The sequence below is a fragment of the Triticum urartu genome, chromosome 2A (assembly GCF_056163025.1).
Source record: "Triticum urartu cultivar PI428250 chromosome 2A, HENAU_Tu73, whole genome shotgun sequence".
In the NCBI taxonomy this organism is placed as follows: Eukaryota; Viridiplantae; Streptophyta; class Magnoliopsida; order Poales; family Poaceae; genus Triticum; species Triticum urartu.
Window position 1 is genome coordinate 745,288,227 of NC_141874.1, and position 141,391 is coordinate 745,429,617.

The 141,391-nt window shown below is 47.0% G+C and overlaps 10 protein-coding genes, 2 long non-coding RNA genes and 1 pseudogene across 15 annotated transcripts; 6 read left to right on the forward strand and 7 right to left on the reverse strand.

Moving 5' to 3' along the window:
- Positions 1–7,690: 7,690 nt before the first annotated feature.
- LOC147987599 (uncharacterized) lies at positions 7,691–8,239 on the reverse strand. Its single transcript, XM_087542446.1, has one exon. The coding sequence runs from the start codon at positions 8,237–8,239 to the stop codon at positions 7,691–7,693; it is 549 nt and encodes a 182-aa protein (XP_087398572.1).
- Positions 8,240–15,118: 6,879 nt separating this feature from the next.
- On the reverse strand, positions 15,119–17,344 carry LOC125534497 (FBD-associated F-box protein At4g10400-like). Its single transcript, XM_048697708.2, has 3 exons — positions 16,080–17,344; positions 15,853–15,954; positions 15,119–15,752 (listed from the first exon to the last, which is right to left on the reverse strand). The coding sequence occupies exons 1-3, from the start codon at positions 17,109–17,111 to the stop codon at positions 15,357–15,359; spliced, it is 1,530 nt and encodes a 509-aa protein (XP_048553665.2). The 5' UTR covers positions 17,112–17,344; the 3' UTR covers positions 15,119–15,356.
- A 688-nt stretch (positions 17,345–18,032) lies between these two features.
- Positions 18,033–21,911, reverse strand: LOC147987600 (uncharacterized). Of its 2 annotated transcripts, XM_087545399.1 has the most exons (6): positions 21,814–21,911; positions 19,674–19,826; positions 18,897–18,998; positions 18,477–18,644; positions 18,300–18,379; positions 18,033–18,212 (listed from the first exon to the last, which is right to left on the reverse strand). In XM_087545399.1, the coding sequence occupies exons 1-6, from the start codon at positions 21,859–21,861 to the stop codon at positions 18,167–18,169; spliced, it is 597 nt and encodes a 198-aa protein (XP_087401525.1). In that variant the 5' UTR covers positions 21,862–21,911; the 3' UTR covers positions 18,033–18,166. The 2 variants fall into 2 exon arrangements, with proteins under 2 accessions (XP_087401525.1, XP_087401523.1); XM_087545397.1 differs by lacking the exon at positions 21,814–21,911.
- A 34-nt stretch (positions 21,912–21,945) lies between these two features.
- On the reverse strand, positions 21,946–24,938 carry LOC125540290 (uncharacterized; annotated as a pseudogene). Its single transcript, XR_015617687.1, has 7 exons — positions 24,778–24,938; positions 24,621–24,674; positions 23,107–23,271; positions 22,862–23,000; positions 22,465–22,604; positions 22,213–22,299; positions 21,946–22,077 (listed from the first exon to the last, which is right to left on the reverse strand). The product of XR_015617687.1 is annotated as an uncharacterized LOC125540290 (transcript).
- Positions 24,939–30,733: 5,795 nt separating this feature from the next.
- On the forward strand, positions 30,734–35,930 carry LOC125540293 (uncharacterized). The gene is made up of 5 exons (XM_048703897.2): positions 30,734–31,252; positions 31,329–31,428; positions 31,856–32,057; positions 35,302–35,373; positions 35,492–35,930. The coding sequence occupies exons 1-5, from the start codon at positions 30,909–30,911 to the stop codon at positions 35,656–35,658; spliced, it is 885 nt and encodes a 294-aa protein (XP_048559854.1). The 5' UTR covers positions 30,734–30,908; the 3' UTR covers positions 35,659–35,930.
- A 7,328-nt stretch (positions 35,931–43,258) lies between these two features.
- On the reverse strand, positions 43,259–49,919 carry LOC125540292 (uncharacterized). Its single transcript, XM_048703895.2, has 11 exons — positions 49,683–49,919; positions 49,521–49,574; positions 47,668–47,832; positions 47,421–47,561; positions 47,000–47,139; positions 46,498–46,836; positions 45,204–45,356; positions 44,399–44,500; positions 43,999–44,156; positions 43,845–43,907; positions 43,259–43,637 (listed from the first exon to the last, which is right to left on the reverse strand). Exons 1-9 carry the CDS (start codon positions 49,726–49,728, stop codon positions 44,040–44,042), a joined length of 1,257 nt encoding a protein of 418 aa, XP_048559852.1. The 5' UTR covers positions 49,729–49,919; the 3' UTR covers positions 43,259–43,637; positions 43,845–43,907; positions 43,999–44,039.
- Positions 49,920–51,199: 1,280 nt separating this feature from the next.
- Positions 51,200–57,026, reverse strand: STT3B (staurosporin and temperature sensitive 3-like b). Its single transcript, XM_048703898.2, has 6 exons — positions 55,994–57,026; positions 54,631–55,161; positions 52,600–53,054; positions 52,363–52,485; positions 51,891–51,950; positions 51,200–51,585 (listed from the first exon to the last, which is right to left on the reverse strand). The coding sequence occupies exons 1-6, from the start codon at positions 56,864–56,866 to the stop codon at positions 51,456–51,458; spliced, it is 2,172 nt and encodes a 723-aa protein (XP_048559855.1). The 5' UTR covers positions 56,867–57,026; the 3' UTR covers positions 51,200–51,455.
- A 4,121-nt stretch (positions 57,027–61,147) lies between these two features.
- On the reverse strand, positions 61,148–63,265 carry LOC125534498 (uncharacterized). Of its 2 annotated transcripts, XM_048697711.2 has the most exons (4): positions 62,852–63,265; positions 62,279–62,499; positions 61,974–62,051; positions 61,148–61,907 (listed from the first exon to the last, which is right to left on the reverse strand). In XM_048697711.2, exons 1-4 carry the CDS (start codon positions 63,150–63,152, stop codon positions 61,440–61,442), a joined length of 1,068 nt encoding a protein of 355 aa, XP_048553668.2. In that variant the 5' UTR covers positions 63,153–63,265; the 3' UTR covers positions 61,148–61,439. The 2 variants fall into 2 exon arrangements, with proteins under 2 accessions (XP_048553668.2, XP_048553667.2); XM_048697710.2 differs by having other exon boundaries at positions 61,148–62,051; positions 62,852–63,264.
- A 2,284-nt stretch (positions 63,266–65,549) lies between these two features.
- On the forward strand, positions 65,550–79,028 carry LOC147987601 (uncharacterized). The gene is made up of 6 exons (XM_087542448.1): positions 65,550–65,792; positions 66,170–66,544; positions 66,639–67,006; positions 67,096–67,166; positions 67,257–67,488; positions 78,830–79,028. The coding sequence occupies exons 1-6, from the start codon at positions 65,550–65,552 to the stop codon at positions 79,026–79,028; spliced, it is 1,488 nt and encodes a 495-aa protein (XP_087398574.1).
- Positions 79,029–79,073: 45 nt separating this feature from the next.
- Positions 79,074–81,483, forward strand: LOC125538357 (uncharacterized). Its single transcript, XM_048701617.2, has 3 exons — positions 79,074–79,208; positions 80,043–80,266; positions 80,578–81,483. The coding sequence occupies exons 2-3, from the start codon at positions 80,057–80,059 to the stop codon at positions 81,163–81,165; spliced, it is 798 nt and encodes a 265-aa protein (XP_048557574.2). The 5' UTR covers positions 79,074–79,208; positions 80,043–80,056; the 3' UTR covers positions 81,166–81,483.
- Positions 81,484–129,701: 48,218 nt separating this feature from the next.
- Positions 129,702–132,319, forward strand: LOC147987602 (uncharacterized). Its single transcript, XM_087545400.1, has 3 exons — positions 129,702–130,099; positions 130,835–131,058; positions 131,561–132,319. Exons 1-3 carry the CDS (start codon positions 129,787–129,789, stop codon positions 132,140–132,142), a joined length of 1,119 nt encoding a protein of 372 aa, XP_087401526.1. The 5' UTR covers positions 129,702–129,786; the 3' UTR covers positions 132,143–132,319.
- An 868-nt stretch (positions 132,320–133,187) lies between these two features.
- On the forward strand, positions 133,188–133,957 carry LOC147987603 (uncharacterized). The gene is made up of 2 exons (XR_015617690.1): positions 133,188–133,490; positions 133,678–133,957. It is a non-coding gene; the product is annotated as an uncharacterized LOC147987603 (long non-coding RNA).
- A 3,150-nt stretch (positions 133,958–137,107) lies between these two features.
- LOC147987604 (uncharacterized) lies at positions 137,108–137,843 on the forward strand. Its single transcript, XR_015617689.1, has 2 exons — positions 137,108–137,377; positions 137,564–137,843. It is a non-coding gene; the product is annotated as an uncharacterized LOC147987604 (long non-coding RNA).
- The last annotated feature ends 3,548 nt before the right edge of the window (positions 137,844–141,391 follow it).

The window sequence follows — 141,391 nt, forward strand, 5'->3', positions numbered from 1 at the left end:
CACTGGAAAGTATCACATTTCAATGTATTGAATTTCACATTTTCCACCAGGTAGTATGTCACATCTAATTATAGTGCCATACAATACATGTTTCAATATATGTATTCCACATTTCAATATCACCTAGTACAATTTCAAATATCATTCCAATGCATATGACTCAAACTCAAACTAAGAATTGAGAAATATGTATTACAATGTCAGATCTCAACGTGAATGGGATGTGGTTCAAAAGTTGGAATGTGAAATATGGATATCAATGTGAAATGTGGATTCCGGTGTCTTATATGACAACATGCCATTGGAATAAGCATTCCACCTTTTGTCAGCAATGCCATATTACAATGTCAACAGTTACAATTAACAAAATGTAACTGGCATCTAAGTCATTAAGTCTAGAATGTGATTTATACTAATTTATGCCATACCAATTACAATTAAAAAAATTGTACACACATCGTAATGTCATTGAACTAACGGTTCACCTAATTAAATAGCACATTTCCTATTGTAGCATCCGGCAACCGTAAATAATTTTGTGTTGGTAACGTTGTCAACTGAAAGCAACTCTCAGGTGGAGCAAAGCCAGGGAGCTTGAGAAATCAGCCAGAGTTTGTGTTGGTAACCGTAAAGGTGCATGCACGAGAGACCATTGTAGCATCCGGCAACGTAAATAATTTTGTAGTGTCCGGCTCGCTCAATCAATGGGGGGCACTATGTGAAGTTGGACCCAAAAACCTGTTGCAGCAGTTGTATCTGGTCCTCGACCACACTTTTCTTAAACATGACTTGATTTTTTTAAGCAATAACTCCAGCATATATATGCACATTGCTGGGCAATAATTATACAAACCGCATGCGCTCAGAGTGAATTATAAAAAACCACCACATTGACGTCTACATTTACAGAAAATACTCATTTACAAATTTCTGCCACCAACCACTGATTTACGGTCTAATCTTTTGCAGAAAACACTGATCGGTCTCTTTGGACATTTTAACCTCGATTATGGCATGTGGGCCCCGCAAAAGTAGACCTAGGCCGCGACGGCGGTGCAGTTGGGCGGCGAGCACCTTGGCCCAGGCCACGACGGCGGTGCAGTTGGGCGGCGAGCACCTTGGCCCAGGCCACGACGGTGGTGCAGTTGGGCGGCGAGCACCTTGGCCCAGGCCACGACGGCGGTGCAGTTGGGCGGCGAGCACCTTGGCACAGGCCACGGTGGTGGTGCGGTTGGGCGGCGAGCACCTTGGCCCAGGCCGCGGTGGCGGTGCAGTTGGGCGGCGAGCAGCTCGACGCTCTGCAGGAAAGAGCCTAGCGGCCCTTCGGTGCGCGCGACGCGCTTCGCCATGACCAGCGTACAGCAAAGCACGCGCACGACGACGGCAGCTGGGCAGGAGGAGGGAATGATCGACCCCTATCTGGATCGGGGTAGGGGAGGCAAGAGGGAGTGTTTTTTTAGGCAGGGTTTTTTTTGGGGAAAAGACCAGTCCAACGTCGTCGATTGTTTACCGTTACGCCACATCTCAAATGCGGCCCCACATGTCATAGTTGAGGTTAGAATGCCTAAAAAGACCGAATCAGTGTTTTCTGCAAAAGATTAGATCGATAATTAGTGATAAGTGGCAAAAATTCGTAAACGGATGTTCTCTGCAAAACTAGGAGTCAATGTGGTGCCTTTGTGCAATCCAATCCACGCGGTGAAGCTAGCGCACCACCGGTTCAAGCAGGCTCATGAGTAGAGCTAGCCAGCAAGGTCGGAGAACCACCACCGGCTTCTAAAAAAGCACAAGGGAGGGAGGGATGGAGGGAATCGCGTCTATCAGCAGATGACGCAAGGGTCGTCCTCGGCATGTGCTCGGGCTCTTGTGGTCGCCATCCAACATGTCTACATCCATCTGGTGTACAAGTGCTCGCATCGCATGGCATGGACCGTCCGTAGCTATCACCGTCGGCTGCAAAAAAGATTGGATTGGATTACTAGTAGTACTTGTTGTCCCATGCATGCATCATTACCCTACTGTACAAACCAAATTAACCAGATGAGCTGAATCCCAGCAGCACAGCACGGCACGGCATAGCAGGGCATATCGATACATGCATGGAATTGGGCGGCGGTACATGTTGCATGCTCCTCCGCACCGCACCATTTGTGCTCCGGCAGCCACGCCACCATGGTGCGCGCGGGCGCACGGCGAGCAGAGCGACCGGTGTGGATGTCGCTGTCGTTCATGTGTCCATCTCATGCAAATAGAGTTGGGTATGTGTTGCACCGCCTCGTCTCGCAGCTCCTGTACATCCACCGGCCGGCATAGATCAGTATTGCGACGCGGGCGAGCGCTCGTGAGACCCTGTCCTGGATGACCGGCAGCAGCAGCACCGTCCACTCCCGCTAGCCATTTCATGCGGCGGCTGCTTGCTGTGCGTGCGTATACATATAGAGCTGTGTTTGTATTTCCTTGTGTGTGTACATGCATGTTGTGAATGGTGAGAAGCTGCACGATCGAGTGCGCCAAGCAGCGGTAGGCTCAGGCTGGCCGGCCGGGAGATGCATGGTCGTGGAAGACTTGGCGCGAAGGCTCAGACCTCAGAGACGGCAAACGCGTTGGGAGGCAGGACTCTACGGGCTGCATGCATGGCCAGGTAGTGGTGGGACTTGGGCGTGTACACACGACTGCGATGCGTAGGTGTTGCGTCCATGACCATCGGCGAGGCTCGAATCCATTACGTGGACATAGTGCCTGAGGAGCGGGAGGCAGGCCGGCAGCGATGTGGGTGGCACGCCTTGCCCGGATCTCCTCCTCAACCTGGAACCGGCGCTCCGGCGTTAGCATAGCATATGTGGTATTCTTTTGCGGAGCCGGAGGACATGGGAAGGGCGGCGGAGGGGTGGATAGGCTCGGGCTGTACTGTAATACTATGTATGCGTCGTTACACGGCCATAAGAATTATACACACAAAGCACAAAGCACGCGGTGAAGACCACCGGTTGCAGGAAGGTACTGAGCAGAGTAGCCATCAAGTAAACCAGTAGCTAAAGAAGCGGGGGATGACGGCAGCTAAAAAAGCACAAGGAAGGCATCTGCGTGGATGAGGGGAGCAGAGCAGATGACGCACGTAGGCAGATCGGGTATGGCTCCTCCTCCTCCTGGATCGGCACGGTCGGGGCAGGGGCAAGTAGCATGCACGTGCTGGCCGCGGCATTTGTTGTGGTGGCCATCCATCCCACACGTCCCCATCCATCTGCCTGCCTCGCGGCCTTCTTGTGGTGGGTTTGCTTCCGTCCATGCATGATAGATGCCGCCTCTGATCGACTTGTGGGGCAGCCGATCGAGGAGGAGTCGAGTCGGGTTGAGTCTCGAACGATTGATTATATTATTATTACTGCCAATGACTTGCGAGGCAGGCAGGGCCGGAGCCTTTTCTGGGGGTCCGTTGGTGGTCTTGGTTTGACCTTGATGACTTTTGCATGATGGTGTGTGTGTCTTGGTTTGCAACTTGTTCTGCAGGGAGAAGCGACGGGGAAGAGAAGACCAACCGACACAAGTGCCGCTCCTTCCTTCCTTTCCCAGGCCCGGGCGCAGCACAAGACCTCAACGCGGGGAGGACAGGAAAGGTGCTATCTCCTTGTCACTTCCTTCCTTTTTAGTACAATCCTCCTCACAATAATGAGACGACGAGTACTAGTACTAGTACTCAAGGCAAGGGCGTGACATCTTCGTCCACGTGATCGTCTCATGCATCGATCCACCGTCTCGTCTCTCCATCAAGGATCATTTCCACACGGCCGAGTTTGATGTCTCTCACCTCCTCACTCTCACTTCTACTGTACAAATAATTTCCAACTAACTGTTTCACGTGTATATCCCTTTAATTTCGTTTTGTTATTATTTTCATCATTTACTCCCTTGGTTCCTAAATATAAGTCTTTTTAGACATTTCAAATGGACTACAACATACGGATATATGTAGACATGTTTTAGAGTTTAGATTCACTCATTTTGCTTCGTATGTAGTCGCTTGTTAGAATCTCTAAAAAGACTTATATTTGAGAACGGAAGGAGTATATGATTATATATTAATTCGTCTAGACGTTGTGTTTCAATATCTAAGTTATGTCTCTAGAGAATATGAATCTAGTCACGACACATGACAAGAAAATTAGAATTGTAGGCATAAAGGAGTTGTACATAAGTTGATTATAGTTAGATTTTTTTTTCTACTTGTGAAACAGGCCGCATTTTAGAGTTTGGCACCGAGCCCCAATTCTTTTGTCGGCTCGGCCATGCTCCTTCCTTCCTTCGGGCAAAGCCGTTGGCCCCTGCCTCCTCCGGCGTATGCTTCGACGACTATAGGAGGTGGGAACCCCGGGTTTTGCTCCAACCGTAGATAGGGCGGGTGTGGGGCGGCGATGCTTCTGACGGTGACAACAACGCCACATCCAAGAATAATGCCTCAGCTCCGGTCTCGTCTCGACGGCGTCCATGGTGGCGTCGAGGAGCCGATGGGGTCAGTTTCCTGCAAACCCTTTCAGTATGTGGATTTAGGTCTTCACCCGGTGGTCGTCGTCCCAGGCGGTGTCACTGGTGGGCGAGAGAGAATGGCGGTTTCAGACAGGTTTGGTGGCAGCACATCTGACATTTGGCCTCGACGGCTGACGGTGCCTCCAAGACCCGAGGAGGGTGGGGACGATCCCTGGTCGACGCACTAGCACGACAAAGGCCATGCCGACGGTGGGCTTCTTCATCGACTCACAACGACTTTCTGGGCTACGGCTTTCCTACGAGTCCGGTGATGGTTAGCGGCGGCAAAGGCAGTTGCAGGAGTACCTGAGTTTCTTCTGCGAAGTTCTGTGAGCACATATTGTCTTTCGACCCATTCTGGTCGGTTCCATGTGCGTGCTTGTATTCACCTTATTTTTGATTAATCGTACATGCGGTTAACATTAAAAAAATCGCTGCAAAAGGCTAGTGTATTGCTGCTATGTACTCTTTTTTTTCTCTCCCATGCACTAGCTAGTACTAGGACTACAGGTAACAGGACAAGACCGATACTCTAAAAAAATGACACCACCATTACTCGCATGAACTCAACTAGGGAAGGCAAAAAAAATAAGAGCAGTGGTATTAGTTGCCAAATCATCTTGAAAATGTTGTGTACCATGTGTGTGTGTGTGTGTTGTTGCGATCACTTTGGAGTGTCTGCCACAACATTGCTCCATGCTGCAAGTGCTTGCAACAGTTGATTTTTTTTTTAATATTGCGTGCGCAGAATATTATTGTTCTTGACGTTTTTTCTGCAAAGCAGGATTGTCATACTGCATGGTTGTGTGATGGTGCATGCTGCAAGGCAGGTGCTTCGCAATGCAGGGCCAGACACACGATGTTGCGATGCTCCGAAGCCGACCACGTGACACTACATGATGCAAGTAGGAGTGTAGGACACACAACGCTGTAGGGTCGAACATCTTTTTTTTTGCTGCAACAAAGCCTCCCGCCCAATGCTGCAATGCTGTCCAGCACCGCAACAAATGGGACATACGACACTGCAATGCCGACAACCGTTGTTTTTGTAGCTCATGCGACAAGGTTCAGGTCCAGGATATACCAAATACACACTATAGATTCGCCAAGGACAAGATTTAAACGAAAAGACAAAGAGGCCTAAGCTAAAGATGGGCAAGGAATACACACTATAGGCTCGCAGCACCGGTTGCGGGAAGGTACTGAGCAGAGTTCGTAGCCAGCAAGTTAGTCAGCACACCACACCAGTAGCTAAAAAAGCGGACGGAATCGCGTCGCGGTAGGCCGGCGGCTAAAAATGCACAAGGGAAGGGAAGGGAAGGGAAGGAGGGAGGGAATCCGCGTGGATCAGGGGAGCGGAGCAGATGACGCACGTACGCAGATGAATCGGCACGGTGGCAGGTATTGGTCGCGGCGTTCTTGCATGCGGTCGCCATCCCACACGTCCACATCGATCCATCTGGTAGGCGTCTCTCTAAGTGTGTGTGTGTGTGTCACGCTGAGTGAGATACGGACGGCTCCTCGCCTCGCATGGAGCTAGGGTCCGGCTCCAGAAAGATTGGAGTAGTGTGTGGCACTTGTTCTCGCGGCACATGGATTGGATTTGCCTCCGCGCCATTTGTGAGGCAGGCAGGGTCCATCCGAGGAGGAGTCGAGTCTCGAACGATTGATAATGGCGTGTACGTACGTACGCAGGGGAGTGCTGTGTGATTAATAAGAGCAACTCTAACGCAAGGACCCAAACAGACATCGATTTTGTTCATTTCGTGTCCGTTTGGGTCACCTGTCCGCCTAGTGGACATGGGGTGGACAAGCCTTGTATCCAACGCACGGCACAAAAACAGACCCAAACTATCCGCGCCGCCCGCCCCCTCCTCTCTCCCTCGCGCCGCCCGTCCCCTCCTCTCTACCTCGCGCCGCCCGTCCCCTTCTCGTCGCGGCGCCTGTCCTATCTCCCTCCGCCGCCCCTTCTCTCTCCCTCGCGCCGCCCCTCCTCTCCTCCTCGCGGATCCCCTCCCCCGCGAGATTTTTCTCTGCTCGCGCCTCTGCTGCAGCCACCCTCTGCTCGCGCCGCCGTCCGGGCCTCGAGCCCCAGCAGGAGCGCGCGGAGGAGCCCTGCGCCGGTGGCCTCGCTGGGGCGTGGAGGAGCAGCCGAGCGCGCCGTGGCGACCTGCTCCGGTGGCCTCGCAACGGCGCGGAGGAGCGGTCGAGCGCGCATCGGCGACCTGTGCCGACGGCCTCGCTGCGGCGCGGAGGGGCGGCCGAGCGCGCGTCGGCGACCGGCGCTGGTGGCCTTGCTGCGGTGCGGAGGAGCGGCCGAGCGCGCGGTGAAGACCAGCACCGGTGGCCTTGCTGCGGGCGTTGCAGTCGCTGACATATGGGACTAGGGGCGGACACGAGCGGGCGACAGCGGTGGACGAGAGCGTCCACTTCCGTCCGCTTCGTACCCATTTGTTCTCAGATTTGGGTCAGGTTTGGATCGGGGACGGACAGCAGGCGGACACGGACGTCCGTTTGAGTCGCCCCGTTGGGCCAAGTTTTCTATTTGGATGACCCAAACGGACAAAATGGGTCCTCCCATTAGAGTTGCTCTAATACGTACTCCCTTCGTCTGAAAATACTTGTCATCAAAATGAATAAAAAGGGATGTATCTAGATGTATATTAGTTCTAGATACATCTTTTTTTATCCATTTTGATGACAAGTATTTTTGGACGGAGGGAGTACGGGCGTGACATCTTTGTCCGCGTGATCGATCGCCTCGATCCATCTCGGTGTGTGTCATACCGTCTCGCCTATCCATCACTCCCTCACGTACGCCTCATCCAGGACCATTTCCACAAGCCCAAGTTTTTCCTTTTCTTTTTCTTTTTCTTATTTTGCCGGGCCACAAGGCCACGTTTGACGTCCTCGCTTCCACAAATAATTTCCTACTGACTGTTTGATGATGCGCGCGTCCCTTTAATTTCGTTATTTCCATCATTCATATATAATCATACACTATTTGTGTTTCAACATCTAAGTTATGCCCTCTAGAGAATAAATAATAGTATGAATCTAGTTATGTACGAGGCATGCCAAGGAAATTAGAATTAGAGGGTTTAATTCAATATCATAAAGGAGTTGTAGATAAGTTGATTTTTTTTTGAGACAATTCCGCGAAGCTTTATTAGTTCGTCACAATGTTTACAGGGACGGATGACAGATTTTCCGGATGGCCTAACCAGACATGGCGGCCACCTCCCAGGATAAGTGCATTCTTCGCTAAATTGTGAGCTTCAAAATTGGAGCTCCTACTTTCATAGACTATATTACAAGAAATGAAAGAACTAGACATATCTCTAATTTCCTGAACTATCGCACCATAGCAGGCCAAGTTACGCTTCTGGATATCGTCCACCACTACTTTGCAGTCGGAAGCCACCTGGATATGCTGGATGTATAGATCATTCGCCAAAGCCAAAGCCTCCCGTATAGCCAAAGCTTCCAGAGTGGATGGGTCGGATATGTATCTGAAAACAAGTGCTGAAGCACCCAGGAAAGTACCTCCCTGATCCCTAGCAATGACGCCGATGGAACCAAAACCATGCCTAGAGATTGCAGCATCACCATTGAACTTCGAGTATCCTGGTGCCGGCAGGATCCAAGATGGCCTTGATTGTGGCGTGGTGTTGGCAGCAGCAGGTGAAGCTTTAATATTTATCTCTTGCAGCTCCATGATGTAAGAATTGATGAAACCATGAACTGTCGCTGGTGCTTGGAAAATATTTTCATGAATGGCCTTTCTTCTCGCTCCCCAAATTGCCCAAAGGGTTACCACCACTCGCACAAAATCATCTTGCGACATGATCTTATGTAAGGCAAAAATCCAATCCTTTGCATTATCCTTCATATGACCGCTCATTATCTCCAGTATATGATCCGGCGCTAGCACCCAGACACTACCTGCCATAGGGCAGGAGAGGAGCGCATGTCACCAACTGTCCCGAGCCCCACACAGAGCACATGTATCAGTTGATTATAGTTTGGAGATTTTTCTACAAGTGAAACAGGCCGCACTTCACAGTTTGGCACAGGGCCCTGAATTTTTTTGTCGGCCCGGCCAGGCCCTGCTCCTTCCTTCCTTCCTTCCTTCCTTCGGGCACGCCTAGGAGCGCTCCTTGTTGAGTATGACGTCCTCCACGGCCATCTCCTTGGTTGCGGTGAGACTCGCCAGGAGGAGCGTGGACTCCTCGGTCCCGCCTTCTGCCAGGTTGACCTACTCTTTGCGTTCGCACACATGCTCGGTGCAGTCCCGCGAGAAGTATCCTGGCTTGTTGCAATTGTAGCACTTGACCTTGCTCATGTCGCGGCCACCGTTTCCGTTGTGACCGCCGGAGCCGCCGGCATTGCCGCCACCATTCTGAGGTGGGCGAGAGTCGTTTCTCCGCCCCTGGTTCTTGCCACGGAGGTTGTTCTGGCCATTGTTACCGCCGCCGCCACTAGAGTCTTGGCCGCCCTCGCGCCCTTGCTTGTGCGCCTCCCACTGCTGCTCAGTGAGAAGGAGCTGCCTGCCCCCATGGCTCGGTGCGGGCGCGGCGCAGCGCTCCTCGGCGATCCGCAATCGGCCGAGGAGTTCCTCAACCGAGATCGACCTCGGGTTGAAAAGTGTTTCGATCGCCACTGCGATCTGCAAGTATCGTGAGGGGGGGGGGTCGCAGTAGGCCGGCAAACCAAAAATGCACAAGGGAATTGAAGCGAAGGGAAGGGAGGGAATCCCCGTGGATGTGCAGAGCAGATGACGAACGCACGCAATGAGCTAGCTGAGCTACCACATGCATGCCTGGATACATTGGGAAAACATATTTCCACAAGCCCTAGTTTGTTTGTTTTTGTTTTTGTTTTTTTGCTTGAGGGGCCACAAGGGGTTGTAGATAAGTTGATTATAGATTTATAGTTTGGAGATTTTTCTACTAGTGAAACAGGCCGCATTTTAGAGTTTGGCACAGGGCCCCGATTTTTTTTGTCGGCCCGGCCCGACCCTGCTCCTTCCTTCCTTCCTTCGGGCAAAGCCGCTGGTCCCTGCCTCCTCCAACGACCAGAGGGGGTGGGGACCCAGGGGTTTTGCTCCGACCGTAGATAGGGTAGGCTTCATGTGGGCGGTGTTGCTCCTGGCGGTGACAGCAATGCCGCATCCAAGAATAATGCCTCGGCTCCAATTTCGTCTCGACGGCATCCATAGCAGCGTCAAGGAGCTAGCCGATGGGCGGCTCAATCTCCTATAGACCCTTTCGGTCTATGGGTTTAGGTCTTCACCCGGTGGTCGTCGTCCCAGGCGGTGTCATTGGTGGTCTCATGTAGACCCTTCCGGTCTGTGGGTTTAGGCCTTCATCTGACGTTTGGCCTTGACGACATTGACACCTGACGGTGGCTCCGGGACACGAGGAGGGTGGGAACAATTCCCGGTCGACGCACCAGCACGACAAAGGCCGTGCCGGCGGCGGGCTTCTTCATCAACTCACAACGCCTTTCTGGACTATGGCTTTCCTACGAGTCCGGTGATGGTTACCGGCGGCAATGGCAGTTGCAGGAGTACCTCCGTTTTTTCTGGAAAGTTCTGTGACCACATGTTGTCTTTCGACCTATTCTGGTCGGTTCCGCGTGCGTGCTTGTATTCACCTTATTTGTGATTAATGATACATGCGGTTAACTTAAAAAAACTACAAAGGCTAGTGTATTGCGGACGAGGATCCCTTGACGTAGCCCATCCTGCCATTGAGGCACTGACACATGGGTCCCATCAAGCACGGGGCCCACCTGTCAGCGACCGAAAGGCAGGGAAAGGCAGGGTTAGCTACGTCAGAGGATCTGTGTCCGTGTATTGCTGCTATGAACTCTTTTTTTTCTCTCCCATGCACTAGCTAGTACTAGGACTACTGGTAGCTACAGGATAAGACCGATACTCTAGAAAAATGACACCACCATTACTCGCATGAACTCAACGAGGGAAGGCAAAAAAAGATAGCAGTGGTAATAGTTGCCAAATCATTTTTAAAATGTTGTGTACCGTGTGTGTGTGTGTGTGTGTGTGTGTGTGTTGCGACCACTTTGGAGTGTCTGCTACAACATTGCTCCATGCTGCAAGCGCTTGCAACAATTGATTCGGTTTGAATGTTGCGTGCATAGAATATTTTTGTTCCTGACGGTTTTGCTGCAATGCCGGATGGTCTTACTGCACGGTTGTGTGACGGTGCATGCTGCAAGGTAGGTGCTTCACGATGCAAGGTCTGCTGCAAACCGAGACACAATGTTGCAATGGCGGCCAATCAAAGCTTGCGCAAACTGAACCGACAATGCTGCAATGCAAGAAGTTTTATTTACTGCTCCCAAGCCGACCGCACGACACTACATGATGCAAGTCGGACACACAATGTTGTACGGTCGAACATCATTTCTTTTGCTGCAACAAAGCCTACCGCCCAACGCTGTCCAGCGCCGCAACAAACCAGACATACGACACTGCAATGCCGACAACCGTTATTTTTGTAGCTCATAGTGACAAGGTCCAGGTCCAGGATATGCCAAATACACACCATAGGTTCGCCAAGGACAAGATTTAAACAAAAGACAAAGAGGCATAAGCTAAAGATGGGCAACGATTGGAGAGTGAAGTCTATTTTAAACCTTGAGGTTGTAGAGCTCGTTGAAAATAAACCCTCACCTCGAAATCCATTAAGTGTGTACCCTGTACTAATGATCCTGGTCTGATCCCGACCCTGAACCTGTTTGGCGCACCGGGAACAGTTTCATCCCGCCCAGGAGCAGAGTCTATTCTCGCTTACATCCCTATCCCACATGTCATATCCATCCTCTATATATCCCTGGTGCCTCTCTCCCTCCTGAAATCAACGCAGTCGTGCGTGTAGCCCAAACTGAATGTGAGTTGCATCCTAAACTGACATGCCGCCGGCGACACTAACGCCCTAGGATGTGCACTATGATGAGTGGCTTCATCTAGAGCCCTCCGTAGAGCATCATGGCATAGCGCGCAACGACGTCCAATTGGGAGTGCGCTTGCACCAGAGTTGTCGAATCCAGACAAAGGCATTGGCGGCAGCTGAGCGTCGCGTCACCGGGCGCGCGTGTGGCCAAGATGTCCAGCCAGGAGTTGCTCTCCAGGCCGCCGTTGTGCACGAGCATGGAGTGCAGGCGAACGATGCAGGCCTTGCTAGTGCGAGGAATGGAATTCACCGCAGCGTGCGCATGCTGGTCTTGCCGGTGCAGTGAACGGCATCTGTCGTCGCAGCGGCCAGTACGGCTGAGACACAAATAATACACGAGCCAAGCACCTTCCGAGGTAATCCATGCATAAAAACACAGCAGAACACACATGCACGTACAACGCAGCAAGTTGCTTCGATTCTGGCCGCCGGCTAGACGCGTACATGTACGCATGCACAGGAGCGCTTCTGATCCATTCCCAGAGCGTAGATGAAAATGACGCGTGGGTCCACTTAATCAGTGAGAGTACAAAGTTATCCCACTGGGATTGTCTTTTTCCTGGTGTGTCAAATTGGTTTAAACTGATCGAGAGGGTAGTACACGGTATAAAAAGAAAAGTATACTTTTCGTCTCTCAACTCTTGGTGAAGTCTAGATTTGGTCCCTCAACTTGGAAACCGGACAACTTGCACCCACAACTAACGAAACCGAACAAGGTTCGTCCCTGGTTTCGATTTTGACCGGTTTTGGTGCTGACTGACCCTGGTTTTGACCGGTGCTGACTCAAATTCATGTAAAATTTTCAAATCCAAAAATTGTACGCGAATATGAATAAGTACGTCAATTTTTAAAATATACATGACTTTGAAAAAACCACGCGAACTTTAAAAAAGTACGCGAACTTGGAAAAAGTACATTTTTTAAAAGTTCACGTATTTGAAAAAAGTACTCCAATTTGAAAACATTAAGCGGACTTGAAAAAGGTACGCGAATTTGAGTCGGCACGGTCAAAACCGGGTTGGGAGAGCACCAAAACCGGTCAAAACAATGACCAGGGATGAATATTGGCCGGTTTCAGTAGTTAAGGACGCAAGTTGTCCGGTTTTAAAGTTGAGGGACCAAATCTAGACTTCACCAAAAATTGAGGGACTTTTCATCCGGTATATAAATTTCAGGGATTTTGATGTGAGGGTTTATTTTTGACGAGCTCTACAACCTTAAGGTTTAAAACAGACTTTACTCACGATTGGAAAACGAAAAACAGGATATCATGAACCTGCAGAGGATCCAATAATAGCAGTCTTCAGTCGATGCCTTCATTGATCAGTTGGGCTCTGAGATTAGGCACAGGTTGGTTGTACTGAGGAGATATATCCATCCACGTTTGGGCCAACTCAACTTCAGAAATCTTCATTTTATGTTCGAAACAGCATGCGGAGACTTGATGGACAAGTTCACTTAAATTTTCTTCAGAGGGTAAGAGGATAGGCTCTGCAAAAACTCCTGTAGCGTAGTGTAAGATTTCTGTCTATACAGGCCCAAGAGAGGAAGTAATCAGAATAGATCCTGCATGAAGAGCATTAAGGATCCTGCTCGAAGCAATGGCAAAAGCAGTGCCAGCCAAAGTTACCGCAATAGCTGGAGAGGACAGCGGTGGTCGAATACGGTGCAGATCCTCTATGATAACCTTCTCAGATGCTCTGATCTCCTCAATAGCGTTGACGAAGCCAACGGAAGCAGTCTGTTCTTCAGAGATGTAAATGGAAGCAGGGGCAAGCACAGGCTCCGGCTGAACAACGACAGTCATATCAACTTTTCCAGGATAAGGACGGAGTTCAGGGTTGACAGGGGATTTAACTACTATCATTTTGACATCAAGAAAATGTACATGAGCTCCAAAGAGAGTTTAAAATGAGCTTCTCCCTACAGAACCAGCGATCATCCTTCGGACCACGAATAGAAAAGAAGCAAAAAGGCACACAGAAACACTCCATAATTACTATGGATCAGTTTCTTTCAACCATGATGGGAAGAATGACGTAGTACACCATAGGTAGAGGCAACGCAACACATACAGGCGAGCAATAGGCAAACAAAACATCAGTATCAAATATTTCTACTGGTATTCAAAGACCAACGTGCTCTAAATGCAAAAGAATCATGCATTGTTCAGTTCTTACTTAGAGGAGAAGGTTCATTGGCACCAAACAGTACATATGCAAAGCAAATCATTACTGAAACAGATCTTCGTTTACATATAGAGAAAATGCAAGAAGAAAAACATGCACCACTAAACACCCGCGAGGAAAGCAGAAGCGGCCTCTCTAGTAGCAAATTGCCAAATAACGCGCAAAGTGGCAAATCTGTACAAAGAACTAATTTCAGTGTAAAGGCAGATCTTTCAATGACAAAGAACACAAGAGAATCAAGTAATGTAGTTGGATCGATCAATAAACATGTGTAATTTGAAGATACACCTCAGTGAAAAGTGGCGTTTCCTGGTAATCTATACCACAACAATGACAAATCTGGGCAAACATGGATAATAGCTGAGGCACGTGATTAAACTGAAATTACTCGGGAAACACATCACAGGGAACTGATGGTCGCTACTGAAAAATGACACTCGTGCAGATCCACACAAAATGGTGAAACCCCTTAATGTGGCCAGTGCTACTATAACCTCACTAAGTTCACAATCAAGTCAATTCCATGGTATCCATCAACTAACTATATTTCAACACCAAGAAAGATATGTGCAGGGAATATGTAATATATAGAGAAAAAGGAGAAAACAAAGTGAATCATACCTGAGATAGATGTTAGTTTCCATCAAGATACCCTAGATAACTGCTACCTTCTTCATGTAAAAAACAACATATAAATACCTCACTGGAATACAATAACTCCTACCTTCTTCATGTAAAATGGCAACGGCATAAGAGTTTGAGCATAATTCTAAATCCATTTAATTGGTTCAAACCCTAGATGCCCTAATCCAGAGGCCTTGTATGAGATCGGAGAAACGCAAAAGGAATTCAGAGGATTGTGCCTGCGAGGTTCGAACTCCTAGCTTCGAAACAGGACCAGGTGACCACAAATCAAACCAACTCCAATAGCTGGATAACATAACTGATTTGCAGCTCAACAGATCAGAAATGTAGGCTCAGACCATCAGTCTCTCTCGCTCTCTGATTTCTGTTGACACACGCACGCAGTTTTCAGAACAATGGCTGCTTCAGAGTTTCGAAGAAAAAACAGAGGAGACAGTACTATTTGGTTCCGGGCAACACATGCCCTTTTCTTCTTCTTTTTCAATTAGCCTGTTCATTACAACGAATGACTAAACATTTATGCCTAAGCTGACTTAAACACTGAACTGCCGCACTCAGCGGTTCAACTCACCAGGACAGAAACACATTCTGTCACCTATGCAAGTTGGCTTCAGTTGCAGGCAAACTGCAACATGCCGCTACACTTCAGCACACCACACAGTTGTGCTGTTCATACTTATGAACATAGGCATGCACTTATTCAACTCGGTGACAAAACAACAAGTTAAACTCTAACAAGAATGAACATAACATACTAGATAATCTGGATTCAGGCACGCGAGCAGCAAACAGAATAATAAGCTAAAGACAGCCAACATTCCAAGGAACACCTTGTACTAGGATACTGGTACTGGTACATATTTAGCGCAAGTTTTGTGATGTAACATCACGGAAGCAACTTGCTAAAGAAATGACATGAACTGCAGATAGATAGATAGATAAAGGTTGTCTGATAACAATCAGATCTAAGTACCTGCCAGAATGTCTTCTAACAGAGGAACAATGCTACTAACTATTAACCTTACAGCAGCGATTCATAATAGTCTTTCAAGTCAAAAGGGTCAGCGGGCAAAACCTCCGATGCCAGCCTGACGCCATAAACCGGCCGTGACCCATCGCTGTATATGCTCTTGTATACTTGGAGTTTGCAAGCTTCATTTGCCCATTTTGCACAAGTCAGAGGCTTCAGCATGGCACTCACGCCAACCCCCGAAGACAAGTAGACCACAACCACCATCTTCTCCAGCACCCGAGCCTTCTCGGCGACGAACTTAAGGAAAGCAACTTCATTTGTCGACCCTCGGAACTCACGGAATATCAACTTCTTCAATTGCTGCCGGATACACGTTATAGGACCGCCCTCCAGCCAAAACTTGAGACCGACCTTGCCGGTAGGCTCCTCACATGCCTTCTCAGACTGCAAAAAAAGAAGGTATCAAATTGGATCATAAAGCAATTAATCTAGCTAAGCACGCTACGTAGATAGATAGTGGTAATGTAAAATGATCTTCGAATACCTGGATATGGAGCGTCTCGACGTTGGGAAAACATCGGAGGAAGTTAGGCACTTTCTTGAGGTCACTGCGGACAAGGGTGCTGATGGTCAACTTAGTCCCAGCCTGCAATTTAAATGTGGAAGATATGCTAATTAAGATCATATTTTGGATGGCATGGCACACATTGTCATTGACAAATGTATACATATGAGCAAACTACTAGTACAATCTACAATATATGTAATGACCTTGATACTGGTGTTGCCAATCTCCAAGTCATGCTCTCCTGGCTGAAGGTATCCAATAACACGCAGCTTGGGCGCATGGCCAATCTTAACCCTGCAGCACCTCTGGGACTTACTGCCGAGGCCCCATGACTGCAAGAGGCTCTCCAGGCGAGGGGCGTCCACCACCAAGACCTCCGCCACGATGGAATAGCAGAGCTGGACGCAGCGCACGCTGTGGCTGACGAGGCGGAGGCGCACCGGGACCTGTGACGGAATGACGGTGAGGATCTCCAGGACGGGGCTTCTGTCGAGCAGGAAGGCGAGGTCGCGGTCCTCCACGGCGACGAGGGAGAGACCGAGCTCCCGGAGGTTGGGGAAGGCGGCGGAGCGCGGGACGGCGGCCGTGTCCGGGAGCCTCCAGGCGCTGAGGAAGAGGCGGGTGAGGGGGGCGCAGCGGAAGAGCGTGGCGGGGAGGCGGATGTCGAGCGGCCACGGGCGGTTGATAAAGGCGAGCTCTTGGACGCCCTTGGCGGCGAGGACGTCGAGCCAGCGCGCGATCTCGCCCCGGTGCGCGTCCATGGCGGTGCGTGTGAGGTGGACGCAGCGGAAGGGGCCCGGGTGCGCCGCGAGCACGCGGGTGACGAGGTCGGCGACCCTGGATGAGTCCTCCTCGCCGACGCCGAGCGGGAGGAAGTGGGTGTCGGCGACGACGAGGGGCGCCGAGCGCCAGAGGGGGCGCCAGCGCGAGGCGAGCGCCGCGGTGCGCGCGCCGTCCGCGGCGGGGAGGCGGGAGATGATGTCGCGGAGGAGGCGGTCGGGGAGGGCGCTGATGCGGTCGGCGCCGCCGGGGAGCCAGGCCGCGCCGGCGAGCGAGAGAGGGGCGGCGGGGGAGACGGGCGGCATGGGGAGGGAGCATTGGACGACGGTCCTCACCATGTCCATGCCGGGCCCCAGCGACCCGGGTCCGAGGCCGTCGCTCTCCAGGCTGGCCTCAAACCGCTCCATGCTGACGCCGATGAACGACTCCGGCAGCGAGACGCGGCGATTTGACATGGCCGGCGAAGTGGTGTGGACTGTGGAGGCGGTAGTGGCTAGCGAGTGGAGTGAGCTCGTGCCTGCTTAGGGTTGGGCATGTTCTTCTTGGGTTGGGCCAAATGTTGGAAGCGGCCCAAAATATGTGAACACAATCAAAAAATATATTTCAAAATACATTTACATCTTTTTTGCATAGAAAATACATTTACGTTCACCATTTATAGGAAACACATCAACCTTTGCAAAATCAAATAAATAACATTTGAGAATTTATTTGATGGATGGATCTAATGATGAAAGATATTTACTTCAGCTACTTTTTTTTCCTCGACAACTAGAAATTTAATTTACCAGTCATCAACAAGAATGTCCTAACCTGCACATTTTGGAGAGCCTAAAGTGGCTTTGGCAGGGCAAGAATAAATCCCTGGCATGTGTTTAATTAGCCCTAAAGAGTTGTACAGTAGTAAGCGACTTAGGCATCCTGTTTCGAACCTAGAGTCTGTCCCTGGCCTCTAGATATTTATTTACTCCTCTAGATTAGCAGTTTGTCAGATTCTTCTGAATTTCTTTGGAATCTCTGCATTTTCATACAAGGCCTCTAGATTAGGGCTCCAAGGGTTTGCACCGACTGAGTGATTATTTCCGACCAAACACGAGGCAAATGATAGTGTTCGTAAATGTATTACAAATTTACAATTGAAATGATCAGCGAGCAACATTGTTCAACAGAACTTCTCATGCATGTTCAGAGAGTGACTGAATGACCCCTAATAAACTGTTAGAAGATGCAAATGGGAGGGTGTCCGAAAAATCAGCAAATATTCAACAGATAGGGCATTTGTGCTAGATCCAACGACTCTAGAGTTAGATTTTAAGTTAGGTACAGCACATTTTCACACCAAATCCTCTCAGCATGCAATCAACAAGTAGCAGTAGTAAGAACTCTAGAAATTCAACGACTCTAGAGTTAGACTTTAAGTTAGGTACCACCAGCCTTCTTCTGGTCACATTCAGTTGATCAACTACTCTAATCCAAGCCAAAAAAGAGTGTTTCCCTAACAAAGCACGCTTCACTTGTCAGCCTCACCGTGAGCTTTCATTAATTCCCTGGCCTTCCTGTACAGAGTTAACCAAAATGAAACAAATTTCAGCTGAAATCCCAGCACCATCAGATATATGGAAGGATGTCACTTGGCAGATTACCGTAGCTCTCTCTCGACATCTGTGTTTCCAGGATCTAACTTTTGGGCGTCCAGGAGAGCATCACAAGCTTGTTTATACTCCTAGGCATAGAGCACGTCAAAGGAGGAACATGAGCGACTATATAGACTGAACAGAGTGGGGAAACACAATGGCAAGCTGGACCATGTAGGAACTCACCTTGAGTAGCATGTGAGCTGCAGCCTGACGGTAGCAAGCTTTCGCCCAGTTAGGTCGCAGCATTCTGCATCTGAGAGCATCTGACAGAGCACCTTCACCATCATCCAGCAGCAGTTTGCAAAGACTCCTGTTCGCGTACAATGTTGCACTCGGCGCGACAGCTATTGCCTATGGTCAAACATAACAGGTTATACGAGTATCATCTCACTGTGGCAGGTTAAGATTAGTCCCGCAGATTTAATATTAATCCAATAGGAATACATATTAATGGCAATTTAACACCTAATAAGCAGGAAACTAGAGAACAATAGTAGAAAACTGGTTAGCAAACAAATAATGTTCTGCTATTGGTTCCCTGTTAATAGAAAAAGGTTACCTTCTAAACCACCATACTCCATAGACAAGGTTTAAGGGGCTTACCACACCATATGCTTTTGATGCCAACTTATAGTCCTTGAGCCTGAATGCCTGATCTGCATGTGACTTGAGTACAGCTTTTGTTTGTTCAAGGTGCCTTCCACCCTGAATGATAGAACATTGGAAGAAAAAAATGTAGGAATGAAGCGTCATTTCAAAGATATATTCCAATTAAAATAGAAACTTAACAACTCTGTTAGACATTCTTTATAGCTTTGTATCTAGATATGCTTATGCAGCAATGCAAAGTGCACATTTGGTAACTTCTCAAGTATACTAACATAACAAATGGCAGAAGTTGCTCACACAACAAGATTTTAATCACAAGAGGAAAAGGTCCGACATTATTTATAATTAATATGTCAAATTATTACTATATCTATATCTATATCTATACCAATAAAAAAAGACCCAAAGGGGCAGATCCAACTAATCTTGGCCCATCAATTAATGTCAATCCAACAACCAAGATTGCTTCAATGACAAACGCTCTACATGTTTAACATGCAATAAATGTTATACCAAATATCAATATCAGCGATAATCACATAATTACCGTGCAATTAATATCTTACCTAATATCAATGTGCAATTAATATTCTACCAAATATCTCTACAAATTATATTCTACCAAATATGAATGTGCATTGCACGTACGCTTACTAGTATTACTAAAAGAGCATATACATGGGTGTATTTCACAGTTCAAAACTTCACATGCACAATATAGGAGACATGCTTTGGACTACGTACAAGCATTATCCAGAATAAATAACGTACCAGTGGCTTTGCACGTTCCAATTTTGCATGCGAGATGATTCCATCTATACTCCAGTTTGGGATGGTTGGAATTGGGGATGTCAAAGGAAACAACATTTCAACTTCTTCCATGCAGTCGCGTCTAGCAGCAAGCTCTATCGGTAACTTACCATACTGTGCAACAAAAGGAAAAATGTCAACTTTTTTGAAATTAACTACTACCTCCATTCCAAAATTATTGTCCTTCTGAACTAAAACCACGACAACAATGTGGAACAGAGGGAGTACATAATTAAAGGACCCTTTAGAATGCAGTAACAGAATCTGAACATTATGAAAAGATATAAACCATAGAGGGAACTATGGGTGTGTTTGGTAGGGTGCATGAAGGGTGTATGAGGGCAAAAGTTCCCAATCCGACCCACTTTTGCTTGTTTGGTAGGGTGCATGGGCTCATCTGAGCTATGCTCATCTGATGCATAAAAGTGCCCTCAGCCATGCTCATCTCATGCACCCCAGACAGGGTGCATCGAGGCAGCTATGCTGGCCCTGACACTCGTCCCCACCGATCAGACCACGTCCAGATATGTTTATTTTTTCAAAAAGAATCAGAATTTCAAATTTTGTTTAAATTTTCGAAAAACCTTAGAATTTCAGAAAAAATGAAAAGTTTGAATTTCAAAATTGTTTAAACTTTCAAAAAATCATAATTTCAAAATTTGTTTGAATTTTCAATAAATATTTGAAATTTCAATTTTTCTAAAAAATCGCAAATGTTCGGAATTTCAAAAGGAAATCAAAATTTGTTTGAATTTTGAAAAAATAGAATTTTATTTTTTTATAAATTTTTCAAATTTTGTTTAAATTTTCAAAAAAACTCGTAATTTCAAATATGTTCAAATTAAAAAAATAATTTCAAAATTTATTTTAATTTTCCAAAAAAGTTTAGAATATCAAATTTTATTTAAATTTTCAAAATATGTTTAAATTTGTGTTGAGATTTTTTCGATTTTGTTCATCATTCAAAAAATATATTCAGAATTCGAAATTGTTCAGCATGTCTAAACACATGCAGCCTACCAAACAAAATCTCAGCTCAGCATGTCTCAACGCATACATCACTGCCAAACAACAACAACTGCATGGACTCAGCATGTCTACACTCAGCATGTATGATAGAGAACAACTAGGCTAGGTCCATACATGCTACCAAACACACCCTATAATAACCATGGGAGAGGACCAGGGTCTACATAATACTGGTACCAAATGTCTCAACAAGGATTCATCCCAGCAAGCATTTCTAAATTCTAGTAGCAATTCAAACAGTCAACATACACCGACAGCATACCAAAAGGCCTTCCTTCAGCAAGGGACTAAAAACAGGTATTTCAGCAATAGTTGAGATTGAGAGGTAACAGGGATTTTTAGTGCCATACCTTTTATGAATCCCCATGAATTATATAGATAAAACTATAGGAGAAAGTAGCTACATATGAATTTTAAAATTGTTCCACGATTATTGAAAGCACGAATATAATTTGACACTTCAGAGTAAATGAACGAATACCAACAATTGGGATGAAGAAAACAACATAAAGTAAGCTGAATACATACATCCAAACACAGCCTAAGAGAATTCAAGTTATTTTGGTAATTGCTGGGTGAGTACATTTGACAAATGTGGCTACCCTGGATGCTGTATTATGAGATCTCAGTATCTCATCAAATGTTAAGCACCGACCTCATATTAAATAGGGAAACACTTGGTATATCTTAGGTACTTGTGGGTTCAATACAAGGACATTCACCGTCTTCAAAACCATTTCACGCTAATGATATAAAACTATACAAAGAACAGAGCATGTTGTTCACTTGTTCTAGAAGAAGTCAAAATGTGCTACTCCCACTGATTCAAATTTGAACTAAAACCACGACACTTATTGGATCAGAGGGATATTTGATGATATCCTTTTCTCCTGAGTCAGATTTCTTTAAGTGCAATTTGGTTTGATAGATGTTGGTAAATTTATTATAATTTGATGAAACTTACAGAATTTGACAAAACTAGAACGTCAAATATTTCCGAACAGACGGAATAGTCAGCAACGATGATATGCATCGTTGATATGAACAGTTAAATGGAAGCTCACACACATACCTTTTGCCTACACATGCAATATTTTGGTAGGTGTGTGCAACTTCTCATGGCATAGTCAAAGCCTAAAATCAGCTTAAATTCATATCAGCATAAGTTCGAATAGCATAGATCTAGAAAATATTGAGAACATACAGCATCAGGAATATTAGGATCTGCTCCTGCCTTTAACAGAAACTTCACAAAGTTGGTATAGCCTCCCCACCCTGTAGTGAACACTAACGGAGTCATCGGAAGGGAGCCCCCTCAATTGACATCAGCACCAGCCTGTAAAAAGGATTGTGGAATAGAATGTTTCACGGCTCCCTCTCCATGTAGACCGACACAAAGGCATGGCAAAGATGGTAGATTAAGCAAAATCGGAACAAAGCAATGAAAAGATATAGAAAATAGAATACTGGCCTTAATCAGCAGCTTCATGCACTTCAAAGAACGATACAATAAAGCACCCATCAGGGCAGTACCCAATCCGATGACAGTGGTGTTAGGCTGCGAAGAGTAATAATTGTTATAAAACACAAAGGAACACAAAAATAGAATATGAGCTGTCAAATTTAAGTTGTCAATCCAAGTAGCCGACAGAATAAAACAAGCTACCTATGCAAATCAACTCTGAAATGAAAAATGAAATAAGAAATGGTAAGGATTATATACATCTGCATGGTGTTCCAACAAAATCTTCACTGTTTTATCATGTTCATTGGTAGCAGCTTGATGGAGTGGTGTACCACGGCCACAGTCTATGTCAACAGGTACTCCTTTTGAGAGTAGGAACTCAGTAACCTTACAGCTTCCTGCAGTGAATAACATAATTGCACAAGTCATGTGGCTACACATAAGAGTGTACAGCAGCAAATAACTGCTACTATAATGACCACCATCACCATGGTGTAAATCATAAATGGGGCAAATTTATCCATATGAAAAATGATCAAAAATATATTTTCTTCTTCTACGATATTATTGGAGTAAGCATACCCATAGTGCCTTACACAGAGATACGCATGGTAATATAAAACAAATTGCATGGGTGAGGGGCCAGGGGAGCTACCTGTGCATGCCGCATGGTGGAGAACTGTGCGTCCTTTAGCATCTGATTGTTAGATCACCACCATGATCAAGCAAATACTTCACAGTAGAAACATCGCCAGACTGAGCAGATAACATAAAGGGTGTCATGCCTGCAAAGTCTGCAATCAAAAAGCACAACAACGCAATTCAGACATCTCATGGTGCAAAACATAGACATGACAGGTGCCAATTTCTAGAAAAAATAAGGAAGAGTTAGAGAAAGACCTACTACTCCAGGAGCAGGAGCATTCACATCTCCCCCGAGTTCCTCCACCAAGTATTTGCAAACCTCAAGATGCCCTTCGGCGGCTGCGATGTGCAGCACACCAAGGCCATAACCCATGTCGAAAGAGAAGATCACCCTTGGGTCGTCGAGGCTCTTTACAGTACCTTCTCCCAAAATAAACACCCGAGCATCAATACACTGATGAATCAAACTGCCAAATGATAACTAGCTAGACAACCAAACGAAAAGGAACCCACATGTGTTGTATATATGGACAGGAACCTCACTAAATCCAGCAGGGATGCAATCATGCAAAGTGGTGAGCTTTAGAGTACCCTTCATCCCTCCTTGGTTCAATCAAATGAAGTATATTTGTGATTTCGGAAATTGAGTTGACTTGATCGAACTAATGAGGGTTGGAGGGTACCCTAAAGGCTTCCCATTTCCACTCATGTCAAGGGACTGGTTCACATCCTGGACACACAGTCAATCAGTGCATAGACATGACAGAAAGAATAGTGATCTGATCGTAAAGTCATAAGATGTGCCCCGCCCGTGCAAGCACTTGTTTTGACCAAATTCTGAATAACTCGCCTTTCCCTTTGAACAGTCCAAAAGACCACAATCGCAGACAAAGATTATTTAATGCAGAGAATTATTACCAGATTTTACACTTAATCGACTAGAATGCAAAAGCTGACACCAAATTAACAAGACAATCATAGTACTAGTCTACATGCAGCATAATAATAATAATAAGATGACCCACCATCATACTGCTCCACACAAGTGCAGAAACGCTCCCCAATTCAGAGAGCAATTTTTGTTTTCATAATTCAGAGAAAAATCACAGCGTGCACCTAATTTTACACTTAATTCGGAGAACAATAACTATATACACCAAATTTACAGAAAGACCACAAGACCACAATAGCACAAAGAGATTTCATAATTCGGAGAACAATAACTATATACACCAAATTTTACACTTTTGATTGACTACAATGCGAGAGCTGACGCCAAATTAAAAGGAAAATCACAGCATTGTTCCACACAAGTGCAGAAAGAAAATTGCGCCAACAAGTCCCCCCGCCCCAATTCAGAGAACAATGCTTGCTTTCATAATTCGGAGAACAATTTTTGTTTTCATAATTCAGAGAACAATTACAGTATACACCTAGTTTTACACTTCAATTGGCTAGAATATTGCAGCATAATAACAGGACAACCCGCCATCATGGTGCTCCACACAAGTGCAGGAGGAAAATTAAATTACGCTACCAGTGCCGGGGATTCAACACAAGTGCAAATTGGTAAGGCTAAGGAACAATGGTGGCATTCGCGTCATCGTTGAACAGCATTATGTCATGTGGCCGCCGGGGATTCGACCGCCGCGGCAGCCGGAAGCAAAACCCTAGCCCGACCGAACAGATTACGGCCTCGCGGGGCGGGGTAAAGCTCAGGGACATTGGGGGGGGGGGGGGGGGGGGGGGGGGGGAGGGGAGAGGCTGACCTCTGAGGCGCCGGAGGTCGCCGTCGAACGCCGCCCGCATGGCCGCGTCCTGGCCTGCACACACAAAGCGCCGTACTTAGAGAGAGCGAGGGTCGGAGAGAGAGAGAGAGAGAGAGTCGAAAAGAGAGAAGGGGAGGAGGGGGGAGGCTGGCCGTACTGGTGCCGCCGCCGGAGCTGCGGGTGTAGACGAAGGGCGCAGCCATGGACGGCCGTGTCGCTCTGGCGGTGGCGCTGGCAGAGGCAGCAGCAGCAGCAGGGAGGCTTCCGGAAGAAGGGAAGGCTTTGCCAATTGCGAACGAGTTTTTTCTTTTCTTTTCTTTTCTTTTGAATGAACTGGACTGGGATGCAACCGGGGTTTTGGGCTTTTGGCCAGCGCTCCCTCGCTCGCTCTGCTCGGTTTGGGGCTCGCTGGAGGCTGGACCCGGTGCACGGCTGTAGCTGAGGCCGCGGGAGCGCCGCCCGCTCCTGGCGTACGCGGACCCGGTTCACGGGAGCGTCCGCTGGGGTGTGTTCAAGTCACTGGGGCTGATTAGTCTGTACGCAAGGTCGGTCGATGACATGGGTGGCCCACATGCGCATTTGGAATCTCAGCCAAGCATCTCCAGCCGGTTGGCCCCAGCGCAACCGGCGAATGCCTTTTGGCATTTGCGCCGGCGGTTTTTTCGCCTTATGGGCGATCGAGTTTCCAGTCGCGCCCCCGGGTTTCGAGTCCCGAACGCTCAAAAATTCAAATTTGTCTTTCGTGCTGCCAAAAAAAGTCAAAAGTTCGGCGATCAAAAAGGGAAGGAATTATAGGCATGGAACACATCAAACGGCAGGCTCCTCTGCCGTGGGACTGCTCGGGGTCGGCGTCGGCGTGGCTTCTGTGCTCGGGCTGGTCGCCGGCGTTGGTGTCGTCGTGGGCATCGGGGCGATGGTCGCCGTCAGCCCGGGCATCTGGTTCAAGATGAGGTTGCGCTCCACCAGGTACCACGCCTTCACCTGCTCGTCCGTCGTCGACATGTCTACCACCATCAAGAACGCAAGGTCGGTTTCGCGGTGACGTTAGTCCTAAGAAGGTCGAGCTTGACGTCCTGCTTCATCATCAACGTCGACCACCTCGCGTCAGATTTCTCCTTCCTCTTGGCGGCGATGTTCTTGGCGTCGGCGATGCACTGCTCGATCGAAGGTTGCATCCGCTCGGCAGCGGGCGCCGCGTCCCTCACCGCTTTGGCTCTCTTGTTGCCATCAGGGTGCCCTTCTGCCGCCGCCGGGGCAGGCGCGTCCGGCTTGTAGGTCTCCTTGGCCTTGGCGAGACTGAGCCGAACCTCCCTCCACTTCTCGCACAACTCGATCCTAGAGAACACATGAAGGAACTTGAACTCTTGGTCACCATTGTCCTGGCGAAACATGTTGAACATCCGAACCATCTACACAGCCGAGGAGAAAAAGTATCGGTGACGAACTGGGCCGGCGAATTATGGCCATACCTGACCCTCAACATTGGCGCCGCTTCCCGGGTGAGCCGCAACCTCCTCTACGATCCCATGCCACTTGTTGCAGGCCGTCTGTATGGCCGCCCAGTGATTCGCCATGGCCTTCTCGCCGCGGTCCATGTAGATGTTGGTGAAGTCAGGGTCGACCAACTTGCGCTCGTCGAACGCCGTCTTGATCCTTCTCCAGTATGTGTCAGCGTTCTGATTCGAGCCAATGATCGGGTTGATGCTGACGGTCTTCCACGCTTCGGCGAGGCACTCGTCTTCCTTCGACGTCCACTTGACGCGAGGTTCGCCCGGCCTGGCGTTGGGCGCCCGCTTCTTCTTTCTCCCTTTCGGCACTGGTTCCGGCTCCGCCTCTGCCTGTTCTTTCTCCTCCACCTACTCCTCAGCGTCGTCGAGCTCGTCGTCCATGTCGACGGCGGTGTCCATCGTTTCGTCTTGTGCGCAGGTTAGGGCGATGACAAAAAGTTGCAGCTTGAGAATACCCACAGCTCCCTTGCTGGTAGGCATGTAGACTCTGCAACATGGCAGCAGACAGTGACCTCCATTGATCTCTTCCTCCCCTTTCCACAAGAATTCCATGCACTTGTGGTTAAGGATCTTGATTACCTAGGTTGGGAGCGGCAAGAGGGAGTGTAAGTGATTGGGCAGGGCCACCAGAACTGAGCAGATGAGAGTTAGCCATCCACTTGTGGCCTGCAGGCGTGACGACGAACCCTCCTATTTTTGGAGCATTTTCGACAATGAGCCAGAGGTCTGTCCTCCGCAGTCTACCAGGTGTGACCGGCAGTCCGAGGTAGACGATAGGCAATGGCTTGAGGCCGCACTGCAAGACTCTGGTGTCTGCAATTGCAGCAAATGCAAGAGACGGTGCTCTTCTCAAAGTTGATGTTCAGGGTGAGGTCTCACCAGTCAGCTGCAGCAAGACCGCGATCACCTGGAAGTCCATGGGGAGGGGCTTGAGCAACACCATGATGTCATCAACATATATTGATATACACGACACTTTGTTGTGGAGCCCCAGGTCAGAGAGGAGGCCGTGCTCCATGGCCCACTTGATGGCGGTGTGTAGCACGTCCATAGCTAGGACGAAAAGAGCAGGGGCCAGGGGATCCCCTTTGTCGAACCCCTCGCGTAAGGCCATCCCCCAAATAAAAAAGAGAGCATGTGAGCAATGCATGGTCAAAACCACCAGGTACAAAAAACTATGTCTACTAAGCTATCATTTTAATTTACTAACCCATTAGATGGTACATGCAGGAACAAACTGTTTGCTTTATCCTCGCCTATGTTGCGGAATGCTTCGTTTATGTGTTCAGCAAAGAACAAGCATACATTACAACAATCTGGGTTTCAACACAACCCCATAGCAGTGCGGGCTTAGAGAAAGACTATTGGTAGGAGCTAAGAAAAAATTGAAAGCAAGTGCAGGCCACCCGCTGAGGAACTTGTCATCAGTTGCTCCCTTCATCGCTTTCATCGTTTTGCAAAATGAGGTGACCATGGGGTGTTTTGTTGGCCCGGTATGGTGGAAAATCTCATTGAATATCTTGACCGCCTCCTTTTCGATAGTATACTTCAGACATGGCCCTCTGTCTGGTAAACCAAAAAATTTGTGCACACTGGTAGCGTCAACTAGGATCGTGCCCCTTACTGGAAAGACCAATGCAGAATGGACCAGGAATTTGGTCAACTCCGAAGGCAATGTGTCGACTAACTTTACTAAGACTCCTAACATCTGCTTGTAGAGGAAAGTCCTTTGAACATGCGTCAGATCCTTATTCATCTTGACAAACCTCCTTGGTGAGGCCCTGATCGTCCCAGCATGTGAAAGTCGATGGGGGACATTTGCTTCATTTCCTTCCCCTCCAACTTCACTCTATTGAGAATGTTAACACAAGGGGAAAAAGAGAAATTAAAAATGCCAGCTGCAGACAAGTTTTTGTGCAACTAAAGATAAAGAATGGTGCCAACTCCAATACAGCATGAGTCATCTGAATGCAAACTGCACCGAAAAAGTTTTGCGTTCTACAAGGTAGATAACACTAAAACTATGAATAATGCAAAATACTATAAGGTACATCTACACCTTGTACATAAGCGGATGCGGACAAAACCCTTACCGAAAGAAGTTTCAATGAGTCGGTTATAGAACATCCATAAACATTACTGTCCACCACAATCATTTTCATGTGTAACAACAAAAGTAAGGAATGCCAACTGCTACCAATCTAATGTGCAACTGTAAAAAAAAGATTCCAATAAAGTCAAATTGAGATATCTCGGCAACTGGTGCAGAGGAGGAGCCGCCTGCATCGGAGACTGCGGCTTTTGCTTTTCGTCTTATACACTTTACAAGACTGCATTAATCACCATCCTCTACCTACATGCATAACACATAGAAAAGCCACCACGGCGCCGATCGGGCCTCTACACCATCACTGGCCCGGTCAGCAGCCGCTCGCCGTCGCCCCCTACTGGCCGCAGTGGCCGGCTCTGGCGATCGCCGCACCCCCGACGCCTCCCGGGTCCGGGCAGCCACAGCCCCAGCTGTCGGCCCATCGCCGCCCACTGTCGCGTCTCAATGGCCGCAGTGGCCGGCCCCGGCCCTTGCTGCGCCCCCACGCCACCCGGGTCCGTACAGCCGCAGCTGCCGGCCCCGCCCCCGTCCAGCATGGGGCCCGGGTCACCCACACAGGGAGGCATACCGATCCAGCAAGTGCGCTTCCCGCCGTCACCGTCCCTAATACCGGCCTGGCTGACCGGATCATCGCCGCCACCCATCTACACGTCGGCTGGAGACCCGCCGGCACCCACTCTGCAGTTCGGCGATCACTCCGGCTCGGCGGGGCACTCCACGGGCCGCGGCCATGCTGACTGGGCGCCCCAATTCTCACTGCTTCGCACCTTCGAGCCAGTCGGCCATGGCGCTCCAACTCAGACACCGCCACAGTTTGCCAAACTTGACTTCGCCACTTATGACGGCACGGAGGACCCCCTCAACTGGCTCAACCAGTGCGAGCAGTTCTTTCGCGGGCAGCGCACCCTCGCCTCGGAGCGTACCTGTCTCGCCTCTTACCACCTCCGCAGCGCGGCACAGACCAGGTACTACGCCCTCGAGCAGGACGAGGGCAGCATGCCCTCTTGGGAGCGCTTCCGCGAGCTCTGCCTCCTTCATTTTGGGCCACCGATCAGCGGGAGCCGCCTGGTAGAGCTAGCCGCCTTCCCTTCACCTCCATGGTTTAGGACTTCGCCGACCGTTTCCAGGCCCTGGCATGCCACGCGTCGGGCATGACGGCGCAGCAGCGGGCCGACCTCTTCGTCGGTGGACTTCCGGATCACATCCGCGTGGACGTGGAGCTTCGGGGACCCCAGGATCTCCAGACGGCCATGTACTACCCCCGTGCGTTCGAGCGCTGCGCGGTGGCCATCCAGCAGGAATCACCGTCCTGGGCCGCTGGGTCGCTACCCTGACCAGATGTTCCCGCACAGGGTCGGCCTGCTCAGGCTTCCGCAGCACCCCTCGCCGCGACCGCGGCGCGCCTGTTCCGCCGGCTCACCTCGGCCGAGCTACTCGAGCGTCGCCGCCAAGGGTTGTGCTTCAACTGCAACGAGCCCTACACTCTCGGCCACGTCTGCCCGCGACTCTTCTACCTGAAGGCTGCAGACTACATTCCGGAAGACGTCGTCACCGCCGACATGGCCGCCCCAACTGTCGCGAAGGTGTTTGACGCTAGTTGATCACCTCGAGGAGTTCAGCAAGCGCTTCCCCACCTTACAACTTGAGGACGAGTTGTTTGTGCAGGCGGAAAGAAGTGTTATGACCGGTATATTATGGGCTTAGCCCAGTGGGTTGTGACCCAAGTTATCTTATCATTATTAGGGGCTTAGCCCAATTATCTTATCGTTATTATGATCGTTTGCTTAGGAGTCAAGTAAACATCTCTATATAAGGAGAGGAGATGTATCAATCTAATCAAAGAAGCAATATTATTTGCTCGGCTTCCTGAAGGGAGCCAGGAGACCTAACCCTAGCCGCCTCTTGCGCCGCCGCCGCCTCTTCTTGATCGCGCCACAGCGCCCCGCCGCCGGTAGCCGCGATCGCATCTCCGTCAACCATTCCCCTTCCCGTACAACCTACGCCCTAGACCAGGTAGGATCCTATCTCCTACCAATGTTCCTGATGAGAATACCCCGTTTTACTGCTGAATATGCACTCTATTTACTTGCCGCTAAATGGCTTAGCGGCCGCAATAGCCCGCTATAGCGGCTGGGAAAAGCTGCTGCGAAATCAAATTGCCTGCGATCTTAAACCTTCTTGCTCAGCGCCGCAAGCAAACAGGAGCGAAGTGCGAGCCACTTGAGTAAACAGCATCACAGGAACCCGATGCACAAAGTAAATGCAAGAGGCCCCTGAGCCAGCATCGATCCATCACAGAACTTACTGCCCCAGATCGATCACCACAAGACATGAACTCAACGAATCAACTGCTGTTTGCTACCATACCACTAAGACACACACATAAGCAGGAAAATGCAGACTTGTATGGAAAAAGAATAAAATCTGGTGGTGGTTTGTGTTCTCACTGTTGCTTGATGATCTCCGCCGCCGCCGCCGCCTCCGCCTCCGCCGTCGTCTCGAGTCGTGGGCCGACTCGGTGCGTGTGTTTATTTTTGGCCGACTCGGTCTCCTCAGCCGTGTCTATTTACTTTACTTTATTTATTACTCTGTGTGTGGCCGAATCACGCAAGCAAAGCAAACCCTAGCCCCCGAAAAAAATCCCCAATCCCCAATCGGAGACAGAGAGAGATGGCCGGCGCCGCGGAAGGGGAAGCTCGTCCCCTCGTCGTCGTCGGAAGGGGAGCGCGCCGGTCAGCCAAGGTTTCTGCCGCTGCCGCGGAAGGGGAGACTCGTTCCCTCGTGGGAGCCAAGGTGATGGGACCTCGCCTCAGCCTCAGCCTTTCTCCGGATGCTCTGGACCTGATTGCGAGGAGGGAGGCCTTGCTCTCGGAGTGGGCCTCCTCGGAGCCACAGCCAGAGCCTCAAGCTTCAGCGTCGCCCTGGTCCCTCATCTTGTCCCGTTGCCTACCATCATCCCTACAGCCACAGCCTGAGCCTGAACCATTCGACAGGGTCGAACACAACTGGAACAGGTAACAAGAGATCTCCCTACTCCTCGTACCTAACTAACTCATCCGTGTTTATCTTATATATCTTGTATCTTGATAGTTCTATGATGATGATGATGCCGAGCCCCTCTGAGGTAGCAGCAGCTCAAGATCATCAACTCGTCATGGAATGCCTTCGCCACTATAACTTAAATCATCCGGTATGTATTGTATCTACTCCTCTCGCTTTGCTCTTTTGCAGCTTGCTTGGTTCCGATCCATGTATCTATCTAGCTATGTGCACACTGATTTAAAATGGTAGATTTGTCCCACAACCAAACAACCCCGGCCCTATATATGCAGTCATTAATAACTCTTCCAAAATCTCAAGCGGCCTTCAAACAATTTCAATTTTGATCGCTCTCCTACTGTCATATATAAAACGGTTATCTCGAGAAGATGATGTTTGTGGGTTATTTGCCACCGACTGGCATATACTTGTCCTCTTACAAGTTTTTTTAACTAGAAACTGCAAAACTGAAGGTTGTTGTTAACTTAACCCTAGTCATTCAGTCATTGTTCTGCTTTTGTTTTACCTTGCTTATTGCTAACATGCACTCATTTCATTTTCCATGGTTGGTTGGTCAGGAAAATGAGTACGTACCTGCCCCTGGCAAGGTGACCAGATACAGCAGTCCTCACAATGGTTCTTGCTGGACTCATGGCAACTTCGTCGCTAGCCCCAAGCACTCCGGCTACTTCTCCTTACTTCCCCCTAGACCAACTCTCTTCTTTTATGAGCTTGTTACCAAAGATGGTTTTGAAGGAGTTGTTTCGTGCACCCCGCTAGGTATGTATTATTGCTATCTTCATTCATCACATCATACATACCACATGTTGGATCTGGAAACTCAAACCTCTTTCAGTGCTAAAACCCAAACAACCACCATGAGGCATGCATGTCATCATATACAGGAAGCCAGTGCTTGATGCCGGAAACCACCTTAGCTTATTGTATATTTATATATTGGTAGAAACTAGGGTTCCACCCGGTCTAGGGCGTAGCCTGTAAGGGAAGGAGGGAGGAGGTCGGAGGAAATTGCGCGGCGGCCAGCGGCTGGGCGCGACGGCGGCGGACACAAGGGGCGGCTAGGGTTTAGGTCTCCCGGCTCCCTAAGGGAAGCCGAGCAAATATTGATTGCTTCTTTCTTGATTAGATTGATATATCTCCTCTCCTTATATAGAGAGGTTTACTTGACTCCTAAGCAAACGATCCTAATACGATAAGATAATTGGGCTAAGCCCCTAATAATGATTAAGATACTTTGGTCATAACCCACTGGGCTAAACCCCTAATATGCTGGTCATAACACTTCTCCCCGCCTGCACAAACAGCTCGTCCTCGAGCTGTAAGGTGAGGAAGCGCTTGTTGAACTCCTCGAGGTGATCAACCAGCGTCAAACACCTTCGTGACAGCTGGGGCGGCAAGGTCGGCGGCGACGGCGTCCTCCGGAATGTAGTCTGCAACCTCCAGGTAGAAGAGTCGCGGGCAGGCGTGGCCGGGCGTGTAGGGCTCGTCGCAGTTGAAGCACAACCCTTGGCGGCGACGCTCGAGTAGCTCAACCGAGGTGAGCCGTCGGAATGGGCGCGCCGCAGTCACGGCGAGGGGTGCCGCGGAAGCCTGAGCAGGCCGATCCTGAGCGGGATCTGGCCAGGGTAGCGACCTAGTGGCCTGGGACGGTGACTCCTGTTGGACGGCCACCGCGCGGTGCTCGAACGTGCGGGAGTAGTACATGGCCATCTGGGGATCCTGGGGTCCCCGAAGCTCCACGTCCACGCGGATGTGATCCGGAAGTCCACCGACAAAGAGGTCGGCCCGCTGTTGCGCCGTCACGCCCGAAGCGTGGCATGCCAGGGCCTGGAAACAGTCGGCGAAGTCCTGAACCGTGGAGGTGAAGGGAAAGCGGCCTAGCTCCGCCAAGCGGCTCCCGCGGAAGCGCTCCCAAGGGGCCATGCTGCCCTCGTCCTGCTCGAGGGTGTAGTACCAGGTCTGTGCCGCGCCACGGAGGTGGTAAGAGGCGAGCCAGGTGCACTCCGAGGCGAGGGTGCGCTGCCCGCGAAAGAACTGGTCGCACTGGTTGAGCCAGTTGAGGGGGTCCTCCGTGCCGTCATAGGTGACGAAGTCGATCTTGGCGAACCGCAGCGGTGTCTGGGTCGGAGCGCCGTGTCGAGCTAGCTCGGAGGTGCGGAGCAGCGAGGCGGGTGGCGCCTGGTCGGAGTACTCCGGGTAAGGACCCACGGAGCCGGATGGCCCGCCGAACTGCGGAAACGGGGTCGGCTGCTCTGGAGCCGTGGTGTAGACCGACGATGGCGAAGACCCAGCCGCCCAAGCTGGTAGTGGCGACGGGGAGGGTGGGAACCGGACCTGGTGTATCGGCAGGCCGGCCGATGACGGCAGTCCGGAGCTGGACAGAGGTGGCGCCTGGAGTTGCAGCGGTTGCTGTGGAGAGTGGGCGGACGCAACGGTAGCCGCGGTGGCAGTAGGGGGCCACTGCGGCCAGAGGGGAGCCGCGGCTGGGGGCGGCTGCAGGTGCAGCAGCGGCGGTGGCAGCCCGCTGTGGTGCCCCGCCTGGAAAGGCAGCAGCGGTGTCCCGCCAATTGCAGGCGCGCCCTGGGACGGCCACGGCAGCCAAAGCTGGGCCGCGGCTGAGGGCGGCTGTAGGTGCAGCAGCGACGGGGGCCTGCTGGTGTGTCCCGCATGGGACGGCAGCAGGGGCGTCCCGCTCGGGCCAGACGCGTTCTGGATCGGCCAGGGCAGCGCCGGATGGCTGTAGGCGGGGGGTGCAGCCGGCGGGGTGGCGTGCGGGCCGGCCAGGTACAGGGTCATGCCCTGGACGGCTGTCACGAGGTCCCGCAAGGTGCTGGACATCTCCTCCGGCATGAAGACGGGGATCGTCGACGGCGCGGAGGTGATCGGGGCCGGCGGCGTTGGGGACCCAGCCATGGTCATCGGGGCGGTGGTGATGATGGGCAGCGGCGGTGTGGGTGGGGATGATGACATGATCGAACCTGAGTCTCTGGATACCAAATTGGTAGAAACTAGGGTTCTACCCGGTCTAGGGCGTAGCCTGTAAGGGAAGGAGGGAGGAGGAAGGAGGAGATTGTGCGGCGGCCGGCGGCTGGGCGCTGTCCTTGCGGCTGGTGCGACGGCGGCGGACACAAGAGGCGGCTAGGGTTTAGGTCTCCCGGCTCCCTAAGGGAAGCCGAGCAAATATTGATTGCTTCTTGCTTGATTAGATTAATACATCTCCTCTTCTTATATAGACAGGTTTACTTGACTCCTAAGCAAACGATCCTAATACGATAAGATAATTGGGCTAAGCCCCTAATAATGATTAAGATACTTGGGCCATAACCCACTGGGCTAAGCCCCTAATATGCTGGTCATAACATATATCTTTTTCAATGTGCTCTCGTGATATATTTTTCAATGGGCTCGCTCTTCTTGGTAGCCGGAGTGGGCGGCGGGGAGGCGGCGAGGGCGGGCGCCGGTGCGGGCGAGGTGGGCGGGGCGGTGACGGTGATCGGGGCGGCAGGAGGTGGTGCGAGGCCCGCCCGCCGCCACCATGTCGGCCACGGTCGGTTGGGCGGGGGCGGGCGCCGGGGCGGGCGAGGCGGACGGGACGGGCGGGGCGGGGGCGCGGCGGCGGCGGGGCCTTCCATGGCCGGCACGGCAGGAGGCGGCGGGAGGTGGCGGGAGGAGGAGGCCGGGAGGAGGAGCGGTTGGCTCCCGCGCGAGTGAGGAGCGAGCGACGAGGAGGAGTGCGGGTTGGGGGAAGATTTTCCCCTCAACCCCTACTTCTACAGATTGCAAAGTGGTTTGAGGGTTGGACCTCTAAATTTTTTTACGGGTTTGAGGGTTTAGAGGTTCTAGTTTTTTCGGCGAAAACTGTAAAAAAACGGTTATTTTTAGGGGTTTGAGGGTTTGAAGGCTTTACTAGTAATGCTCTTAATGCCTTTGCTGTTACACCATGCATTTTCTATGCTGATTCCGCTTTTGTTTATTTCCTTGCTTGTGTTTGTTTTACATACAGATGAGCCTGTTACTGAAGCCTACAGTTTGTTTGGCCTTCATCTTGCGTGGGGAACTCGTCGTGATGGCAGTTGTATGTCCTCGCTTCCTCTTTTTTATATATCCTTTGATGACAGAACACAAGTGCACAATTGTTCTCTTGCTTGTGCATGTTTGTTGACTTAGTGGCTTTGGTGTCTTTGTTTTTTCAGCGGATTGCCTTTGCAAGACATGCAACCGTCTTGTTGATAGCGAGGTTCCTTCTGTGGGGAAAGCATTTCCGTGTGGACATTACAAGGCAGAACGTGTTTGTCAGATGTGCTATCTTCAGTCTGAAGTGCTGCATCCATCGCCAGAAAAATTTGCGTTTGGAAAATGATGACTAGAGCTGGCTGAGCACTCAATCTATCATTTGTGGATAGGAAAGACTCGTAATATGATGACATGCCTTAGGTTGCTGGTTGTGCTGCTGCATATTAATTATGTCTTCCCTGGTGGAATGCCCCATGCTACTATGTAGTATTGTGAAACAGATGATGGCTCTGGCGTAAAATAAAACCATATATTTATGAGATGGTTGATAGCAACGCTGTGGTTAACTGTTTTAGTTGGCAACTCAACTTCATCATACCCCTCTTGGATCTTCTTATAGCTCATGTCTTACTTATTCTCTTTGCATTCCAGTCCAGGGTGTACCATTCTTGTCACGGTTGAGCAGCTACTAAGCCTAGGCACATTTCTACTATATTTTAGTTCTATTACTACTGATAGCAAAGCTATGTGACTTGATAGTTCAACTGTTTGATGAAAGTAGTCTACTTGTAGTTGCTATTCTGCAATCAGCTGGCTTTATTTTGCTATGTTTAGAAGAAATATTACTGTTGATGCACAGAGAGATAAAACATGTTGCCAGCTGCTTCAACCAGTTCCGTACATGCATGATCAGGTAAATTTAATAGGATGGCCTTTAGTGGCAGATTTGACAAACTGATCTGTATCAGTTTTCCTATGTTCTCAAATAATAACAAATTGTTGGTTAATTTGGTTTGCTGATCTGTGAGGTCATTCAGTGATATTTTGATCATCTGTTGCAGCAGCAGCTTATTGGTCAGTATCGTGGTTCACTTCTTTTTATTCAAGTAAAATAAAGTTGTACTGAATGCCATGGTACATTCCTTGTGTGAGCACCTTGCTGCCCATCTTACACAACATTCGTCTAGTGTCACTACAGCATGTACCTTAAGTACTCCCTCCGTTCCTTTTCATAAGTCGTTTTAGACAGATGATTTTAAACCGTTTTGGGAGCTGTCTGAACCATCTAGAACGTCTTATAAATGTGAACATAGGGAGTAAAATAAACGCTGGTATGCATGTTCGAAGACATTCTGAATTTATGCTAGAAATGATCCAGAAGCAAGGCATTCTGGAAACGCCTATAAAGGCTATGTGAGGCAGTTTTAACAGTGCCCCCATTGATTAGTTCTGTAGATTGCCTCCAAAACATTGTTTGTGTGTTATTCAAATTGCCTTTGAATTTTTTATTTTTTTTCTGGCATTTCTAAAGAAGCCTCTAAAACCACCATTTTGTGGCGTCACTCAAATTGCCTCCAAAACGTTGTCGAGGCGCCTCTGAAAAATGCTAGAGTCGATGCATGCATACAAGAATATTGTAAACCATCAAACAATCTTCACTTGAACATCAAGCTCAATAATTGGGTTCTATATTGGTCTTTAGATGGAAATATATGGAACTCTCAAGCTTTCATGGCTGCGTCCCTGACATCGCCGAGATAAAAAATCCATAGCTTAACTAAAGTGACAAGACATTGTGTATGCAAGATAATGTATCCAATAATAATAATCTAAAAAGGAATAAGGCATCGTTTCATTATGATTACATTAGGATGATGATACATGCATGGCCCAATTAAGACAAGCACATCCTTTAGTCCTTTTTACTAGTACTAGATTATATCAATGATGATACATGGCACAATTAAGAAGGCCATGCCAAAGGTTTCCCGAAGCGGAGCACTTACGATGCTCTGGAAGGGAGGGAAGCTGCTCAACCAAGCCCTTGACAGAGCTGAATCCTATGATCTCCACACCACACTCTCAGGCAGGCAGTCATGCCTCAAATGTGCTCGAGGAACCTTGGAAAACTGATTCATGCTCCATGCGTTCCTGGAGATATCTGGAAATGACAAGAAACTGATTCATGCTCGAGGAACCCAACAGAGTGACAACATATATTCCAAACTCCTATGTTCCCTTGTTAATCAGGTGGAAATTCAGAGAGGTTAAACATAATTTTATTTATTTCTGCAGATCTATGCCTTGGTAATTCTTGAAATTTTACGTGCATGCTTCTACCCTGTTCAGTAGCTCGCACAAAACAGTTTCATCACTAAATTATGTCTAATTATCCAGTTATGATTCAGATTGCTTCCTGATATTTTATTTATTTATTATAAAATCACCCTGCATGTTTAGATCTCCAAACTTGGTAACATTCACTCTTGACATATCCTTGTTTAAATAAACATGACCTCAATCCTTGTCGAAATACTGATGGAACACTTTTATGTGAAAACTAAATTCAATTAGTTAATCAACTCTATTTAAATGAAGGAAATACTTTAGACGGAAAATAAATAAATTTTGTTAGCTCAATTTCAGATCTGTGAACCACCACACCACCTTTCTTTTGTTGCACATACTCAATCAACGAATGTACTTAATTACATTCTTACTAATTAATTGCATGGCATTACTAATTAATTGAATGTACACCCGGCGTCGACCGCGGAGGTGTACGAGGTGGTGAGGAACCAGGACCAGGAGACTTCCGCCAAGAGGACAATTGAATGTCTACGCTATCAGGAAATATCTGAAATATTTCAAGGGCAAATATTTCATCAGAGGGGACCCACTGGGGGAGACTCAGGGTGGGTAACAAACTAACAATACTACTGCTTCCGTTGGATGAAGGTATAATTAAACACTAGCTTAAGTTACTTTTTATCTAGGTGGAGCATGGGGCAGTAGTATAGTGATGCTTCCATAACCGGAAAGGTGTGACTACTCTCCAGTGTAGTACACCCGAGTTTGCACAAATTTGAAAATATGTGATTAAACAAATTCCAAAAATTCTGAAACTTTTAGACAACAAAATTCATCAAATGTTTGAGCCTCTTGCAATATTTCAGCCAAAAACAACATCCGAGGAGCTCTCACCGAAAAAAAAACAAAATCAATGCTCAAACATTGCACAAAACTTTGAACATCGATTTTGTTTTTTTTTGGCGAGAGCTCCTCTGATGTTTTTTTTGGCTGAATTTTTGCAAGAAGCTTGAACATTTGATGAAGTTTGATGTCTCAAAATTTCAGATTTTTTTGACTTTGTTTGATCACGTTTTTCCAAAAATAAATTGGCAAACTCGGGTGTACTACACCCGAGAGTAGAAAATCCACTCTCTTCCATAGCTCATGCCCTAAGGCGCCCCCGGTAGACGCCCTACCTCCAAGGGCTATGCCGCCTTGGCATTCTAGGAGGCCCCTGGACCTCTCCTTTTCACGCAAACTTGGTCCTGAAGTTGCCGATACCCTGTTTTTTCCAGATTTTTTCGGAGTTACCGATCTCTAGGAAAAGATAAACGGTGACAGAGTGAATAGCATAAAATTACCACTTTTCACATTAGGGATCCAAAAAACTACCAGAAGTTTGTTTGTCCTCATAACTACCAAAACTCATGTCGGCTGTTTCAAAAACTCAAATCGTCTGTTGCTAACATTTTAAACCGGTTTATGACAGGTCAGGCCCGCTCTTAAACAATCTGTTTGTTTGACCGTTTTATTTTACTGTTAACTTACATGTGGGACCCACATGTAAGTTGTCTCTTCTTCCTATCTTTTCTTCTCTCCTACTGTCCCTTTCTTCTCCGTCTCCTCCTCCTGACGAAGGACCGAGCTTCAGCACCTCCACCACCCACTGACGGCCACCTCCACCCTTCACCATGTGCCAAGCCAGGGTCGCTCGAGGGAAGGAACGCCGCGCGGAGGAGCAATAGCCGCCCAGGGGCACGGGTCGCCGCCAGTCGCGTGCCATGGCCAGGAGCCCGAGCTACGACGCCCAAGGGCACCGCTAGGCGTGCTCGGGAACATGGGTCGCTGCCAACTGCGTGCCACGGCCAGGAGCAACAGCAACGGCCGATAAGGAGCTCCACCTGGACCCAGCCCGTCGCCTGCCTTAGGAGTCCTGCCTTCGCGCCGAGGAATGTGGCGGCCGAGCCGCCTTCTTACACCTGGCTCGTGACCTGGCCACCGGCGAGCTGCCAACACTATTCCTCAGGGCGGGCCCGACTTCTCCTTAGGGACCTGATTTCTTTTTCCGAAAACATATAGGGACCCAAATGCTTTTTTTAAAAACTTATAGGGACCCGATTGCTTTTCATTTTTTTACAGTGACCTGATTGCTTTTGAAAAAACCTACAGGGTTATTCTGTAAAAGAGAGGACATATATTTGTAAATTTCTAAAATAAAAGAGGGATTGGAAAACATTACATGAGACACTAACATGTGGGCCCTAGATGTAAGGTAACGGTCAAACGAACGGTTCCCTTTTGTGTTAGCCCTAATTGTCATAATCGTGATCACTTGTAAAACACTGGGTCATATGGTTTTTTAAACCAACTTTGATTTTGGTAGTTAACAATGACAAACAAATTTTTGTTAGTTCTTTAACTAACCCGAAAAGTGGTAGTTTTATGCTATTCACTCACGATAACATGACTTGGATTTGAGCGTCCAGAAAAATCCCCTCGAGAATTAGAGCCATCTCGGGGGCGGCTCTTGTCCTCCACAACCATGGCCACCAAAAATCAGAGGGGAAACCCTTCTCCCACCTAGAGTGAAGGCCAAGTGTAGGAATGAAGTATGTCTACCGGAGGGGGTGAATGGGAGATTTTAAAAATTCTTTCAGAAACTTCAAATCTCTCAGAACCTAGCAGCGGAAAGACGAAAAACAGTGAACTTAACAGGAATAACAACTACCAAAGGGGAACTAAGGCAGACATCGAGAAACAATCGCATGATCAAAACATAACCCATGACAGATAATCGAAACTAAACTGAGTACAGAGGTAAGTAGTGATGCTCCATGGTGATAAAGGATTTGGTAGACCAGTTCGTCTATCTGCAAAATGGACTACGTCTGGTTGGAGGGACTTGTGATTGAACACAGTCCTATTTTCATCGACAACAGATTCGTCAACCAATGCCGATCACTCGTGGTAGATGCTTGAGGTGATCTCCAAACCTTCACAGACGTTGTCTTCGTGAACCATAATTACTCTTGGTCACTAAAAGACTTGACACCTAACCGTCTAGAGAGTTTGTAGCTCTCAAGAGTAATAGGTGGAGCATACTTGACTTAGATTCTAATGATGCTAAACCACTATCCACTTTTTTGACTCTTGGGTTTTTCTTTCCGTGGATTTTAAACTCAAATCACTCGGGAGAGAGGGTGCTCACACAAATCTTCTCAAAATCATATGGAGCAGCCAATGGTGCATGTTGGAAGGGGTGGCTATTTATAGCCGCGGTCTTCCTGAGGGGGAAAAGACTATTTTGGACATGACAACTAGCTAATGCCCAACTAACATGTATCCAACGGTCGGATTTTGAGCACAGCGGTAACATTACTTGCGAAGCACGTAATGCTAACTCCTCGGTCCAACTCAAATCTCTCGCGGCAAACAAGAACTGTGTCTCTTGTTGGCAAGTAATTATTTGAAACACAAAGGGATTTCTCTCAACTCACATATGATTTGGTTTAGCATCAAAGGACCGTAAGTTTCGTATACTATACCCCTCTTAATAGTATGGTGGTCCTATGAATCAAGAAAGAGAAGAAGAACAACGAAAGAAAATACTACGTCTTTTCTCACTCTTCAAACTTCTCGGTTGCAACCAATTTCTTTGGACATGCACCGAACCAATTGCTTTGCGTCAACAATTTTTGGAGGTTACTTTCGACACGCATAATCTTCTGTGATAATCCTCGCTGCCTCGCAGGAGATTATCTTTGGAGTTTGTTCCAAACTCCACACAATTTCAGGGACTTGTCACGTAGTGTGCACTAGCAAACACATTAGTAGCACCCTGTTTATGATAACAATCTCCAAAACATAAGGAGGCAAATTACTGCATCGATCAACATCAAGGAAGAAGGAGGAGGGGGCTCTTCCACCCTCCCTTCTGGTGGCACCAGAGCATTGGAGGAGAATCCATCATCACTGCCATCGCCTCCAACAACTTCACTTCCGTCTCCATCACTGATACGTGTCCAACGTATCTATAATTTATGAAGTATTCATGCTATTATATTATATGTTTTGGATATTTATGGGCTTTACTAAACACTTTTATATTATTTTTGGGACTAACCTATTAACCCGAGGCTCAGCCCAAATTGTTGTTTTCTTGCCTATTTCAGTGTTTCGAAGAAAAGGAATATCAAACGGAGTCCAAACGGAATGAAATCTTCGGGAGAGTTATTTTTGGAACGGAAGCAATCCAGGAGACTTGGAGTAGACGTCAGGGAAGCTTCGAGGAAGCCACGAGGTAGGGAGGCGCGCCCTACCCCCCTGGGCGCACCCGCCACCCTCGTGGGCCCCTCGTGGCTCCCCTGACTGACTTCTTTCGCCTATATAAAAATGAAAGATGCAAAACATTATTCTAAATAACAACAAGCAAATCAAAACAAAAAAATGACGCTCCAAGCAAAATTCATATCATGTGACGAATAAAAATATAACTCAAAGTAAGGTTACCGATAATGTTGGAGATGAAAGAGGGGATGTCTTCCGGGGCATCCCCAATCTTAGTTGCTTGAATCTTCCTTGAATATCACCTTGGGTTGCCTTGGGCATCCCCAAGCTTAGGGTATTTTCACTCCTTATTCTCCTCATATTGATATCTCACCCAAAACTTGAAAACTTCAATCACACAAAACTTAACGGAACTTCGTGAGATAGGTTAGTATGATAAAGACAAATCATTCACTTCGGTATTCTAAAAGACAATATTCATAATTGTTCTCACACAATGCCTACCATAGCTTATCATTTCCACAATTTATAGTGGCTAGCGAGTGGAGTGAGCTCGTGCCTGCTTAGGTTTGGGCATGTTCTTCTTGGGTTGGGCCAAATGCTGGAAGCAGGCTGGTCACGGCCCAATCTCAAGCCCTTCTATTTCAAAATACATGAACACATTCAAAAAATATATTTCAAAATACATGAACACATTCAAAAAATATATTTCAAAATACATTTACATCTTTTTCGCATAGAAAATACATTTACACTGACCATTTATAGAAAACAGATCAACCTTTACAATACCAAATAAATATAATTTGAGAATATATTTGATGGATGGATCTAATGATGAAAGATATTTACATCAGCAACTTTTTTTTTCTTCAATAACTAGAAATTTCATTTTCCCGCAAAAAAAAACTAGAAATTTCATTTACCTGTCATCAACAAGAATGTGCTAACCTGCACATTTTGAAGAGCCTAAAGTGGCTTTGACAGGGCAAGAATAAATTCATGTCATGTGTTTAATTAGCCTAGAGAGAGATGTACAGTAATAAGCGACTTGTAGGCATCCTGTTTCGAACCTAGAGTCTGTCCCTGGCCTCAAGATATTTATTTACTCCTCTAGATTAGGAGTTTGTCACATTCTTCTGAGTTTCTTTGGAATTTCTCCAGTTTCATACAACGCCTCTAGATTGAGCGAAGATTTCCGATCAAAGTCATGACAAATGACAGTGTTCATAAATGTATTACAATTGAAATGATCAACATGTAGACTAAAACACATGCTTATTCAGCTTATTCAGAGAAGCAGTAAGCCGTAAGCGAGCAACGTTGTTGAGCAGAAACTTCCTCATGCGTGTTCAGAGAGTAGAAGATGCAAATGAGAGGGTAGTACTGCTTCATTTTTTTCTTCTCTACTGATGTCTGAAAACTCAGCAAATATTCAACAGAGATAGAGTATTTGTGCTAGATCTAGTAATAAAACTTGTGATGCGAGTCAAACAAGTTTTACAGCGCATTTTCACACCAAATCCTCTCAGCATGCAGTCAACAAGTGGCAGTAGTAAGACTATAGAAATTCAACGACTCTAGAGTTAGACTTTAGTTAGGTACCCACAGCCTTCTTCTGGTCACATAAGTACCATCACATTCAGTTGATCAACTATGCTAATCCAAGCCAAAAGAGCGTTTCCCCAGCAAAGCATACTTCACTTGTCAGCCTCACAATGAGCTTTCATTAATTCCCTGGCCTTCCTGTACAGAGATAACCAAAATGAAACAAATTTCAGCTGTAATCGCAGCACCATCAGATATATGGAAGGATGTCACTCGGCAGTAGGCACGCTGTTCAGCGTGCAACTGCTGGTCACTAGTATGGATGTATATGCCGTTCATGCTTGCAAAACGTATACTCAAAAGAGATAAATACAAGACAGTGGATTATCGTAGCTCTCTCTCGACCTCTACGTTTCCAGGATCCAACTTTCGAGCGTCCAGGAGAGCATCACAAGCTTGTTTATACTCCTGGATGTAGAGCAAAACAAAGGAACATGAGCAACTATATAGACTGCAGAGTAGGGAAACACAATGGCAAGCTGGACATGTCGTAACTCACTTTGAGTAGCATGTGAGCTGCAGCCTGACGGTAGCAAGCTTTCACCCAGTTAGGTCGCAGCATTCTGCATCTGACAGAGCACCTTCACCATCATCCAGCAGCAGTTTGCAAAGACTCCTGTTCGCGTACAATGTTGCACTCGGCGCGACATCTATTGCCTATGGTCAAACATAACAGGTTATACGGTTATCATCTCATCATGGCAGGTTGATTAGTCCCACAAAATAATATTAATCCGATAGAAATGCTTAATAATGGCAAATTAACAGCTAATAAGCAGGAAACTAGAGAACAATATCAGAAAACTGTTCAGCAAACAAATAATGCTCTGCAATTGGTTCCCTGTTAATATAAAAAACTTCTAAGCCACCATGCTTTTCATAAGGTTTAAGGGGCTTACCACACCATATGCTTTTGATGCCACCTTGTAGTCCTTCAGCCTGAATAAATGATCTGCATGTGCCTTGAGTGTAGCTTTTGTTTGTTCAAGCTGCCTTCCATCCTGAATGATTAAACAATGGAAAAAAATGTAGGAATGAAGCATCATTTCAAAGACATTCCGATTAAAATAGACACTTCACAACTTAGTTACACATTCTTCATAGCTTGGTATCTAGATATGCTTATGCTGCAATACAAAGTGCACATTATGTTACACAGCAAAAGGCAGCAGTTACTCACACAGGATTTTAATCACAAGAGGAAAAGATCCAACATAATTTAGAATTAATATGTCAAATTATTACTATATGTTACTAAAACAGCATATACATGGGTGTATTTCACAGTTCACAACTTCAAATCCACAATAAAGGAACCATGCTTCGAGCTATGTACAAGCATTATGCTTGTAAAGCATTTCTGTATCTTAAAGGCTGCCATGACGAACAGTTTACAACAGTTCATTGGATCGATACTGAATAACCAAGTTTTTTTTAACCAATGAACAGCCGACAACAAATAAGGGGTCCCAGTCTGGTCCTTCCAATTTAGAATTGGTAGTTTGTTCTCAAGAGCTTTAACTACTTCAATTTTATTGTTTTGGCGAGGTGATGCTCTAAAGAAAACCCCATAAAAAAGTCACGATACTATTTTTAAATGTGATGATCAAGTTGATGGACAAATTCAGGACTGGCGAACAAAAAATATGACCAGGAATTCAAGTAAATTTTATCTACAGGGCATAACAGCAATAAATAACGTACCAGTGGCTTTGCACTTTCAAATTTTGCATGCGAGATGATTCCATCAATACTCCAGTTTGGGATAGTTGGTATTGGGGAAGTCAAAGGAAACAACATTTCAACTTCTTCTATGCAGTCACGTTTAGCAGCAAGCTCTATTGGTAAGTTGCCATACTGGGCAACAAAAGGAAAAGTGTCAACTCTTTTGAAATTAACTACATAATTAAAGGACCCTCTAGAATGCAGTAAAAGAATATGAACATTATGAATGAAAAGATACAAACCGTATAGGAAACTACAGTACCATGGGAGAGGACCAGGGTCTACATAATACTGGTACAAAATGTTTCAACCAGGATTCATCCCAGCAAACATTTCTAAATTCTAGTAGCAATTCAAACAGTCAACATACTCCTACAGCATACCAAAAGGTCTTCCTTCAGCAAGGGACTAAAAACAGGTATTTCAGCAATAGTTGAGATTGAGAGGTAACATGGATTTTTAGTGGCATAACCTTTACGAGTCCCCATGAATTATATATATACATATAACTATAGGGAAATATGAATTTTAAAATTGTTCTACGATTATTGAAAGCACAAATATAATTTGACACTTCAGAGTAAATGAACGAATACCAACGATTGGGATGAAGAAAACAACATAAAGTAAGTTGAATACATACATCCAAACGCAGCCTAAGCGAATTCAAATCATTTTTGTGATTGCTGGATGAGTACATTTGATAAATGTGGATACCCTGAATGCTACATTATGAGATGTCAGTATCTCATCAAATGTTAAGTTAAGCACAGACCTCGTATCTATATCGTGGGTACTTGTGGGCTCCATACAAGGACATCCACCGTATTCAAAAACATTTCAGACTAAGGATACAAATATACATTAGTGCACAGAACAGAGCATGTTGTTCTAGAAGAACCCAAAATTTCCTACTTCGTTCCAAAATATTTGATGATATCATTTTCTCCTAAGTCAAATTTCTTTAAATACAATTTGGTTTGGTAGATGTTGGTAAATTTATGTATAATTTGATGAAACTCAAAGAATTTGGCTTGTGAAAAAATTAGAGCGTCAAATATTTTCAAGCAGAGGGAATAGTCAACAACAGTGATATGCATTTGTTGATATAAAGCGTTAAACTGGGAGCTCACGCACCTACCTTTTGCCTACACATGCAATATTTTGGTAGGTGTGTGCAACTTCTCATGGCATAGTCAAAGCCTAAAATCAGCTTAAATTCATATCAGTACAAGTTTCAATAGAATACATCTAGAAAATATTGAGAACATACAGCATCAGGAATATTAGGATCCGCTCCTGCCTTTAACAGAAACTTCACAAAGTTTGTATAGCCTCCCCACCCTGTAGTGAACACTAAGGGAGTCATCGGAAGGGAGCCCCCTCGATTGACATCAGCACCACCCTGTAAAAAGGATTGTAGAATAGAACGTGTCACGGCTCCCTCTCCATGTAGATTGACAAAAAAGCATGGTTGAGATGGTAGAACATAGCAATGAACGGATATAGAAAACAGAATACTGGCCTTGATCAGCAGCTTCATGCACTTCAAAGAACGGTAAAGAAGGGCACCCATCAGGGCAGTACCAATTCCGATGACAGTGGCGTTAGGCTGCCAAGAGTAATAATTGTTATAAAATACAAAGGAACAAAGAAATGGATTATGAGCTGCCATAAATTGTCAATCCAAGTAGCCGACAAAATAAAAACAAGCTATCTATGCAAATCAAATCTAGAAAACAAAAATAAGAAGGGAAATGGTAAGAGTTATATACATCTGCATGGTGTTCCAACAAAATCTTCACTGTTTTATCTTGTTCATTAGTAGCAGCTTGATGGAGTGGTGTACCACGGCCACAGTCTATGTCAACAGGTACTCCTTTTGAAAGTAGGAACTCGGTGACCGTACAGCTTCCTGTGGTGAATAAAATAATTGCAATAGTCATGTGGCTACGCATCTAAGTGTACAGCAGCAAGTAACTACTACTATAATGACCACCCTGGTGTAAATCATAGATGGGCAAAATTTATCCAGCTTTGACTAGTTATAAATCTATATTAACCATATGAAAAATGATCACAAAACTTTTCTTCTACGATATTATTAGAGTAAAGGAATCATCCATAGTTTCCTACACAGAGATACGCTTTGTAATACAAAAACAAATTGCATGGGTGAGGGGCCAAGAGAGCTACCTATGCATGCCGCATGGTGGAGAACTGTGCGTCCTTTAGCATCTGACTTTGTTAGATCACCACCATGATCAAGCAAATACTTCACAGTAGAAACATCGCCAGACTGAGCAGATGACATAAAGGGTGTCACACCTGCAAAGTCTGCAATCAAAAAGCACAACAACGCAATTCAGACATCTCATGGTGCGAAACATAGACATGACAGGTGCCAATTTTCAGAAAAAAGAAGGAAGAGTTAGAGAAAGACCTCCTACTCCAGGAGCAGGAGCATTCACATCTCCCCCGAGTTCCTCCACCAAGTATTTGCAAACCTCAAGATGCCCTCTGACGGCTGCGATGTGCAGCACACCAATGCCACCACCCATGTCGAAAGAGAAGATCACCCTTGGGTCGTCAAGACTCTTTACAGTACCTTTCACCCAAAGTAAACACCCAAGCATCAATACACTGATGAATCAAACTGCCAAATCATAGCTAGCTAGACAACCAAAAGAAAAGAAGCCCACATGTGTTGCATATATGGACAAGAACCTCACTAAGTCAAGCAGGGATGCAATCATGGAAACTGGTGAGCTTTAGGGTACCCTTCATCCCTCCTCAGTTCAATCAAATGAACTATATTTATGGTTTCAGGAATTCAGTTCACTTGATTGAACTAAAGAGGATTGGAGGGTACCCAAAAGGTTTCCCATTTGCATTCCTAAAGTAAAGGGACTTGTTCACGTCTTGGACACAGAGTCAATCAGTGCATAAACTTGACAAAAGAAATAGTGCTCTGATCATGTAAAGCCATCCCCGTGCAAGGACAGCTTCCCAGTCGCACAACTTGTTTTTCATAATTCAGAGAACAGTTACATTACAGTATGAACCTAATTTTACACTTAATTGCCTACTACACGAAAGCTGGCACCAAAATCAACAAGATAATCTACATACAGCGCAATAATAAGAAACCACCATCACACTACTCAACTCCACACAAAAAAGTGCAGAAAGAAAATCATGCTAACAGGGGACCCTTCCTAGCATCCTGCAAATATAACCCGAATCACACTACTCCGCTCATCTTGTGTAGTATGTAATCTAGCTGACGGAAACTCGACTACCACGGTAGCCAAAAGGTTACCCATTTGCACTTCTAAAGTGAAGGGACCTTTTTTTTAGTGTCAGTGTTCACGTCTTGGGCACACACACAGTCAGTCAATCAGTGCATAGACTTGACCCAAAAAAAACAGTGCTCTGATCGTGAAGTCATAACATGTACCCGATGCAAGGACTTGTGTTAACCAGATTCCCAACAAACTGCCCATAAGACCGCAATCGCACAATTATTTTTTTCATAATTCAGAGTATAATTACAGTATACAACTATATACATCTAATATGAACACTGACACTAAGATTAACAAGGTAACCATGGCAACAAGATGACCCGCCGTCAGACGAGTCCACACAAGTGCAGGAGGAAAATTAATTAAATTACGCTAACAAGGGATCCTTCCTAGTGCCCTGCAAATTAAATAGGACCCGAATCGGTGTGCCTAACGGAACAGCATTGCATTTGCGTCATCTCACCCTGTGCAAGTACTTGTTCTAACCAAATTCTGAATAACTCGCGTGTCCCTTTGAACGGTCCACAAGACCGCAATCGCACAAAAGGATTTCATAATTCGGAGAATAATCACTGTAAGCACCAAATTGTACACTTAATTGACTACACAATGCGAAAGCTGACACCGAATTAACAAGACAACCATGGCACTGGTCTGCACTCAGCATAATAAGAATAAGATGGCACACCATCATACTGCTCCACCCAAGTGCAGAAAGGAAATTATGGTAACAAGGGAGATCCTTCCTGCAAATGCAAATATAACCCGGATCGGTGTGGCAACGGAACAATGCGGCACTCGCATCATCTCATATACTGTAACAGCATTATCTAATCCGGCCGCCGGAGACTCGACGACTGCCACGTACGGCGGCCAGAGGCTGAACCCTAGCCCAACCCAGCAAATCGCGGCCTCGATCGCAAGGCGGGGAGAAGGTCGGGAACACGGGGGCGGACTGCGGAAGGAGGGGAGGGGAGGAGAGGCCAACCTCTGAGGCGCCGGAGGTCGCCGTCGAAGGCCGCTTTGATGGCGGCGTCCTGACCTGCGCAAACAGAGGACGATTCGCCCTTACTTAGAGAGAGGCAGAGACTGCAGAGACGGAGAAGGAGAAGGAGAGAGGAGGGGGGGGGGGGAAGAAGCCTCGCCGTACATGTGCCGGTGCCGGAGCTCGGGGCGTAGACGAACGGCGGCGCCATGGGCCGGCGGGGTCACGCTCGCAGTCGCAGGGGAGGCTTCCAGAAGGAGATGCCAGTGGGGTTTTTGGCCAGCCAGCCAGCCTCCCTCGCTCGCTTTGGGTTTGGCTCTGCTCGTGCTCGATTTGGGGGGATGGCGCACGCTGGACTCGGTGCACGGCTGTGGGTGAGATCACGGGAGCGCCGCCCGCTCATGGGCGTACGGGGACCCGGTTCACGGGAGCGCCCGATGGGGAGAGGAAGGGAGCGGGGACTGGGCTGCGTGTTCGTCGCTGGGACGGTGGGGCCGATGATTGTGTAGTCTGTACGCACGGTCGATGACATGGGTGGCCCGCGGGCGAGCTGGGAGTCTCCACGGAGAAATACTAGTGGTCGCTGGGTGGCGGGTAGAGATGGGGAGGGGTGAGAGTAGCAGTGGCAGCAGAGTGGTAGTGGGGAGGGGAGGTTACGTGCGTGGGTGGGAATAGCGCGCCGATCAAAGCTGCTCTGCTTGGACTTGGACTGCTGCTCTTCACTGTCTTTTGACGTGCGTGGGTGTACTTTTTTTTTGAATTTTGGATTTGCACAACTTTAGGCTTTTTTTTCTATTATGGAACAACTTTAGGCTATTGAGATAGTCCTAAATCGTATCACAAACTTAATTCCACTCAAAAAAAAGAACTTCACAAACTTTTTTCTTTGCGATAACATAATTTTTTTAGACTATAATGGGACGGAGGGAGTAGATGGTATTGTAAAACATGAATACGATTTTATTATTACTAAATCGTATTTGTAAAACATGAATGTAATAATCTCATATTACTCCCTTCGTTTTTATTTACTTCGCATATTAGAGTTGACTGAAGTCAAACTTCCTAAAGTTTGACCAAGTTTATAGAAGAAAATATAAATATTTACCATAACAAATTTATACTATGTGGAAGTACATTTGATAATGAATCTAATGGTGTTGATTTCTTATTGTATATGTTAATATTTTTGTCTACAAACTTTGTCAAAGTTTATAAAGTTTGACTTTGACCAAATCTAATATGCGGAGTAAATAAAAACGGAGGGAGTACTAAATCGTCTCTAAAAATTGTCGGGTTTTCTTATAGGACCCACGGCTACGTTAGTCAAAATCTTCCTAATATCTAAATGGAGTTATAGTACGCCATCTCGCCTTCTACATTCGAAACCCCCGGGTTCGTACACTCCAGTTTTCAACACCCAGAGTGCATGCGCTCAAGTTCTGAATTGCCCCATCACATGGTAGGAAAAATAGAAAAAAGAAGTTTATTTTCTAAACTTTTATTAGTCTCCCATCACACAATACGAAAACAGAAAAACTCTAGATCACAACAGTCCTTATTGCAAAGGCTGCGGCTGACGCGGCGCAAGATCAAACGGTTGTCTAGCACGCTAACGCCCCCAAAAACAAACAAGCAGTCACAGCAACCAACAATTTCTTTTCTTCTACACCCAACACCGGTGAATTTCAACTGGCATATTGATCTAAAATTACTTGCTACCCAAAAGTTTCCGAGAATTCCATCACAGTATGCTCAAACAAAAATGAGTGACCAGCTATCACAACTACATGTCCTCAGCTTTGAAACAACAGTATGGGTTACTGTTAGTCTTACGAAAACAAAAAAGTTCATGTCTAGGCACCCTCCTCATGAGATAAATGTCAAAGCAATCACCCCAAACCATCTCGCTTGCCACTTCCCTCCTGGGACGAAACCTTAGGATCTATTTTTTGGAGGTTTCACCTTGTATATGCGCACTATCCAGTTTGATGTAGTGAATGCCTCCTCCAAGTACTCAAGCTTTATGTCTTTGTTGCCTATCTCCACTCCTCGCACTCTATCGTATCTGCACCGAGAATAAACAAAGTACAAAAATGTAGTGTTAATATCAATCACTAGCTACCATAATAAGAACACTAGTCTACAGGTATTGGAAAAAAAACACAAGTCTGTCTACAGGTGTTATGAGAAAAGAACAAGTCTGCAGGAGAAAGGATCAAGCATGCTTAAACGAGCACATATGCTGCTTGTCTAGAAACCAACAATATGACCTCGGCAAAATCAAGTACAGACACTCCAGTCAAGACCAATTAATCTTGAACTTGAAACAGGCACATAAAAAACAATAATAATGGTGAGCATGTACAATACCCTGGAGGTTTTCCATATTCCGTGGTCAGTTCTCCAAATCGATAATAACAGAGCTTGTACCTGCCAAACAAATAAGGAGATGAAGCCAATGAAAATAGCAATGGGTAGCTTAACTCTAGCTAATGGAAGGATAATGGTGGCACATATTTAGACATGCCAAATGCCCTAAGAATTTTCAGAAGTTCGACAATACCAAAAAACGGGACTAAAAAACTAAATGTTAAAAACATATCTCTATTAGACATATATCACGTGTGGGACCTACCACAAGAGAAACAAACAAAGCTCAGCAAATCTGCTACAGAGTAAACAAAATCTATTTGTTTAACATTGTATCAGCTCCATCGCAAATTTTGGTTGATACTACAATATTTTTTCTTCTCAGTCTGGCAATTTATTTATCATGCAAACCAATGACAGAAAGCAGTATCACAACACACACAAATTTACTTCACTTGTAAACAGTACTTACATTAGACAGTTCAACATTTTTGGCGATGCCCCCTTGTCAACACGATATTCCCCATTGACAAGGTAATCAGGCTCTTTGATTACAGGAAAAACTCCTCCACCAATACGCACCATCCATAAGAACCTGGAAATGAGCAGCTAAGTAAGAGAATCTGTTTTGTGACTCAGAATAAAATTGTCTCGCCCCATTATCAAATTAGAGGCATATACGTGATCACGATTAAGTTTATTAACTTACTTATTGATGTCGTCAGAGGAGTACCCTGTAACACCTCCAAATACGACAAGCACATAATTCACATCCAATGACTGCATTATTTCATATGCCTCGTCTTCATATGATGACATTGCCCGTCCAACAGTTGCTATGTGTGTATTATTCCACGTGTTATTATCAACAATAACAGTTCTGTTACCCATGGCTGTAATTTGGTACCCATAGTCCCACCATGACATAATCTTGGCATCAGTAGGAGTGTTCTGACGAAGCCAGTAGTATGCCTCACGATAATCATCGAATATAACCCTTCCTCCATTGTGACCCCTTGCGGACAGAACGATGGAAGGAGAAGAGTAAGCCTCAGAGGTTACCCAAGTGCAGTGTATGGCATATCTACTGAGCAAGTAGAAAGCGCCCAGAAGTAAAGCAACAGCCACGTTATGTTGGAAAGGCAAGGGTTGATCAACTGCTCCCTGTTTTACACAAGAACACAAGTCAGTTGCGAAGTGAAACTTAAAACAGTTCGCAGAAATAACTTTAAAACCACAAAATTCTTGTCCAATTCAAGTTAAAAGTTAGGCATTTGTATTTTGTCAACAAATGACGCAAACAAAGCCTATCTGAGACAGTCAGCAGAGCAGACCCGGCCTGAAAGGCTCCAGCAATCTGTGGCTATCATCGGAGAGGGTTGTCACAACCAGATTGGTCTTTTGCAACCATCCAGGGATTTCTATACTAGTGACAGGACTATGGTTGTCGACATCAACAGGTAGGCACAGAGATTAACAACAGAGCCAACAGGGTGGCATCATGACCAACTTTCCTGTGCTGTTCCCCATCATTGATCCAATCTTAATTAGCTTGCTCTATTACCATACTAGTAAGTGAGTGAGGCCTTCCTCATATCTCTAGGAGATGGTGTTATTGCCTTATCCTTATCAGGGCTGGAGATAGGGTGGGCAAATGAATCGATAATGGAGGGGCAAAAATACTGAAATACCCTAGAGTTTCAGTATACTATAGTTGCGCACTCATTACATCAACTAATATGATAAGATGGTGACAGGATGAGAATGGATAAACATTAACTATTCCTTTATCTCACAGTTTTGTGTTCCACATGTGATTGGCCAAGTTTGGATCTAGCTAGCTAGTTTAGAGCACTATTGAATGTTAACACATGGATCGACAATGGATGGTGATCGCAATTAAGCTACAGCATGCATTCCTCACGTCCAGGAGTTCATAACCTAAAAAACTTAACTATATGCTGATTAAGGCTGGAGATCACAGGGATCAATAATGGACAGGACCAGTCGATTTAGATATCCTAGAGTTTTAGCATACAGTAGAGCACACGTTGTATTAAGATTGTGACAAGATTAGGACGCGTTAAAAAAGTTATCCCTTTACGTACTAGTTTTGTGTTGCACATGTGATTGGCTAAGTTCAGGTCTAGCTGGACTACTCTGAACTACTACAAAAGATTGCTAACTATGGACCGACGGGCAATTAGTTAACCTACCACAAACAGGCTTGATCGACCCCATATATCATGATAATCCAGAAAAAATAAATTGTATATTTGTATTCAGTAATTAAAAATCCCGTACTATGAGCTGAGAATTAAGTACTTCTCGATCAGATTCCATATACACAACTCTACATGTGGTTTTTGTGGGCTACCGATCTAGACCATGGCATACCATCAAAGTCCATATTATAAATTCCTGTTTCTTGTCACTCTTGTATTATTTAGTCCACAAATAGTAGTCTCGCATTCAACAGGATGGTGACTTGCCCAAAAATGTCAGGTCAGTTCTAAATCCAACTGTTTACCATTATGCCAAATAATGAAATATGCATATCTCTCCCATAAAAGATGCACTACAGCAACTTCAATTGCATTACTTTATTCTCAGTCAAAAAGACTGTTTTATTTGGAACCTGTTATCGAACTTACTTATTTATACTCTGGTTTAAGGGTCCACTATATTACAGAAGTAAATTGTACAAGCAAGTGTAAGTGAAAATAGAAGATATAAATACCTTTGCAGCTGCCTTCGAGCCTGTTGTTTTTCCTGTAGTCTGTGGACTTTTGCTTTTTGACCGGATCAATGTTGTCAGATTCTTTATTGTAGCAGATACAGCAATGGCACTAATAAGGCAAACAGCAGGTGCTGCAACAAGAATCAACCTCACCATCACACCAGCAAAGTACATACTTGTGAGGCCATACATAACTATAAATATTGTGGCATCTGACAGGCGCTTGAAGCAGAAATAGAGGCCCGCTGGGAATAGGAAAAGAAGGATGTGGAAATCAAACATAAAAGAAGACCAGGCTGTTGGCTGATGCTCAGAAACAGATGCGATGATTGGTATATGGTCTTTCGCATAGGTCGGATCAAGCAGGGAATAAAACCGCCCTGTCCAAGGGGAGATGTAACCTGACGCAGTACCAATCCCAAGAGCCAGGGTGCCGACACTTATCACACAGGTCAGGGTAATTCTCAAGAATGACTTGAATAGTTTAACATCATTCAGCATGTATTTCACCCAATCCAGGAAGAAGAAAACCTGCAAAAGCAAGGAAGGGGTTTATGTCAGCTCTTCTTTTTCCCTGCTACCATGATACATCTAGACTCTAGAGAAAGTACAGGGGATCTTGACTACAATAGATAACAATCCAGGCAGAAATCAAATTATCAACAGTACAGCAATAGATCTACAGTTCTAAACTCCTGCTTTTGTCCGCAAACAGAAGTGGACATTTTTTCTTGAGGCAGACAGGAGTGTAAGCCTCTATGCATTTCATTGAAAAATAGGCAGTAAACATCATAATACCGATGATATTAAGTTAGTTGACTGTTGACACTCATAATTGAGAATCACGAGTATTACTTGTTGATTCAAATAACCGTATATGAAATAGAAGTTAAGTGTGGTAAATAAGATGGTATGTTATACTTTGGAAAAGAAAAGTGGATATAACCAGAAACACAATCTGCCTAAAGGCTAAAGATGAATAAATCGGCAGGTCGTATCTCATAATGCCGATACTGCATTAATCTGAAAGCAGTTTTCAGTCAACTGGAGCCTAATGGACATAGTCAAATGGTATAAACAACCTGATCATGTAGCATGCCATTTAACTTTATTCTAGACAAACTTTGCTGTTCTACTAATTTAGTTTTTCTGTTCTCAGTTCTGAATTCAGAAATGATGTGAATGCATTTTCCAAATCAATGAAGCCACAATTCATTAACAGGGCCATATCAACTGAACAACTCTTATATTAAGTGAAGTGTTAACATTTCAGCAGCTTGGCCATTTAACTATTCCAATGTTTCTCATCTCTATTCACAACAAATATTTCCATTGCATTTCTGAGTAATGTTTGCGAAACTACCTGCAACAGGAAGAAGACTCCCATGGCGGCCATGTGTTCCCCAGACTGAACATGCTGGAAGCCAACGAAGCGGATCTGCATCCCAAGCAGCATTCCCAGCACATAGGTGCAGTTGTAGGCGACATAGAGCCTCTGCGAGTACCTCCCGGTGACGAGCAGTACGAGGACGTAGAGCGGGAGGAGGTTGATGATGAAGACGTAGCCTCCCCAGGCGGAGACCATGTAGAAGTAGCCGAACGCGGCGGCGAGCGACCACGCGAGGGACCCGGTGTTGACGGCGCGGACGAAGAGGTAGAAGGTGAGCAGCAGCGCGAAGATGGCGACGCCCTCGTTGTCGTAGGACCCGGCGACGGAGCGGGAGATGTATCCGGGGCAGACGGCGATGAGCGCGGCGGCGACGAGGCCGGCCCCGGAGTCCCAGATCTCGCGGCCGAAGGCGTATGCGACGAGCGTGGTGTTGGCGGCGAAGAAGGGGGCGGTGAGGACGCAGACCTCCCGGATGTGGACGGCGAGGGAGAGCGCGCGGAGGAGGCGGTGGAGCAGGGCGGCGGTGACCATCAGCCCGGGGAAGAGCGTGCCCCCGACGACGCGTCCCAGCGGGTACCAGCTCTCGTGGTCGAACCAGTTCCAGAACTCGGAGTAGCCGTGCTCCGTGAGGTAGAGCGTGGTGCGGTAGTTGAAGTAGGGGTCGAACTCGTGGATCATGGACTCGTAGCGGAGCACGGAGAAGAGGCGCACGGCGAAGGCGAGCACGTAGATGAGCGCCAGCGCGGACACGCGGAGGAGCAGCTCCTGCTGCTTCGTCTTGAGCCGCAGCGCCCGCAGCAGCGGTGCCGGGAGGGAGTCCAGCATCGTCGACGCGGCGGCGGCCATGGGCGGCGGGGTGGGGGGATCTGGGCTAGGGTTTCATCCGCGCGCGGGGCGGGACGGGGGTTTAGTTTGGGGGGAGTGGCGGAGCTCGTGTGGTGCGGGGTTGGTGATGGTGGATCTGGGAGATCGGGGAAGACGATGGTGGCGGGCGGAGTGGGTCTGGGCCGGGCCGGGCCGGGGATCTGAATGGATATCTGTTTGGGAGGGGCGGGTGTGCTGCTGACTGGTGGGGCATCGAAGGCCGGCCGGGCAGTTGACTGACGTGGATGGTCGTGTTGGGTGTTTACGTGAGGCTGAGTGGTGGGCTCGGCTTGGATCGGAGCAGGTGATTGGCTGGAGAAGGTAGAAGACACGTGGTCTTGGGTTCTAAAAAAAACGTGGTCTTGGGTTCAGCACATACGGGAGTACTCCCTTCGGTCATTTTTACTCTGCATATTAAAAAATTTTAAAGTCAAACTTCACAAAGTTTGACCATATTTATATGAAAAAATATCAACATCTGTCATGCTAAAGTTATACAATATGAAACTTTAAGTCATGACACATCTACTGATATTGATTTCAGATTGTGAATGTTGGTACTTTTTTCTATAAAGTTGGTCAAACTTTATGAGACTTGACTTCAGTCAAATCTTATATGTGAACTAAAAAGGACCGGAGGGGGTACAAAAGGAAAGTAGTGTATACGATATATTTACACTTTTTTTACATGGAGAAGATCAGATCTATCATAAAAGTTCATTTGAAGTACAAAGCATCTCAAACATAATAAAAGTTATATCAAAATTTCAAAACCATCGAATGGCCACTACTGCCGCCGACGCTCCGTTATCGCCGGGGAGCAAACTTGACCTTGTTGATGACAGCGGGGAAGTACTCATGCACATGCCCCTGAGGACCAACCCCCTGGAGCTGCGAGCTGCGGTCGAGGCATTGAGCCCTTGCATAGATCTAAAGCACTAACATTGGTGGCGGCTCACGAATCTCATCTCCGCTGGTGGGGTTCGTACAAGACAACGCTATTTTTTATGCTCACTTACTAAGCATGTGTGAATGTTGTTTTTATCGCCAATGACTATGCATTTGTGTCTGGCGATAAACCCGTCAGTCAAGGGGGTTCATCGCCCGTCAGTAGAGGCCTATTTTGGCATAGTGTTGGTGGGGGGCTGCTGTTCAGGTAGTCATGCCAAGACCGTAAGGCCATCTCTAGCCGGTCCCCTAAAAGTTAACAGAGTAAAACCCTTAGTGGAGTATATGTACTCCACTATTTTTTGGCCGTCTCTAGCCGATGCCCTAAACTTAACGGAGTAAAATTCAATTTGATCAAATTCAAAGCAATTTGAACCGAAAGTATCATGCATTCAACACATAAACATAGATAGTTTTGCACAACCGAACATAAAACCATAAATTTAAACTAAACTAAAGCACCTAAACTACTTTCGGGTGAAGTGGAGGTCGAGTCAATCCTTCCTCGTCAGGTACGGTGTGCCGCGAGCCGGGTCCGGGTCAGTGTCGTCGGCGCTGTCGTCGAGGAAGACACTCCCCCACTCGTCGACATCGATCTCCTCGCCGTCGTCGCCCACCTCGCCACCGTCCTCATCACCGTCCTCGTCGTGGAGGAAGAGATAACGATAACCTCACCGCCAGCGTCGGCAAAGATCATCCACTCCGCCTCCACGAGCTCCGGGGTGCTCCCGGCGGAGCTCTTCCATGTAGGCCTCGTCGACGACCTCGGCCTCAGTGCGCTCCCTCACCTCGCGGTCCTCCCATGCCATAGTCGAGCTCACCACCCCCGGCTCCGGCGGGACGAGGTGGACCGTGTTGGAAATATGCCCTAGAGGCAATAATAAATTAGTTGTTATTATTATTATATTTCATTGTTCATGATAATCGTTTATTATCCATGCTAGAATTGTATTGATAGGAAACTCAGATACATGTGTGGATACATAGACAACACCATGTCCCTAGTAAGCCTCTAGTTGACTAGCTCGTTGATCAATAGATGGTTACGGTTTCCTGACCATGGACATTGGATGTCGTTGATAACGGGATCACATCATTAGGAGAATGATGTGATGGACAAGACCCAATCCTAAGCCTAGCACAAAGATCGTGTAGTTCGTATGCTAAAGCTTTTCTAATGTCAAGTATCATTTCCTTAGACCATGAGATTGTGCAACTCCCGGATACCGTAGGAGTGCTTTGGGTGTGCCAAACGTCACAACGTAACTGGGTGGCTATAAAGGTACACTACAGGTATCTTCGAAAGTGTCTGTTGGGCTGGCACGAATCGAGACTGGGATTTGTCACTCCGTGTAAACGGAGAGGTATCTCTGAGCCCACTCGGTAGGACATCATCATAATGTGCATAATGTGACCAAGAAGTTGATCACGGGATGATGTGTTACGGAACGAGTAAAGAGACTTGCCGGTAACGAGATTGAATAAGGTATCGGGATACCGACGATCGAATCTCGGGCAAGTATCGTACCGATAGACAAAGGGAATTGTATACGAGATTGATTGAATCCTTGACATCGTGGTTCATCCGATGAGATCATCGTGGAGCATGTGGGAGCCAACATGGGTATCCAGATCCCGCTGTTGGTTATTGACCGGAGAACGTCTCGGTCATGTCTGCATGACTCCCGAGCCCGTAGGGTCTACACACTTAAGGTTCGATGACGCTAGGGTTATAGGGAAAGTATGTACGCGATAACCGAATGTTGTTCGGAGTCCCGGATGAGATCCCGGACGTCACAAGGAGTTCTGGAATGGTTCGGAGGTAAAGATTAATATATAGGAAGTGTGGTTTTGGCCATCGGAAGTGTTCCGGACATCACCGGTAGTGTACCGGGACCATCGGAGGGGTCCGGGGGTCCACCGGGAGGGGCCACCAGCCCCGGAGGCCTACATGGGCCAATAGTGGGAAGGGACCAGCCCTTAGGTGGGCTGGGGCGCCTCCCACCAAGGCCCAAGGCGCCTCCTAGAGGGGAGGGGGCAAACCCTAGGGCAGATGGGCCTTAAGGCCCACCCTAGGTGCGCCTCCTCTCTCTCCCCCTTGGCCGCAACCCTAGATGGGTTTTGGGGCTGCCGCCACCCCTAGGGAGGGAACCCTAGATGGGGGCGCAGCCCCTCCCCTTCCCCTATATATACTTGAGGTATTGGGGGCTGCAACACACACGAGATCATCTCTCTGTTGGCGCAGCCCTACCTCTCTCCCTCCTCGTCTCTTGTAGTGCTTGGCGAAGCCCTGCTGGAGTTCCGTGCTCCTCCACCACCACCACGCCGTCGTGCTGCTGCTGGACGGAGCCTTCCCCAACCTCTCCTTCTCCCCTTACTGGATCAAGGCGTAGGAGACGTCACCGGGCTGCACGTGTGTTGAACGCGGAGGCGCCGTGGTTCGGCGCTTAGATCGGATTCAAACGCGATCTGAATCGCTACGAGTACGACTCCTTCATCCGCGTTCTTGCAACGCTTCCGCTTAGCGATCTACAAGGGTATGTAGATGCACTCCCCTTTCCCTCGTTGCTAGATTACTCAATAGATTGATCTTGGTGATGCGTAGAAAATTTTAAATTTCTGCTACGATCCCCAACAGACCGGACGTGTGCCCGGGGAGAAATTGAGCCGAGCCGCCGCGCCGTGGAAGCGGACCTGTCAGTGGTCATACTCCATGGCCATGAATAGGCCGCGTGGAAGATCTCGAGCCACCGTTTGGTGTGGGTCTCCCGATCCGTGATTTCGGCCACTCACGTCCCCCGGTGCCGCTGTCGGACCCCGAGGTAGGTCCTCGTCGGCGGTCAGGGTGGAAGGAGGACATGGAAGTCCTCGAACCGGCATAGGGGCGCAGTGGCGGGCTGATCGGGCGACCGGCGACGGTGGCTCGATGAAGAGCCCACGAAGGACGACCGACGCGCGTAGCGGCGCGGATGCGCGCTGCGGATCAGCGGCCACCAGGGGCGGGGGGGGGGGGGGGGGGGTCGCACCGGCAGCGGTGCGGTTGGGGGAAGAAGAGGCATCGATTTTACTCGGCCGCGTAGTGATGGAGTAAATATACTCAGATTTTTACTCCACTATAAGCCGTACAGGGGATATGGTAGGTCAAACTTAGTGGAGTTCAATGCCAAATTTACTCCACTATAAGGAGATATAGGGGATCGGCTAGAAATGCTCTAAGGCTTTGATTGTGCGCAGTGTGCACCTTTTCATTTAGAATCAACAAGCAATGGGCTTTGCTCCCTTCCTTTCAAATTGTCATAAGTGAAACTTTGTAAATGAGACAAAGTGCAAGACAATGTCTCACAACACTTTCAGGTCAGACTAAATGTGCAAGATCGTACAAAGTGCAATGCTACAATGCCCAAATCCAAACCCCAAGGTACAATGTGCAAGATTTGTCATGCCCAAAACCTTGACACCATTATATTTACAACTAACGTCTCACAACAAAGGCCCATCACAAGCTTACAACGGAGCTGGGAAAACACCATTTTAGACATCTTTGCGCTAAACAGAGAGCACCTCTCTCCCATCCATGGCTTAGCACACATTACCCAGACAGCCCCTGCTACTTACCACCTGAATGTGTGGCAGAGGTGGAGAGCAGGGACCAAGCAACGGTGACCTGCATCTTGCAGAAACGAAGATCACACATGCCAACGCTCGTCCCGGACATCTTGGGCTTGAAGACGGCCTGACTTCTCGTAAGGAAACCGACGCGGCGCGCCTGCACGGACACCATGAGCTTATCCGTCCCGCCCAGCTCTGCGCAAACAACGCGCCTGGAGAGCTCAAACATGCCGTCCGGACCGATGGGCATCCTTCCATCTCGACAGTCAAGCAGCAACATCTTGGTATCTTTTATGCTGTCGGTGCAGGAGAAGACCAGTCCCTGGTGACCGTCCGGCCACGACCCGTCGACGAGCTGGACGGTGACGGTGGCCTCGACCAAATGCCGCAGAGGCGCGAGCGCAAACTCGAGCGCACAATGCTTGTAGGGGATGCGTGTACAGATACTGTCTTCTCGACGAGATCCCTGGTGGAAAAAGAAGACTTTGGAAGCCAGCACTTCATCTGCAAGCAGTTCAATTTTGCTCTTTACCATCAGCTGTACTTCGAAGGTGACCAGGCCAGCCAACAGGACTGCGCGAGACGGGCCTGTTAACAGCAAAACTGGATCCTGCAATTTAAGCATAACCACTAATTAGTTATCTGACAGACTGTTCGAGATACCTTTGTTCCTTCCAAATAACAAAGCATAGAAAATGGCATTGCCCACTACGCCATGGACATGGAGATACATACACAAGTGCACTGGGAGGGGCAACACGATTTCAGTAAATTATGATGCTGAATAGTACTAGCGGCAAAAGGATAGATGACGAAAAAAGGTAAACAAGCAAGCACCTCTTTGGTAAGAATTTGGCAGTTATCCCTGGTGCGCCTGAAGAGAAAGTTGCGATTATGATCTGCCCCGTCTCTGGTGGCAACCGAGCCATAGACATGAAGTGGCCACCAGAGACCATGTTTCAGGTCAGTAACTCTGACGGAGAAGATCTGCAAGGTGCTAGCTGGCACAGCATTTTCCGGGATAGGTCCAGATGTGTAGCGCATGGGGCCAAGGGCAGCTGCAAGAAGCCAGATTAAGTGATTAGATGGATCAAAGATACAGTACTTTGGATAGCAATGGCAGCTTCTATCAGGAAGATGGTTTGTGTGTTCATCTTTATAATCTATAGTGTTTTTTTTGCGGTTGATCTTATAGTCTATAGTTACACTGAATTAATTATTGTTACACTGAATTAACTATAGTTCATCTTATAATCAATATCAGGAAGATGGTTTGTTTGTTCATCTTGCAATTAACTATTGTTACACTGAAATTAACCGGAAATCGCATATCGGATTGTGCTGAAACTTGACTTGACACTGACTATTTTGATGGAAAGTTGAGATGAGTAGGCACAGTTTTGTTCTTACTCTCGTCGTCGAAGGAGCCGAAGACGCCGCCGAAGGAGGTCTCCCAGGCACGGCGGTAGACGGGGATCGCGCCTTCCTCTTCCTCGCCGTCTCGACGTGGGGGAGCGCGCCCTGCCTTGATCGAATCGCAAAGAAGCTGGCGCTCCCGCCGCCGTGCGTCTGCCCCGACCTTGCTGCCGATGGCCTCCTTCCCGGTCGCGGCGGCCCCGCCAGTTCCGCCGGCCGGTCTTGCTCCGCCGTCGTCGTCGCTGGTGTAGGTCTTGAGCCCCGCGAATGCACCGCTCATCGTCTCGAACTCCATCTCCGCCGCTCGCCGCGCCGCCGCTCAATCAGTCGATGGTGGCTAGGGTTTCCTCGGTGCGGCTTTCCCTTCGCTGTAGCTTCTCTTTCCGAATCTTTCTTTCTCTCTTTTTTTTGACGGGGCCGGTGGGCCGTGGGCGATAGGTGAAGGAGTTACTGGGTCGGCTCAGTAATGCGCTCCTTCATTTGTCGGTTCGTCAGTTTGTTTCTTTTTCTATTTTTATTTCTATGTATTTTAAATATATATATTTCCTTCATTACATTACATAGTTTTCTTTAAAACATGCAGTGTAAAATTTTATTCATACAATGTTTTGGAAAAAAATGATAGCGTTCAAAGGAAAAAAATTGTGACATTTAAAAAATGCTGACGCGTTCGGAAAAAAAATATTCATGACATTTTCGAAAAGTTTTTGTGAAATTTTAAAAAAATGTTTCATGCCATTCAAAAAACAGTGTTCTCATGTTTCAAAAATATCTTCATCACATTTTAGAAAAAAGTTTATACAATGTAACAAAATGTTTTCATAGTTTAGACAAGTGTTTTGTACAATTCAAACAAATGTTTGTGAAAAATTTCACACATTCCAATAATATGTTCGTGAGATTTTTAAAAAAATATGTATATAATGGTTGCCAACTTTCTGATTCAAATATGACTCCTTTCCACTTTCAACAAACAGACAAATCTTCGCTAGGCTAGCAGTGGGTATCCAACGTAGTGCCCCATTCGTTCTATGACATCCAATTAGTTCTCCTTAGAATCCAATCCAATCTTCCAACCAATGATAAAAAGACGGTCGGATGAGATTTCAAACATTGTCGCTTCCTACCAAGGAATAAAAGTTGTACGTAAAAAAAAGAGTGTTGGAAATACCAGTGGGTCATGACAGCGGCACACGGTAATACCAGTGGTATGGTGTGCGGTGCACCGGGATGTAGAGCCGGTCCAATGGTCGGCGAACCCTCCCCGCAGACGGCAACATTGCGAAGGTGGTGGCGCGCGGGATGAGCCGGTGCCGATGTCGAGCTTGCCCCTTGCCCTTGCCTTTGTTGTTGAAGAAACCCATGGCAGATGCGCAGGTAGCTAGGGTTTTCTGTCGCCGGCGAACCCTCCCCACAGACGGCACCATCGCGAAGGCGGCGGTGCATGGGATGAGCTAGCGCCGACGTCGAGCTTGCCCTTACTGTTGCCTTTGTTGTTGAAGAAACCCATGGCGGACGCACGAGTAGCTAGGTTTTTCTGTTGCCGGCAAGTGAGTGAGGGTGACCAGATGTAGATGGGAGAAGTGGATGAGGCCGGTGTCGTGGTTCTAACTCTGACAGTAATGTAGGGGGGTATGTATGGATAGGCTAGATCTTAGCTATGGAGCAGTTGTAAGCACACGAGGTTTACGAGTTCAGGCCCTTCTCAGAGGAAGTAACAGCCCTACGTCTCGGAGCCCGGAGGCGGTCGACTGGATTATGTGTGTATGAGTTACAGGGGTGCGAACCCTTTACACTGAGGAGGGGGGTGGCTTATATAGAGTTCGCCAGACCCCTCTGGCCCTCAGTTATGCAGGGTTTAAAGTACATTAAGGCTGGGCGTTACTGGTAACGCCTCTAATAAAGTGCTATGATGACCATAAAATCTACTTAATGACCGACCGTTTGCGTGTGGAGTGACTTTAGATCTCCTGGCAGTCGAGTGGTTGGCTTCGTGGTCGGGTGATAGCTTCGTGGTCGAGTGTCTTTGAATCTGTCGAGTGGAACACCTCCAAGTCGATTGAAAGGTGATTTCTTCTAGGAATGTCCTTGGGTAGGGCAGTTAGGACAGGTCCATGACCCTACCCTAGGTACATGGCTTCATCATTAGGCCCCGAATGGATCGAGGTTTGAGTGGGGAAGGAGTTGGGAATCCTTCCGACCCATTCTTCGTGCTATGCGAACGTCTTGTTTTGGATCAATTGTCATGGATGATGTCATCAACTTCTTTCAGTCGCCTTGATCCATTCTTAGTTTTCTTTAGTCGAGTGAATCCTTTTACTTGAAGACTCCCGAGTGGTTGCGTGGGAGGGATCCTCCATCTGACGAGTTGTTCTGCTGCCCGCGGATTTCGCGGGATTCGAATTTCGGGAAGCGCGCGGGACGGAGGCGGCCGCAGTAATTGGATGGGATAGAACGGAGCCTCCTCGATCTCCGCGCCACCTTTTTCGCCACGTATCGCGCGTGCGACTATTGCGGGATTTGGCAGGATTGCCTGGGCCCACTGGTCAGTCACTCGGAAGCGACCCCATATAAGCTACCGGCCCAGGGCTTTTGAACAGTGCGCCTTCACTTTTCCCTTCCTTCGCAAAATCTTCCGCCACCTCCTCTCTCGCCTCGGTGCTGCCGGCCCGTTCGAGCTTCACCCGCGACGATGGTGAAGGAGAAGATGGCGGCTCTGGAGCGCGCGAAGAATGCGACGGCGCAGGGGAAAGCGAAGAAGTCCGGTCGGGGCGGATCTTCTTCGAGGTCCGCTCTGCCCAAGGACTGGATCCAGGGCGATTGGATGCCTTCGGCGATTCGGCAAGATGACCTTGATGATCTGGTTGAGGGGGGATTCATTCTCCATGAATCTGCGCATCTCCCGGGGAGCGAGATCGAACCCAGCCTCGTGAGGGTGAGTGCATCCTCCTCACTACCCACATTGATCGCGGATTTCCTCTGCCTCCTCATCCCTTCTTCCAGAGTTTCTTGAACTTCTTCGGAGCGCAGCTCCATCACTTTACTCCAAATTCTATTGTGTACCTTGCTACCTTTGTTTCCTTGTGCGAGAATTTCTTGGGTTGTCGCCCCCATTGGGGGCTCTTCAAGCACATTTTCACTTGTCGTTCCCAGTCGGTTAAGAAAGCCAAGTCGAGTGATGAAAGGACGCAAGTGATCCAGTTGTGCGGGGGCCTGGCAATCCAAATGAGGGGTAAAAGCTCTTTTTCGTCCATCACTTTTCCCGAGTCGGTCCGCGGGTGGCAGTTGACCTGGTTTTACTGTAAAGACCAGGTGACCCTAGGACAGTCGACCGGGCTTCCCCCTTTCTCCCTGAACCGAGCAGAAAAACCTTCCTCTCTGAAAGTGACGCCAGAAGAAAGGGCGCAAGTCAAAGTGCTGGTCGATCGAGTGGTTCAGCTTGTCCGCGATGGGGTGACCGGCATGGACTTGTTAGAAGTCTTCCTCCGGAGGCGCATCCAACCACTCCAAGCTCGTGACCACCCGATGTGGATGTATTCGGGTCTCGAAGACACCACTCGGATTCACCCGGAGGAGGTCACTGACGAGATGCTGGAAGGGTGGCTGTCGAGTATCACAGGGAACAAGGACAACCCCCGAGGAGCCAGGAGGATTCTTCCACTCGACCAATCATACGAAGTAGACAAGGTCTGATCTTGCATCTCTGACTGTAGCCTTGCTTTCTTCATTTTGTTCTCTTTGATTCAGTCGATTTACTCTTGTCTTGTTTGCTGTCTTCCAGGTCATTACTGAGATGTACTCAATGCCCAACGGAGCACAGGAGCAGGCCGAGGAGGGGGAGGCGAGCGGCGGCGAAAGTGGAGAAGAGTGGCAATCTGACGGTGAAGGGGAGGGGGATGATGACGACGACTCCAGTGACGAGGAGGAGGAAGAGGTTGAACCTCCCCGCTCGGAGAGGCGATCCAAGCTCACACACGATCCTTCGCGCGAACGTGGCAAGGTGACTATGCTTGTTGGGCAGTCGTCAAAGCGCCCTCGGACTTCTTCCCCAGCACCGGCAGAAAAAGCTCCCAAGCATCCACGAGCGACGCCGTCAAAACCGCCAAAGGCCCTGCCTAAGATGAAGATGACTGTTCCCACCATTTCCGGGTAACAATAGAACTTGTTTTCTTTTGTTGAACATGGATGGACTCTTGGTCGATTCATTGAATAGATCGACTGGTTTTCGAAACTTGCAGTGCTGCTACCTCTGAGATTTCTGCCAAGGATGATGACCAGGAGATGGAAGATGCTGTTACCTCCAATCCTGGTACAATTTCTGATGTTCCACTTTTGGTCGACTGACGGTCTCTTCCGGTCGATTGGATTTTTCATCTTTAACTTCGGATTTTTCTTATAGCTCCTCCTCACATCATCGACCTCCCTGATGATGATGACGAAGTGCCGCTGAGGGCGAGGAGGAATAGGAGGGCGTCGGCTGGCAAGACCCCACAAACCACATCAGCGCCTGAGGCCATAGTTCAAGAGGGTGGTAATACCACTCGGACTTCTGTGTCCTTCGCTGTGCCTCTCACGAGCGTCCGGCCTTCATCGTCGACTGCAGATCCGCCTTCCTATGATTATGAGATATGGCAAATGGACGTCAAAACGGCATTCCTTAACGGTTATCTTAAGGAAGAACTGTATATGATGCAGCCGGAAGGTTTTGTCGACCCTAAGAATGCTAACAAGGTATGCAAGCTCCAGCGATCCATTTATGGGCTGGTGCAAGCATCTCGGAGTTGGAAGATTCGCTTTGATGAGATGATCAAGGCGTTTGGGTTTATGCAGACTTACGGAGAAGCCTGCGTTTACAAGAAAGTGAGTGGGAGCTCTGTAGCATTTCTCATATTATATGTAGATGACATACTTTTGATGGGAAATGATATAGAACTTTTGGACAACATTAAGGCCTACTTGAATAAGAGTTTTTCAATGAAGGACCTTGGAGAAGCTGCTTATATATTAGGCATCAAGATCTATAGAGATAGATCAAGACGCCTCATAGGTCTTTCACAAAGCACATACCTTGAAAAGATATTGAAGAAGTTCAATATGGATCAGTCCAAGAAGGGGTTCTTGCCTGTGTTGCAAGGTGTGAAATTAAGCTCAACTCAATGCCTGATCACGGCAGAAGATATAGAAGAGATGAGTGTCATCCCCTATGCCTCAGCCATAGGGTCTATTATGTATGCCATGCTGTGCACCAGACCTGATGTAAACCTTGCCGTAAGTTTGGTAGGAAGGTACCAAAGTAATCCCGGCAAGGAACACTGGACAGCGGTCAAGAATATCCTGAAGTACCTGAAAAGGACTAAGGACATGTTTCTCGTTTATGGAGGTGATGAAGAGCTCGTCGTAAAGGGTTACGTCGACGCTAGCTTCGACACAGATCTGGATGACTCTAAGTCACAAACCGGATACGTGTATATGTTGAATGGTGGAGCAGTAAGCTGGTGCAGCTGCAAGCAGAGCGTCGTGGCGGGATCTACATGTGAAGCGGAGTACATGGCAGCCTCGGAGGCAGCGCATGAAGCAATTTGGGTGAAGGAGTTCATCACCGACCTAGGAGTCATACCCAATGCGTCGGGGCCGATCAAACTCTTCTGTGACAACACTGGAGCTATTGCACTTGCCAAGGAGCCCGGGTTTCACAAGAAGACCAGGCACATCAAGCGTCGCTTCAACTCCATTCGTGAAAATGTTCAAGATGGAGACATAGAAATTTGCAAAGTGCATATGGATCTGAATGTCGCAGATCCGTTGACTAAACCTCTCCCTAGAGCAAAACATGATCAACACCAGAACTCTATGGGTGTTCGATTCATCACAATGTAACTAGATTATTGACTCTAGTGCAAGTGGGAGACTGTTGGAAATATGCCCTAGAGGCAATAATAAAAGCATTATTATTATATTTGCTTGTTCATGATAATTGTCTTTTATTCATGCTATAATTGTGTTATCCGGAAATCGTAATGCATGTGTGAATATATAGACACCAACATGTCCCTAGTAAGCCTCTAGTTGACTAGCTCGTTGATCAACAGATAGTCATGGTTTCCTGACTATGGACATTGGATGTCATTGATAACGAGATCACATCATTAGGAGAATGATGTGATGGACAAGACCCAATCCTAAGCATAGCACAAAGATCGTATAGTTCGTTTGCTAGAGCTTTTCCAATGTCAAGTATCTTTTCCTTAGACCATGAGATCGTGTAACTCCCGGATACCGTAGGAGTGCTTTGGGTATGCCAAACGTCACAACGTAACTGGGTGACTATAAAGGTATACTACGGGTATCTCCGAAAGTATCTGTTGGGTTGACACGGATCGAGACTGGGATTTGTCACTCCGTATGACGGAGAGGTATCACTGGGCCCACTCGGTAATGCATCATCATAATGAGCTCAATGTGATCAAAGTGTTTGATCACGGGATCATGCATTACGGTATGAGTAAAGTGACTTGCCGGTAACAAGATTGAACGAGGTATTGGGATACCGACGATCGAATCTCGGGCAAGTAACATGCCGATTGACAAAGGGAATTGTATACGGGGTTGATTGAATCCTCGACATCATGGTTCATCCGATGAGATCATCGAGGAGCATGTGGGAGCCAACATGGGTATACAGATCCCGCTGTTGGTTATTGACCGGAGAGTCGTCTCGGTCATGTCTGCGTGTCTCCCGAACCCGTAGGGTCTACACACTTAAGGTTCGGTGACGCTAGGGTTATTAGGAAGACTTATATGTGATTACCGAATGTTGTTCGGAGTCCCGGATGAGATCTCGGACGTCATGAGGAGTTCCCGAATAGTCTGGAGGTAAAGATTTATATATGGGAAGTTGTCATACGGTCACAGGAAAGGTTTGGGGGCATATCGGTATTGTACCGGGGCCACCGGAGGGGTTCCGGGGGTCCACCGGGAGGGGCCACCTCTCCCGGAGGGCCTTATGGGTTGTATGAGGAAGGGATCCAGCCCAAAGTGGTCTGGGGCGCCACTCCCCCTAGGGCCCATGCGCCTAGGGTTGGGGGAAACCCTGAGGGGGGCGCCCCCCTTGCTTGGGGGGCAAGCCCCCTCCCCTTGGCCGCCGCCCCCCTCTAGATCTCATCTAGAGGGGCCGGCCCCCCTTCTCCCTTCCCCTATAAATAGAGGGGCGAGGGGAGGGCTGCTGGACACATCCAAGGCGCAGCCCCTCCCCTCCCCAACACCTCTCCTCCTCCGTCACGAGCTTGGCGAAGCCCTGCCGGAGTACTGCTGCTCCACCACCACCACGTCGTCGTGCTGCTGCTGGAGCCATCTTCCTCAACCTCTCCTTCCCCCTTGCTGGATCAAGAAGGAGGAGACGTCACGCTGACTGTACGTGTGTTGAACGCGGAGGTGCCGTCCGTTCGGCGCTAGGATCTCCGGTGATTTGGATCATGTCGAGTACGACTCCCCCATCCCCGTTCTTTGAACGCTTCCGCTCGCGATCTACAAAGGTATGTAGATGCAATCTGAATACTCGTTGCTAGATGAACTCATAGATGGATCTTGGTGAAACCGTAGGAAATTTTTTTATTTTCTGCAACGTTCCCCAACAGTTTGCTCTCCACTTGGTAGGATTTTAAACACTTAGGCGAGTACTGGACTGCAGCTAAGCCCCCGAGTGGGAGGTTTGCTCTCCACTCGGTAGGATTTTAAGCACTTAGGCGAGTACTGGACTGCAGCTAAGCCCCCGAGTGGGAGGTTTGCTCTCCACTCGGTAGGATTTTAAACACTTAGGCGAGTACTGGACTGCAGCTAAGCCCCCGAGTGGGAGGTTTGCTCTCCGCTCGGTAGGATTTTAAACACTTAGGCGAGTACTGGACTGCAGCTAAGCCCCCGAGTGGGAGGTTTGCTCTCCACTTGGTAGGATTTTAAGCACTTAGGCGAGTACCGGACTGCAGCTAAGCCCCCGAGTGGGAGGTTTGCTCTCCACTCGGTAGGATTTTAAACACTTAGGCGAGTACTGGACTGCAGCTAAGCCTCCGAGTGGGAGGTTTGCTCTCCACTCGGTGGGATTTTAAACACTTAGGCGAGTACTGGACTGCAGCTAAGCCCCCGAGTGGGAGGTTTGCTCTCCACTCGGTAGGATTTTAAACACTTAGGCGAGTACTGGACTGCAGCTAAGCCCCCGAGTGAGAGGTTTGCTCTCCACTCGGTAGGATTTTAAACACTTAGGTGAGTACTGGACTGCAGCTAAGCCCCCGAGTGGGAGGCTGGCTCTCCACTCGGTAGGATTTTCAAATACTTAGGCGAGTACTGGACTGCAGCTAAGCCCCCGAGTGGGAGGCTGGCTCACCACTCGGTAGGATTTTCAAATACTTAGGCGAAACAGGTTCGCAGCTAAGCCTCCGAGTGAGAGGCTGGCTCATAACTCGGTAGGATTTTAAAACACTTACGCGAAACAGGTTCGCAGCTAAGCCTCCGAGTGAGAGGCTGGCTCATCACTCAGTAGGATTTTCAAACACTTAGGCGAAACAGGTTCGCAGCTAAGCCTCCGAGTGAGAGGCTGGCTCATCACTCGGTAGGAATTTTTTTTACAAACTTAGGCGAAGCGGATTCGCAGCTAAGCCACCCACTGGGGGATTTCTCACGCAAACAAAAACAATAATAATCACTGGGAAAATTATAACGCTCTTGTCTTTGATAAATAAACTACGGAAGTTTTTCTTATTACATCTCATCCGAGTGAGAATTCAAGTATAAAAGGGGCGGAGCAACTCCGCATTCCAAGCTCGTGGCTCATCAATCTGGCGATCGACATTGTAAAGGTGATACGCTCCATTGTGGAGGACTCTGGTAACGATGAAGGGACCTTCCCAAGTAGGAGCGAGCTTGTGTGGCTTTTGTTGATCCACTCGGAGGACCAAATCTCCTTCTTGGAAGGCTCGACTCTTCACATTTCTGGCATGGAATCGACGCAAGTCTTGCTGATAAATGGTCGATCGAATCATAGCCATTTCTCTTTCTTCTTCCAGGAGGTCGACTGCGTCTTGCCGGGCTTGTTCTGCTTCTTCTTCAGAGTAGAGCTCGACTCGAGGTGCATTGTGAAGCAGATCACTCGGCAAGACTGCCTCCGCTCCGTAGACCAGAAAGAACGGGGTTCTTCCAGTCGACCGATTCGGGGTAGTCCTCAATCCCCAAAGAACTGATGGAAGCTCGTCGACCCATGCACCTGTTGCGTGCTTGAGATCGTGCATCAGTCGGGGTTTCAGTCCTTTGAGAATTAAGCCGTTTGCTCTCTCCGCTTGTCCATTCGACTGGGGGTGAGCGACTGAAGCGTAGTCGACTCGTGTGCCTTGAGAGGCGCAAAAAGCTCTGAACTTGTCTAAATCAAAGTTTGACCCATTGTCAGTGATGATTCTATGTGGAACTCCATATCTGAATATCAACTCTCTGATGAAACTGATAGCAGTGCAAGCATCAAGATTCTTGATAGGCTTAGCTTCAATCCATTTGGTGAACTTGTCGACTGCCACTAGTACATGTGTGAAACCGCTCCTGCCCGTTCTCAGCGGTCCAACCATATCCAATCCCCAAACAGCGAAGGGCCAGACAAGTGGAATGGTCTTCAGGGCTGATGCAGGTTTGTGCGACATATTGGAGTAGAACTGGCATCCTTCGCACTTGTCGACTATCTCTTTCGCCATTTCATTTGCTCTTGGCCAGTAAAATCCCGCTCGGTATGCTTTAGCCACGATGGTCCGAGAGGACGCATGGTGACCACAGGTCCCCGAGTGGATATCATCAAGGATTATTTGACCTTCTTCTGGTGTTATACACTTCTGACTGACTCCGGTCGCGCTTTCTCTATACAACTGTCCCTTTATGACTGTAAAGGCTTTGGATCGACGGACGATCTGTCGAGCCTCTTCCTCGTCCTCCGGGAGTTCTTTCCTTAGGATATACGTGATGTACGGTACCGTCCAGTCGTGTGTGATTACCAAGACTTCCATGATTAGGTCGACCACTGCTGGAATTTCGACTTCAGTCGGATCCGTGGCACTCTTTGGCTGCAGGGTTTCATCAGTAAAAGGATCTTCTTGAACTGACGGCGAGTGGATGTGTTCCAAAAACACATTGCTGGGAATGGCTTCTCTCTTGGAACCTATTTTTGCCAAATCATCAGCTGCTTGATTTTTCAGTCGGGGTATGTGATGAAGCTCTAACCCCTCGAATTTCTTCTCTAACTTTCTCACTGCATTGCAATAACCAGTCATGGCTGGACTTCTGACGTCCCACTCCTTCATCACCTGATTAACCACCAAATCTGAGTCGCCATAGACCATGAGGCGACGGACGCCGAGTGAAATGGCCATGCGCAACCCATACAAAAGTGCTTCATATTCTGCTTCGTTATTGGAGGAATCGAAGTGGATCTGGAGAACATATCTGAGCTTATCTCCTCGGGGGGAAACCAATACTACCCCAGCACCGGAACCATTCAGCATCTTAGACCCATCGAAGAACATGGTCCAGTGCTCCGAGTGAATTTGAGTCGGTAGTTGCTGTTCGATCCACTCGGCGACGAAATCTGCTATTGCTTGGGACTTGATAGCCTTCTTTGCCTCAAACTTGATATCTAGGGGAAGGAGTTCAATCGCCCATTTTGCCAATCAACCAGTTGCATCTCTGTTGTGCAAAATCTCTGACAATGGAGCGTCGATGACGACTGTGATGGAATGGTCAGAGAAGTAATGTGCAACCTTCTTCGTGGTCATATAAATCCCATATACAAGCTTCTAGTAATGAGGATATCTTTGCTTTGATGGAGTCAAAACTTCAGAAACATAATATACTGGGCGCTGAACCTTGAAGGCCTTTCCTTCTTCTTCCCGCTCGACCGTAAGTACTGTACTGACGACTTGTCCCGTGGCTGCAATGTAAAGCAGCAAAGGCTCCTTGCTGATTGGGGCAGCAAGCACCGACTGGGTGGAGAGCAGAGCTTTGAGCTCTGCAAACGCTGCATCAGCTTCTGGAGTCCACTCGAACTTGTCAGACTTCTTCATCAGTCGGTAAAGAGGCAACGCCTTTTCACCGAGACGAGAGATGAACCGACTTAGAGCGGCCAAGCAACCTGTAAGCTTCTGGACGTCGTGCACGTGCACAGGACGTTTCATCCGGAGTATAGTCCCAACCTTTTCAGGATTGGCATCGATTCCCCGTTCAGAAACGAGAAAACCGAGTAACTTTCCACCGGGAACTCCGAATGTGCACTTTGATGGATTGAGCTTGATATCATACCTCCTGAGGTTGGCAAAGGTTTCAGCAAGGTCAGTCAGCAGGTCGGAACCCTTCCGTGACTTGACCACAATATCATCCATGTATGCTTCCACATTCCGACTGATTTGAGTGAGCAAACACTTCTGAATCATCCTCATGAACGTGGCTCCGGCATTCTTGAGGCCGAATGGCATGGTTACATAACAGAAGCACCCGAATGGAGTGATGAAAGATGTTTTGATCTCGTCAGGCCCGTACAGACGGATCTGATGGTACCCGGAATAGGCGTCTAAAAAAGACAATCGCTCACACCCCGCAGTCGAGTCGACTATCTGATCGATGCGGGGAGAGGAAAATGATCTTTCGGGCAGGCCCGATTGATATGCTTAAAGTCAATGCACATGCGAAGTGACTTGTCCTTCTTGGGGACCATGACCACGTTGGCGAGCCACTCGGAGTGGTAAATCTCTCGGATGAACTCCGCTGCTAAGAGCCGAGCCACCTCCTCGCCAATAGCCTTTCTCTTCTGGATGGCGGACCGTCGGAGATGTTCTTTGACAGGTTTCACTTTTGGGTCGACTCGTAGGCGGTGCTCAGCCAGCCCCCTGGGAACACCTGGCATGTCAGAAGGCTTCCATGCGAAGATGTCCCAGTTCTCACGGAGGAACTGGATGAGTGCTTCTTCCTATTTGGAGTCGAGTGTTGTTGAGATATGAGTCGGAGCAGCATTGGGATCGGTCGGGTGAATATGAACCGGCTTCGTTTCACCAGACGACTGAAAAGCGGATTCTGAAGCGGGCTTCTTGGCTCGTAACAAATCACTCGGATCTGCAGTCTTCTGATACTCCTGCAGCTCGACCACTGCCATCTGAGCATCTGCAATCTTTGAACCTTTCTGAAAACACTCTTCTGCCTTCTTCCGATTGCCCGTAACAGTGATCACACCTCTGGGACCGGGCATTTTCAATTTGAGATACACATAACATGGTCGAGCCATGAAGCGTGCATAAGCTGGCCTGCCCAATATGGCGTGATAAGCACTCTGAAAATCCACAACCTCGAATGTCAACTTTTCTTTGCGGTAATTCTTGGAATCATCGAAAACCACATAAAGAGCAATTTGGCCGAGTGACTCAGCCTTCTTCCCAGGAATGACTCCGTGGAAGCTCATGTTGCTGGAACTGAGTTTGGACATCGGAATGCCCATCCCTTTCAACGTTTCTGCATACAGTATATTCAAACCACTGCCACCATCCATCAGGACTTTGGTCAGTCGAGTGCCTTCGACAACTGGGTCGACCACCAAAGCTTGCCTCCCAAGGGTGGCAATGTGCGTGGGGTGATCGGACTGGTCGAATGTGATGGCAGTCTGAGACCACTTCAGATAACTGGGTGTTGCCGGAGCAACCATATTCACCTCACGGTTGATAACTTTCAGTCGGCTTTTGCTTTCAACATCAGCAAAAATCATCAGGGTGGAATTGACCTGGGGGTATCCATCACTATCTTCTTTGTCCTCAACTTTATCCGACTCTTTATCTTTATCTTTGGACTGTTTGCCCTGGAACTGCTGGATCAAGAGCCGACACTGTCGAGTGGTATGTTTCGGGTAAATGAGTTTACCCTCTTCATCTTTCTTGGTGTGGATGTGACACGGCAGATCCAACACATCATTTCCATCTTGGTCTTTAACTTTCTTGGGGTTCCAAGGTCCCTTGGGTTTCCCCTTAAACTTTCCTTGGGTTACGGCCAGGGCCTCCCCAGGAGCAGCTGGCTCGGCTTTCCGCTTCTGTTTCCGATTGGAATTTCCTCCTCCGGTTTCCTGGGCGACTGACTTGTGCTTGCCACTCCAGAGTCAATCCTCATCTTCACCATTAGCGTACTTGGTGGCAATCTCCATCATCCGATTCAGAGACATCTCTCCGGTTCGACCGAATTTCAGATTCAACTCTCTGTACTTGACGCCTTCTTTAAAGGCACAGACTGCTTGATGATCTGGTACATTTTCAACTGTGTGATGCAATGTGATCCATCTCTGAATGTAATCCCTCAGAGTTTCATTCGGCTTCTGCACGCAAGACCGCAGTTCCGTAAGACCTGCAGGTCGCTTGCATGTTCCTTCAAATGTTGTGACAAACACTCGGGCGAGATCTTCCCAAGTGTAAATGCTGCTGGGTGCTAACTGATTCAGCCACGCTCTGGCCGAGCCCTCTAACATGAGAGGCAGGTGCTTCATGGCTACCTCATCATTGCCACCGCCAATCTGGACAGCCACTCGGTAGTCTTCAAGCCAAGTATCGGGCTTGGACTCTCTGGTGAACTTACTGACTCCAGTCGCCAACCTGAAGTTGGGAGGAATCACAGCGGCTCTGATGGCTCGACTGAAACACTCCTGCCCTGAAACATGTACTCTGCTATTGGTAGGCGCATCTCTGTCATGGCCTTCTCGGTGAGCTCTGTTCCTGTCGACCAAACCTTGAACAAGAATGGATCTCGCATCAAAGCCTAGTTCCCTGGGGTCGACTGGAATCCTCCGCCTAACACTATGAGGGCGTCTGTCATCCTGCTGTCGAGGCACATATGATCCACTCCTCGGGGGAGGGGTGAGCACTCGACGTCGATCATCACGATCGAATCGGTGATCATACTGCTCACGGTTCCTGTGCTGATCACGCCGGTCTCCACGTCCCTCACGCCTCGGGGGCGATCTTGGGCTGTGAGCCGACTGTACTGTGTCTGCTGCAATGGATCGGCTATGGATCCTGTTCCGCGACTGAGAAACAGCGGAATTCTGGTCTCCTGCTGCCCGGAGTAATGCTCTGATCTGCAACAGGCCTCTGCCAGCCTCTGACTGGGAGGGCTGAATTGACTCTGGCACTCTGCTATACGGGCTGCAGCTGCTAAATTCTGAATCGGAGTTCGATATACCTGCGGGGGCGGAAAGAGCTGACGTCGACTGGATTCTGGAACCCGTTGACGCGCTCGCTCGTCGAGTGCTCGCTGGAGGTTCTCCAGTCAAGTGCGCTCAACCAAGTTAGCCAAGCGCGCGTCCTCCAAGGCACGGGCCTCGGGGGTTTCTCCAACGATAGGAGTGTGAAGTGCATCCATGTTCCGGCGACGAAGTTCCTCTCTCTGCAGCGACGTGAGAGGCTCGGGGAGATACTCCTCATGGGGATGTGACGGGTCGCCTCCGCCCGCGCCTCCGTCGGTGCGGGGAAAACCGGGAGGACTGCGTGGTCCATCGATTACCAAAACCTCCGCCGCTGGGTCACTGCTGTCGCATTCGGACGCGGTCTCTGCGGAGCCAGTCGACGGGTCGAACAGGCCGTAGAGGGATTCGTCGGGCTCGATCGCCGCGACTTGTGGGGTGGCCGACTGGCGGGCCACCGCATGCCTCACCCACCTCTGAAGCCTCGACCGACCGGAGCGCTTGCGCCGGCGGGAGACAGGGAGGGAGGACGCCACAGGAGCCGACCGATACTGGGTCGACGGCTGTCGCAGGAGGACACCACGGACGCATGCGTGAAAGTGCGTCGCCCCGCGGACAGGGAGCGCGTCGACGTCAAGTGGAGCCTCCTGAAGCTAAGCGGAGTCGTCGGCGATGAACGTGAGCGCGCCGAGACGGATCTCGCGGCCCTCCACCAAAACTCCGCCCGAAACCATGATCAAGGGGATCGGAAAAAATCGCAACTTCTCCAACTAGGCGCTAAGACTCCAGCCCCACGGTGGGCGCCAACTGTCGTGGTTCTAACTCTGACAGTAATGTATGGGGGTATGTATGGATAGGCTAGATCTTAGCTATGGAGAAGTTGTAAGCACACGAGGCTTACGAGTTCAGGCCCTTCTCAGAGGAAGTAACAGCCCTACGTCTCGGAGTCCGGAGGCGGTCGACTGGGTTATGTGTGTATGAGTTACAGGGGTGCGAACCCTTTACACTGAGGAGGGGGGTGGCTTATATAGAGTTCGCCAGACCCCTCCGGCCCTCAGTTATGCAGGGTTTAAAGTACATTAAGGCTGGGCGTTACTGGTAACGCCTCTAATAAAGTGCTATGATGACCATAAAAGCTACTTAATGACCGACCGTTTGCTTGTGGAGTGACTTTAGATCTCCTGGCAGTCGAGTGGTTGGCTTCGTGGTCGAGTGATAGCTTCGTGGTCGAGTGTCTTTGAATCTGTCGAGTGGAACACCTCTAAGTCGATTGAAAGGTGATTTCTTCTAGGGATGTCCTTGGTAGGGCAGTTAGGACAAGTCCATGACCCTACCCTAGGTACATGGCTTCATCAGCCGGACCCACTGGTATGCTTGCATTAAAAAAGGACGAGGATTCCGAAGGTATCTAGACACTGCTATGTGGCCAAATTAGAAGTGGATAAGGCCGGACCCCCTGGCATGCTTGCATTCACTTCGGCAGAGTGGGTAGTTGGGTGGCTGGCATGCGAGCCCGAGGCGGACACCGAGTGGACGTGTGGCGTGTCTGTCTGGACTGTTTTATGCCTGTGTGAACGTAAATCAGACGCAAATATGGATCGAAAATGCATACAGACGAACACCGAGCGGACCAATTTTGAGTTTAAGTCCGCGTGTTAGGCAACGCAAACGGACACGCACGGACTATTTGTGTGAGCGTGGGTGTGAAGCCTGGCAGGGTGGCGGACTGGTGGGCTGTGACTGAGCGGCGTCGCGGCGGAGGTGGGGATGGGGACGGAGACGAAGCGCGTCGGATTCGCGGAGCCGAGGATCGAAGGCGCCGGCGAGGCAGGGCTAGGAAGCCCAGTCCGCGGGGCCGCGGCCGGGGAAGAGGAGGCCGCCGTCGTCGTCGGCGGCGGCGGCAAGGCAAACGCACGGCCGCTCCGTCGCAGAGGGGTCAAGTGAAGCGCAAGGCGGCCCTGAGGAGGAAGCGCCCGCCTCCCCGCGACGGGGAAAAGCGGCCGCCTCCGGCCCGGAGCTCGGCGCCGGTGGCGGGGGATTACAAGGAGGAGGACGCGATCGCCGTGCACCGTCGGGTCTGGGAGAGGAGATGGGCCGGCAATTTCGGCTCCTTCGACGACGGAAGTGAGAAGAAACCCTCTACTTGCGCCTGATTTTTCTAGTGCCACGCCTTACATGTTCAGTTAGTGTAAGGATCAATCACACAAGGGAATGACCCGATCTATCGACGCTGGAAATTGAAGCAATTTTGTTGCTGATGTTGTTACATTGGATTGGATTACATGCCACAGCCACAAATCCTATGCGTAGGTCACAGACCCTTTGCACTGCATATTGCTAGGATCATATATAGTTACTGAAACTAGAGTGCTGGTGAGATTAAATCTGTTTTGTTGTTGCTGTTGTTAGATCTCTAGATTCAATGCCACAACCACAAATTCAACCCATTGACCACAGACCCTTTGCACTGCATAAAATTGCTATGATAGCCTAGGAACATAGTTACTGAAACTGGACCGCTGGTCAAATTAAAGCTGTTTTGTTGTTGCCCTTGTTAGATTAGATTGGATGCCACAGCCACGAATCCAAACCATTGATCAGAGACCTTTGCACTGCATAATTGCTGGGACAATAGTTACTAAAACTGTATGCCTGTTTTTCTTTTCCATCTGATTGCATACACGGAACAAGGCTGGTAAAGATCCTAGTTCCAGTCTTTTCCTATTCATCTGGCTGTATGGTCCGTTTTCGATAACTGATTACTTATGTATAGAAAAGCCAACTCAGCCATAGATAAGAACATGGATGACATTCATATCTATTTTCTGGTGTATGCTGCTACTTAGTGTTGTCTGTTACTGTTTTCCAATAACATGCCAGTACCATTGTCTAAGTGTCTACCTGTATCTTTATTTGTACAGCAAGTATTCATCACTAACTTAATTTGTCTTCTCGCAGCGGGTATCGGTCCCATGTGCTACACATCCGAACCGCCCACCCCGGAATACCTTTTCAGAGAACAGACCGTGCAGATCTTCTCCATCAGGGTCAGGGCCCCAACAGATGGTCTCAAGTGGCCACTGCATGTCCATGGCTATGTCACCACCAGAGACTCGATGGATCGCAATCGCAACTATCTCTTTAGGTGCGCAAGGGATAACTGCCAAACCCTCACGCAAAACGTGAGTACCACCTAATTTTCTCTGTTTTTACCTGCTTTGTCAACAATCTCTTGCTGCTGCTAGTACTACCTGGCCTCTTAATCTACTGTGCAATTGTAGATGTACTTCTCATTCAATGTTTACGCTGACCAACCTCTATGTTTATCTAATTTCAACCTTGAACAACTAAGCAATCGAACAAATAAACATCCTTTTGGATCAACCTTTGATTAACATAATATGCTGGTTGCATCTCTGCTTGTTGGAAACAACAAGACATATTTCTACAAGTCTGTCAGTTGATTAATCACCAGGTAATGCCTGTGTTGCAGGATCCATTCTTGCTGTTAACAGGCCCATCCCGCGGGGTAGTGTTCCTCGATCCGATCACGTTCGAATTCCAGCTAAAAGTGAAGGGAAAAGGGGAGTCCGAGGACGAAATGCTGGCTTTTGGTGTCTTCTACTACGGCGATGGGAATGCTTGTGCACGCAAGCTCTCCATGTCCATCCCCCACAACCGCTGCACGCTCGAGTACGAAGTGGCGCTGCGGCCGCGCTCGGTCGAGGCCACCATCAGCGTCAAGATCGTCGACGGGTCATGGCCGGAGAACCACCGAGGACAGGTTGTCGCCCTCACCTCCGGCGTAGACGGGGAGATCGTCTTGCTTCGTTCTGGAGACAGAGAACTGCCCGTCGGTTCGGACGGCGCGATCGAGCTCTCAAGGCGGGTTGTTTCTGTAGATCTAAGAGAGAAACTGACGGTTGCTGTGGATGCCTCTCTGTCCGGTTTCCTTGCGCGGGGTACAGCTGAGTTCAAGCCGGAGAACTACGGCACGAGCCACGGCGTGTGCGACCTCGGTTCCTGCAAGATTCAAGTCGCCGTTGCTTGGTCCCTTTTCGTTATTGTGTTGGGAAGATAGATAGACTGTGTTGGGTAGTGTTTGGTGGTTGCCTGTTTAGCGATTTTCAGGGGTAGCATCCCTGAAGCTGTTCAACTTTTCTGTATGGTCATGTCATGATGCCTTTTCGTGGCACTCAGCTTGTTATGTGTTTGCTCAGATGTTATGGTACTCAAATTGTAATTTTATACACTAGGAATGCATGGATGCTAGAAGAAGGTATATTTCTGCACAAATTAGCACATGTATATTTCCCTGAACACATTGCTTCCTATATCATCAATTCTAAAGGAAGTATATGACCACATGTTGTTTCCTTTATCATCAGTTTGTGTGTACATGGCCAAATTATTTCCCTGAATGTTGTAATATTTATGCCACTCGGGTCTAGTGTTGCTATTTACTCCCTCTGTATCGTAGTGTCAAAAAACGTCTTATACTTTGATACAGAGGGAGTACGCTGTGTACCTGACACCATCCGGTTCAAGGCATTTCTATTCTCTTCTTATTGTACCTGGGAATAGTTACAGAACCTGTTTTTTTGGGAGCATAAGAGAGTCAGCTTAGCTAAACTTATGACATGTTTTGGACCTCCAGTGTTAATATAACGCCGCTCCATTGCAAGATAAAAGAAAAAGTAAGGCGGCAAAATAAAACGGCAAGGCGGGCGTCCACTTCTGCTACATATATATAGCCAGGATATGCCCTTTGACAACCAAGAGAGACGAAGGTTATAAGGGATACGGTTTGGCATATCATAACAACTGGCCAATTACAAAGTGGAGATTCCTTCATAGTGTTTTTTTAAAATATTTTTTCCGAGTATATTCCTCCATAGTTTTTTTTATTAATTTACTAAAGACCTGCGATTTTAGAAGAAGTGATTACAATCCCAGTAGGGGGCAAATTACACGTGCCACTCAACAACAGCGATAAGCGAACGACACATCTTCACCTCGAAGCTTCCCCGCCGGCAACCACGGCCAAGCACGAATATAGCCAAGCACTGGTGATGTTGACGAAGGTTCAACTTAGCTAAACTTATGACATGTTTTGGACCTCCAATGTTAATATAACGCCGCTTCATGCATGATAAAAAAATGCTGGCGATTATAAAACGACGCGGCAAGGCAGGCGTCCACTTCTACCACATATAGCCAGGATATGCCCGCTGACAACCAAGAGAAGGCAAAGGTTATAAGGGATGTGATGACTACAAGAGAGGCGAAGGTTATAAGGGATACGGTTAGGCATATCCTAACAACTGCCCAATTACAAAGTGGAGGTTCCTCCCTAGTGTTTTTATATTTTTTTCTGAATATATTCCTCCATAGTTTTTTTATTAATTTAAAGACCTATCATTGATTTAGAAGTACTGATTACAGTCCCAGCAGAGGGCAAATTACAATAATGCCCCAGCTTACACGTGCCACTCAACCACGCGGTGAGAGGGCATATAGAGGGCCAAGCGTTAGCAACAACAACAATAAGCGACCGACACATCTTCATCTCGAAGCTTCCCCGCCGACAACCACCGACAAGCACGAACGTAGCCAAGCGCTGGTGATGTTGATGAAGGTTGGCATTATCACCCGGAAAAAATCATGTGCTTATTTAATTCCAAAGAGCATAAAATCGTTTTTTCACTAGAAAAATGCTTAAATCTCAACTCAGGAGTATCTGACAACTGGGAAGGAGAAGCCAAGCTAGACTATGTATCCTTCCAATTTTAGCCCTTGGATGGGGTTCCTGCGGCCAGGTTCACCCGGATGCCAAGGCAAACCCTCTCCAACTCTGTCTTGGTGGATCCTATTTGGCGCTTCAGGCACCCGTTACTGTGTATTTTACAAACGGGCGCTTCGCCTGAAGCACCTCGCGCTGGGCCGCCCCATCTGGCTTTTTTTTTCTGTTTTAAATCGGCAAAAAAAAGAGCTCCGAGAGTGTATCGAACACACAACATCCTGAGAATGGGGAACATGCGTCCTATTATATCCCGGGTAGCTGATCCACCACTAATGGTTAGGAACTAATTCACGCTCAAGAAGCTAGATGGGATTCTGAACTCATTGGCCAAGTCTTTCTAGCTATCATATGATGCGATGACGATATTACAAACCCCGGTATGTACACGCAATGTAGATGACTTCTGGTCATGGAACTTTGAGAAGTCCGGGCACTTTACAGTGCGCTCATGCTACAGGATGGTGATGGAAACGAAGAGACGCGGAGAGGATTGGCTTGAGGGACGGACTGGGTTGTCTAATACGTCTGCTACAAAAAATTGTGGGACACATTATGACATGTCACCGTCCCAACGAAGCTCAGGATGTTCTTATGGAGGCTTGCGCGGCATTCCCTGCCCATAAAGGACGCCTGCAAGCATCGAAACATGTCTATTGATGACAACTACAGCGTGTGCGGGAAGCCCGATTCGTGGAGACATAGCCTAATCGAGTGCACTATGGCACACTGTGTGTGGGCGCTAGTCGATCCATTGTTGCTGGAGCATATGATAGCGACTATTGAACCTTTAGCGAGAAATTGGTTTTCTCCATGATGGAAGTTCTTCCACATGACGAGATCACAAGGGTGACAATAACAATGTGGACAATTTGGACGGTAAGAAGGAAACTTATTCATGAGGGCATCCAACAAAGTTTGCTATCTACTCACCTTTTTATCACGAGGTTTATTGCAGAATTAGATCATATAAGAGAAACTACACGACAACCAGCTCCATCTTTGGTTGATAGAAGGAATAGGTGGATCCCTCCTCCAGCGGGTTTTGTCAAGATGAATGTCGATGCGTGTGTATCTTCTAATCATAACTATGACACCGCGGTGGCTATTTGTTGAGACAGAGATGATTCTTACCTGGGCTCTCCAGTGCTTGTGATCCAAGGTTTGCTTGATGCATCCACTCTAGAAGCAATAGCGTGTAGGGAAGCGTTATCACTTGCAGAAGATTTAAACTTGAAACACCTTCATATCGCATCTGACTGCACATAAGTGGTGAACGGAATATGGGTCAATTTTGGAGGCGCTTTCAGAGGGATCATTGGGAAGATAAAGCAAAGAGAACCACCCTTTTTTTCATGCAATTTTGTGCATGAATTTCGAGCTACAAATCATGAAGCTCATAAGATAGCTAGGTTTGGTACTACTCTTCCTCAGGGGAGACATATTTGGTTGCGGTCTCCCCATGATACTCTTGTTATACCTGTAAATGTTGATATGAGTTAATAAAGCCTGACTGTCTTTCCTCAATAAAAAATCCCTCATGTATCATCGCCGGCTGCACCAACCACAATCCCACCACACCCGAACTGGTTAGTTGAATCTTTTTCTTTCTTTCACTCTTTATGTTTTTTCCTTGATTCAATGAACTTTTTAAATTCATAATCTGTTTCTTAAAGTAGATGAACATTTTTCTCAATTTTTGATGAACTTTTTTCAAATTCAATGAACTTTTTTTGAATTTGATGAACCTTTTTTAAAAATTCATGAACTTTTTCAATTTTGATGAACTTTTTTAAAAATTCTATGATATTTTTTTAAAAAAATTGATGAACTTTTCCAAGGTTGATGAAAATTTTCAAATTTGATGAACTTTTTTCTACAAATTCGATGAAATTTTCTTCAATATTGTGAACTTTTTTCATTTTCGTTGAACCATTCATAAAAATTGATGACCTTTTTTAAAATTGGATGAACTTTTTTCAAATTCAATGATTTTTTTCAAATCATTGATTTTTTATGAAATTTGTGATTTTTTTGCAAAATCCATGAATCATTTTTTTATTCACGATTTTTCATTTATTGCGATTTTCCCTTTTTTTCAAAAGTCCACGGTGGACTGGTCAACTGGTCAAGCAAACCAGCTGGAATCGAGCGAGCGATTCTCTCCGCGTCACCCAGACCAGCTCGAATCGAGCGATCGATTTTTTCGCGTCACGTTCACTGGGATCGAACGAAGTTTAGTTGGGCCGGCCCAGTAATGCCATCCCTTCGAGCGCCAGAATCCTAAACCAGCGCTCCCTGAAATAGTGAAGTGGCAATCCATAAAAAACACCAATACTAAGATGGGCTAAAACAAAATGATATCCCAAAGGGATAACTAAAAAACTTAATAAAACTGATATGACTGCTATAGAGGGTCCAATGCTAAATAAAGAAATATCTCCTCTGCCTCCGCTTGCGGCTGGGTGATTGGTAGGCTGCGCGTCGGTGCCAGCCATGGCGGCAGGGGGGTTGGGTGCGACCGATTGGCAGAGGTGGGGATGGCGACGGCGACGGCGCGCATCGGATTGGCGGGGAGATCAACGGCGAAAACTACGTCGAGGCAGAGCCCGGCAGCCTGACCCCGCCCAGAGGGGAGAAGGTCAAGCGCGAGGCGCCCCTGCCTCCCCGCGAGGAGAAACAACGGCCGCCTTCTCCGGCCCGGAGCTCGGCGCCGGCGGAGGAGGAGTACAGCCACAAGGAAGAGGAGGAGGCCATCACCAGGAGCCGTCGAATCTGGGAGAGGCGCTGGGCCGGCCGTTACGGTGCCTTCGACGACGAAAGTGAGGAACATTTCATCGATTCTCTTTTTCAAATCTAGATAGCCCTTGCACCTCCTCTTGGTACACCATAGGAGATCGAGACAAATAGAGAGAACAAGAGCACCATGCAAGGCAACCGATGATTCCAATTTATGTAATGTTTCACACCTCTTATTTCGTTATGTAGCTATAGGATTATTTGGATTTAACTGCGTTCACGCACCTCTTTTATATGTTTTCGCCAGGTTGTCATGCACGGGAGAGTTTTGGAGTTTAATGAAAGAATGCCAATTTATGGGGGTAAGATCATGTCAATTAACGTGATAGAATGTTGCCATAAAAGAATTAAGCACTTGGCGTACCGCTGATCATATTGCGTGTCACCTCCTCATCTGGGTCAACTAGTTCACCCCCATATAGACACATCACAAATGAGAGACACGCAAGCACCAGAAACACATCCAAAACAAGAATCCTAGCCTCTAGAAGGATTCCGGAGGGGGAATTGATCCAGGGACTCCGCCGTCACAACTCTGCGTTAAGAGGGCATCATCATAACCTGTCGTGATCATCACCACCCCATCTCCGTATCTTTGTAATACATTAGTCAGTGTGGATTCACTTTTGTATTACTTTAACGCTACCACCATGTTTGTCATGATTCATCCTGCAATGTTCACGCCTTTCATGTGTGAGTAGTTTCCCTAGTTCTCGGGGATATGGAGGAACCCTAGTATGTCTAGGGTTGAATGACAATAGAATTTGATATCCTGTTTATATGTTTATGTTAATGATCTTCTTGATGTTGGGTAAAGTTGACCATCTAACATATGCCTCATTTGAAAGGAAGGCTATTAATATTGGTGTAAAGGTGGGATGCGGAGGTCGGTAGTGACAGTTCTAATCTCCCTCCTTCCTGGATCATTGCAATAGGGGATAAACGGAGACCACCTTAGTTCCGTCCACGGGAAACCCTTAATTATCATTCGGTAACCAGCGTGGGGGATGAATGATAATGGCGCATGGGATGTGGAGCTACTGCATGTATGCACACATTTGTACTTGCTCCGGCCACTTGTAGAAACATATAAAACGGATTAGGGATCCGGCATCAGTTGTGTTAGACACATACTAGTGGGGAATCTAAACAACCTGAAAATGCTTTAGTTCTATCGATTCCAACTACCAGTACTTACGTCTGACGCTCTTTTATTTTAATTTACTCATGCTATTTACGTCCGCGCTCGCAACAACCACTCAATATTTTAAACTTTTGTTCCGATTTGCTTTGGATCGCAGCTAACTAGCATGCATTATAATTTAAATCACTACAAGATACAAAGTCCAATTCCTGTGCTCCCTACGGGATTGATACTTTTACTTCGAATAAGCTACAACTTAATGTTGTGCACTTGCAGGACATCAACAACAAAACCTCAAATGACGTTGAAGGGCACTGAACTCTGAGATCTCACCGCTGCCACGAGCACCCTAGAGAGAGGTCGACCATCAGCACCAGGATGACCAAGGAAACACCGCCACCACAATACACCCTAACAAACCAACCACGCTCAAACCGAGACACCGAGTAACCAACATTGAATCCATGGCTCAAAGACTACGAGCCCAAGGGGGAAACGAAGATGTCATCGCCGTCTGATCCTTGTTAGGATCTTATGCTTTCACCCGGAGCACACCAAGAACATGCCACAAAAGCTCCACAATGACACCTCAAAGAAGGGAAGCGGCAGACGAAGGTGTCGCCAGGCCATCATCGCTGCCGACAAGGTCGGCCGTAGGCCTTTGCTTGAAGCATCGCATCTCGGACCTCACCGCAACACGCTGGCCGTTGTGTTCGGTAAGCACATGAGCGCGAGACCTCGCCTCCTCCATGCCACACAACAATCGTCCTCACCGGTTCTAGAAGGAGCCCCCAGACGTAGTCGCTCACTTTGACCATTGTGCCGATGAAAGGGGGATAGATCTAGGCCGCCGCACCGGCACCTACTGAAGGAAATATGCCCTAGAGGCAATAATAAAGTTATTATTTATTTCCTTATATCATGATAAATGTTTATTATTCATGCTAGAATTGTATTAACCGGAAACATAATACATGTGTGAATACATAGACAAACAGAATGTCACTAGTATGCCTCTACTTGACTAGCTCGTTAATCAAAGATGGTTATGTTTCCTAACCATGAACAAAGAGTTGTTATTTGATTAACGAGGTCACATCATTAGTTGAATGATCTGATTGACATGACCCATTCCATTAGCTTAGCACCCGATCGTTTAGTATGTTGCTATTGCTTTCTTCATGACTTATACATGTTCCTATGACTATGAGATTATGCAACTCCCGTTTACCGGAGGAACACTTTGTGTGCTACCAAACGTCACAACGTAACTGGGTGATTATAAAGGTGCTCTACAGGTGTCTCCAAAGGTACTTGTTGGGTTGGCGTATTTCGAGATTAGGATTTGTCACTCCGAATGTCGGAGAGGTATCTCTGGGCCCTCTCGGTAATGCACATCACATAAGCCTTGCAAGCATTACAACTAATATGTTAGTTGTGGAATGATGTATTACGGAACGAGTAAAGAGACTTGCCGGTAACGAGATTGAACTAGGTATTGGATACCGACGATCGAATCTCGGGCAAGTAACATACCGATGACAAAGGGAACAACGTATACTGTTATGCGGTCTGACCGATAAAGATCTTCGTAGAATATGTAGGAGCCAATATGGGCATCTAGGTCCCGCTATTGGTTATTGACCGGAGACGTGTCTCGGTCATGTCTACATTGTTCTCGAACCGTAGGGTCCGCACGCTTAACGTTACGATGACAGTTATTATGAGTTTATGCATTTTGATGTATCAAAGGTTGTTCGGAGTCCCGGATGTGATCACGGACATGACGAGGAGTCTCGAAATGGTCGAGACATAAAGATCGATATATTGGAAGCCTATATTTGGACATCGGAATTTTTCCGGGTGAAATCGGCATTTTACCGGAGTACCGGGAGGTTACCGGAACCCCCTCGGGGGTTAATGGGCCTACATGGGCCATAAGGGAGAAGAGAGGGGCCGGCCAGGGCAGGCCGCACGCCCCTTCCCCCTAGTCCGAATAGGACAAGGAAGGGGGGGGGCGGCGCCCCCCTTTCCTCTTCTCCCTCCCCCTGTCCTTCTCCAACAAGGCAAGAGAGGGGGGAGTCCTACTCCCGGTGGGAGTAGGACTCCTCCAGGCGCACCCCTTGGGGCCGGCCGCACCTCCCCCTCCCTCCTTTATATACGGGGGCAGGGGGCACCCTAGAACACACAAGTTGATCTTCGTGATCGTTCCTTAGCCGTGTGCGGTGCCCCCCTCCACCATATTCCACCTCGGTCATATCGTTGCAGTGCTTAAGCGAAGCCCTGCGCCGGTAGAACATCTTCATCATCACCACGCCATCGTGCTGACGGAACTCCTCCTTGAAGCTTTGCTGGATCGGAGCTCGGGGTGCGTCATCGAGCTGAATGTGTGCCAAGAACTCGGAGGTGCCGGAGTAACGGTGCTTGGATCGGTTGGACCGGGAAGACGTACGACTACTTCCTGTACATTGCGTCAACGCTTCCTCTTCGGTCTACAAGGGTACGTAGACAACACTCTCCCCTCTCGTTGCTATGCATCACCATGATCTTGCGTGTGCGTAGGAATTTTTTTGAAATTACTACGTTCCCCAACAGTGGCATCCGAGCCTAGGTTTTATGGTTTGATGTTATATGCACGAGTAGAACACAAGTGAGTTGTGGGCGATATAAGTCATACTGCCTACCAACATGTCATACTTTTGTTCGGCGGTATTGTTGGATGAAGCGGCCCGGACCGACATTACGCGTACGCTTACGCGAGACTGGTTCTACCGCTGTGCTTTGCACACAGGTGGCTGGCGGGTGTCAGTTTCTCCAACTTTAGTTGAACCGAGTGTGGCTACGCCCGGTCCTTGCGAAGGTTAAAACGGCATCAACTTGACAAACTATCGTTGTGGTTTTGATGCGTAGGTAAGATTGGTTCTTGCTTAAACCCGTAGCAGCCACGTAAAACTTGCAACAACAAAGTAGAGGACGTCTAACTTGTTTTTGCAGGGCATGTTGTGATGTGATATGGTCAAGACATGATGCTAAATTTTTATTGTATGAGATGATCATGTTTTGTAACCGAGTTATCGGCAACTGGCAGGAGCCATATGGTTGTCGCTTTATTGTATGCAATGCAATCGCCCTGTAATGCTTTACTTTATCACTAAGCGGTAGCGATAGTCGTAGAAGCATAAGATTGGCGAGACGACAACGATGCTACGATGGAGATCAAGGTGTCGTGCCGGTGACGATGGTGATCATGACGGTGCTTCGAAGATGGAGATCACAAGCACAAGATGATGATGGCCATATCATATCACTTATATTGATTGCATGTGATGTTTATCTTTTTATGCATCTTATCTTGCTTTGATTGACGGTAGCATTATAAGATGATCTCTCACTAATTATCAAGAAGTGTTCTCCCTGAGTATGCACCGTTGCCAAAGTTCGTCGTGCCCAGACACCACGTGATGATCGGGTGTGATAAGCTCTACGTCCATCTAAAACGGGTGCAAGCCAGTTTTGCACACGCAGAATACTTGGGTTAAACTTGACGAGCCTAGCATATGCAGATATGGCCTCGGAACACGGAGACCGAAAGGTCGAGCGTGAATCATATAGTAGATATGATCAACATAATGATGTTCACCATTGAAAACTACTCCATTTCACGTGATGATCGGTTATGGTTTAGTTGATTTGGATCACGCGATCACTTAGAGGATTAGAGGGATGTCTATCTAAGTGGGAGTTCTTAAGTAATATGATTAATTGAACTTTAATTTATCGTGAGCTTAGTCTTGGTAGTATTAGCATATCTGTGTTGTAGATCAATAGCTCGCGTTGTTGCTTTCATATCTTTATTTTGATATGTTCCTAGAGAAAAATTGTGTTGAAAGATGTTAGTAGCAATGATACGGATTGGATTCGTGATCTGAGGTTTATCCTCATTTCTGCACAGAAGAATTATGTCCTTGATGCACCGCTAGGTGACAGACCTATTGTAGGAGCAAATGCAGACGTTATGAACATTTGGCTAGCTCAATATGATGACTACTTGATAGTTTAGTGCACCATGCTTAACGGCTTAGAATCGGGACTTCAAAGACGTTTTGAACGTCATGGACCATATGAGATGTTCCAGGAGTTGAAGTTAATATTTCAAGCAAATACCCGAGTTGAGAGATATGAAATCTCCAACAAGTTCTATAGCTACAAGATGGAGGAGAATCGCTCAAGCAGTGAGCATGTGCTCAGATTGTCTGGGTACTACAATCGCTTGAATCAAGTGGGAGTTAATCTTCCAGATAAGATAGGGATTGACAAAATTCTCTAGTCACCATCACCAAGTTAGTAGAACTTCGTGATGAACTATAGTATGCAAGGGATAACGGAAACGATTCCCAAGCTCTTCGTGATACTGAAATTGACGAAGGTAGAAATCAAGAAAGAACATCAAGTGTTGATGGTTGACAAGACCACTAGTTTCAAGAAAAGGGCAAAAGGGAAGAAGGGGAACTTCAAGAAGAACGGCAAGCAAGTTGCTGCTCAAATGAAGAAACCCAAGTCTGGTCCTAAGCCTGAGACTAAGTGCTTCTACTGCAAAGGGACTGGTCACTGGAAGCGGAACTGCCCCAAGTATTTGGCGGATAAGAAGGATGGCAAAGTGAACAAAAGTATGATATTATCACCTCCATATCTCAAAACAATTATCAAGCATCAAACTTATCTTAGTATTCAACCCACTAAAAAGAAAGTTTCACATATCTTGAATACCAAGTATATTAACATTAAGCAAATTACCATGCTATTAACGACTCTCAAAATAATCTAAGTGAAGCATGAGAGATCAAGTTTCTTTAAAACAAACCACCACCGTGCTCTAAAAGATCTAAGTGAAGCACTAGAGCAAAAATTATCACGCTCAAAAAGATATAAGTGAAGCACATAGAGTAAACTATCAAGCTCAAAAGATATAAGTGAAGCACATAGAGTATTCTAACAAATTTCAATTCATACATGGCTCTCTCAAAAGGTGTGTACAGCAAGGATGATTGTGTTAGACTAACAAGCAAAGACACAAATAATACAAGACGCTCCAAGCAAAACACATATCATGTGGTGAATAAAAATATAGCTCCAAGTAAATTACCGATGGAAGTGGACAAAAGAGGGGATGCCTTCCGGGGCATCCCCAAGCTTTGACTTTTTGGTGTCCTTGGATTATCTTGGGGGTGCCATGGGCATCCCCAAGCTTAGGCTCTTGACACTCCTTGTTCCATAATCCATCAATAGAATTCACCCAAAACTTGAAAACTTCACAACACAAAACTCAATAGAAATCTCGTGAGCTCCGTTAGAGAAAGAAAACAAAAGACTACTTTAAGGTATTGTAGTGAACTTGTTCTTTATTTGTATTAGTGTTAAACCTACTGTATACCAACTTCTCTATGGTTTATAAACTATTTTACTAGCCATAGATTCATCAAAATAAGCAAACAACACACGCAAAACAGAATCTGTCAAAAACAGAACAGTCTGTAGTAATCTGTTACTAACGCAAACTTCTGGAACCCAAACAATTCTACCAAAATTAGATGACCTGGGAAATTTGTTTATTGATAATCAGAAATTGGAATCACTATTTTATCACGTTCTGGTGATTTTTGACAATTCGGGCACTGAGTGCAAAGATTCTGGAAATTACAGCAAGATCAAATAACTATCTTCCAAGAAGATCTAATAGGTTTAACTTGGCACAAAAACTAATTAAAAGATAAAACCACATCTAAACTGAATCTAGATGGATTATTTATTCCTAAACAAAGCCAAAAACAAAAAACACAAAATAAAATTGGGTTGCCTCCCAACAAGCGCTATCGTTTAACGCCCCTAGCTAGGCATAAAAGCAAGGATAGATCTAGGTATTGCCATCTTTGGTAGGCAATTCTTCAATGAGGCATCCACCTCCTTTAGAATTTTCTTTCTTTCTAGTGATTATAAAACTTTTAGGCATAAGATCGAAAAATTCATTCGTGGCAAATGGTTCCTTAATGATTGTAAAAAGATCGGGGTGAATACTTATAGATTTAAGATCCGCATTTTCCTTACTAGATGATTCACCCTTATTTTCAGGAACATACATAAACTTGGCAATTTTAGTGGGCGGACTAGGAGTACTTTTTACGGAAGAAAAAGCAGTTCCCAAGTTGGTATTGATACCCTCAAGTTTATCGATTCGAGTAGAGTCTAGATTTATTTTTTCATTAACCATGGGTTCCTTCTCCTTAATATTTTTCAAAGTCATTCCTACCTTAGATCCATATTGAGTAATTTGATTATGAATCTTTTTATCTAGATTTTCAATGGATTCAATGGTAGCAACTTTGTTTTCAATAATTTCAAGCCTTTGCATAACATGCTCCAAGGTTAACACAGTTCCATTAACCAAAAGGGGAGATGAGCCAAATAAATCTATTAAAACATTATAGGAATCAAAAGTATGGCTACCCAAAAAATTCCCTCCGGTAATGGTATCAAGGATATATCTATACCAAGGATTAGCACCTACATAAAAATTGCGAAGAAGGACTGAAGTAGATTGCTTTCTGGTAGATCTATTTTGAGCATTGCAAATTCTATACCAAGCATCTTTTAGATTTTCTCCCTCCCTTCATTTAAAATTTAGCACTTCATTCTCGGGAGATAACGGAGAAGATAAGAAATTCGACATAGCGACAGGTAAGCAAACTAACACACGAGCAAACAAAAGGCAAGGGGAAAAAGAGGGCGAATAAAACGGCAAGGGTGAAGTGGGGGAGAGGAAAACGAGAGGCAAATGGCAAATAATGTAATGCGAGAGATAGAGATTGTGATGGATACTTGGTATGTTGACTTTTGCGTAGGATTCCCTGGCAATGGCGCCAGAAATGGCTCGTTGACGGGAGAGTAAATCTTGACCTGACTTGGCGTAGGCCTCCCCGGCAACGGCGCCAGAAATCGTTCTTGCTACGTCTCGAGCTAGCGTTGGTTTTCCCCGAAGAGGAGGGGGTGATGCAGCACAGTAGCGTAAGTATTTCCCTCAGTTTTTGAGAACAAAGGTATCAATCCAGTAGGAGGTCACGCGCAAGTCCCTCATACCTGCACAAAACGGTAGCAACTCGCAACCAACGCTTAGGGGTTGTCAATCCCTTCACGGTCACTTACGAGAGGGAGATCTGATAGAGATAATATTTTTGGTATTTTTGTTATAAAGATGCAAAGTAAAAAGTAAAAGCAAAACAAGTAAAATAAAGTAATGGAGATTGATGTGATGAGAATAGACCCGGGGGCCATAGGTTTCACTAGTGGCTTCTCTCAAGAGCATAGATATTCTACGGTGGGTGAACAAATTACTGTTGAGCAATTGATAAAATTGAGCATAGTTATGAGGTTATCTAGGTATGATCATGTATATAGGCATCACGTCCGTGACAAGTAGACCGACTCCTGCCTGCATCTACTACTATTACTCCACTCATCGACCGCTATCCAGCATGCATCTAGAGTATTAAGTTAAAAACAGAGTAACGCCTTAAGCAAGATGACATGATGTAGAGGAATAAATTCATGCAATATGATAAATACCCCATCTTGTTATCCTCGATGGCACCAATACAATACGTGCCTTGCAACTCTTTCTATCACTGAGTAAGGACACCGCAAGATTGAACCCAAAGCTAAGCACTTCTCCCATTGCAAGAACTACCAATCTAGTTGGCCAAACCAAACGGATAATTCGAAGAGACTTGCAAAGATAACTCAATCATACATAAAAGAATTCAGAGAAGATTCAAATATTATTCATAGATAAGTTGGATCATAAACCCACAATTCATCGGTCTCAACAAACACACCGCAAAAAGAAGATTACATTGAATAGATCTCCACGAGAGAGGGGGAGAACATTGTATTGAGATCCAAAAAGAGAGAAGAAGCCATCTAGCTACTAGCTATGGACCCGAAGGTCTGAAGTAAACTACTCGCACTTCATCGGAAGGGCTATGGTGTTGATGTAGAAGCCCTCCGTGATGGATGCCCTCTCCGGTGGAGCTCCGGAACAGGCCCCAAGATGGGATCTCATGGATACAGGAAGTTGCGGCGGTGGAATTAGGTTTTTGGCTCCGTCTTTGGTCTAATGGGGGTACGTAGGTATATATAGGAGGAAGGAGCACGTCGGTGGAGCTCCGAGGGGCCCACGAGGCAGGGGGCGCGCCCAGGGGGGGCGCGCCCTCCACCCTCGTGACCTCCCCGGAAACTTCTTGAAGTAGGGTCCAAGTCTCCTCGATCACGTTCGGTGAGAAGATCACGTTCCCAAAGGTTTCATTCCGTTTGGACTCCGTTTGATATTCTGTTTCCTCGAAATACTGAAATAGGAAAAAAAACAGTAATTCTGGGCTGGGCCTCCGGTTAATAGATTAGTCTCAAAAATAATATAAAAGTGGAAAATAAAGCCCAATATAGTCCAAAACAGTAGATAAAGTAGCATGGAGCAATCAAAAATTATAGATACGTTGGAGACGTATCAGGCATCCCCAAGCTTAATTCCTGCTCGTCCTCGAGTAGGTAAATGATAAAAAGACAATTTTTGATGCGGAGTGATACTTTGGCATAATTTCAATGTAAATCTTCTTAATCATGGTATGAATATTCAGATCCGAAAGGTTCAAGACAAAAGTTCATATTGACATAAAAAATGATAATACTTCAAGCATACTAATCAAACAATTATGTCATCTCAAAATAACATGGCCAAAGGAAGTTCATCCCTACAAAATCATATAGTTAGGCTATGCTTCATTTTCGTCACACAAAGATGTTCCCAACTTCTATCCCCCCGATGACAAGCCAAGCAATTGTTTCATACTCAAATAATCTCAAACTTTTTCAACCTTCACGCAATACATGAGCGCGAGCCATGGACATAGCACTATGGGTGGTATAGAATATGATGATGGGGATTGTGTGGAGAAGACAAAAAAGGAGAAAGTCTCACATCAATGAGGCTAATCAATGAGCTATGGAGATGCCCATCAATTGATGTTAATGCAAGGAGTAGGGATTGCCATGCAACGGATGCACTAGAGCTAAGAATGCTCAACAAAAGAAAACTAGTGGGTGTGCATCCAACTTGCTTGCTCATGAAGACCTAGGGCATTTTGAGGAAGCCCATCGTTGGAATATACAAGCCAAGTTCTATAATGAAAAATTCCCACTAGTATGAACAAGACAACTTATGAGACTCACTATATGAAATCATGGTGCTACTTTGAAGCACAATATATGAGACTCACTACATGAAGAACAAGGTGCTACTTTGAAGCACAAGTGTGGAAAAAGAGATAGTAGCATTGCCCTTTTTATTTTCTCTCTTTTTTTGGGCCTTTCTTTTTTTCTTTTTGGCCTTTCTCTCTCTCTTTTTTAATTAGGCAATGCTCTAATAATGATGATCATCACATTCTATTGATTACAACATAATGATTACAACTCGATACTAGAACAAGATATGACTCTATATGAATGCCTCCGGCGGTGTACCGGGATGGTGCAATGAATCAAGAGTGACATGTATGAAAAATAATGCATGGTGGCTTTGCCACAAATACGATGTCAACTACAAGATCATGCAATGGCAATATGACAAAAGTAAAGCATGTCATGATGATGATGATGGAAGTTGCATGGCAATATATCTCGGGCTATGGAAATGCCATGATAGGTAGGTATGGTGGCTGTTTTGAGGAAGATATAGAGAGGTTTATGTGTGAAAGAGCGTATCATATCACGGGGTTTGGATGCACCGGCGAAGTTTGAACCAACTCTCAATGTGAGAAAGGGCAATGCACGGTACCGAAGAGGCTAGCAAATGGCGGAAAGGTAAAAGTGCGTATAATCCATGGACTCAACATTAGTCAAAAGAACTCATATACTTATTGCAAAAAAATTTAGAAGTCATCAAAAATCAAGTACTACGCGCATGCTCCTAGGGGGATAGATTGGTAGGAAAAGACCATCGCTCGTCCCCGACCGCCACTCATAAGGATGCACAAGCCAGGTACACTTCATGCTTCAAATTTGTTACACAACTTTAACCATACGTGCATGCTACGAGACTTGCTAACTTCAACACAAGTATTTCTCAAATTCACAACTACTCAACTAGCACGACTATGATATTATCACCTCCATATCTCAAAACAATTATCAAGCATCAGACTTATCTTAGTATTCAACCCACTAAAAAGAAAGTTTCACATATCTTGAATACCAAGTATATTATAATTAAGCAAATTACCATGCTATTAACGACTCTAAAAATAATCTAAGTGAAGCATGAGAGATCAAGTTTTTTTAAAACAAACCACCACCGTGCTCTAAAAGATCTAAGTGAAGCACTAGAGCAAAAATTATCACGCTCAAAAAGATATAAGTGAAGCACATAGAGTAAACTATCAAGCTCAAAAGATATAAGTGAAGCACATAGAGTATTCTAACAAATTTCAATTCATACATGGCTCTCTCAAAAGGTGTGTACAGAAAGGATGATTGTGGTAGACTGACAAGCAAAGACACAAATAATACAATACGCTCCAAGCAAAACACATATCATGTGGTGAATAAAAATATAGCTCCAAGTAAATTACCGATGGAAGTGGACAAAAGAGGGGATGCCTTCCGGGGCATCCCCAAGCTTTGACTTTTTGGTGTCCTTGGATTATCTTGGGGGTGCCATGGGCATCCCCAAGCTTAGGCTCTTGCCACTCCTTGTTCCATAATCCATCAAAAGAATTCACCCAAAACTTGAAAACTTCACAACACAAAACTCAATAGAAATCTCGTGAGCTCCGTTAGAGAAAGAAAACAAAAGACTACTTTAAGGTATTGTAGTGAACTTGTTCTTTATTTGTATTAGTGTTAAACCTACTGTATTCCAACTTCTCTATGGTTTATAAACTATTTTACTAGCCATAGATTCATCAAAATAAGCAAACAACACACGCAAAACAGAATCTGTCAAAAACAGAACAGTCTGTAGTAATCTGTTACTAACGCAAACTTCTGGAACCCAAACAATTCTACCAAAATTAGACGACCCGGGAAATTTGTTTATTGATCAGCAGCAATTGGAATCACTATTTTATCACGTTCTGGTGATTTTTCACAATTCGGGCACTGAGCGCAAAGATTCTGGAAATTACAGCAAGATCAAATAACTATCTTCCAAGAAGATCTAATAGGTTTAACTTGGCACAAACACTAATTAAAAGATAAAACCACATCTAAACTGAATCTAGATGGATTATTTATTCCTAAACAAAACCAAAAACAAAAAACACAAAATAAAATTGGGTTGCCTCCCAACAAGCGCTATCGTTTAACGCCCCTAGCTAGGCATAAAAGCAAGGATAGATCTAGGTATTGCCATCTTTGGTAGGCAATTCTTCAATGAGGCATCCACCTCCTTTAGAACTTTCTTTCTTTCTAGTGATTATCAAACTTTTAGGCATAAGATCGAAAAATTCATTCGTGGCAAATGGTTCCTTAATGATTGTAAAAAGATCGGGGTGAATACTTATAGATTTAAGATCCGCATTTTCCTTACTAGATGATTCACCCTTATTTTTAGGAACATACATAAACTTGGAAATTTTAGTGGGAGGACTAGGAGTACTTTTTACGGAAGAAAAAGCAGTTCCCAAGTTGGCAATGATACCCTCAAGTTTATCGATTCGAGTAGAGTCTAGATTTATTTTTTCATTGACCATGGGTTCCTTCTCCTTAATATTTTTCAAAGTCATTCCTACCTTAGATCCATATTGAGTAATTTGATTATGAATCTTTTTATCTAGATTTTCAATGGATTCAATAGTAGCAACTTTGTTTTCAATAATTTCAAGCCTTTGCATAACATGCTCCAAGGTTAACACAGTTCCATTAACCAAAAGGGGAGATGAGCCAAATAAATCTATTAAAACATTATAGGAATCAAAAGTATGGCTACCCAAAAAATTCTCTCCGGTAATGGTATCAAGGATATATCTATACCAAGGATTAGCACCTACATAAAAATTGCGAAGAAGGACTGAAGTAGATTGCTTTCTGGTATATCTATTTTGAGCATTGCAAATTCTATACCAAGCATCTTATAGATTTTCTCCCTCCCTTCGTTTAAAATTTAGCACTTCATTCTCGGGAGATAACGGAGAAGATAAGGAATTCGACATAGCGACAGGTAAGCAAACTAACACACGAGCAAACAAAAGGCAAGGGGAAAAGAGGGCGAATAAAACGGCAAGGGTGAAGTGGGGGAGAGGAAAACGAGAGGCAAATGGCAAATAATGTAATGCGAGAGATAGAGATTGTGATGGGTACTTGGTATGTTGACTTTTGCGTAGGCTTCCCTGGCAACGGCGCCAGAAATGGCTCGTTGACGGGAGAGTAAATCTTGACTTGACTTGGCGTAGGCCTCCCCGGCAACGGCGCTAGAAATCCTTCTTGCTACGTCTCGAGCTAGCGTTGGTTTTCTCCGAAGAGGAGGGGGTGATGCAGCACAGTAGCGTAAGTATTTCCCTCAGTTTTTGAGAACCAAGGTATCAATCCAGTAGGAGGTCATGCGCAAGTCCCTCGTACCTGCACAAAACGGTAGCAACTCGCAACCAACGCTTAGGGGTTGTCAATCCCTTCACGGTCACTTACGAGAGGGAGATCTGATAGAGATAATATTTTTGGTATTTTTGGTATAAAGATGCAAAGTAAAAAGTAAAAGCAAAACAAGTAAAATAAAGTAATGGAGATTGATGTGATGAGAATAGACCCGGGGGCCATAGGTTTCACTAGTGGCTTCTCTCAAGAGCATAGATATTCTACGGTGGGTGAACAAATTACTGTTGAGCAATTGATAAAATTGAGCATAGTTATGAGGTTATCTAGGTATGATGATGTATATAGGCATCACGTCCGTGACAAGTAGACCGACTCCTGCCTGCATCTACTACTATTACTCCACTCATCGACCGCTATCCAGCATGCATCTAGAGTATTAAGTTAAAAACAGAGTAACGCCTTAAGCAAGATGACATGATGTAGAGGAATAAATTCATGCAATATGATAAATACCCCATCTTGTTATCCTCGATGGCAACAATACAATACGTGCCTTGCAACTCTTTCTGTCACTGAGTAAGGACACCGCAAGATTGAACCCAAAGCTAAGCACTTCTCCCATTGCAAGAACTACCAATCTAGTTGGCCAAACCAAATGGATAATTCGAAGAGACTTGCAAAGATAACTCAATCATACATAAAAGAATTCAGAGAAGATTCAAATATTATTCATAGATAAGTTGGATCATAAACCCACAATTCATCGGTCTCAACAAACACACCGCAAAAAGAAGATTACATCGAATAGATCTCCACGAGAGAGGGGGAGAACATTGTATTGAGATCCAAAAAGAGAGAAGAAGCCATCTAGCTACTAGCTATGGACCCGAAGGTCTGAAGTAAACTACTCGCACTTCATCGGAAGGGCTATGGTGTTGATGTAGAAGCCCTCCGTGATGGATGCCCTCTCTGGCGGAGCTCCGGAACAGGCCCCAAGATGGGATCTCGTGGATACAGGAAGTTGCGGCGGTGGAATTAGGTTTTTGGCTCCGTATTTGGTCTAATGGGGGTACGTAGGTATATATAGGAGGAAGGAGCATGTCGGTGGAGCTCCGAGGGGCCCACGAGGCAGGGGGCGCGCCCTCCACCCTCGTGACCTCCCCGGAAACTTCTTGGAGTAGGGTCCAAGTCTCCTGGATCACGTTCGGTGAGAAGATCACGTTCCCGAAGGTTTCATTCCGTTTGGACTCCGTTTCATATTCTGTTTCCTCGAAATACTGAAATAGGCAAAAAAACAGCAATTCTGGGCTGGGCCTCCGGTTAATAGGTTAGTCCCAAAAATAATATAAAAGTGGAAAATAAAGCCCAATATAGTCCAAAACAGTAGATAAAGTAGCATGGAGCAATCAAAAATTATAGATACGTTGGAGACGTATCAATGCCCATCAATAGATATCAATGTGAGTGAGTAGGGATTGCCATGCAACAGATGCACTAGAGCTATAAGTATATGAAAGCTCAACAAAAGAAACTAAGTGGGTGTGCATCCAACTCGCTTGCTCACGAAGACCTAGGGCATTTTGAAGAAGCCCATCATTGGAATATGCAAGCCAAGTTCTATAATGAAAAATTCCCACTAGTATATGAAAGTGATATCATAGGAGACTCTCTATCATGAAGATCATAGTGCTACTTTAAAGCACAAGTGTGGTAAAAGGATAGTAGCATTTCCCCTTCTCTCTTTTTCTCTCATTTTTTTATTTTTTTATTTGGGCCCTTTCTCTTTTTTTGTGGCCTCTTTTTTTTAGTCCGGAGTCTCATCCCGACTTGTGGGGGAATCATAGTCTCTGTCATCCTTTCCTCACTTGGGACAATGCTCTAATAATGATGATCATCACACTTTTATTTACTTACAACTCAACAATTAAAACTCAATACTTAGAACAAAATATGACTCTATGTGAATGCTTCCGGCGGTGTACCGGGATATGCAATGAATCAAGAGTGACATGTATGAAAGAATTATGAACGGTGGCTTTGCCACAAATACGATGTCGACTACATGATCATGCAAAGCAATATGACAATGATGGAACTTGTCATAACAATCGGAACGGTGGTAAGTTGCATGGCAATATATCTCGGAATGGCTATGGAAATGCCATGATGGGTAGGTATGGTGGCTGTTTTGAGGAAGGTATATGGTGGGTGTATGATACCGGCGAAAAGTGCGCGGTATTAGAGAGGCTAGCAATGGTAGAAGGAAGGAAAGTGCGTATAATCCATGGACTCAACATTGGTCATAAAGAACTCATATACTTATTGCAAAAATCTACAAGTTATCAAAGCAAAGTATTACGCGCATGCTCCTAGGGGGATAGATTGGTAGGAAAAGACCATCGCTCGTCCCCGAGGGTGGAGGGCGTGCCTGGGGGGTAGGCGCGCCCCCCTACCTCGTGGCTTCCCTATTGGTTGCTTGACGTAGGGTCCAAGTCTCCTGGATCATGTTCGTTCCTAAAATCACGTTCCCGAAGGTTTCATTCCGTTGGACTCCGTTTGATATTCTTTTTCTGCGAAACTCTGAAATATGCAAAAAAAACAGCAATTCTGGGCTGGGCATCCGGTTAATAGGTTAGTTCCAAAAATAATATAAAATTGAATAATAAAGCCCAATAATGTCCAAAACAGAAGATAATATAGCATGGAGCAATCAAAAATTATAGATACGTTGGAGACGTATCAGTTGCTAGAGTGATAGAAGCTTAAACCCTAGTTTATGCATTGCTTCGTAAGGGGCTGATTTGGATCCATATGTTTCATGCTATGGTTAGGTTTACCTTAATACTTTTGTTGTAGTTGCGGATGCTTGCAATAGAGGTTAATCATAAGTGGGATGCTTGTCCAAGTAAGGACAGTACCCAAGCACCGGTCCACCCACATACCAAATTATCAAAGTACCGAACGTGAATCATATGAATGTGATGAAAACTAGCTTGACGATAATTCCCATGTGTCCTCGGGAGCGCTTTTCTCTATATAAGAGTTTGCCCAGGCTTGTCCTTTGCTACAAAAAGGATTGGGCCACCTTGCTGCACTTTATTTACTTTTGTTACTTGTTGCTCGTTACAAATTATCTTATCACAAAACTATCTATTATCTATAATTTCAGTGCTTGCAGAGAATACCTTGCTGAAAACCGCTTATCATTTCCTTCTGCTCCTCGTTGGGTTCGACACTCTTACTTATCGAAAGGACTACGATAGATCCCCTATACTTGTGGGTCATCACCAAACAGACCCGTAATATATATTTGTTGGAAATATGCCCTAGAAGCAATAATAAAATGGTTATTATTATATTTCCTTGTTCATGATAATTGTCTATTGTTCATGCTATAATTGTATAATCCGTAAATCGTAATACATGTGTGAATACATAGACCACAACATGTCCCTAGTGAGCCTCTAGTTGACTAGCTCGTTGATCAATAGATGGTTACGGTTTCCTGACCATGGACATTGGATGTCATTGATAACGGGATCACATCATTAGGAGAATGATGTGATGGAAAAGACCCAATCCTAAGCATAGCGCAAGATCGTGTAGTTCGTCTGCTAAAGCTTTTCTAATGTCAAGTATCTTTTCCTTAGACCATGAAATTGTGCAACTCCCGGATACTATAGGAATACTTTGGGTGTGCCAAACGTCACAATGTAACTGGGTGACTATAAAGGTGCACTACGGGTATCTCTGAAAGTGTCTGTTGGGTTGGCACGAATCGAGACTGGGATTTGTCACTCCGTATGACAGAGAGGTATCTCTGGGCCCACTCGGTAAGACATCATCGTAATGAGCTCAATGTGACTAAGGGTTGGTCACGGGATGATGTCTTACGCAACGAGTAAAGTGACTTGCCGGTAACGAGATTGAACGAGGTATTGGGATACCAACGATCGAATCTTGGGCAAGTAACATACCGATTGACAAAGGGAATTGTATACGGGATTGCTTGAATCCTCGACATCGTGGTTCATCCGATGAGATCATCGTGGAACATGTGGGAGCCAACATGGGTATCCAGATCCCGATGTTGGTTATTAGCCGGAGAGTTGTCTCGGTCATGTCTGCATGGTTCCCGAACCCGTAGGGTCTACACACTTAAGGTTCGATGACGCTAGGGTTATTAGGAAGATTTGTATGTGATTACCGAATATTGTTTGGAGTCCCGGATGAGATCCCGGACGTCACAAGGAGTTCCGGAATAGTCCGGAGGTGAAGATTTATATATGGGAAGTCATCATACGGTCACCGGAAATATTCGGGGGTATACCGATATTGTACCGGGACCACCGGAGGGGTTCCGGGGGTCCATCGGGAGGGTCCACCTGCCCCGAAGGGCCTTATGGGCTGTAGGTGGAAGGGAAACAGCCCCTAGTGGGCTGGGCGCCATTCCCCCCTAGGGCCCATGCGCCTATGGTTTGAGGGGAACCCTAAAGGGGGGCGCCCCCCCTTGCTTGGGGGGCAAGCCCCCTTCCCCTTGGCCGCCGCCCCCCTATAGATCTCATCTAGAGGGGCCGGCCCCCTTCCCCCTTCTCCCTATAAATAGAGGGGCGAGGGGAGGGCTGCAACACCACATCCAAGGCGCAGCCCCTCCCCTCCACAACACCTCTCCTCCTCCGCGTGAGCTTGGCGAAGCCCTGCCGGAGAACTGCCACTCCATCACCACCACGCCGCCGTGCTGCTGTTGAAGGCTTCTTCCTCAACCTCTCCCTCCTCCTTGCTAGATCAAGGTGTGGGAGACGTCACTGGGCTGCACGTGTGTTGAACGCGGAGGCGCCGTTGTTCGGTGCTTAGATCGGATTCGGCCGCGATCTGAATCGCTACGTGTACGACTCCTCCAACCGCGTTCTTGCAACGCTTCCGACTCGCGATCTTCAAGGGTATGAAGATGCACTCCCCTCTCGTTGCTAGTTACTCCATAGATTGATTTTGGTGATGCGTAGAATTTTTTTTAATTTCTGCTACGATCCCCTACAGTGGCATCATGAGATAGGTCTATGCGTAGTTTCTAAGCACGAGTAGAACACAAGTTGTTGTGGGCGTCGATTTTTTCAATTTACTTGCCCTTACTAGTCTTATCTTGATTCGGCGACATCGTGGGATGAAGCGGCCCGGACCGAGCTTACACGTACGCTTACGTGAGACTGGTTCCACCGACTGACATGCACTAGTTGCATAAGGTGGCTAGCGGGTGTCTGTCTCTCCCACTTTAGTCGGATCGGATTCGATGAAAAGGGTCCTTATGAAGGGTAAATAGAAATTGGCATATCACGTTGTGGTTTTGGCGTAGGTAAGAAACGTTCTTGCTAGAAACCTATAGCAGCCACGTAAAAACTTGCAACAACAATTAGAGGACGTCTAACTTGTTTTTGCAGCATATGTCGTGTGATGTGATATGGCCAAAAGGATGTGATGAATGATATATGTGATGTATGAGATTGATCATGTTCTTGTAATAGGAATCACGACTTGCATGTCGATGAGTATGACAACCGGCAGGAGCCATATGAGTTGTCTTAATTTATTTATGACCTGCGTGTCAACATAAACGTCATGTAATTACTTTACTTTATTGCTAACCATTAGCCATAGTAGTAGAAGTAATAGTTGGCGAGACAACTTCATGAAGACACGATGATGGAGATCATGATGATGGAGGTCATGGTGTCATGCCGGTGACAATGATGATTATGGCGCCCCGAAGATGGAGATCAAAAGGAGCAAAATAATATTGGCCATATCATGTCACTATTTGATTGCATGTGATGTTTATCATGTTTTACATCTTATTTGCTTAGAACGACGGTAGCATAAATAAGATGATCCCTCGCAATAATTTCAAGAAAGTGTTCCCCCTAACTGTGCACCATTGCTAAGGTCCGTTGTTCCGAAGCACCATGTGATGATCGGGTGTGATAGGTTCTAACGTTCGCATACAATGGGTGTAAGCCAGATTTACACACGCAACACACTTAGGTTGACTTGACGAGCCTAGCATGTGCAGACATGGCCTCGGAACACGGAAGACCGAAAGGTCGAACATGAGTCGTATAGAAGATACGATCAACATGAAGATGTTCACTGATGATGACTAGTCCGTCTCACGTGATGATCGGACACAACCTAGTTGAATCGGATCATGTATCACTTAGATGACTAGAGGGATGTCTATCTGAGTGGGAGTTCATTAAATAATTTGATTAGATGAACTTAATTATCATGAACATAGTCTAAAATTCTTTGCAATATGTCTTGTAGATCATGGCCCACGCTAATGTTGCCCTCAACTTCAACGCGTTCCTAGAGAAAACCAAGCTGAAAGACGATGGCAGCAACTACACGGACTGGGTCCGTAACCTGAGGATTATCCTCATAGCTGCCAGGAAAGCATATGTCCTTGATGCACCACTAGGTGAAGCACCTGTTTTCCCAGCAGAACAAGACGTTATGAACGCTTGGCGGACGCGTAGTGATGATTACTCCCTGGTTCAGTGCGGCATGCTTTACAGCTTAGAACCGGGGCTCCAAAAGCGTTTTGAGCAACACGGAGCATATGAGATGTTCCAAGAGCTGAAAATGGTTTTCCAAGCTCATGCCCGGGTCGAGAGATATGAAGTCTTCGACAAGTTCTATAGTTGTAAGATGGAGGAGAATAGTTCCGTCAACGAGCACATACTCAAAATGTCTGGGTTGCACAACCGCTTGTCTCAGCTGGGAGTTAATCTCCTGGACGGTCGTTGACAGAATCCTTCAGTCGCTCCCACCTAGCTACAAGAGCTTTGTGATGAACTTCAATATGCAGGGGATGCAAAAGACCATTCCTGAGGTATATTCAATGTTGAAATCAGCGGAGGTGGAAATCAAAAAGGAACATCAAGTGTTGATTGTGAATAAAACCACTAAGTTCAAGAAAGGCAAGGGTAAAAAGAACTTCAAGAAGGACGGCAAGGGAGTTGCCGCGCCTAGTAAGCAAGCTGCCGGGAAGAAGCCAAAGAATGGACCCAAGCCTGAGATTGAGTGCTTTTATTGCAAGGGGAACGGTCACTGGAAGCGGAACTGCCCCAAGTACTTAGCGGATAAGAAGGCCGGCAATGCCAAAGGTATATGTGATATACATGTTATTGATGTGTACCTAACCAGCACTCGTAGTAGCTCCTGGGTATTTGATACCGGTGCAGTTGCTCATATTTGTAACTCAAAACATGAACTGCGGAATAAACGGAGACTGACGAAGGACGAGGTGACGATGCGCGTCGGGAATGGTTCCAAGGTTGATGTGATCGCCGTTGGCACGCTACCTTTACATTTACCTACGGGATTAGTTTTAAACCTCAATAATTGTTATTTAGTACCAGCTTTGAGCATGAACATTGTATTTGGATCTCGTTTAATGCGAGATGGCTACTCATTTAAATCTGAGAATAATGGTTGTTCTATTTATATGAGAGACGTGTTTTATGGTCATGCCCCGTTGGTCAATGGTTTATTCTTGTTTAATCTCAAACGTGATGTTACACATATTCATAGTGTGAATGCCAAAACTGAAGGAAATATGCCCTAGAGGCAATAATAAAGTTATTATTTATTTCCTTATATCATGATAAATGTTTATTATTCATGCTAGAATTGTATTAACCGGAAACGTAATACATGTGTGAATACATAGACAAACAGAGTGTCACTAGTATGCCTCTACTTGACTAGCTCGTTAATCAAAGATGGTTATGTTTCCTAACCATGGACAAAGAGTTGTTATTTGATTAACGGGATCACATCATTAGTTGAATGATCTGATTGACATGACCCATTCCATTAGCTTAGCACGCGATCGTTTAGTATGTTGTTATTGCTTTCTTCATGACTTATACATGTTCCTATGACTATGAGATTATGCAACTCCCGTGTGCCGGAGGAACACTTTGTGTGCTACCAAACATCACAACGTAACTGGGTGATTATAAAGGTGCTCTACAGGTGTCTCCAAAGGTACATGTTGGGTTGGCGTATTTCAAGATTGGGATTTGTCACTCCGATCGTCGGAGAGGTATCTCTGGGCCCTCTCGGTAATGCACATCACTTAAGCCTTGCAAGCATTGCAACTAATGAGTTAGTTGCGGGATGATGTATTATGGAACGAGTAAAGAGACTTGCCGGTAACGAGATTGAACTAGGTATTGGATACCGACGATCGAATCTCAGGCAAGTAACATACCGATGACAAAGGGAACAACGTATGTTGTTATGCGGTCTGACCGATAAAGATCTTCGTAGAATATGTAGGAGCCAATATGGGCATCCAGGTCCTGCTATTGTTTATTGACCGGAGACGTGTCTCGGTCATGTCTACATTGTTCTCGAACCGTAGGGTCCGCACGCTTAAGGTTTCGATGACAGTTATATTACGAGTTTATGAGTTTTGATGTACCGAAGGAGTTCGGAGTCCCAGATGAGATCGGGGACATGATGAGGAGTCTCGAAATGGTCGAGACGTAAAGATCGATATATTGGACGACTATATTCGGACATCGGAAAGGTTCTGAGTGATTCGGATATTTTTCGGAGTACCGGAGAGTTACGGGAATTCGCCGGGAGAAGTATTGGGCCTTATTGGGCCATACGGGAAAGAGAGAGGGGCTGCCTAGGGCAGGCCGCGCGCCCCCCCAAGGCCTAGTCCGAATTGGACTAGGGGGAGGGGCTGCGCCCCTTCCTTGTTTCCTACTCTTACTACATGGAAGGACTCCTAGTTGGACTAGGAAAAGGGGAATCCTACTCCCGGTGGGAGTAGGACTCCCCTAGGGCGCGCCATAGAGAGGGCCGGCCCTCCCCTCCTCCACTCCTTTATATACGGGGGCAGGGGGCACCCCATAGACACACAAGTTGATCTTCATGATCGTTCCTTAGCCGTGTGCGGTGCCCCCCTCCACCATATTCCACCCCGGTCATATGTTGCAGTGCTTAGGCGAAGCCCTGCGACGGTAGAACATCAAGATCGTCACCACGCCGTCGTGCTGACGGAACTCCTCCCCGACGCTTTGCTGGATCGGAGCCCGGGGATCGTCATCGAGCTAAACGTGTGCCAAGAACTCGGAGGTGCCGGAGTAACGGTGCTTGGATCGGTCGGATCAGGAAGACGTACAACTACTTCCTCTACGTTGCGTCAATGCTTCCGCTTCGGTCTATGAGGGTACGTAGACAACACTCTCCCCTCTCGTTGCTATGCATCACCATGATCTTGCGTGTGCGTAGGAAATTTTTTGAAATTACTACGTTCCCCAACAGTGGCATCTGAGCCTAGGTTTTTATGGTTTGATGTTATATGCATGAGTAGAACACAAGTGAGTTGTGGGCGATATAAGTCATACTGCTTACCAGCATGTCATACTTTGGTTCAGCGGTATTGTTGGACGAAGCGGCCCGGACCGACATTACGCGTACGCTTACGCGAGACTGGTTCTACCGCCGTGCTTTGCACACAGGTGGCTGGCTGGTGTCAGTTTCTCCAACTTTAGTTGAACCGAGTGTGGCTATGCCCGGTCCTTGCGAAGGTTAAAACAGCACCAACTTGACAAACTATCGTTGTGGTTTTGATGCGTAGGTAAGATTGGTTCTTGCTTAAGCCCGTAGCAGCCACGTAAAACTTGCAACAACAAAGTAGAGGACGTCTAACTTGTTTTTGCAGGGCATGTTGTGATGTGATATGGTCAAAACGTGATGAGATATAAGTTGTTGTATGAGATGATCATGTTTTGTTGAAGTTATCGGCAACTGGCAAAAGCCTTATGGTTGTCTCTTTATTGCATAAGATGCAAGCGCCAAATAATTGCTTTACTTTATCGCTATGCGATAGCAATAGTTGCAAGAGCAATAGTTGGCGAGACAACCATTTGACGACATATTGATATAGATCAAGATGATGGAGATCATGGTGTCATGCCGGTGACGATGGAAATCATGACGATGCTTTGGAGATGGAGATCAAAGGCACAAGATGATAATGGCCATATCATGTCACATATTTTGATTGCATGTGATGTTTATCTTTTATGCATCTTATCTTGCTTTGATTGACGGTAGCATTATAAGACGATCTCTCACTAATTATCAAGAAGTGTTCTCCCTGAGTATGCACCATTGCGAAAGTTCTTCGTGCTGAGACACCACGTGATGATCGGGTGTGATAGGCTCTACGTTCAAATACAACGGGTGCAAAATAGTTGCACACGCGGGATACTCAGGTTATACTTGACGAGCCAAGCATATACAGATATGGCCTCGGAACACGGAGACCGAAAGGTCGAGCGTGAATCATATAGTAGATATGATCAACATAGTGATGTTCACCATTGAAACTACTCCATCTCACGTGATGATCGGACATGGTTTAGTTGATTTGGATCATGTGATCACTTAGAGGATTAGAGGGATGTCTGTCTAAGTGGGAGTTCTTAAGTAATATGATTAATTGAACTTAAATTTATCATGAACTTAGTCCTGGTAGTATTTTGCAAATCATGTTGTAGATCAATAGCTCGCGTTGTTGCTTCCCTGTGTTTATTTTGATATGTTCCTAGAGAAAATCGTGTTGAAAGATGTTAGTAGCAAATATGCGGATTGGATCCGTGATCTGAGGTTTATCCTCATTGCTGCACAGAAGAATTATGTCCTTGATGCACCACTAGGTGACAGACCTATTGCAGGAGCAGATGCAGACGTTATGAACGTTTGGCTAGCTCAATATGATGACTACTTGATAGTTTAGTGCACCATGCTTAACGGCTTAGAATCGGGACTTCAAAGACGTTTTGAACGTCATGGACCATATGAGATGTTCCTGGAGTTGAAGTTAATATTTCAAGCAAATACCCGAGTTGAGAGATATGAAGTCTCCAACAAGTTCTATAGCTAAAAGATGGAGGAGAATCGCTCAAGCAGTGAGCATGTGCTCAGATTGTCTGGGTACTACAATCGCTTGAATCAAGTGGGAGTTAATCTTCCAGATAAAATAGTGATTGACAGAATTCTCTACTCACCATCACCAAGTTAGTAGAACTTCGTGATGAACTATAACATGCAAGGGATAACGGAAACGATTCCCAAGCTCTTCGTAATGCTGAAATTGACGAAGGTAGAAATCGAGAAAAACATCAAGTGTTGATGGTAGACAAGACCACTAGTTTCAAGAAAAGGGCAGAGGGAAGAAGGGGAACTTCAAGAACAACGGCAAGCAAGTTGCTGCTCGAGTGAAGAAGCCCAAGTCTGGTCCTAAGCCTGAGACTAAGTGCTTCTACTGCAAAGGGACTGGTCACTGGAAGCGGAACTGCCCCAAGTATTTGGCGGATAAGAAGGATGGCAAAGTGAACAAAAGTATATTTGATATACATGTTATTGATGTGTACTTTACTAGTGTTTATAGCAACCCCTCAGTATTTGATACTGGATCAGTTGCTAAGAGTAGTAACTCGAAACAGGAGTTCCAGAATAAACAGAGACTAGTTAAGAGTGAAGTGACGATGTGTGTTGGAAGTAGTTCCAAGATTGATATGATCATCATCGCACACTCCCCTATACTTTCGGGATTAGTGTTGAACCTAAATAAGTGTTATTTGGTTTTTGCGTTGAGCATGAATATGATTTGATCATGTTTATTGCAATACGGTTATTCATTAAAGTTAGAGAATAATTGTTGTTCTGTTTACATGAATAAAACCTTCGATGGTCATACACCCAATGAAACAAGTTCGTTGGATCTCGATCGTAGTGATACACATATTCATAATATTGAAACCAAAAGATGCAAAGTTAATAATGATAGTGCAACTTATTTGTGGCACTGCCGTTTAGGTCATATTGGTGTAAACGCATGAAGAAACTCCATGCTGATGGGATTTTGGAATCACTTGATTATGAATCACTTGATGCTTGCGAACCATGCCTCATGGGCAAGATGACTAAGACTCCGTTCTCCGGAGCGAGCAACTGACTTATTGGAAATAATACATACTGATGTATGCGGTCCGATGAGTGTTAAGGCTCACGGCAAGTATCGTTATTTTCTGAACTTCACAGATGATTTGAGCAGATATGGGTATAACTACTTAATGAAACATAAGTCTGAAACATTTGAAAAGTTCAAAGAATTTCAGAGTGAAGTGAAAAATCATCGTGACAAGAAAATAAATTTCTACGATCTGATCGCAGAGACAAATATTTGAGTTACGAGTTTGGTCTTCAATTAAAACAATGTGGAATAGTTTCACAAATTCGTGCCACCTGGAACACCACAGCATAATGGTGTGTCTGAACGTCATAACCGTACTTTATTGGATATAGTACAATCTATGATGTTTCTTACCAATTTACCACTATCGTTTTTGGGGTTATGCATTAGAGACAGTTGCATTCACGTTAAAAGTGTTGGAAATATGCCCTAGAGGCAATAATAAATTAGTTATTATTATATTTCCTTGTTCATGATAATCGTTTATTATCCATGCTAGAATTGTATTGATAGGAAACTCAGATACATGTGTGGATACATAGACAACACCATGTCCCTAGTAAGCCTCTAGTTGACTAGCTCGTTGATCAATAGATGGTTACGGTTTCCTGATCATGGACATTGGATGTCATTGATAACGGGATCACATCATTAGGAGAATGATGTGATGGACAAGACCCGATCCTAAGCCTAGCACAAAGATCGTGTAGTTCGTTTGCTAAAGCTTTTCTAATGTCAAGTATCATTTCCTTAGACCATGAGATTGTGCAACTCCCGGATACCGTAGGAGTGCTTTGGGTGTGCCAAACGTCACAAACGTAACTGGGTGGCTATAAAGGTACACTACGGGTATCTCCGAAAGTGTCTGTTGGGTTGGCACGAATCGAGACTGGGATTTGTCACTCCGTGTGACGGAGAGGTATCTCTGGGCCCACTCGGTAGGACATCATCATAATGTGCACAATGTGATCAAGGAGTTGATCACGGGATGATGTGTTACGGAACGAGTAAAGAGACTTGCCGGTAACGAGATTTAACAAGGTATCGGGATACCGACGATCGAATCTCGGGCAAGTATCGTACCGATAGACAAAGGGAATTGTATACGGGATTGATTAAGTCCTTGACATCGTGGTTCATCCGATGAGATCATCGTGGAACATGTGGGAGCCAACATGGGTATCCAGATCCCGCTGTTGGTTATTGACCGGAGAACGTCTCGGTCATGTCTGCATGTCTCCCGAACCCGTAGGGTCTACACACTTAAGGTTCGATGACGCTAGGGATATAAAGGAAGTTTGTAAGTGGTTACCGAATGTTGTTCGGAGTCCCGGATGAGATCCCGGACGTCACGAGGAGTTCCGGAATGGTCCGGAGGTAAAGATTTATATATGGGAAGTCCTGTTTTGTTCACCGGAAAGGTTTCGGGGTTTATCGGTAATGTACCGGGACCACCGGAGGGGTCCGGGGGTCCACTGGGGGGGGCATGGGCCCCAGAAGCATACATGGGCCAAGTGTGAGAAGGCACCAGCCCCTAGGTGGGCTGGGGCGCCTCCCACTAAGGCCCATGCGCCTAGAAGGGGAGAGGGGGCAAACCCTAAGGGCAGATGGGCCCTAAGGCCCATACTCCCTGCGCCTCCCTCCCCTCCCCCCTTGTGGCCGCCACCCATAGATGGGTTTGGGGCTGCCGCCCCTCTAGGGGTGGGAACCCTAGAGGGGGCGCACCCTCCTCCCCTTCCCCTATATATATGAGGCCTAGGGGCTGCCCAAAACACGCGATTTGATCTCTTGCCTTTGGTGCAGCCCTTCCCCTCTCCCAAGTACTTCTCCTCTCCCGTGGTGCTTGGCGAAGCCCTGCAGGATAGCCACACTCCTCCACCACCACCACGCCGTTGTGCTGCTGCTGGATGGAGTCTTCCTCAACCTCTCCCTCTCTCCTTGCTGGATCAAGGCGTGGGAGACATCGTCGGGCTGTACGTGTGTTGAACGCGGAGGTGCCGTCCGTTCGGCACTAGGATCATCGGTGATTTGGATCACGACGAGTACGACTCCATCAACCCCGTTCTCTTGAACGCTTCCACTTAGCGATCTACAAGGGTATGTAGATGCACTCTCCTTCCCCTCGTTGCTGGTTTCTCCATAGATAGATCTTGGTGATACGTAGGAAAATTTTGAATTTATACTACGTTCCCCAACAAAAAGGGCACCATCAAAATCCATTGAGACGACGCCTTATGAACTGTGGTTTGGCAAGAAACCAAAGTTGTCGTTTCTTAAAGTTTGGGGTTGCGATGCTTATATGAAAAAGTTTCATCCTAATAAGCTCAAACCCAAATCGGAGAAATGTGTCTTCATAGGATACCAAAGGAGACAATTGGGTACACCTTCTATCACAGATCCGAAGGCAAGATATTCGTTGCTGAGAATGGATCATTTCCAGAGAAGGAGTTTCTCTCGAAAGAAGTGAGTGGGAGGAAAGTAGAACTTGATAAGGTAACTGTACCTGCTCCCTTATTGGAAAGTAGTTCATCACAAGAATCTGTTCCTGTGACTCCTACACCAATTAGTGAGGAAGATAATGATGATGATCATGTAACTTCAGATCAAGTTACTACCGAATCTCGTAGGTAAACCAGAGTGAGATCCGCACCAGAGTGGTATGGTAATCCTGTTATGGAGGTCATGTTACTTGACCATGACGAACCTACGAACTATCAGGAAGCGATGATGAGCCCAGATTCCGCAAAGTGGTTTGAGGCCATGAAATCTGAGATGAGATCCATGTATGAGAACAAAGTATGGACTTTGGTTGACTTGCCCAATGATCGGCAAGCCATAGAAAATAAATGGATCTTCAAGAGGAAGACGGACGCTGATAGTAGTGTTACTATCTACGAAGCTAGACTTGTCGAAAAAGTTTTTTGACAAAGTTCAAGGTGTTGACTACGATGAGAGTTTCTCACTCGTATCTATGCTTAAGTCTGTCTGAATCATGTTAGCAATTGCCGCATTTTATGAAATCTGGCAAATGGATAACAAAACTGCAATCCTTAATGGATTTCTTAAAGAAGAGTTGTATATGATGCAACCAGAAGGTTTTGTCAATCCTAAAAGTGTTAACAAAATATTCAAGCTCCAGCGATCCATCAATGGACTGGTGCAAGCATCTCGGAGTTGGAATATACGCTTTGATAAGTTGATCAAAGCATATAGTTTTATACAGACTTACGGTGAAGCCTGTATTTACAAGAAAGTGAGTGGGAGCACTACAATATTTCTGATAAGTATATGTGAATGACATATTGTTGATCAGAAATAATGTAGAATTATTCTGCAAAGCATAAAAGAGTGTTTGAAATGAGTTTTTTCAAAGAAAGACCTCGGTGAAGCTGCTTACATATTGAGCATCAAGATCTATAGAGATAGATCAAAACGCTTGATAAGTTTTTTTTCAATAAGTACATACCTTGACAAGATTTTGAAGTAGTTCAAAATGGAACAGTCAAAGAAAGAGTTCTTGCATGTGTTACAAGGTGTGAAATTGAGTAAAGACTCAAAGCCCGACCACGGCAGAAGATAGAAAGAGAATGAAAGTCATTCCCTATGCCTCAGCCATAGGTTCTATAAAGTATGCCATGCTGTGTACCAGATCTATTGTATGCCCTACACTGATTTTTGGCAAGGGAGTACAATAGTGATCTAGGAGTAGATCACTGAACAGCGGTCAAAATTATCCTTAGTGGAATAAGGATATGTTTCTCGATTATGGACGTGACAAAAAGGTTCGTCGTAAAGAGTTACTTCGATGCAAATTTTCGACACTGATCTAGATGACTCTAAGTCTCAATCTGGATACATATTGAAAGTGGGAGCAATTAGCTAGAGTAGCTCCGTGCAGAGCATTGTTGACATAGAAATTTGCAAAATACATACGGGTCTGAATATGGCAGACCCGTTGGCTAAACTTCTCTCATAGGCAAAACATGATCACACCGTAGTACTCTTTGGGTGTTAATCACATAGAGATGTGAACTAGATTACTGACTCTAGTAAACCCTTTGAGTGTTGGTCACGTGATGATGTGAACTATGGGTGTTAATCACATGATGATGTGAACTATTGATGTTAAATCACATGACGATGTGATCTAGATTATTGACTCTAGTGCAAGTGGGAGACTGAAGGAAATATGCCCTAGAGGCAATAATAAAGTTATTATTTATTTCCTTATATCATGATAAATGTTTATTATTCATGCTAGAATTGTATTAACCGGAAACATAATACATGTGTGAATACATAGACAAACAGAGTGTCACTAGTATGCCTCTACTTGACTAGCTCGTTAATCAAAGATGGTTATGTTTCCTAACCATGAACAAAGAGTTGTTATTTGATTAACGAGGTCACATCATTCGTTGAATGATCTGATTGACATGACCCATTCCATTAGCTTAGCACCCGATCGTTTAGTATGTTGCTATTGCTTTCTTCATGACTTATACATGTTCCTATGACTATGAGATTATGCAACTCCCGTTTACCGGAGGAACACTTTGTGTGCTACCAAACGTCACAACGTAACTGGGTGATTATGAAGGTGCTCTACAGGTGTCTCCAAAGGTACTTGTTGGGTTGGCGTATTTCGAGATTAGGATTTGTCACTCCGAATGTCGGAGAGGTATCTCTGGGCCCTCTCGGTAATGCACATCACATAAGCCTTGCAAGCATTACAACTAATATGTTAGTTGTGGAATGATGTATTACGGAACGAGCAAAGAGACTTGCCGGTAACGAGATTGAACTAGGTATTGGATACCGACGATCGAATCTCGGGCAAGTAACATACCGATGACAAAGGGAACAACGTATACTGTTATGCGGTCTGACCGATAAAGATCTTCGTAGAATATGTAGGAGCCAATATGGGCATCCAGGTCCCGCTATTGGTTATTGACCGGAGACGTGTCTCGGTCATGTCTACATTGTTCTCGAACCGTAGGGTCCGCACGCTTAACGTTACGATGACAGTTATTATGAGTTTATGCATTTTGATGTATCAAAGGTTGTTCGGAGTCCCGGATGTGATCACGGACATGACGAGGAGTCTCGAAATGGTCGAGACATAAAGATCGATATATTGGAAGCCTATATTTGGACATCGGAATTTTTCCGGGTGAAATCGGCATTTTACCGGAGTACCGGGAGGTTACCGGAACCCCCCGGGGGTTAATGGGCCTACATGGGCCATAAGGGAGAAGAGAGGGGCCGGCCAGGGCAGGCCGCGCGCCCCTTCCCCCGTAGTCCGAATAGGACAAGGAAGGGGGGGCGGCGCCCCCTTTCCTCTTCTCCCTCCCCCTTTCCTTCTCCAACAAGGCAAGAGAGGGGGAGTCCTACTCCCGGTGGGAGTAGGACTCCTCCAGGCACACCCCTTGGGGCCAGCCGCACCTCCCCCTCCCTCCTTTATATACGGGGGCAGGGGGGCACCCTAGAACACACAAGTTGATCTTCGTGATCGTTCCTTAGCCGTGTGCGGTGCCCCCTCCACCATATTCCACCTCGGTCATATCGTTGCAGTGCTTAGGCGAAGCCCTGCGCCGGTAGAACATCTTCATCGTCACCACGCCGTCGTTCTGACGGAACTCCTCCTTGAAGCTTTGCTGGATCGGAGCTCGGGGTGCGTCATCGAGCTGAACATGTGCCAAGAACTCGGAGGTGCCGGAGTAACGGTGCTTGGATCGGTTGGACCGGGAAGATGTACGACTACTTCCTCTACATTGCGTCAACGCTTCCGCTTCGGTCTACGAGGGTACGTAGACAACACTCTCCCCTCTCGTTGCTATGCATCACCATGATCTTGCGTGTGCGTAGGAATTTTTTTGAAATTACTACGTTCCCCAACACCAACACCTACACAAACCTCCACTGGCTCAAGCCATTGGACATCGCACCGTCGATACCTGCACAAGAGGGGAATCACCAGTAGTCATCCCAGAGCCCCAACCCGCGCGCGCAACCGTCGGTTGGAGCAGGGACGAACCATCGCCGCCAACCACACCACACCTCCTACTCTCCGTCACTAAACCCTTTCTGCCGTCTTGCAACCCCCGCCACCAACCCGTCGTCGACCCACAGCCACTACCACAAGTAGCCGTCGATCGAGTCACCTCCATCCGAGAGCGTTAGATCTGGTCATGGACGACGTCGGGCGCCAGAGGCCCTACCTCCCGAGAGAGGGCTTCAACACTTCTGAGCGCTAGCCATGCGCCGCTAACTTGTGCCCCGTCGCTCTCCTTCCCCTGCCGCCAATAACACGCGCCGCCGCTCGAGCCCTCGCCTCTGCCACAGAAAGCATCCCATTGTTGCCCATTGTCAGTGTCAAAACCGGCGGATCTCGGGTACGGGGTCCCGAACTGTGCGTCTAGGCCGGATGGTAACAGGAGGCAAGGAACACGATGTTTTACCCAGGTTTGGGCCCTCTCGATGGAGGTAAAACCCTACGTCCTGCTTGATTAATATTAATGATATGGGTAGTACAAGAGTAGATCTACCACGAGATCAAGGAGGCTAAACCCTAGAAGCTAGCCTATGGTATGATTGTTGTATGATGAAGTTGTCCTACGGACTAAAACCCTCCGGTTTATATAGACACCGGAGAGGGTTAGGGTTACACAAAGTCGGTTACAATGGTAAGAGATCTTGAATATCCGCATCGCCAAGCTTGCCTTCCACGCCAAGGAAAGTCCCATCCAGACACGGGACGAGGTCTTCAATCTTGTATCTTCATAGTCCTGGAGTCCGGCTGAAGGTATAGTCCGGCTACCCGAACACCCCCTAATCCAGGACTCCCTCAGTAGCCCCCGAACCAGGCTTCAATGACGACGAGTCCGGCGCGCAGATTGTCTTCGGCATTGCAAGGCGGGTTCTCCTCCAAATCCTATGCACCTGTTGAATAATGTCCGTTTTTTTTGTAATATGGCGCTTCTCGGCTTCTGCGCCCAATAATGGCCATCTTCCACGTGTCCAATGAATACGAAAAGTCTGAGTGTTTTTACATTCACACCCCTAGCCGCATAAACGAGCCGCCTATTTAAAGGGATGGGGATTCAGATCCAAACCACACCTTCCCCTCTCCGCGAGTAATCATCAGAGCGCCTCCAGCAAAGGTCCATTCCACCATGGCCAGCCGTCGCAGCTCCTCCTCTCGCCCTTCCAGTCCTAAGCCTAGAGACTGGGAGAGGTGCTCCATCCCTCACAGCGAGCTAGTGTCGCTCCAGGCCAAGGGATTTCTCCCTCAGGCCTATATGGTCCCGGTCCGAGCCGGACTCGCCACCTATAATGGCGGAGAGCAAGCGGAGAGCACCCCCAATCCCTCCAAAGGAGAGCGGGTATGCCTCGTCCCTTATCTAATAAGAGGACTTGGATTCCCAATTCATCCGTTTCTCCGAGGGCTTCTGGAGTTCTACGGCCTCCAGCTGCACAATCTCACGCCCGCCTCTATATTGCATATCGCGGGCTTCGTTGCCCTTTGCGAGCTATTCTTGGGTGTTGAGGCTCATTTCGCGCTGTGGAAGAGGATATTCTGTCTGGTGCCCCGTTCTCAAGAGGGGTCCATATATCAAGTGGGCGGAGCCGAAGTATGGCGCATCGTCGGGACCGGATATCTATCCGGAACCCCAAAGAAGGCGTCCGAGGACTGCCTTCGGAATGGTTTTATATAGATGATGTCCCGCTGCCGGATCCTATCCGGGTCGGTCTCCCCGAATTCAACAGTGCTCCCTTAAAGAAACGCTTAAGCTGGCGTCCACGGAGCTCTCAGAGAGAAAGCGACAGGGACGTCCTTTACCTGATGGGCCGGATAAGACTATTGGCTCATTCCGGACTACCATGATCGGAGTCATGGCCGCATGCATTATGCGGGGGGTGCATCCGCTTCAGTATAGAGGCCACCCCATGTGGGATTTTAACGGGGAGGATGACGCCACCCGTTACGGTCGCAAGGGGCCAGCCTCAGCTGCCGCTCTAGTAAAGATCTTATCCTCTTTGTACAAGGGAGAAGAGGAGGAATTCCTCCGCGTCAACCCACAGGGCGGATTCACCATGTACAACCCTCCGAGTTGGGTGAGCGGACAATTTTGCTCGCCCATCCGTTTTACATTCCCATGATTAAATATGTAGTCTAACGACTTCAACGCAGGAACTGCGTCAGGAAGTAAAGGATATAAACAGCCGTCCTCCACAGCCCGAGGATCCAGAACGATCCCTCGATCCGGACTCCGAAGAGGATCCGGACATATCGGTGGAGCTGATTGACGGGGTGTTTCATCAGCTAAGCAAGGACAATACCTTGGTGGCCATTACGGCCGATTACCCAGGGTTAATCCCGGCCTCCCAGGTGATTGAGACCGAAATCCCAGTACCTCGAAAAGGGATCCCTCCTCACGTGTTTTCAGTTTCCTGACGACCGTGTTCTGCAGGGGAGGTTCCAAAGGCGGGAGGCCGCGCCTGCAGCGACTAGACAACGAGGGGCTGCAGGGACTGGTGGGGTAAAAAGAAACGTAGTCCGGACTGAGGCGCCGTCACAAAGGTATAGAGCGCCTTCCTATTCCCAGGTGTTGTTCACGCAAGGCGTGTTAATACTCGTGTTCTTGTGCAGGACAAAGAGACCTCGCCGGACTATATCCGGAGAGGTTGCCAATCGTGTGTCCACCAGCCAGGCTCCACCGCCTGGTCCGGAAGCAGAGGCAAGCATGAGGCACGCGACGGACGCTCCTCCGACAGAGGATGCAGACAGGCTGTCCGCCACCCGTTCCAAGGTGGAGAGCGCCATGAATCACCGGCGCCGCCGGACAGTTCTCCGCGACGCTTGTTTCTCCCAAGAGGCGTTAGATGCCTTTCATTCGGGAGATGCATATCTCCGTGCCGCTCAAAGTGGTCTAGCCAGAGCCACGGAGCAATATGTGAAAGACATACGGGTAAGAATTTTAATGGTTATATATATCAGTAGCCCCCGAGACTTGAAACAGTTAGAATAACTGATTTAAGGATCATTTGTTATGCAGGTTCTTACAAAAAAGAATACCCTACTGTCCCAGGAGCTGGAAAAGTGCAAAGCCCAACTTGAGGTCGCACTAGCCGCGGCCGGGGAGCCCAAGGAGACCCCCTCTGGTAATTTATGCTTCAAAAGATAAATATATTTTGCAAAGTGCGGCGTGGGTGCAAATCTGACAAATGAAATTGCAGATGGCGCCAGATTAAATCCGGAAAAGCAACAACTCCTACGCCAGCTGAAGGCTGGGGAGAGCATGCTGACAAAGGTGAGGCGGGAGAAGAACGATCTCCAAGATGCCAACACCAAGCTGGGCGTTGAACTGAAGGATGTTCGGGCCCAGCTGTCGGACTCCACTAAGGAGAATCAACGGCTTCGACGCGGCATACATAGTGAGTGCTTAAACGAACTCTGAAAAGGGAGTTCGGCGGGGAAGTCGACTAACAGAGTTATGTCTGTAGGTATGCTAACAGGTCGTCCTGCAGAGGAGATGCCCGGTTCAACGGGTGACCTCCTTCCCGAGCTCTCGCAACTGCACGAGCAAGTTCGGCAGGTGATGCAAGGCGTTGCCCAAGCCTTATGGCCATCCCTCCCCAGGCTCGAGGGCCTTGGAGAGCTTGTAGAGAAGCTGAAGGGAGCGCGGCGGCGTTTCCGGTTGTGGAAGATATCGGCCTGCCGCCAAGGCGCGAGGGAGGCCTAGGCCATGGTGAAGACGCGGTACACAAAGGCTGACCCAAACCACATGGCCGAGGTCGGACCTGTAGGGCCAGACGGGAAGGAGATCCCTGTAAGCTTAGTATACGGCCAGGTAGAATTGGCCGCAAAGTATTCCCAGCAGGACTGTAAATTAGACAGCCTGTTAGATGGTATTGAAGAGGAATACAATCAGTCAGAGTGACTATGTAATTTTGTAATTGACATGTGTAATGCCTTCTAGCCGGATTGTAGATCGTTTGTCATTGCCGACCTTTTCGCTTCGACCTCGGGACCTGACGGTCCGGAGTGTGTCCGAATACCCTACCGGTTATGTAAGAACCGGGGTATGCATGGAGACCAGGCGTAGGGGTCATTAGTGCTTTATCAGACAAGTGCCCAACTAGTTATGTTATATTACATGGTTAGTAAGAAACATCTTCCAGAGAGAATAGTTCCGTTAGGGGTTCCTTTCTCTGGGAGGCATGCCCTAAAGTGCATGTCCGGACTGCAAACGCAGGAAAATCATCTGGGGGCATGTATATAAATAAGTAAAAAAGGTCATATTTTAGTTCACCGACCGAATATTCCCTTAAGAACGCTAGCTTTTGGCTTCACCCAGTCTGAGGTACACATCCGGCTTACCTGGCAGTAACAATCGCAGAGGTGCTCCCTTTACCACCTAGCCAAACAATCGGGAACGTAGGGGTAAGCACAGGAGCCAGGCAACCCAGCTTGGCCAAAACTTAAGTCATATCGATGCATATAATGGTGAAGAAAAGGTACATGCGGATGTTTGACACATGTGTTGGGCGTGAAGCCCGTATAAATAAGCTTCTGTTTAAAGAAGCCCCCAGGTGTAGCGAGCGCGAGTAGCGCATCACTTGATGAGCCTTTAAGGGCTATAAGAAAGAAGAAAAAGAAAGGGGGGAAGGAGAGGTATGTAAGACAGAAAATGTAAAAAATGGACAGGGGAGGAGACGAACACATAGTCCGGCGCTAGGCATAGAATCTTCGGAGACGGGCTGCGTTCCATGGGTTCGGCTCGAGTCGGTTATCCGACGCATCTCGTAGGCGGTACGCTCCACCAGTCAGGACTTGGTCGATTATGAATGGACCTTCCCACTTGGGCTTGAGTTTGTCCTTTTTCTTATCCAGCAGGCGTAGAACTAGTTCGCCAACATTGTAATTTTTGGCCCGTACTTCTCTGCTTTGATATCTTCGAGCCTGCTGTTGATAGAATGCGGAACGGGCTTTTGCCACGTCATGCTCCTCCTCCAAGGCGTCCAAGCTGTCCTGCCGATCGAGCTCGGCTTCTCTTTCTTCGTACATGCGCACTCGAGGTGAGTCATGAATTATGTCGCAAGGCAGAACTGCCTCTGCGCCGTACACCATAAAGAATGGTGTGTATCCGGTGGTGCGATTCGGCATGGTCCGCAGCCCCCAGTGTACGGAGTCGAGCTCCTCTACCCAGTGCGTGTTAGATTCCCTGAGGGACCGCACTAATCTGGGTTTGATGCCGCTCATAATAAGAATATTTGCACGTTCGACCTGGCCGTTAGTTTGTGGGTGATAGACGGAAGCATAATCGAGCTTGATGCCCATGTTTTTGCACCAGAGTTTTACCTCGTCGGCAGTAAAATTTGTGCCGTTATCAGTGATGATGTTGTGGGGGACGTCGTAACGGTGTACAACCCCGGATATGAAGTCTATCACAGGTCCGGATTCGGCCGTCTTAACAGGCTTGGCTTCTATCCATTTGGTGAACTTATCCACCATGACCAGTAAGTATTTTTTCTTGTGGGTTCCGCCTTTAAGGAGTCCAACCATGTCAAGCCCCCAGACCGTGAAAGGCCAAGTGATGGGGATAGTTTGGAGGGCGGTGGGTGGCATATGGCTTTGGTTTGCAAAAAGCTGGCAACCGACGTATCGTCGGACCAAGTCCTGAGCGTCTGCCCGGGCCGTCGGCCAATAAAAGCCTGTACGGAAAGCCTTGCTTACAAGGGACCGAGCTGCAGCGTGATGGCCACCGAGTCCGGCATGAATTTCAGCCAGCAGGTTCCGCCCTTCCTCTTCGGAGATGCACCTTTGAAGGACTTCGTAGTGCTTTTCTTATAAAGTTCTCCCTCATGGACTTTATAGGCTTTAGATCGCCGCACTATACAGCGTGCCTCGTTTTGGTCCTCTGGGAGTTCCTGCCTAGTAAGGTAGGCTAGGAATGGTTCTGTCCACGGGGCGATGACGGCCATTATTACGTGGGCTGAGGCTGTTATTTCATTGGCAGAGCCTCCGATTATGTCAGATTGTTCGGTGTCGGATAGTGCGGTTGGGTCCGGGCTAATGTTATCATGTTCCCCTTCCCATACTACGGATGGCTTGAACAGCCTTTCCAGGAAGATGTTGGGGGGGACCGCATCGCGTTTTGCGCTCATGCGTGCCAGGACGTCTGCCGCCTGATTGTTTTCTCGGGCTATATGGTGAAATTCGAGCCCGTCAAACCGAGCTGTCATTTTTAGGACGGCATTGCGGTAAGCTGCCATTTTTGGATCCTTGGCATCGAAGTCTCCATTTATTTGGGATATCGCGAGGTTCGAATCCCCGCGCACCTCTAGGCGTTGAATGCCCATTGATACTGCCATCCGGAGACCATGTAAAAGGGCATCATATTCGGCTGCATTGTTGGAGTCCGTGTACATAATCTGGAGTACATATTGAACTGTGTCTCCTGTGGGGGACGTCAAAACGACACCGGCCCCTAGTCCGGCCAACATTTTGGAACCGTCGAAGTGCATGATCCAGTTTGAATATGTGTCGTACTCTTTAGGGAGTTCGGCCTCCGTCCATTCTGCGACGAAGTCGGCCAAAACTTGCGACTTGATAGCTCGCCGTGGCTTATAAGTTATGTCGAACGGGAGGAGCTCAATGGCCCATTTTGCAATCCGGCCCGTTGCGTCACGGTTGTTTATAATATCGTTGAGTGGTACTTCCGATGCTACTGTGATTGAACACTCTTGAAAGTAGTGTTGTAGCTTCTGGGATGCCATGAATACCGCATATGCAATCTTTTGATAATGTGGGTACCGTGATTTGCATGGGGTGAGGACAGTGGACACGTAGTAAACCGGCTTTTGAAGGGGGAATTTGTGTCCGTCCGTTTCCCGCTCGACGACGAGTACTGCGTTGACAACTTGATGGGTTGCAGCAATGTACAATAGCATTGGTTCGCCGATGTTTGGCGCGGCCAGGATTGGGTTTGTTGCCAATATGGCTTTTATTTCCTCGAGTCCGGCCGTGGCGGCATCCGTCCACTCGAAGTGTTCGGTGCGCCGAAGGAGGCGATAGAGGGGTAGTGCCTTTTCTCCCAATCGGGAGATAAAGCGGCTTAGAGCCGCCACGCATCCGGTTTTTGTATTTGTTTGAGGTCCTTTGGGATATCCAATTGTGACAAAGCTCGGATCTTGGCTGGATTTGCTTCGATTCCTCTACCGGATACAATGAAGCCCAAGAGCTTTCCGGCTGGAACGCCGAAAACGCATTTTTCTGGGTTTAGCTTGATGTCATACGTTCGGAGGTTATCAAATGTAAGCCTCAAGTCGTCTACTAGAGATTCGACATGTCTTGTTTTTACGACCACATCATCCACGTATGCCTCCACTGTTTTGCCGATCTGGTTTGCCAGACATGTCTGAATCATGCGCTGATATGTTGCGCCGGCGTTTTTGAGCCCAAAAGGCATTGTGTTGAAGCAGAATGGGCCGTATGGAGTGATGAATGCCATTGAGGCTTGGTCTGACTCGACCATCTTGATTTGATGGTAGCCGGAGTATGCGTCGAGGAAGCACAACGAATCGTGTCCTGCAGTGGCGTCGATAATTTGATCGATGCGGGGGAGGGGGAAGGGATCCTTTGGGCAAGCCTTGTTAAGGTCTTTAAAATCAACGCACAGGCGCCAGGATTTGTCCTTCTTTGGTACCATTACCAAGTTTGCTAGCCAGTCCGGATGTTTTATATCTCTGATGAATCCGGCCTCCAATAGCTTGGCTAGCTCCTCTCCCATTGCCTGTCTCTTGGGTTCAGAGAAACGCTGAAGGGCTTGTTTGACAGGTTTGAATCCTTTTAGGATATTTAAGCTATGTTCGGCCAGCCTGCGTGGGATTCCTGGCATGTCTGAAGGGTGCCAGGCAAAAATGTCCCAGTTCTCCCGTAGGAATTCTCGCAGTGCGGCGTCTACATCAGGGTTTAATCGTGCCCCGATGGAAGCTGTTTTATTGGGGTCCGTTGGATGGACCTGAAATTTGACTATTTCATCTGCTGGCTTAAAGGAGGTGGACTTGGATGTTTTGTCGAGTATCACATCGTCCCTGTTTACCGTGGAGCGCAGCGTAGTCAGTTCCTCGACCGCTAGGGCTTCGGACAGTGCCTCAAGGGCCAATGCGGCTGTCTTGTTTTCGGCGCGGAGTGCTATGTCCGGATCACTAGCGAGAGTGATGATTCCGTTCGGCCCGGGCATCTTGAGCTTCATGTACCCGTAATGGGGTACTGCTTGGAAGATTGTAAATGCTTCCCGCCCTAGCAGAGCGTGGTATCCGCTACTGAACGGGGCCACCTGGAATGTGACCTCTTCGGACCTATAATTATTCGGCATGCCGAACACCACATCTAGTGTGATTTTTCCTGTACAGCGCGCTTCCCGACTGGGGATTATTCCTCTAAAGGTTGTGCTGCTTCGCTCAATGCGGTTCCAGTCTATTTCCATTTTTTGAAGGGTTTCCTCATAAAGGAGGTTCAATCCGCTGCCTCCGTCCATGAGTACCTTAGTGAGGCGAAAGCCGTCCACTATAGGACTGAGGACCAATGCGGCTGGTGCTCGAGCTGTTCGGAATTTAGGTTCATCACTGGCATTAAAAGTAATAGCCATGTCGCTCCATGGGTTTATTGTTGCTACTTGATAGACTTCGGCGAGGCTGCGGAGTGTTCTTTTTCGCATTTTATTTGATGCGAAAGTCTCGAAGACTGTTAAGACTGTACTGGGGTCCCTGAGGTGGCTTTCTGCGGCCTCCGGAATGAGGAGATCTTCGCCCCTTTTGGCCACCTGCCGAAGTATCCAACATGCTCTAAGGCTATGAGTTGGTGTGGCGTCCTCTGTACTATGAATTTTACAGGGTCCATTAAGCCATCCCTCCAGTATGGTTCCATGCCCTGTAGAGGGTTTTGGTTTTTTGGTTTTTAACCCGGGTGTCTGATGATGATGCACCCTTTTATCTCGGACAAGGTTTCTATTCAAGGCCAGATTGTCCCAAAATTTAGTTTCGGTTTTCCAGGCGCTTTCCATCGCACAGTACTTTTGTACTATGGACGCCAAGTCAGTGAAGCGTGTAAGATCACGGCGACCTGTGGCGTTAAGGATTCCCTTGTCCGTGCAATTATTGCAGAAGATTGAGATTGCGTCTTCCTCGCGGCAGTCCTTTATCCTGTTCATAACCAGGAGGAACCTTGCCCGGTAATGATGTACTGTTTCTTCTGGCTTTTGCCTGATTTGGGATAGATCGCTTATGTTCGGGTGGGTGGGTGGAATTGAATCCGGAACCTCACCCAATCTGAGACTCAGAGGCCAAGGAGTTTCCGAACTCTGAAGTTTGGATTCTTGGATGTTGTCCAGTGAATCTAGCCCGTTGCCTGATTCTAAGTTCAGGTCTTGAGTTAGATCCTCCCCTCCGCGGGTATCCGTCTTGGAGGGATCGGGAATCCGGACGTAGCTAGTCCTTAAGATAGATGAAGAGTCGCCGCACTGTGCCTCTACCACGGCAATGTGATGGGTGACTAGGGGAGAATTAATCTCTCTTAGATCGGCTTTAAGCCCAACCTGGTCATAATCCGTAGTGACCCCCAGGCGGCGATGCGATCCAAGAGCTCATTTACGGAAGAGAGCTCCATTGGATCCAACTGCTCGACGAGTTCCGAGCTGACGTGAAGGTTGCTTTTGATGACCCGAGAGGTCACCGTCGGCGCAACGGCCGAACAGGCGGTCATGAGAAAACCACCTAGCCGGAGAGTTTGGCCGATAGCCAAGGCTCCCTTAGTAACGGCGCCGTCTTTAAAGACGGGAAGAGGCATCCTTCCTGATTGCGACGGCACAGAGGAACTCTCAATGAAAGCACCAATGTCGGTGTCAAAACCGGCGGATCTCGGGTAGGGGGTCCCGTACTGTGCGTCTAGGCCGGATGGTAACAGGAGGCAAGGAACACGATGTTTTACCCAGGTTCGGGCCCTCTCGATGGAGGTAAAACCCTACGTCCTGCTTGATTAATATTGATGATATGGGTAGTACAAGAGTAGATCTACCACGAGATCAAGGAGGCTAAACCCTAGAAGCTAGCCTATGGTATGATTGTTGTATGATGAAGTTGTCCTACGGACTAAAACCCTTCGGTTTATATAGACACCGGAGAGGGTTAGGGTTACACAAAGTCGGTTACAATGGTAGGAGATCTTGAATATCCGCATCGCCAAGCTTGCCTTCCACGCCAAGGAAAGTCCCATCCGGACACGGGACGAGGTCTTCAATCTTGTATCTTCATAGTCCTGGAGTCCGGTTCAAGGTATAGTCCGGCTACCCGAACACCCCCTAATCCAGGACTCCCTCACCCATCCTCCGAGACAGAGGATGGTGAGATCGCCTCTCAGCCGCCACACGGGCTCAACAATGCCATCCGACGATGGCGATGCGAGGTGAGGTGGGGTATAGGACCGGCGGCGGCTAGAGTTTTCTCACAGACTGCCGCTTGGAGCGACACAGGAGTCACCGGAACCGTCCTTAGGTTCCCAGCCACATTAACATAAAAATTGACTTTCTATATACTCCTACTATATAGTACACTATACTCCTCCACGCCCCTCCCCCTCCCGAGCCGCCCCCCGCGTGGGCGACCCGGAGGCCCCAGATCCCATCGGCCGGACCTCCCCCACTCCCCCTCCTCCCTCGCCGCCGCCCAAGGGCGCGACCAGGTGAAGCCTTGCCGTCGCCGGCGGCGGCGGGGACTCGGGCCCTCTCGCTCGGGTGGGGCTGGCGCGGGACAGCGCCCCCGGGCCGGAGCGTGGCGGGCGGGCCGGTCGCCACGGCGGGTGGTGGCGGCGCATCGGCGACCTCGCTTCCCCACAGCAGTAGGTCTCGCGATCTGGTGCGTCACGGCCGCTAGGGACGGCGGCGGCGTGACCGGATCGGTTCGCGGCGGCGCGGCCGGATCTATGCCCATGCGTGGGCCTTGATCGCTGGTCTGCCGTCGGCACGGTGGTGGGTGCGACTCGTCGGCAGCTGGGCAGATCCGCAGGATTCTACCCTTGTCTGGTCCTTGACAGCGCGGGCAACTCCGGGGGAAACCCTAGATCTCCTTGGGATCGAACGATGGCGGCGCTTTTGCGTGGTAGTCCCTCTTTAGGGCATTGTTTTGGAGTTTGCTCCGGTTGAAGGGACCAGCGACGTCGGCGGCGCACGTCTGGTGGAGCAACTGCCGATGAAAATTGCGCCGACTACGGTCATGGCGGACGATGGCAGCGTCTTTGATGTCGTTCCCTTGTCGAGGCATCGTTGTTGCAGTCTGCGTTATCAGGCTCGGGATGCTCCGGGGGAAACCCTAGATCTGGGTCTTCCGGATCGGACGATGATGGCGTTTTACCGCTTTCCCTCCTGGGGGCATCGTTTTGGAGTAAGTGCTAGCTGGGGGGATGGTGGAGCAGTGCTTCATCTCACACATTGATGGCGGCGGATATCGGCGGCATGGCGCTGTCGAGGCTCGGCGTCCGATGCACGGAGATGGACTCGCGCAGGAGGAGGTTGCTGTCCGGCATCATGGTGACGTCGATGGCAGAGTGGCCAGACAAGGTAGAAGCCTCAATATGATCTGAAGACGGACCTGTGGAAGATGGCGGCGACGACACACGAGTGCGTCTGACCTGATTGTGCCCCAGACCCTGTATGTGGCTCGGCTGGGGCTTCCGAATGAGTTTCGGCTTCCGGCTTTTGATGTTAGGCTTAGATGAGTGGTTTGGATAGTGGCCCAACTAGCACCCCTTCATCATTTTGGATATGAGTAGTGGTGTTGCCAAGATGACGGATTCAGGCATATTGTTGTAATACTTTGTAAGGTCCTCGAGAATAATCAATAAAGTGGCCATATGCATCTCTCAGATGCAGAGGCCAGGGGTCATCCTTCTTTTCTAAAAAAAATATAATACACTATAAAAACGCTTTGATGGTTTCTCGCTTGCATCAATTTTTTTAGTCAATTTCGCTTGCATGAAATGTTCTCAAGTCTCAACTCAGGAGAAGCCCCGACTAGATTCGTGTTCTTCCGATTTCAGCCATGCTCCACCTTTGGATGGAGATCCTGCGGTCCAGGATCAGCCCAGAAACCCTCTCCGACTCTGCTTCGTCCCCGCGTGGGTGATTAGGCTGAGCGTGGGTGTGAAGCCTGGCAGGGTGGTGGACTGGTGGGGTCGGACCCGAGCGGCGTCGCGGCGGAGGTGGGGATGGGGATCGAAGGCGACGGCGAGGCAGGGCCGGGAAGCCCAGTTCGCGGGGTCGCCACCGGGGAAGGCGAGGCGGTCGGCGGCGGCGAGGCAAACGCACGGCCGCCACGCCGCGGAGGGGTGAAGGTGAAGCGGGCCCTGAGGATGAAGCCCCTGCCTCCCCGCGGCGAGAAACAGCGGCCGGCTTCTCCGGCCCGGAGCTCGGCGCCGGCGGAGGAGGAGTGCAGCCACAGGGAGGAGGACGCCATCACCAGGAGCCGTCGGATCTGGGAGAGGCGCTGGGCCGGCCGTTACGGCGCCTTCGACGACGAAAGTAAGGAGAAACATCTCATCGATTCTCTTCCTCAAATCCAGATTCCCCTGCGTCTGCCATGTCTTATTTTCAGTAGAATGATTACGATTCCATACTAAAGCAGCTTTGTTGGTTACATTTGGATTGGATTGGATTGGATTGGATTGGATTGGATTGGATTGGATTGGATTGGGTGCCACGACCACAAGTCCAACCCATTGACCAGATACACTTTGCATTACATAATATTGGATATTGCTATGCTATGCTATGCTAGGACCATATTTACTGGAACTCAATTGCTCATCCAACCCGCCACAGTCAGCTCATCTGTTTGCTGGGTCAGGGAGAAGAGAACAGACAAACCCATTGATCAGAGACCCTTTGCATTGCATATTGGATATTGCTATGCTAGGATCATATTGACTGGAGCTGGATTGCTCATCCAACCTGTCAGGTCATCCGATTGCTGGGATCATACTCACTGAAACTTGATTGCTGATCGGTCTTTTCCTTCTTATTCAACTGTCCATATGTTCCGGTTACAACAACTGATTACTTCTGTATACAATACCAACCCAACCGCAGCAAATGTCATGAATGAACCATTAGTATCTACTTTCCGGTGTATGTTGCTACTTTGCCGTGTATGCTGTCTGAGTAGTATATCGAGTAGGAATATCTATGAATAACTTAAATTTGGCCTTCTTCTTTTTACTGTGATATCTAGCAATAACTTAATTTGTCTTCTCGCAGCGAGTATCGGTCCCATGCGCTACACATTCAAACCGCTTACCCCAGAATACCGATTCACAGAACAGACCGTGCAGATCTTCTCCATCAGGGTCAGGGCCCCAACAGATGGTCTCAGGTGGCCGCTGCGTGTCCATGGCCACATTGCCACCAGAGACTCGATGGATCAGAATCGCAACTATCTCTTCAGGCGCACAAGGGATAACTGCCAAACCCTCACACAAGACGTGAGTACCATCTATCTAGTTGTCTCTGTTTGTTTCACCTTCTTCGTCAACAATAACTTGCTCCTAATCTACTGTGCAATTGTAGATGTACTTCTCATTCATTTTTGTCCTTGTCACATTCAGAGTCCTAGATAGAATTCTTGTTAAAAATCCTAGTATCTTCCTTTGTGCTTCCTTTTTTATGGGTGATGATCTAACTATGTTTCCCAGCGGGCCGTAATTACAGCATGTTGCTTTCGTCTACAGAAACACCATGCGTTTATGGAATAGTTGCGTGTCACACTGACCAACATTTATGTTTACCTAATTTCAACCTCGAACCACTAAGCAATCGAACAAATAAGAGTCGCTTTGGATCAACTTTCAATTAATAGAGTTCGATCCACCTTTGATTAATAGAATCTGTTGGTTGTATATGTCCTGTTTGGAAACAACAAGACATATTTCTACAAGTCTGTCAGTTGATTAATTAATCAATGGTGATGGTTTTGTTGCATTGCAGGATCCATCCTTGCTGCTAACGGGCCCATCCCGTGCTATTGTGTACCTTGCTCCGGTTACATTCGAAGTCCAGTTAAAAGTAAAGGGCGAAGGAGAGTCTGAAGATGAGATGCTGGCTTTCGGTGCCTTCTACTACGACGATGGGTCTGCTTGTGAACGCAAGCTCTCCATACGCTACGACCACAAGCGCTGCATGATCGAGTACGAAGTGGCGCTGCGGCCACGCTCGGTTGAGGCCACGATCAGCTTGAAGGTCGTCGAGGGGTCGTGGCCGGAGAACCACCGAGGAATAGTCGTCGCCATTACCTCAGGCGTAGACGAGAAGATTGCCCTGCTTCGTTGTCGAGACAGAGAACTTCCCATCGGTACGGATGGTGTAATCGAGCTCTCGAGGCGGGTTGTTTCCGTGGACTTGGGAGAGAAACTGTTGGTTGCGGTGGACGCATCTCTGTCCGACTTTCTTGCGCGGGGTACAGCTGTGTTCAATCCGGTGTGCTCCGGCATGAGCCATGGCGAGTGCGACCTTGGTTCCTGCAAGATTCAAGTCACCGTTGGTTGGTCCCTCTTTGTTATTGTTGTTTGAACATAGACTGTGTTGAGTAGTGGTTGCTCGACCGCTGTCGAAGTGTTTCGAGGCTGTCCAGTTCTTTCTGGTTAGACTTTCAGTGGTAGCATCCTTGAAACTGTTGAACTGTTCCTGTATGATCATGTTATGGTGCTCGGCTAATGTTATGGCGCTCGGCTAATGTCATGGTGCTCACCTTTGTTAGCGTTTATTTGCTGAGATGTAAGCTTGTGCCTGTTTGTAAGTATATCATGTTCTATGTTCATCCAAACTGTTGCCATATCACCCAGGAAACAAAAATGGATTAAACATTTCATTATTTAGGCTTGTGGGAATTGGGGGAAATGCTGGTGAGATCAACAACAAAAAAATGCTGAAGCTGCAGTAGTTTGTATCAAGTTCCATCCGTTGTGCATCCAAGTTCTGATCTGTAGTCATGAAGATGCATTGTTGAGTACCAAGTGTTCAATACACGTGGAGCTGAGGTGGCAGACAGAAGTTAATTCCAGCATTTACGCAAGTCCACCGATTGTTGATATCAACAGGTATATGCTTAAGAAATTATTTAGCCTCTTCTGTCTTTAGTACACTGATCTATGTCATATGTACTTGATCATTCCATGTTTCCATCCTTTTTGCTTATCTGAAGACAAAATTATGGATCCATGCTGTGTAAAGAGTAGTGCCTTACCTCTGTCTGATCACTGTATTGATAATGTCGTAAATCAGATAAGCAATTCAACTTTTCATGTCCTTTTAGCAAAGATATGGGATCGACCATGCTGGCTAGCTTTAAGCAGATTTGAGCATCATATCATTAATCGCTTTCAGAGGAGTCAAGATGCTCTCGTCTCGCAAATCCCAAGGAAAAATCACATAATTCAAAATGCAACATAAAGTTGTATATCATGATATTTGACATTCCATATAAGTAGACATCTACTGTAGAATATATTCTGCTAGCCCAAAAGGGAGTAATGATAAGATACTCTGGTAAATGCCTACATGCACCGAACATGATTAGATCTTGTTCTCTTGGACGCGCGTATATAAATAGATGCTGGATGGAAGAAATACTAAAAACCAAGAACTGAAGAGACCGAAGTTGAGTAGTGGTAATGCATTAGCAGAGAGCAAGCCTTACATGGCTGCAAGGGCCTTATCTCTGATAGCCAAGAATGACTTGCCTGTGTCTTGTTCCTCCCTCAAGGCAGCTTGGCCTTGGGGTGTGGTTTCATGGGCAGTCTTCTTGGCTAGCCTGAGTGGCTCCTGCCGCCCATGCTAGGCTGTCTCTTTCATAGATCAATGCATGCTGAACTTCATGTTCCATGCATGGAGAACGTTAGTTCGGTGTGGTCGCGAAGAGGTACCATCTTCTAACTCGTTTTTTTTGTGATGGTATGAAAGATTATAAAAGAGGAGAAATAAGCTCACTAAGCTGGTTAGTTGTGCATAATGTCCTTGTCATTGACAATGGCATATGGCTTTCTGGCTTTACAAAACATCATCATCATAAAATCTAACTTTTGGTCAGCTGATTCCCCAATATGCAGTACGGTTTCTTCGTCACTTTTTCTAAAATTAGTTGTCGAGGCCACAATCAGCTTTAAGGTCGCCGAGGGGTCATGGCCGGAGAACCACCGAGGAATAGTCATCGCCCTCACCTCCAGCATAGACGAGAAGATTCAAGTCGCCGTTGCTTGGTCCCTCTTTGTTATTGTCATGTGAACGCAGATTGTGTGGGTATTGTTTGGTATAAAGCTGTTAAAGTGGCTAGCGTTGTTGAAGTGTTAAGTATAAAGCTGTTGAACTGTATCTGCATGATCATGTTTATTTTCTGAGATGTAAACTTGTGCCTGTTGTAAGTATCATGTTTATCTTCAGGTGGTTTAATGGAACCAAAAGAGGTTATAAAGGGGATTTGTAATTTTCAGGCACATCTATCAGGAAATAAATGAATTCCAGTTAGTATTTTGATGCCAGTTTCTTTCCAGACTGACCATTGAACAATGGCATACTTGCTGCCGTGGTAATCATGAAAAGAAAATCATAAAGTGCAAATAATCATGACAATGGTCGCACAACCCTGAAGACTGCCAAGAGTCACAGTTGTCTGAATAATTCAAAGATGTCCAGCTCTGTCCTTTTAGCCATTTTTTGGGTCGTATAATATCTCTAGGCTGTTGAACTGTTTCTGTGTGATCATCATGTTATGGTACTCTCCTTTGGTAGTATGTATTTTCTCAGATGCATGTGTAAGCCCTATGTTATTCACACTCGGGAAACATAAAGGTTTAAACAAATGCAGGCATCATGTTATTTTGCCAGTCACTGTCGACGTACAAACGGCACGAAATATCAGCAGAAACTTATTTAGGCTTGTTGGAATGGGGTGAATGCAGGTGAGAGGATCAATAGAAACGCTGGAGCTGAAGCTGAAGCTGCAGCTTTCCTGTGCAGCATACCTTGTTGGTTGTTGCAACCCCGCAAATGGCACCTATCGCTACCTGCTGTAAGCCCGTGGACTAAGCATTTCTAGTAAGAAGATTAATCAATGTAAAGAGAGCTTGCAACCACACATAATGATTTAATAATATAACTAGAGCACACAAATGACTACGAATTACGATGGTTACAGCATCTTTCAGGAATATATAGATTCCAGTTGGTACACTGAAGCACATTTCTTTCCTTCCACGGTGACTATTTCGTTAGACAACGGCGTACTCGCTGCCATGTCCTATGACATACAGTAGATTGGGTGCAACTACTCTGAAGCTGGTCAAGAGTAACAGCATAAAAGAACAGCTAAACCTGCCACCTTATTCTAGTTCGATCGTATTCACGCACCAAGCACGCATTTTATACAGAGATAAAAGGGAGAGTGCACTAGCAATGTGTTGTCAACGAATTAGATAGCCAGAACTTTTGACACGTCGATGCCAGGTTACAACACCCTTTACCATTAACGGGAAATTTGAAGAAAAGAACATAGTAAGAAATTTCTGTGCGACAGATCATATTATGCTGATATATGTATTGCATAAAGAAGACCAAAATGGTGTTTTGCTTTTCATTTCTGTCTCCAGGTCTCATCGGACTCGCTAGCCATTTACAGAGCAGCCACGAAGTGCATCATGGGGGATGGAGCCATGGTACTGTTCTGGACGGATTGGTGGATTCAGGAGGGACGCATACACGATATCATGCCAAACCTATTCAGTGCCGTCAAGAAGAGCGCAGCCAAGGTCAGAACAGTGAGAGAAGCAATGTCAGGGCAGTGGTGGCGTGACACGTCACCCAACATGGACGCCCAGGCCATACAAGAGTTTCTGAGATTGGTTGATCGACTACGGAGTGTCGAACTAGCGGAAGGGATCGATGACAAGATTGTCTGGACATGGGAAGAAAATGGCCTGTTCTCCGCCCGGTCAGCCTATCGTGCTCACTTTGCCGCAAGGATTGAGGCGGCAGGAGCCACGGAAATATGGAAGTCCAGAGCACCGGCAACTTGCAAGTTCTTCTCCTGGCTACCGACAAAGAGAAGATGCTGGACGTCGGACAGATTACAGAGACGGCTACTGCCACACCCAGCGGCGTGCCCGTTCTGCGACCAAGAGCCAGAAACGATTGATCACCTGCTCCTTGGATGTGTTCTCGCTCGGCATGTTTGGGCCGTCATCATGGATAACTGGGGAAAGCCTCACTGGACACCGGAGCCGGAGGCTGAACTCGTGGGATGGTGGACCTCCCTCAACATTCAGAAGAACAAAAGAAAAGAATCATGGACGGTGATCACCCTAGTGGCTTGGACATTGTGGGAACACAGGAATGCCATCGTATTTAACGGAGCTTCACCTTCCGTGAATGTGGTTCTGCGACAGATCGAAGCGGAGGGACAAAACTGGAGGGCTGCGGCCCTGTTGCGGGAGGCAAGATCGCTCCCAGTCAGGATAGATAGGGTGAGCGATAGCGACTAGTCAGCATGCGGTCTCGGGCTCGTGAAGCCGTGGGTTTGGTTGTTGTAACGTTGTAAAAACTCGCCATCTTGGCATCTTCTATCTATGATTTCGATACGATCTGCTTGACGTATCCTTGAAAAATATCTATCTCCTACTAATACAACAGTACTAGTACATGTTAAAAAATGAGGCCGAATAGAGTGAACTCATCATATTTGGATCTGGTGTTCTATAAGCAGAAAAATGTGATTACCAATCCATATACATGTTGGTCTGGTTGCTTTAGTGTGAAGCTGAGCTCCATTTGGCCTGCACATAATATTATTGCATGTCCTCACCTATTAAACAGTGGAATCACTAGGCTCTGGGCGTTTTTTACCCAGCAATTTTGCTCATATCCCATGTTTCCATAAGAGTTAAAACCCATTAAGCTCTTACATCCCCCCTCTACCACACCTAATTAAAAAAGAGTGAAAAGACAAAATAGTGAGCTGAAAAAGCAAAATCTCTTGCTTCTGTGACGCCTACAACCAAAACCCAGTAAGTGATTCAATACTTTTTTAATCATCTAAAGACGAAATTATCGCTCCATGTTGTGTAAAGAGTAGTGTGTCCCCCTGTTTGACCAATATAGTGATATAATGTGGTATTATCAGATAAGCAATTCAACTTTTCATGTCCTTTTAGCAAAGATATGGGATTGATCATGTTGGATAGCTTTAAGCAGATTTGAGCATCATATCAGGAACCGCTTTCAGAGGAGTCAATATGCTCCCACCTCACAAATCCCAAGGAAAATCATATAAGTCAAAATGCAACATAAAGTTCTATATCATGATATTTGACATTTCATATAAGTTGACGCCTACAATATATTCTGCTGGCCCAAAAGGCGGTTATGATAAGATGCTCTGGCATAGGCCTACATGCACCGAACACGATTAGATCATGTTCTCTAGCTAGGACGTGTTTATATAAATAGGTGCTAGATGGAAGAAATACTACAAACCAAGAACTGAAGAGACCTAAGTTGAGTAGTGGTAATGCATTAGCAGAGAGCAAGCCTTACATGGCTGCAAGGGCCTTATCTCTGATAGCCAAGAATGACTTGCCTGTGTCTTGTTCCTCCCTCAAGGCAGCTTGGCCTTGGGGTGTGGTTTCATGGGCAGTCTTCTTGGCTAGCCTGAGTGGCTCCTGCCGCCCATGCTAGGCTGTCTCTTTCATAGATCAATGCATGCTGATCTTCATGTTCCATGCATGGAGAACGTTAGTTCGGTGTGGTCGCGAAGAGGTACCATCTTCTAACTCGTTTTTTTGTGATGGTATGAAAGATTATAAAAGAGGAGAAATAAGCTCACTAAGCTGGTTAGTTGTGCATAATGTCCTTGTCATTGACAATGGCATCTGGCTTTCTGGCTTTACAAAACATCATCATCATAAAATCTAACTTTTGGTCAGCTGATTCCCCAATATGCAGTACGGTTTCTTCGTCACTTTTTCTAAAATTAGTTGTCGAGGCCACAATCAGCTTTAAGGTCGCCGAGGGGTCGTGGCCGGAGAACCACCGAGGAATAGTCATCGCCCTCACCTCCGGCATAGACGAGAAGATTCAAGTCGCCGTTGCTTGGTCCCTCTTTGTTATTGTCATGTGAACGCAGATTGTGTGGGTATTGTTTGGTATAAAGCTGTTAAAGTGGCTAGCGTTGTTGAAGTGTTAAGTATAAAGCTGTTGAACTGTATCTGCATGATCATGTTTATTTTCTGAGATGTAAACTTGTGCCTGTTGTAAGTATCATGTTTATCTTCAGGTGGTTTAATGGAACCAAAAGAGGTTATAAAGGGGATCTATAATTTTCAGGCACATCTATCAGGAAATAAATGAATTCCAGTTAGTATTTTGATGCAAGTTTCTTTCCAGACTGACCATTGAACAACGGCATACTTGCTGCCGTGGTAATCATGAAAAGAAAATCATAAAGTGCAAATAATCATGACAATGGTCGCACAACCCTGAAGACTGCCAAGAGTCACAGTTGTCTGAATAATTCAAAGATGTCCAGCTCTGTCCTTTTAGCCATTTTTTGGGTCGTATAATATCTCTAGGCTGTTGAACTGTTTCTGTGTGATCATCATGTTATGGTACTCTCCTTTGGTAGTATGTATTTTCTCAGATGCATGTGTAAGCCCTATGTTATTCACACTCGGGAAACATAAAGGTTTAAACAAATGCAGGCATCATGTTATTTTGCCAGTCACTGTCGACGTACAAACGGCACGAAATATCAGCAGAAACTTATTTAGGCTTGTTGGAATGGGGTGAATGCAGGTGAGAGGATCAATAGAAACGCTGGAGCTGAAGCTGAAGCTGCAGCTTTCCTGTGCAGCATACCTTGTTGGTTGTTGCAACCCCGCAAATGGCACCTATCGCTACCTGCTGTGAGCCCGTGGACTAAGCATTTCTAGTAAGAAGATTAATCAATGTAAAGAGATCTTGCAACCACACATAATGATTTAATAATATAACTAGAGCACACAAATGACTACGAATTACGATGGTTACAGCATCTTTCAGGAATATATAGATTCCAGTTGGTACACTGAAGCACATTTCTTTCCTTCCATGGTGACTATTTCGTTAGACAACGGCGTACTCGCTGCCATGTCCTATGACATACAGTAGATCGGGTGCAACTACTCTGAAGCTGGTCAAGAGTAACAGCATAAAAGAACAGCTAAACCTGCCACCTTATTCTAGTTCGATCGTATTCACGCACCAAGCACGCATTTTATACAGAGATAAAAGGGAGAGTGCACTAGCAATGTGTTGTCAACGAATTAGATAGCCAGAACTTTTGACACGTCGATGCCAGGTTACAACACCCTTTACCATTAACGGGAAATTTGAAGAAAAGAACATAGTAAGAAATTTCTGTGCGACAGATCATATTATGCTGATATATGTATTGCATAAAGAAGACCAAAATGGTGTTTTGCTTTTCATTTCTGTCTCCAGGTCTCATAGGACTCGCTAGCCATTTACAGAGCAGCCACGAAGTGCATCATGGGGGATGGAGCCATGGTACTGTTCTGGACGGATTGGTGGATTCAGGAGGGACGCATACACGATATCATGCCAAACCTATTCAGTGCCGTCAAGAAGAGCGCAGCCAAGGTCAGAACAGTGAGAGAAGCAATGTCAGGGCAGTGGTGGCGTGACGTGTCACCCAACATGGACGCCCAGGCCATACAAGAGTTTCTGAGATTGGTTGATCGACTACGGAGTGTCGAACTAGCGGAAGGGATCGATGACAAGATTGTCTGGACATGGGAAGAAAATGGCCTGTTCTCCGCCCGGTCAGCCTATCGTGCTCACTTTGCCGCAAGGATTGAGGCGGCAGGAGCCACGGAAATATGGAAGTCCAGAGCACCGGCAACTTGCAAGTTCTTCTCCTGGCTACCGACAAAGAGAAGATGTTGGACGTCGGACAGATTACAGAGACGGCTACTGCCACACCCAGCGGCGTGCCCGTTCTGCGACCAGGAGCCAGAAACGATTGATCACCTGCTCCTTGGATGTGTTCTCGCTCGGCATGTTTGGGCCGTCATCATGGATAACTGGGGAAAGCCTCACTGGACACCGGAGCCGGAGGCTGAACTCGTGGGATGGTGGACCTCCCTCAACATTCAGAAGAACAAAAGAAAAGAATCATGGACGGTGATCACCCTAGTGGCTTGGACATTGTGGGAACACAGGAATGCCATCGTATTTAACGGAGCTTCACCTTCCGTGAATGTGGTTCTGCGACAGATCGAAGCGGAGGGACAAAACTGGAGGGCTGCGGCCCTGTTGCGGGAGGCAAGATCGCTCCCAGTCAGGATAGATAGGGTGAGCGATAGCGACTAGTCAGCATGCGGTCTCGGGCTCGTGAAGCCGTGGGTTTGGTTGTTGTAACGTTGTAAAAACTCGTCATCTTGGCATCTTCTATCTATGATTTCGATACGATCTGCTTGACGTATCCTTGAAAAATATCTATCTCCTACTAATACAACAGTACTAGTACATGTTAAAAAATGAGGCCGAATATAGTGAACTCATCATATTTGGATCTGGTGTTCTATAAGCAGAAAAATGTGATTACCAATCCAGATACATGTTGGTCTGGTTGCTTTAGTGTGAAGCTGAGCTCCATTTGGCCTGCACATAATATTATTGCATGTCCTCACCTATCAAACAGTGGAATCACTAGGCTCTGGGCGTTTTTTACCCAGCAATTTTGCTCATATCCCATGTTTCCATAAGAGTTAAAACCCATTAAGCTCTTACATCCCCCCCTCTACCACACCTAATTAAAAAAGAGTGAAAAGACAAAATAGTGAGCTGAAAAAGCAAAATCTCTTGCTTCTGTGACGCCTACAACCAAAACCCAGTAAGTGATTCAATACTTTTTAATCATCTAAAGACGAAATTATCGCTCCATGCTGTGTAAAGAGTAGTGTGTCCCCCTGTTTGACCACTATAGTGATATAATGTGGTATTATCAGATAAGCAATTCAACTTTTCGTGTCCTTTTTGCAAAGATATGGGATTGATCATGCTGGATAGCTTTAAGCAGATTTGAGCATCATATCAGGAACCGCTTTCAAAGGAGTCAATATGCTCCCACCTCACAAATCCCAAGGAAAATCATATAAGTCAAAATGCAACATAAAGTTCTATATCATGATATTTGACATTTCATATAAGTTGATGCCTACAATATATTCTGCTGGCCCAAAAGGCGGTTATGATAAGATGCTCTGGCATAGGCCTACATGCACCGAACACGATTAGATCTTGTTCTCTAGCTAGGACGTGCGTATATAAAAAGATGCTAGATGGAAGAAATACTGCAAGCCAAGAACTGAAGAGACCGAGGTTCAGTAATGCTAATGCATCTGCGGAGAGCAAGCCTTACATGGCTGCAAGGGCCTTATCTCTGATAGCCAAGGATGACTTGCCTGTGTCTTGTTCCTCCCTCAAGGCTTAATTGGCCTTGGGGTGTGGTTTCATGGGCAGTCTCCTTGGCTAGCCTGAGTGGCTCCTGCCGCCCATGCTAGGCTGTCTCTTTCATAGATCAATGCATGCTGATCTTCATGTTCCATGCATGGAGAACGTTAGTTCGGTGTGGTCGCGAAGAGGTACCATCTTCTAACTCGTTTTTTTTGTGATGGTATGAAAGATTATAAAAGAGGAGAAATAAGCTCACTAAGCTGGTTAGTTGTGCATAATGTCCTTGTCATTGACAATGGCATCTGGCTTTCTGGC

Bases quoted from the DNA above. Each gene is read 5' to 3' on its own strand.
- LOC125540293 (XM_048703897.2), top strand. From the start codon at position 30,909: ATGGCCGGCGCCGCGGAAGGGGAAGCTCGTCCCCTCGTCGTCGTCGGA. The intron at 32,058-35,301 runs GTATGTATTATT...TTTTACATACAG, and splicing joins TGTTTCGTGCACCCCGCTAG to ATGAGCCTGTTACTGAAGCC. The intron at 35,374-35,491 runs GTATGTCCTCGC...TTGTTTTTTCAG, and splicing joins AACTCGTCGTGATGGCAGTT to CGGATTGCCTTTGCAAGACA.
- LOC125534498 (XM_048697710.2), bottom strand. From the start codon at position 63,152: ATGGAGTTCGAGACGATGAGCGGTGCATTCGCGGGGCTCAAGACCTAC. The intron at 62,500-62,851 runs GTAAGAACAAAA...GGCTTCTTGCAG, and splicing joins CGGCTCCTTCGACGACGAGA to CTGCCCTTGGCCCCATGCGC. The intron at 62,052-62,278 runs GTGCTTGCTTGT...CTTAAATTGCAG, and splicing joins GCCAAATTCTTACCAAAGAG to GATCCAGTTTTGCTGTTAAC.
- LOC147987602 (XM_087545400.1), top strand. From the start codon at position 129,787: ATGGGGATCGAAGGCGACGGCGAGGCAGGGCCGGGAAGCCCAGTTCGC. The intron at 130,100-130,834 runs GTAAGGAGAAAC...GTCTTCTCGCAG, and splicing joins CGGCGCCTTCGACGACGAAA to CGAGTATCGGTCCCATGCGC. The intron at 131,059-131,560 runs GTGAGTACCATC...GTTGCATTGCAG, and splicing joins GCCAAACCCTCACACAAGAC to GATCCATCCTTGCTGCTAAC.
- LOC147987601 (XM_087542448.1), top strand. From the start codon at position 65,550: ATGGTGAAGGAGAAGATGGCGGCTCTGGAGCGCGCGAAGAATGCGACG. The intron at 67,167-67,256 runs GTACAATTTCTG...TTTTTCTTATAG, and splicing joins TGCTGTTACCTCCAATCCTG to CTCCTCCTCACATCATCGAC. The intron at 67,489-78,829 runs GCAAATGGACGT...GCTGTGACTGAG, and splicing joins TCCTATGATTATGAGATATG to CGGCGTCGCGGCGGAGGTGG.
- STT3B (XM_048703898.2), bottom strand. From the start codon at position 56,866: ATGGCCGCCGCCGCGTCGACGATGCTGGACTCCCTCCCGGCACCGCTG. The intron at 55,162-55,993 runs GTAGTTTCGCAA...TTGCTTTTGCAG, and splicing joins GAGTCTTCTTCCTGTTGCAG to GTTTTCTTCTTCCTGGATTG. The intron at 52,486-52,599 runs GTAAGTTAATAA...GCTCATTTCCAG, and splicing joins TCCTCTGACGACATCAATAA to GTTCTTATGGATGGTGCGTA.
- LOC125538357 (XM_048701617.2), top strand. From the start codon at position 80,057: ATGTGCTACACATCCGAACCGCCCACCCCGGAATACCTTTTCAGAGAA. The intron at 80,267-80,577 runs GTGAGTACCACC...CCTGTGTTGCAG, and splicing joins GCCAAACCCTCACGCAAAAC to GATCCATTCTTGCTGTTAAC.
- LOC125540292 (XM_048703895.2), bottom strand. From the start codon at position 49,728: ATGGCGCCGCCGTTCGTCTACGCCCCGAGCTCCGGCACCGGCACAT. The intron at 49,575-49,682 runs GTACGGCGAGGC...CTGTTTGCGCAG, and splicing joins GAGCTCCGGCACCGGCACAT to GTCAGGACGCCGCCATCAAA. The intron at 47,562-47,667 runs GTCTTTCTCTAA...TTTTGATTGCAG, and splicing joins TCCTGCTCCTGGAGTAGGAG to ACTTTGCAGGTGTGACACCC.
- LOC125534497 (XM_048697708.2), bottom strand. From the start codon at position 17,111: ATGTCAAATCGCCGCGTCTCGCTGCCGGAGTCGTTCATCGGCGTCAGC. The intron at 15,955-16,079 runs GTCATTACATAT...TTTAAATTGCAG, and splicing joins TTGGCAACACCAGTATCAAG to GCTGGGACTAAGTTGACCAT. The intron at 15,753-15,852 runs GTATTCGAAGAT...CTTTTTTTGCAG, and splicing joins TCGAGACGCTCCATATCCAG to TCTGAGAAGGCATGTGAGGA.
- LOC147987600 (XM_087545399.1), bottom strand. From the start codon at position 21,861: ATGAGAAGTTGCACACACCTACCAAAATATTGCATGTGTAGGCAAAAG. The intron at 18,645-18,896 runs GTAAGCCCCTTA...GTTTGACCATAG, and splicing joins CATCAAAAGCATATGGTGTG to GCAATAGCTGTCGCGCCGAG. The intron at 18,380-18,476 runs GTGAGTTCCTAC...CTCTATGCCTAG, and splicing joins CAGCTCACATGCTACTCAAG to GAGTATAAACAAGCTTGTGA.
- LOC147987599 (XM_087542446.1), bottom strand. From the start codon at position 8,239: ATGGAGCTGCAAGAGATAAATATTAAAGCTTCACCTGCTGCTGCCAAC.